At 39.9% G+C, this 109,007-nt stretch overlaps 1 protein-coding gene across 6 annotated transcripts; it reads right to left on the bottom strand.

The window, feature by feature from the left end:
* Positions 1-28,505: 28,505 nt before the first annotated feature.
* Positions 28,506-75,377, bottom strand: ANKRD55 (ankyrin repeat domain 55). 6 transcript variants are annotated; one of them, XM_040090081.2, is made up of 12 exons: positions 74,994-75,334; positions 67,895-68,017; positions 65,950-66,080; positions 63,691-63,800; positions 60,379-60,439; positions 55,962-56,090; positions 50,983-51,033; positions 43,299-43,483; positions 41,501-41,668; positions 39,032-39,696; positions 34,528-34,629; positions 28,565-29,260 (listed from the first exon to the last, which is right to left on the bottom strand). In XM_040090081.2, exons 1-12 carry the CDS (start codon positions 75,031-75,033, stop codon positions 29,007-29,009), a joined length of 2,019 nt encoding a protein of 672 aa, XP_039946015.1. In that variant the 5' UTR covers positions 75,034-75,334; the 3' UTR covers positions 28,565-29,006. The 6 variants fall into 6 exon arrangements, with proteins under 6 accessions (XP_039946019.1, XP_039946020.1, XP_039946015.1 ...); XM_040090083.2 differs by having other exon boundaries at positions 39,032-39,693; XM_040090084.2 differs by lacking the exon at positions 74,994-75,334 and adding an exon at positions 68,181-68,217.
* Between the last annotated feature and the right edge of the window lie 33,630 nt (positions 75,378-109,007).

Raw genomic sequence — 109,007 nt, 5'->3', positions numbered from 1 at the left:
AAGCTGTGTAGAAAAACAAAATATTTTGTTTGCAACTGTAATTAATTTTTCTGTATTGGCACAAAATACCGTTTATTCATATACAATTTAGTTGCCAAAGATCTTTTTGTTCTTAGACACTGGCCACTTTCTGGTTCAAGCAGGTAAAGTTTAAGAGCATTACAACTGCCATTGGATAGAATTTGGGATCCCTGGTAAAGAAAGAATTAAGCCATTCAAGCATGTTGTGAAGTGCCATTTCTTCACATGGATGATTTCCTGGAAATACTCTTTAGTTTGATTTACTGCCTCGTAGTCTCTCCCTACTGAGACATGTTATATGGCTTTATACTGTACTGTATATGCAGTTTAGTACTGGTATAGAGGTAATATAAACACCAGTTGTTTATACTTTAAAATACTGAGAGAAATGAAAAATTCTGACCACATTTTTAAAATCTTCCTGCCAACTAGCCTTTTAATCTGCACATTGAATAACACATTATATGAAATGGTTATTTTATATATTTTATTAAATATTTTTCATATATTCCATAAATATGAGACAAGAATAAAAGGAAGCTAGTTGTCAAGAATTGGAAGGTCTTTGATATCAATTACCGTCTGCTTATTCACACTGCAATTTATATTCCAACACAGTGCTCTCATCAGGGCTATATAGGATATTTCCAAGCTCCTGTGATACACAGCTGGGATATCAGTCAGTGAAGCATGCCTTCACATCCTCTGCTTTCTCTGTCCCAGAAGGGAGATAGCCTGGAAGTGTAGAGATGGGCACTGACTCTTAATAAACGTGTAGCTGTTGGCAAAGGTTGATAGCTGTTCAACTGTGGGAGCAGAGATATTTTTGGAGAAGCTGTTGGAGATTGCTGAGGAAGAAACTTGTACCACTCTATGGGTATTTTCAGTGGTTTTGTGACAAGTGAAAAAAATTGCTATCTGTGCAAAATCCACTGAATCTTACAATATTTTAGCCACCGAGAGGAAAAATTATTCTGGAATGTATAATTATCTTGGTGTAAGGACATGGAGCATCCTGTGGATATATCAGGGGTGTGAAAATATTCCTCAGTCTGACTACATGTGGGGTTTTTTTTGGTAATGTGTCACTCTCGGAACAGGGAGGTTGGGAACGATTCTCAGTAAGGAAGAAGCTGAACGACAACACCCTTTAATGGCAATGTTCTGACCCATGCCAAGATACTTACTTGGGTGAAGATGCGTGAATCATTATATGGAACTGTTTGCCTGGGAGGTTCAGTGAAACATCCAAGCCTCTTGCCAAAGTGATGATGTTGTCTCAGCTTGTATCAATTCTGCCAAGCTTGAACTTAGGATCTCCAATGGCTGACATTCTTTAACATGAAGAAGAGTCACTTTTTTTTTTCTCCTTTGGCCTGAGTGGTCAGAACAGTAGCAGACAGTCTGAGGCCACAGTCTTGTGGGCATAAAGTCATGGTGAAGTACTCTGAAGAGGCAGGGAGGGAGGAGACAGCAGCGAGGAAAAAAAAGGGTGATGTAACTGTTGGAAATGATTTAGTGACAGTTGCAGCAGTTGCAGCTTTTTAACTTAACAAACATGAATAGCTCAGTGGCAGCAAAAAATGGCCTTAGCAATTCATTACTTCCTCTTGAGGGAGATGGGAGCATATTGCTTTTTTTTTGAGAGCGGGTAAGTGTTTGCAATTTGTGTGACAAGTAAAGTTCACCAAGCCACTATGACAATCTTGTACGTACAGCTGCATGCCCGATGTCATCTCTTTACAAGGGAATGAATGATGCATATTGTGACAGGACTGACCTCTTTCTTTAGCTTGGCTATGCCCAGTGAAAGGGCATGAAACTTGAGACTCTGCACAAGACATTGCAAAATTCAGCCAGGATCTGTAGAGCTCCATTAGGACTTCAGAACTTCAGGAGAATCTTGTGATCATTGGAGGAATCTAGGAATGGGGATAGCTGACTCCTCCATGTGTGTTACGCTTGATAGGAAAGCTTTGGATTGCTGAAGAGGGCTTGACCTTGTTCTTTCATTCTGATTCTCAAGAACAGGAATAGTAACACCGTGAAGCTACAGCAGGGCATATAGAATAGAAAGGAGATAGGTTATAGCCCACTTTAAATTTATGGAACATCTAATGGAGCAGTGTGGAACCTAGAAATCTGCTTGTTTTTCTGTGGTGGAAAACACAGAATTAATGACATTTTAGAACTAGACTGGAAGCTTTGATGGAACATGTTGCTAGGGGGTGTTTTTTAGGAAAAGATAGTGGGTAGGATAATCAGAAAAAAAGTGATCTGGTCTTCACTGGAAGAGAAAGACCAAAAGTGAGATCAAAAAAAGGAAAAAAAAAAAAAAGAAATTTCAGTGAAGATTAAAAAACCCCACAAAACTGTAAAGGATTAAATTGATCAAGCATGGAAAATGGTTAAGTCAGAATGAGCAATACAGTTCACTGAGCAGAAATGCTAAGGTGAGGTGAAGGTGTTATGCTGCATTCTCTTACACCACATGGGAGAGCTGCTCATGAATATAGTATGCTTTTGGCAGCTGCTGGAGCTAAAATGCCCTTGGAGTAATTCTGCACACACAGACCAGAATGTGGATGTGTCCTTAAGGCAGAACTCGGCCAGTGAGTAAGAAGACCCAACTAGGAGTAGCAGAAGACTATGAAAAAGAAAATGATGTCTCAGATTGACTGGAATTACGTTTCCAACTTGTCCACAAAAACTTTCATGAGCAGTATAGCCAATAAAAAATATACCAGAAAATGTAAGTCAGTACTTTTTTGCCAAAGTAATGAACTATTTGCACAAAATAATGTGTGAAGGACAGCTGAGCTGGGCCTAATTATTTGGCCTGACAAAAGGCATGCTAGCAATTGAAAAAGTGGTTCAGTCTACTCTGTTAAGGGTAGACTGTCTTATATCAGTGTAATTATGGATTAATTTCTGATGCTGACCTTTTAAAAAACATATGAGTGGCACTTCTGTTCTTTCCAGTGAGTGAGGGAACTGTTCTAGTCAGGTGAATTAGCACTGGCCATGGTTATCCAGGCCTTCCCCTGAGTCTCAGGCAGGCTGTAGCAAGGTTCTAGCTGGTGCAGAGCGGTGCTGTGGATGTACTTTTTCAGATTGTATGATGACTGGCATACAAGGTGTGGAATCACAAATGGAGCTTGTATTCTTGGTCCTCAAATGCAGAGTGTAGAAGGGAAGGCACAGGGATGCCTGAATCTGTACAACACAACTGCGGTTCCTCCATTTAGCCTTAGCCTCTCCAGGGTAAGGCTAAAACTTGTCTGTGTGAGATCTGGTGTTAGTGGAATGACTCTAAACACAAAGAGTGCGTAAGAATTAAGCTGTAGTTGGAAATGTTGGCTTTCTGATACTACAGCTTGTGACTTCTCAGTAAAGGATGGTAGAGACATTTAAGAAACAGTATATGTGTAGCTTACAGAGGAGAAATACGCTACAGGCAAACTACTGACAAGTCCTTTTGTATTTTTCCATGCTATACCTAGTGTTCTACACTGTACCACTGAAATCAATACCGTGAGATACCACTTGATTGCCAGGAAGAGAGCTATCAGATGTGATCGATAATTGTCTTGAAGTGACATGTTTTAAAAAAGAGGCCTTGGCAGCATTGTGTTTCAGGTTTTCTGCTTGAACGGTTAGAAAACACAAAAGGCTGGAGCCTGTTGCTACAAGTAAAGACTGTGGAATTCACAGGGAAGTACATTCTGATCACTAGCACTGAAGCTAAGTTAGTGTTAGGTAACTCCTCACGGACTGCTGCTTTATGGTTACATTGGCTATTGCTATTCAGAGCAATTAAGGATATACACGGCAAAATATATTCAGTCCTGAGTACTTTACTGATAATATCATCAAAATGAATGCTTTTGTGAGAAAGAGTAACAACTTTGTATGATGAAGGAATGAAGACCTCAGAATAAGAGCAATTGGAAAAGCAGTGACAAAACTCAACATGCCAGGTATATTTGTGTGTAAATGTGCAACTAAGAGATGCAGAAAGGCATGTAGGATTTTTTTACATGAAATTGTATAGAGCTTAAAGTAAGCAACAGAACAAAAGAGAAAACACGGAGAATATTGGGTTTTGGTAATTTCTAATTGCTGAGAGGATATAGTGTATATATATATACACTATATATACTATATATACAATATATATATTATAGCTTCCATCAGCTAGATGAATAAATAATTTCAATCTGGAGTGAAGAAATACCTAGGAAACCTACATTCACTAAAAGAAATAAAAGAAACAATAATGATTTGTATTAGCCAATTTCATGTGGCAACTTCATATATGGTACAAAGATACAGGTAAAGATCTTTGCCCCCTGTATTGCACTGCCTTTGAGGATCTACTTTGTATATCTCTTCTTCCGCTACCCTACCGTTTCTTTACCACTCTTTACCATTTGTTAAAGAGTTCTTCCTTTCTTTTATATCCTTTTTCTCTTTTTGTCCTTTGCCACTGCCAAACTCACATTCATGCATTTTCCTGGTTTTTCTGCTCCCTTTAGCATTACCTGCTGTATTTACAAGTTGTCCAGCATTGGTCTGTCAGACTAATTCCTTTTAAGAATTATTTTAGGAGAAGGTTAATTGCCTAAAAATACTTCTGTGGTCAATTTACGCTATCACTCAGCTATATAACAAATCAAACTCTGCCAAAAATCCAAAGTGACAGAGTTCCTTTTCCTCTTGTCTCACCAACATGGCATAACAAGTGCTTTGCAGTCATAATTTAGCAAAAAAAAAAAGATCGTGGTCATGCATAATCAAGCCCAGTTTGTCAGTATTGAAACTCCTCCGTAGTGCCGAAAGCACTGAAACTTTACTTTAGGAGGTAAGCAGGAGACATACAAATCCTAGCCTGAGAGCATCTCCTTCACTGATCTGTGAAGCATTCTTTTTAGAGCCAAGGCCCCAACGTCAGAATTGTCAGTTACTTGAAATTCTGTTATGAATGTTTGTAATCAAACTTTAACTTCCAAGAACAGAGCTTGGTATGTTTTGTGATTTCTTTTTCGTTTTGTCCTCTCAATCACGTTTCCCAGACTGGAGTAGGAGAACATTGTCTTGCTGGTGTGTAAAAGTATGGGAAAAAATTAACATCTTCCTGAGAATCAGAGATCCTAAAAGATAAAAGAAAATGTCAGAAAAACATTAGTGGTAAGAGATGTAATATACACACCAAACTATTTGCATAAATATAGACTAGTGCTCCCTCATTCTTTATTGTTGTCTACTCATTTCTTTTTCATTTTTCTGTGTCTTGTCTTTTGCCCTTCCTTTTTTCTGTAACTCAAGCCACTTGTCATTCATTCTGTAAGGATTTACTTAAATGTATTTTGTCTGTAGTTAATTAAGCAGTGGGAAAATCCTTTTGAAGAGATCTGCCTACTCAAGATCAAGTTCAAGTCACATCATCATCAGTATATCCTGAGAGATATAAACTTTTCATATTTCAGTGCCTTTTCTGAATAGATCCTTTATGAAACTACTTGCTAATATTTCCTCCAAAGTTATAGTTAATTACATATTATTTGAATTTTATTATATAACTGTCTGTGACAATATCAACTAAAATAATAATTCATTCACCAATCAGAAGAGACATTAAAATTTTTACTATCCTGATAATTTGTATGCAGTCCTTAAACATGTGAATAAATGTATTTCAGAAATGCTAATAAATTCATATATCACTCATTATTGCCTGAAAAGCTTGATTGAACAGGAGTCATTAATAAATTACTTCTAATGCATTGGCTATGATGAAAATTTCTCAGATTATGTTGATGTTCTCCTAGCTTCTTGTCAGCTTCATTCTGTAAATTGCATGCATGTCAACATGTAACATGTTGGTATAGAAAATACATATATTTAAATTAAATTTTTGAAAAACAGTAGTGTGGCGTTGGATCATTTTATCTTTGGATGTGTTGAGTGCACTGTTCCCCAATATAGTGATAAGTGGGTAATACAAACTTTGAGACAAGGGTAGAACTACAGCACCTGCAGAGTTTGCTTTCTAAATTATTTACTAAATTATTTTACAATTCTATGGTAATCAATAACTTATCACTAAAGATTGGGCTATTAGCCCATATGCTGTCCAATGCATTTACTACTTACTGAATTACTGGAATGTATTCAACATGTCTTTATTTTTTTAATGTGACATTTATGCATACCTTATTACAAGTTTAAATGTGCATCACTGATAATATACCTACTTTACACAGACTTAGATGACCATTAATGCCCAGAAATACAGCAATACATTCACAATAACCAGCCACCTCCTATGGAGTGATTCCATGTTTAGTGTAAAGATGTCATATGTAATTTTGAAAAAAGCTGCCCTATAGTGCCTTTGTGTTACCCTTCCTAGTTCTGGGAAAGCTTTTCAAATGTTGTCTAAGCTATGATCTAAAGTTGCTTTGCTAGTTGTTGACAGCTCTGGGTTTTGTAGAACAGTTGGTGTTCTCAGGAATGACCTGGTAGTTGCTGTTTGTCTGATCTCCTGCAGTAAGTATCAGGCTGTCCTTTTCCTGCTTTGTCTCCTTTAAATCTTGTTCCACTACATTTCTTTTCCCTGACTTTTGCATCTGAATTTATTTACTGTTGTCTGGGGCATGTCTCACCATCCAGATCTCACAATCCAGATTTGGTTGGGTAGATTGGTATCCCAGCCTGTGACTGGGGGGAACCCGTGCTACTGACAGAAATACTAGGAGCAGGTACAGACAGGGAAGAAAAGGAAGCTGTGAGTAACAAAGTGCTATTCTCAGTGCCTGAGTTAGGAACTTTTGGTGGCTGTATTCAGCACTGGTGAGGCCACGTCTCAAGTCCTGTGTCCAGTTCTGGGCTCCTTGCTGCACAAAAAACATTGAGGTGCTGGAGTGAGTCCAGAGAAGGGCAGCAGAGCTGGTGAAAGGTGTTGACCACCAGTCCTGTGAGGAGCAGCTGAGGTAGCTGGGGGTATTTTTCCTGGAGAAAAGGTGGCTCAGGGGTGACTTTATCACTCTCTACAATTGCCTGAAAGGAGGTCATGGCCTGGTGAGGGTGAGTCCCTTCTTCCAAGCAACCAGTGAGAGGATGAGAAGATATGGCCACAAGCTGTGCCAAGGTTGGTTCAGATTGGACATCAGGAGGAAGTTTTTCATGCAAAGGGTTATTAAATATTGGGATGACTGCCCAGGGAGAGGGTGGAGTCACCATTCCTGGAGGTGTTCAAGAAATGGCTGGAAATGGCACTTAGTACTTGTGACACTTAGTGGTGATCAGTCAAAGATTGGACTTGATGATCTTAGAGGTATTTTCCAACTTAAATGATTCTGTGATTCTGTGAAACTAGTACCTCACATACAGATGAGCTATTGACAGTATAATGGTGGGATCTTGTCCCCTGGGAAGCAGCAGTTCCTGGCTCCTGCTGAGTTCCTTCCAGCAAGTTCAACCACTGAATTAGAAAAGAAAAACACAATCTGACATATAATCCTTGACAAATTGCTGACCCTTGTATCTGAGAGGAAACTATTATCTGTGTTCACACAATTCTTTTCTCTGTAAGCAGCAATTCTTTGTTCTCAGCCTTAAGAAAAAAGTCTGAGTTGAAGACAGAAAGTTCAGTCTCATTTCTGTGTGTAAGAAGTCCCTTTTAAAGATGATTGACTGTCTGGAGTGAATGTAACAGTTGTTTAAAAATATGAAGTTTTAAATTATATCCAGCTGATTCTGTAGGGGAATTTTGCAGGCAGGAAGAAGTTAATTATTCAAAGCTGGATCCAGATCAGGATTAGGTTTATTGGCTCACACACTGTAAACTTGATAGCTCTAATGTGGTGACTTTTTTTTTAAATTATTATTTGTGAGCATGTGTAATGCTGTAAGAAGGTGTTTTCCCAGCCAGCTCAAGAAACAATTTTCTACCTTTTCATTATTCTATTACACTTTTCTTGGGAAATGGAATGTAAGCTAACATAATATTCCAGTATTTACTGAAAAAAAAAATAAATTTCCACGTAGAAGCTTTTCGGTCATAGTTTGCTTTTTTCCCCTCAAAATGGCGAGGGTCAACATGACCAGTATGTTTTCAGTGTTCTCATTTGTAGTAATATGATGTTATCTTGGTGGTGTGATTATCCTGAAGAATCGCAGCTAGATTTTCATCATATTAAGGACTGGCATATTTGGTTCCTGAACCGTGAAGTGAAACTTACTGATGAAAATCTAGACCAGCAAAGCTAATTTTATTAGTGACCCTCTAGGGTAAGGATGTTCTCTGAGGAATTAAATCTTTTTAATCTAAAGCCATTATTAGAAAGTTAAATACAAGTATGATTTTATATTAATCCTAATTCTGATTTTATTTAAATAAATAGGTGTTTGCTATTGAGTTCAATAACAACTGGACTGGACTCCCTTGTTGAATTCTGCAAAATACAGCTTCTGCTGTATTCCCTGTTGACTTCTGCTAATCTCTCTTATTTATATGGAATCTAAGGTATCAGTACCATGAATGAGCAAATATGTTCAAGAAACTCAAGAGAATGGATTTTCATAAGAATTATCTTATTTCATCTCTAACTTCCAATCTGACTTAATACACAAGTTAAAATATTTTAGAGGTTATAGCCCGTAGTAGGGTGATGTTAGTATTGCCTTCTAAAATAACTTTAGACTTATGAAACAATGGAAATATTTCTGTCTGCTAAGAACAGAAGAAAGACGAAGAAAGAAATAAAATTGTCTGCTTTTAAGACAAGTTGGTCTCAGAAATTAATAGGAAGAAAATACCAATTTTTAGTTAAAACAGGCAAAACATTTTGAGTTATAGAAAAATAGGATCATTGTGAAAGTACCTTGAACTATTCAAAAACTTTGTAAAATACTGGTACATAACTTTACAAAAGTAAAGTTGTTTCAAGATACAATGGTATTGTATTTTCCTTTTCTTACGTTGTTATGGTTAACTGAGGAGGAAGAGTTTTCTAGGATACATGTAGCCTCTATCAGGAATCTTTACTTCGGCAGGAACCTGCTTAAGCTGTGTAAAACTTGATACTGTTAATGGAGTATATCTGTGTTGAATGAGTTTGACCTATTTGTGCCTGTTTGTAAAACTTCTTTTTTCTTTTCTGGTCAATGAGTCCAAAATGCAGACAAAAAATGTCACCTCTGGCAGACAGAATTGATTTTCTGCAAGGGAGTTTAATCTGTTTTGTGAATAAAAAATGTAATGGCCAAATAATGGGGTTTGGTGTTTTTTTGGTAGATGAGTCCAAAATGCAGACAAAAAATGTCACCTCTGGCAGACAGAATTGATTTTCTGCAGGGGAGTTTAATCTCTTCTGTGAACAAAAAATGCAATGCCCAAATAATGTTTTGTAATGTTGCTTATGTACAAATGGAGACTGAAAAACAATGTTTCCTTGGAAAAGTTTAATGTATAAAAGGAGAAGTAAAGACAAATTCTGTACTCAGTGAAATTAAATGTTTTTCCTTTGTCTTCTAGAAGGTCAGTTTTCATCCTTAGTTTTCCAGAATTGACTGTCCAGGTGAGTAAATGTAATATAGCCAAGAACTTGTAAAGAAATGTCACAGTAATAGAGGTCCTCTGTGTTTTCAGCCTTTAATGGTACATTTTTTTACAATGTGCATCTTTTCAGTTTCAGTTGATTTTTGAAACATGGATGACAATACTAGTGTCAATTTCTTTATGAAATGAAGCTACAGTGTAATGGTGAAAAAAAGGATGCTAACTGCTTGACTGACCAACACAAAGCTTGAAAGGAAGGGAAGTACAGTGAATCCACTTCCTATTTGAGTCAAAACCTAAAAAAAGAACCCCTGATAATAACAACAAAGTAAGTTATGTGAAAAGGGGCAAAAACTGTCAAGGTAGCAAGATAATTGAAAAGATACAGAGGACATTGTGCTTCTGTCAATGTATTGGGATAATGTATAAATTTTAGCTACTGTAAGAAAAAGAAATTTATATTTTATTGTTTATCTTATAAAATAATGCTTCAAATAGATTGCTTTAAGCAGTAGATTTATTTAAAGTTCCACCAAATTTCAACTTTTAACCTTCTATATTTCTTATGCCAGGACCTCTGGGGTTTCTGATATTTTTTGGTTACATTGGTACAATGGACATATGACTTATTCTTCATGAATGTGTTATATTACCTAGCTCACTTCATTGGATTCTTACTGGTGATAGTGTTTGCTGACTTTTTAAAGGTAAATGAGGTGACCATCTTAGGTATAGTAAACATTATGTTGTCTAATGTAGGTATAGGAAATGCTTCTTAATGCATCTAATAACACCAGGAGGAGTTTGGATAATTTTATCATTTTAGTCTAATGTTGATTGTGGTGGAGTCAAACCCTGCACCATTCCCCTCAGGCACAGGTTTGTTGAAACTTTTCCTACCAGCCTGTTTTTCCTAGACAACAGTCAACATCTAAGCAAGGCCTTGCATTTAAATAAAGGGTTTGAATTTGTGAGCCAGACTGTATAAATTTATCGATTCCAGACTTTTCAGAATCTGTAAAATTTTCATTTTTTTTGGGACATCTGTTATTTTGCTAAGCCTGATCACCAAGCAAAGCCCTTTGTGTTCTCCACTACCTATGATTAACATCTGGCAGATATCTGTAGATTTAGTTTCCCAAACTGTAATTTCTTTCCAGTGCTAAGCCTAGGCGGATGACCAGGGGCCTCCACTGGCATCTGCCTTTCTGTTATTTTTAAAAATTACTTCCAGTATATCTGCCCAGTACTTAGCACCCTTGCTTACTTTACAGTATTTCCAGCAGATGGAGAAGAATGTTCAATTTTCCTCACATTCAGCACATTTCCAAAGAATGCCAATTTCTTTTTTCTTTTTCTTTTTCTTTTTCTTTTTCTTTTTCTTTTTCTTTTTCTTTTTCTTTTTCTTTTTCTTTTTCTTTTTCTTTTTCTTTTTCTTTTTCTTTTTCTTTTTCTTTTTCTTTTTCTTTTTCTTTTTCTTTTTCTTTTTCTTTTTCTTTTCTTTTTTTTTTATTTTTTTTAATGATTTATTTATTTATTTATTTATTTATTTATTTATTTATTTATTTTTAAGCACTATTGTGGAACAAGATACCATGGAATAATACGTTTCAAAAGGGGTTTCTTTTGTGGCTGCACTTGTTGATGATCATAGAAATCACTTAGATGCCACGGTTCATCTTGCTTTGTGTTGCTTTGGCTATGGCATAAAAGCAGAAGCATAGTCTGTAGAATGAATTTGCTCTAAAGAGGTACTCCAGGTCTTCTCCCCTGCTTCATACAGCTCTGTATTCCTGCTAACCGTGGCTGACAGTTACAACTGAGAAAGCAAACAGCTGCTTCAGATTACAGGAAGAGCAAAATGGTACTCAATTCCAAGATAAGAATTGTTTAAAAAGTGAAAAAAAACCCCACTCCAATATTACCTGTTTATTTTTTCTCCTGGTTTGGAAGAGTGACATACTTGCATGCTATGGAGGCTTGTAGAAGCTTTGCGTTATAAAGACAAACTCAACTGTTTTGGTAGTGCTTTATGCCAATGACATGGCTTCTCCAGCCTCTGTTCAATATAAAGGGTTTATATTCTACATATTTTGATCAATACCACTACAAGACTGGAAAACACACACTGTTCATGCACTTAGCAGAGTTGGGAAACCAGTGAAGCTAAGGTGAAGTTATGCTGATGTGGTTTACTTTTAAGGGAAATGAGGATGGTGCTTTGCTGTGTAATGTATTGTCAGAAAGAAGAAAAGCTGGTGCTTTCCACTTGTATATTTTGTGGCTCAGTCTCAAGTTTTACCTAGGTAGTATTCTCAACAGACAGACTACTAAATTTCCACTGAAATAATTAAATTCCAAGCCCAGGAAATACAGATAAGAAATGAAATAGAAATATTGATATAAACTTCGTGGTTAAATAATTATTGGTAGCAAAAATTCCGCCTTCCCATTTTATGCATCCACTTGTTCATCTAAATCAGGCCTTAAATCAGTTTTGAACAGATTGAAGTCAGTGTAGTTTAGAAAGCTGTCATAGAGAATTCTGAAACTTTTCAATCTTACGTTAAGAAAGGCTGTTGGCAGTGTAGTTGCATGATAGGAGTCTCTATATGAATGAAAAAAATATTATGCTGGACACAGAAGACGCTCAAGTAACATTGGTGGGAAAAGTCTAGGGAAGAATCACGGGAGTAAGTTACAGTTTCTAATCTTTCCAGGCTGCAACACAGAGAGAAGCTGTTTCAGAGTATATTCTGGAAGAGTGGGTGTAGAAAGTTGTGCAATGCTCAACGAGCTCATGATTTGGCAGGTGAATTCCCTCTTCAAAACATGCTCATAGCTTGTAGCTCCTGGCATCTTGCCTGCTTTTCTGGTTTGAAATGGGAGGAATGAATTTTCATGTATAAAAGTACTTTTGTCTACAATTCACCTCAAATAGTGGTTGAGCAGCTGCCACACTTTCTAGCTGGCCTTAAGCCTCAAACCCTATGACAGAGAAACTTTTTTTTTCTAAAGCACTAGGGAACATAAATATATATTTTTTGTGATTTTTAAAAAATATAAACATTTGAACTACATTGGAAATACTGTTGAGACACAAATTGGACTTTCTTTTAAAGAAGCCAAAAAATATTTGGAGAGAAAGATATTTGTATTTCTATTTTCACTTTCTGTATTAAATCATTCAAAGCTTGTGCATGCAGATTACAGCATTTCTTCTTCTTGTAATGTTCTTCTCTAAGAGAAACACTCATATAAGCATTGCAGCAAATGGGTCTAGCATATGGATTTCATTTTTCTCTTCAGGAGTGCAAATGAGCCTAAAAAGATAGTAAAAGTGTTATGTTTTAAATTGCTAACTACTTCATTAAAAAATGAAGAATTTATACACAATATATCTTGAGGCTCTTGTGACGTGAGTCATAAAGGGTTCCAAAAGTCCTGCTGGCACTTATCTACTAATATATTTTGCAGTGCAACGGCATACCAGAACTCTATAAACATTGTTTTAGAATTGACTGGAACATCTGAAGCTAAGTCACTGCTTGATTTTGACTAGTCCCATGTTCCTCTACAATCATTTTGCTCTAGCATGTGCAAGAATTCCAACAGCTGTACTTTTCAACTGGCCTTGCAATCTCCCATTTTAGACAATATGTTTACGCCTCTGGCTTCTAAAAATAGTAACAGGAATGAGGTGAAGGGTGAGAAATGCATAGCAGGAAGACTAAAGAGCACTTTGTAAAAGATTCTTCTAAAGAATTAAGCTAAAAGAGCCTGTATTTCTTAGTTTACATGCATTGCTGACGTGTTTGAAGGAGCACAGGTTGTTACCATTAATTTAAAAATATTTAATAGTTAGAGAAAGTCTAAGGAATCATGCATATGTTGTAATTATGGTTTATCCACTGCTAAAATGCAGCCCCTTGTTAGGACGAAACAGTGACTGTTCAGAAGGGCTTGTCAGCGCTACAAGGATTCTATGTGTCAGATAACCAAAGTGACTGATACTAATGGATGACTTGAGAATACCACTGTTTTCAGGAATTAACTGCAAATGGGCCTCATGCATGGCTGAATCAGGAAATCAACTAAGATATCTTTGTTGTTTCACCTTGACCAAAACAGTTTCATTTTTCCCCTCTGTGTAGCCTGCTAATTTCAGTTATAAATTTGGGGATTACAGTGGTCTATTTCTTGTAACATATTTGCTAAGTAAAAGCACAGCGAGGTTTATATCTTCACTGGAATGTCTAGGTGCTACGTTGATATGAGGGAATAAATTGCAAACAGTTAACTAAGTAGTCACATCTTATGTATAAAAGATGCACTTCAGTGCAATTGGAGTCTAATGGAACAAGAATGCATGGCAAAAGATTTGCCTGCAGCTTGGGAGAGGATGGATGCAGCCTGAGACAATGCTTACTTCTGCCACAAGCTGTATTTCCAGTTATTCTGACTGCAAACTGAAAGAATATTTTGCATAATGGAATTTGCCTTTTTTTCCTGTGTATGCCAACTGCATGAAACACACCCTAAATGGTTGCTCTTTTATAAATCACACTACAGGTTACTATCATGTGCCTTGCTGTGTGACATTGAGCTCTTTCATAAACATATTTATTGCTTACTTTCCTAAACTCCTGCTATACACTATTAAAAGTACTCACTGGTGAGATCTTAATTTAAACTGAGTAAGTATTCCGGAAGGTCAAAACTGTTAGCATAGGTCTGGCATTTTATGGCATAGCTGTATGATGCTAAATACATAATAAATAAATAAATAAAATGCTTGGTTGTATATAGAAAACACTCCTGAGGTGGTGCTGGCCAGTATGAACAGTTGATATGAAAACCAGTGCATGATCACAGCAGAGGGTGGCTAGGAAACCACTGGAAGAGAGACTCTGTTAGGATGACAATGGGAAGAGAAACAGTAAGTTTCTCTGGCTCTGCCTGGAAAGAAGGTTCCTATTTTTTAATACAGAAACTTGATTTGAGTGCTTGTTCCTGTGTATATAGGAATCATAACCCTGGTTATAATGAAAAATAATCAGAACAAGTCAGAGATCATCCTGCTTACCTCTCATGTATTTTACCCAGATTTATTCGATAGTCGCTTAGGATCCATGCAATAGTTGCTCTCACAACTACTGTGAATACTTCCCTGAAAATTCTTAATTTAACTCAAATCACATTGTGAGGTTCACCATGGAAACAGGGCATCATGTGGTTGTTCCTCAGTTCCTTCCTTCCCTCTTGCAAGAGCTTTCCAGCATGCTTTGGTATGGACACCTGGGACTTAGAGCTCAACACATTAAGTTCCTTTTTGTTGCTGTGCTGCTCTATTCTGTTGAACTCAGCCATAGAATTTCCTTACTTTGCAGAGGTTGGGGTGGGAAATGTTCTGGTTTAAATTAATGTATTTTACTAATCCATTGAGAACACCACTAAAACAAGTGAATGTGATACACCATTTTTATAAAGAAGGTGGCATTTTTCAGAGTACACAGCAGCAATTAACTGGTGCTCTGAGATAGCCGTTTGTGTTTTTCAAGAACTTCAGCATTCATCTGACACACTTTTACCCTTAGAAACAAAACCAAACCACACCCAACAACCCCACATCACCAGGTATTCATATTCAGTGTTTTCTTAGTTATTGTACAGACAAAACTGCACACTCTGGGAGACCTGCCCAGGAAGATTGGGTAATCAGTTTAAAATTGACAAACTGAAAGTTTTAGTCCAAAAATATAATGCCTGAACAAATGCATGTCATTACAGTGAGGTGGTACACCATACTGCAACTAATTGCAGGTGCTTGATGTTGTGACATGGTTGTTTTACTGAGTTCATGTTACAATTTCCAATTGTACATCACTCTTACTCTGTGTTGTTGGCATTGAGGGCTTACTATTCTTCATCCTACCATGAAATTAACAGCTGGAGGGTCAGTCCTCCAGATTTCAGGTATCATCCAAGAACAGAAGAAAGGAATACTCCCCTGCAATATTCAGACTCGTGAAGAAATCTAAATGGTTGTCTAATCAAAAATGTCATAGAACGACAGAATGCTTTAGGTTGGAAAAGACTGCTAAGATCATTGAGTCCAACTGTTAATCCAGAACTAGCAAGTCTACCACTAAACTGTGTCATGAAGTACAACATCAAGGTTTTCTTTTAAACATCCTGAGGGATGGTGACCCACCACTTCCTTGGGCAGTCTGTGACAATGCTTGTAAGCTCTTTCCATGAAGAAATTTTTCCTAGTATGCAATGTAAACCTCCCCTGGTGCAACTTGAATTTGTTTCCTCTTGTCCCATTACTTGTTACTTCAGAGAGGTTGCTGACCCCCACCTGGCCATGACTTCCTTTCAGGCAGTTGTAGAAAGTGACAAGGTCACCCCTGAGCCTTCTCCATGATAAACACCCCCAGCTCCCTCAGCTGCACCTCACAGCACTGGTGCTCCAGACCCTTCCCCAGCTCCGTTGCCCTTCTCTGCACTCACTCCACACCTCAGTGTCTTTCTTGCACTGAGGGCCCAGACCTGGACACAGCGCTCGAGGTGTGGCCTCACCAGTGCCCAGCACAGGGGGACAATCCCTGCCCTGCTCCTGCTGGCCACACCATTGCTGATCCAGGCCAGGATGCCATTGCCCTTCTTGGCCCCTGGGCACACCCTGGCTCACGTTCAGCTGCTGGCACCAGCACCCCCAGGTCCTTTTCCACAGGGCAGCTTTCCAGCTATTCTTCCCCTAGCTCCCTGGGGACTGTTGTCATCCAGGGACAGGACCTGACATTTGGCCTCGTTGAACCTCACACCGTTGGCCTTGGCATCTTGATCCATTCTGCCCAGATCCCTCTGCAGAGCCTTCCTGCCCTCCAGCGTTCCCATTCAACTTGGTGTCATCTGTGAAGGACCTGAGGGTGCACTCAGTCCCCTCATCCAGATGACTGATAAAGAGATTAAACAGAAGTGCCCCCAGTACTGAGCCCTGGGGAAGCTCACGCATGACCGGCCACCAGCTGAACGTAACTCCACTCACCGCTACTCCCTGGGCCCGTCCATCCAGGCTGATTTTACCCAGTGAACAGAGTACCTGTCCAAGCCATGGGCTGCCAGCTTTTCAGAAGAATATTGTGAGAAAGAGTGTCAAAAGCTGTGGAGAAGTCAGGTAGACAGCATCCACAGCTTCCCTCAGGGGGTTGGGTGGTCAAGCAGGACCTGTCTTTTATAAGTCCATGCTGGCTAGGCCTGATCTTCTTGTTGTCCTGCAAGTGCAGTGTGATGACACTTAAGATGACCTTTTCCATGACCTTCCCAGCATCAGGTTGACAGGCCTGTAGTTCCTCAGATCCTCCTTCCAGCCTGTCTTGTATTTGGGCATCATATTTGCTAGCCTCCTGTTAACTGGAACTAACGTCATTTGCCAGGATTGCTGGTAAGTGACAGAACGTGGCTCGGTGAGCTCTTTTGCCAGATCCCATGAATGGATTTCATCTAATACCATAAATTTGTGGGGTAGCAGGTAATGGACTATGTCCCCTTGGATTAAGGGGGCTTCATTCTTCTCCCTATCCCTGTCCTCGAGCTCAGTAGGCTTGGTATCCAGAGAAAAACTAGCATTGCTATTAAAGACAAATAAGGCATTAAGTACATCATCTGTTTTCTTCTTTGTCACAACGTTTCTGTCCATATGCAGTAAAGGATGGAGATTATCCTTACCTTTCCTTTTGTCGCTGATATATCTGTAGAAACATATTTTACTGTCTTTTGTGGCAGTAGTCATATTAAACTCTCTTTGAGCTTTGGCCCTTCTCTAGCATGCTTTTCTTTGTAAAAATTCTCTTTTGAGCTCAGACATGATTACTGTTATGAAAATGTATTTAAAAATAGCTTGAAAGACAGTTTTTCAGACTAACTCTAGGTTTGAAATTGTTGGTAGACATGCTTGAAAGGAAGTAGTTCACACCTGTGGTGGCATTTCTTGGAAGGTATTTTTTTCGCTGTTTAGAGAACATTTTGACACAGATCTCAGACATCTCAGCCTCAGTCAGCTGAGAGATGTAATTTTTTTCTTGAAAAATGTTTGGAATAAAAAAAGACCAACTTGTCTGCCAGTGTAATGTTGCTACTTAGTTAAATATGTGATTATGCGTAGCAATTAACAGACACACCCCCCAACTGTTGTGTGGAATGCAGAATTTATCACGCTCTTGCAGATTGTAATGTTGCAGAAATGCATATGAATTGATGGTTTGACAGAGTTCAGAAGATGAGTCAGGAGACAACTAAAGCTTCTACTGGTGTATGAGAGAAAGAAAACCATAAACAAGTGATATCTAGTGCATAGATAAAAAGTTCATATTTTAAGTTATCACTTGAAGCAATTCATAATTGTTAGTTTGGGCTGTCCCAATTGTTGAGTTTAGCCCAACATTTGCATTAGTAAACGTGTATTATGGAGTTAGAATGTTAAACATAGAAGTTAGTGATTGTGGATTTTATTTTCATATCATTTGGTGGTGCAGTAACACTCTTGTGTTACAGACTTTCAGACCAGCCTGTTGCCTTAAGCAGAGTGTGTCAGAGACTGTGTCAGTTCATAAGAACTGAACTCATCCTATAGCTTTCCAGTGGCCTCTGTGGTTTGAATTGATATTGGTTCAGCTCACAGAAGCCAGTTGTAAGCACTGGTCTTTTCAATCTTAAAGGCAAGTTAAAGAACAAATAAACTTGTGATTTAGATTTTACAGTGAGAATTTTCCATTTGGTACAAATGGAGAACATAACAACCTCATCATGTCCTTGTCACTTTGCTATAGTGAACCTATTTACCTCTAGTAAATAGAGCTGTGCATTCTCTAGTAAATAGAGCTGTGCATTCTCAAGTGCTGTTCACCCGGCATCTGTTTTTGGGTGAAAATGATGTGCTGAGGTGTTTACCAAAGGGTGCTGCCCAAGAGAGGTGGTGCTGACCACAAGTACCATGTCTGTTATCCCTTCATGGGTGGTACTACAAGGCAGCAGCATTTTAATTTGGATCTGCTAGGTAATGTGAAACAAAACCATCCATTTGTGATGGTTATGTGATGGGTTCAGTTAGAGTTCACAAAACCTATCAGGAGAGCAGCTAGAACATGCTCTTTTTGGATCAGTTTGTTGAATCTCTTTTCTGTAGTTTGGGAGGGCAGAATGGTACTGTGACTCCAAAACCTCTACCTGTTCTCTTCCATCATCTAAGGCGATTATGGATGTGAGAAGACAACGAGGATCAAGGAGAAAAAGAGCTAGTCTCAGCTGGCAGCTCTGTGCCTTTCCTAGACCAGAGAGTAATCACAAGAAGCACTGCCAAGAGAAGGTTCGATGTAGTTTTTCTGAAGATCCAGGCTGCTTTCAGTCCTTTCCTCCTGCTCTGAAGTTGTGATTCCAGGCTAAGATTCCCACTGTCCTGAGTGAACTGTCCATAGCCATAGGTACTGTTGCTTGCCAGTGTGCCAGTGACAGCACTGTGACTGCTCTGTGTTCCCCAGTGAAAGCCTGAGCTGGCCAAGGTAGCTTTTGGTCAAGAATGAGCATAGGCCAGGCTCTGCTGTCAGACTATGACTCTCTGCACTGTACCCTGAGAAGAATCATTTATCATCTTTATGTTTCAGCCCTTAAATTGCCTCCTGCATTCCTCCACCTGATTGTCATAAATACAGAGCGCTCAAAGCAAGTTCCCATAAGGAGGGAATATATAAGCCACATTTTGGAGGTTTAACGCCTGAGAACTGAAGTTAGCCTCCACCAGCCACAGTTCTGAGAAGCCACTATTGGAAGTTTAGTATCTAATCTTTCTGGCTTAGTTTCTTCATATGTGACATTGGGCTAATATTATTTACTAACCTACTGGGAAGATTGCAGTGATTGAATGATTATTTTTTTGTTAAATGCCAAATTTCATTACAACATATAAATCTTCCAGTTGGCTGTGAGATCTCTGGATTTCAGCAACCAGTTCTTACCATCACAAAGAGGCTGAGAGGAAGATTAAACCTCTGTGAAAGCAGACTATCTTCCTGTCTGCCACCTTACCAGAAAACACCAGAAGCATGCAAAAAAACCCTGGTACTCTTTTTTATTTGCATAAAGAACTTACCCTGGTTACTGCCAGTTTTACAGTGTTTTTTTAACCCTTGTCTGATGTGCTCATCTTACATTTACAAAAATAACACTGAAAACTAGTGTTAGATTTGGCAGTAAAATGAATTTTTATTTGTGAAAAAGAATTTGGAGAAGTATTTCTTTCTCTTGTGTGTAACAATTGCCTCAGGTAAGAAGGTGGTGTCTGAATTAAGAACTACTCCAGTAAAGGAGTAATATAGCTGGAAGTCCTGACACATTGATTTTTGCATTTCAGAAACAAAGGAGTATGAGGTCTGCATCAGGAACAGTATAGGAGAGGCTTTGGCTGTGCTTTTAAAGTGCCTATAAATGCAGCATTTGATTAACTGCACAGTAGGTATGTATGCTATAGTGAAAACAATAAAATCCTGATGTAAATTTATCTGGCATAAACTCCCCTAACAGAACAGAAGGCAATAGAAGGACAGTAAGGGCAGAAATTGCTCTTCTTCGCCTATGCCGCTGAGAAGTCCTTACATGGAAATTACCATGTGTATTAATTATAATGAACCCTCTTAGTGGACATGATTTTATGTTTTTCATGAAGAAACCTAAGCAGTGACAAATCAGAGGCAGTTTTCCCAAGACATGTCTTGAAATCTACCAAAAAAAATAAAGTGGCAAATTTATTTACAGGAAAATCAATCTTTTCAAAATACTTAGCTGAGAGAGAAAAACTAAGAGGCAATAAGGAACTTCAGTGGTTTCTGTCCATCGTTTCTAGGACGTTATGGAAAATGGCTCAAATCAACAATGGAAGGAAAATCTTTATAAGATCACAACATAATGAACTGTGGAAAAACACTAGACATAACAGGACTAACAGGAGAGGTCATAGCACAAAAAATATTTTTAGAGTTTCAAGTATTAGAATCTTCAAATGCATCCAACTCCTTTCTGATTAACTCCCTACGCAGGATGTCTCTTTGGATCAACAGCTGGAGACTGAATGAATCTCTGAGAAACTCCAGACCTCTAGATCTGAAAAACTTGTATCTTTTGGGTGCTAGGATTAGACAGAAGAGGCTGCAGAGACTCTCTCCGGGTTCACAGAATTATTTAATAGTTTAGTTTTCTGTTCTTGCTAATAAATCTCTGCTTACTTCTAAGAGTCCGCTGCAAGAATCACTTCAGAAATACTACAAGACTGGTGAATTTTAGAAACCAAAGATACAGTCTTTACAACTGTATTGTATAACCAGTGTTTCTGGTCAGACCTTCTATTTTTTCCTTCCTCAGATTTTATTTACTCTCAGCTTCTTATGTGAAAGACTGTTGTATCTTTCACATAAGATACAATTATTTAAGTGCAGCCAACTATTCATGCACTATAGGAAGGTCTCCTTTCACAGGCTTCAGTGTGTATGCAATGCTACTTTCAGCTCCGTTGGCAAGCTGAAAGTGTAGCTGAAGTTTGTGGCACTGTGTGTGAGAAGAGAATCTGCTTGCTGATGTAATCTTGATAGGAAAGGCTCTGACTAGGGGGTCTTTTGTAATGGTGATGATGGCTACAGAGACACTTCTGGAGAGCTGGACCAAGCCTTTTCTTAGTGCATTAGTGCATTCAGATGGTTTCAGTCTGCTCCTGTGTGATACAAGGAGCTCTGCCACACTCTTCTTCCCAAGGATGGAATTCCATATGCTGGGCATAGAAACCTGTGCAAAGGCGCAGGAAGGCACATATGTGTAGAGTCAAATAGTACTTTCAGACAGGTATGAATATACCCCTGACTCTGCACATTCTTCTAAAGTTTGCAGACCTACAGAAAGTCACATCATGATGCCAGGTACCCTAAAGCATCACAAACAGTGAGATGGGAATGGAAACTTAACTACAGAATGCTGTACAATGTAAGTGAGCAGAGATGCTGCCCCAGATGACCCACTGTGGTCCCTTCCAACCTGACCATTCAGTGATTCTGTGATTGTGTGACCTTACTAAGTGTTGGCTGTCTGTGAGGAATAGTTGGTGTTCAGGATCCTGACAGGCATGGGGTTAATTTTTTGTCTTCGTGTCAACTGCTGTACATCAGGTACTCCTCTGTGCCCTGGGTCTGAGCTGGCTCTGAGGTTGGACACTGGACAAACTGGTCTAAACTGTCTCCATTATAGTGGTGAGCTTTTGCAGAAATAGGGCCAGTACAGAAAAATATCTGAATATACGGAATTTCCGATGATTCTCTGAATCCTCAGAAAACCCTATGAAAATAACAAGAAAAAAAAATCTACCTTTAAAATACAATGGTAATAATGTATACTTGCAATATTTCTCCCAAATGATTATGAAGATGCTGATGCAGAAGAAGAGGTGTGATGAGCCATGATGACAGTATGATCACATGAGCTCTTAAAGCCCTCTTAAAATTGTTTGAAAAATTGATACGCTTTTATGTCCCAAAGTGGTAGCTATGATGTTTCTGGTGTTTTGCAGTGGAAAAATATATGAATTGTGCAGACAGTCCTTTGGTGATGTAGCAGAATGCAGTTTATTCAATGGTGAGGGGACAAAGATCTCCATCTTTGGCAGTGGTAGATGTATTGAAAATGCTTTAGAGGATAGAGGATTTAGAGGATATAGCTTCCTCTGTAGGTATTTATACAAGAGCATTAGCTTGCTCATCAGATATTCTGCTCAGCAATAGAACAACATTGAAAGGTCATCATAAAAATGGGTGATCCTTTGTTTTACATGTGACTGTTTTCCCTGTTTTAAATAATGGACTAAGACTAATCACCTGCACAGTTTACCGGAAGAGGGGACTAGTCCATTCAGTATCAATATATAAGCAAATGGAATAAAGGCTGCTTTTAAAAGCATTTTGAAATTATATTCACTGGAATAGTATGAGGAATGCAGAGCCTATGCCAGCAAGGAGATACATTGTGTTTTGTTCAGAAAATATATCCTTTGTGTATGTATTTTCTTAGCTCCCTGTGCCAAGGTGGAGAGGGCAGCTCCAGACACCTGAATACTTCACACTCTATGAATAAATGCTCAACTGGTGTCAGAGAAGAATGTGCCAGGATTATTTAATCACTAGACAGAGGGGGAAAAAAATCTCTGTTGTGATCTACCAACCAGACATTTCTTGGCAATTGCTAATCAGCAGTGTTAGCCTTTCATTGTCTCTCCTGCCATTATCTTCCAGGAAAGGTCTGAGTGAGAGGTCAGAGTAGCTTAAGTAGATATTGGTTCATTTGTTATCTTTCATGCAGTATGCTGCAGTCGACAGTCTGCTCTCCATTGAAGGTGAAATACTTCACCTTAATTTTTCATGTTCCTTTACTGTAGAATTTGGCAACAAAACCCAAAAGAAAATAATACTTTCTGGCTGGAATGTTTCTGAGAATAATTTTTAATGCTTTCTATGAGCATTAATTTTTGAAAGATCTATATTTGGTAAATCACAAACTACTTCCTTATTGGCGGTCTACAGAAGAAATACATTAGAAAAGTGACCTGGATCTTAACTCAGAGTATCAGCTCATAAGACTGTCTCTGTTCAGGTAAGAACAGTATTCTATGCTTACCTTTGAACAGGGAGTTGGATTTGCATGCCTTTCTTTGGTTGCAGACCCCCCCCCCAAAACATTAATTCCTAGAAGATAAGGAAAAAGGGGGTAAATCATAGGGAAAAAAAAAAAAAAATCCTGCCTTCTGCCACACAAATATATTGTGTAGGCAGTGGTAACGTGTGGTAACAAGTGACTTCACCTGAAATTCTACATTTTTGAAGGAATTTAATTTGAAAGACAGTATTATCGTTGATTAGAAATTGTTCATATTTCAGCTTTTTCCACTCATGCGGCCTTATAAAAACACTGCTGAACAGAAAACCAGAAATCTGATTGCTTCCTTTCTGGGAATGAATACTTCCATTCCCAGAAATGGGGAATTTATCTCCTTTTCTCTCTTGCTGTAATACTGGAAACATTTGAAAGTTGTTCAAGCCTCTATGGGAAGCCACCACAGACTGCTCTATCTTCCTCTCCAGCATAGAACAGCAGCTGGCAAACAAATGAGTGCCGCCACAGCTTTCCTGGTTGCCATTAGGGAGCCCAGGACTCCTGGATCCTGGATATGCAGGGTAATGCAAGAAATGATAAGACTGTGTTAAGGGAGAAATCAGTAGCCCAGCTAAGGTGCATGTATACCAATGCACGCAGCATGGGTAACAAACAGGCAGAGCTAGAGGCCATGGTGCATCAGCGGAACTATGATATTGTTGCCATCACAGAAACGTGGTGGGATGACTCACATAGTTGGAGCACTGCACTAGATGGCTACAAGCTCTTCAGAAGAGACAGAAAAGGGAGAAGAGGTGGAGGGGTGGCCCTTTATATTAGGGGAGTTTTGAATGTCATAGGTGTTGAAACTAATGATGATGAAGTAGAGTCCCTATGGGTAAAAATTAAGGGGAAAGCCAACAAGGCTGACATCCTCCTGGGAGTCTGCTATCGTCCACCCAATCAGGATGAAGAGGTGGACAACTTATTCTATAAGCAACTGAACAATGTTTCAGGATCATCAGCCCTTGTTCTTGTAGGTGACTTCAACCTACCAGACATCTGCTGGGAACTTAATAGAGCAGAAAAACAGCAATCTAGGAAGTTTTTAGAGTGTGTGGAGGATAACTTTTTGTCACAACTGGTGAGCAAACCCACCAGGGGAGGGACTATGTTAGACCTATTGTTCACAAATAGAGATGGACTGGTGGGTGATGTGGAGGTTGGAGGCCGCTTGGGGCACAGTGATCATGAAATTATAGAATTTTCGATAATTGGTGAAATAAGGAGAAATATCAATAAGATCTCTACACTGGATTTCCGGAGGGCAGACTTTGGCCTATTTAAGAGACTTATTCAGAGAGTTCCTTGGGAAACAGTCCTTGAAAACAAAGGAGTCCAGGAGAGATGGGTGTGCTTCAAGACGGAAATCTTGAGGGCACAGGAACAGACTGTTCCTGTGTGCCGAAAGATGAGTTGACGAGGCAAACGTCCAGTCTGGATGAGCAATGAGGTTTTGAAGGAACTTAGAAATAAAAAAAAAGATGTATCATCTTTTTAAGGAGGGACTGATTTCTCAGGAAGTATTTAAGGGAGCTGCTAGGGCATGTAGAAAAAAAATCAGGGAGGCCAAAGCCCAGTTTGAACTTAACTTGGCAACTTCTGTTAAAAACAAAAAAAGTTTTTACAAATATATCAATGATAAAAGGAAGGGTATAACCAACCTCGGTTCCTTATTGGATGAGGCAGGCAACTTAGTAACTAAAGATGAGGAAAAAGCAGAAATGCTTAATGCCTTCTTTGCCTCAGTCTTTATTGGTAAGACAGCTTATCCTCAAGACAACTGTCCTCAGGGGTTGGTAGGTGGTGCCAGGGATCAGAATGGTCCTCTTGTTATCCAAGAGGAGGCAGTCAGAGAACTGCTGGGACACTTGGATATTTATAAATCAATGGGACCAGATGGGATCCACCCTAGGGTGATGAGGGAGCTGGCAGATGAGCTTGCGAAGCCGCTCTCCATCATTTATCAGGAGTCGTGGCTCACTGGCGAGGTTCCAGGCCATTGGAAACTGGCCAATGTGACACCGGTTTACAAAAAAGGTAGGAAGGAGAATCCTGGTGATTACAGACCAGTGAGCCTGACCTCAGTACCAGGTAAGATAATGGAGCAGTTCATACTGAGTGCTATCACACAGCACTTACAAGATGGCCAGGGTATCAGACCCAGTCAACATGCGTTTACAAAGGGTAGGTCATGTCTGACCAACCTGGTCTCCTTCTATGACCAGGTAACTCGTCTGGTAGATGCAGGAAAGGCTGTGGATGTTGTCTATTTAGACTTCAGCAAGGCCTTTGATACTGTCCCCCACAGCATACTCCTAGATAAGCTGGCAGCCCACGGCTTGGACAGGAGCACTCTGTGCTGGGTTAGGAACTGGCTGGATGGCCGGGCCCAGAGAGTGATGGTGAATGGTGCAGCATCCAGCTGGCGACCAGTCACCAGTGGTGTCCCTCAGAGGTCTGTATTGGGACCAGTTCTATTTAATATTTTTATAGACGACATGGATGAGGGCATTGAGTCCTTCATTAGTAAATTTGCAGACGACACTAAGCTGGGATCTTGTGTTGATCCACTGGAAGGGAGGAGGGCTCTGCAGAGAGACCTAGATCGGTTGGATGAATGGGCAGAGTCCAACAGCATGAAGTTTAATAAGTCTAAGTGTCGAGTTCTACATTTTGGCCACAAAAATCCCCTACAGCGTTACAGGCTGGGGACAGTGTGGCTGGACAGTGTTCAGGTGGAAAGGGACCTGGGGGTGCTGGTCAACAGCCGGTTGGATATGAGCCAGCAATGTGCCTTGGTGGCCAAGAAGGCCAATGGCATCCTGGCCTGCATTAGGAATTGTGTGACCAGCAGGAGCAGGGAGGTCATTCTTCCCCTGTACTCGGCACTAGTGAGACCACATCTTGAGTACTGTGTCCAGTTCTGTGCCCCTCAGTTTAGGAAGGACGTTGAGATGCTTGAGTGTGTCCAGAGGAGGGCAACGAGGCTGGTGAGGGGCTTGGAACACAAGCCCTATGAGGAACGTTTGAAGAAGCTGGGGTTGTTTAGTCTGGAGAAGAGGAGGCTTAGAGGTGACCTTATTACTCTCTACAACTTCCTGAAGGGAGCTTGTAGACAGGTGGGGGTCGGTCTCTTCCACCGGGCAGCAACTGACAGAACAAGGGGACACAGTCTCAAGCTACGTCAGGGAAGGTACAGGTTAGATATTAGGAAAAAAATTTTCACTGAAAGAATAATAAAGCACTGGGATTGTCTTCCCAGGGAGGTGGTGGAGTCACCATCTCTGGATGTGTTTGAAAAAAGACTGGACATGGCACTTAGTGCTATAGTCTAGTTGAGGTGTTAAGGCATAGGTTGGACTTGATGATCTTAGAGGTCTCTTCCAACCTCATTATTCTGTGATTCTGTGATTCTGTGAAATGAGATTCACCTCCTCTCTCAAATCCAGCAGAAGCAATGAGGATCCCCTTTTATTCAAGAAAAACTGGAGTTGCACCATGTGACCAGCCTCTTTTGAGGCATCCCAGTAGATAGCTAAAGGCATTGTTTCTTCATTAGCAATGAAAAGGGCTACTGTGGCAAAGAAGTTACAAATGTTTGACCTCACTAGGATTTCCTTGTTGTGCTATTTGGTCTTCCCTCTCTTCCACATGCTGTACCCATTCTCAAGCAGTTTGTTGAATTCAAGATAACCTCTGCCAGAATGGTTACTTTCGGCTTTCATTCTGTGAAGACAGACCTCATTCTTGTGACGGCCAGAGCTGCAGGAATCAGATCTCCTTTCTCTTCTGTGCAGTCTGCACCAAAACCATTTTCTTTGTACCAACTGGTAGTGGCATAAAGACTGCACTGAAGATTAATGTTTCTAGGAAATAACTTACAAACCATTTGTCTATTGTGTGAGGCCACACAGACAGGTACAAAGTGGCATAAGTCAGGACAGAGATTTTGGGACATCCAATAGGTGGAGTTTCAAGCAGAGCTCAGGGGCTCTGTATAGCAGAGAAAGTGGCTCAGCCAGTGACCTCGTGGAGTAAATACCAGTCTGCTATACTGCAGGAGAGATTCTGGACTTTGCCGTGAGGCTGGGCTGAATAGGACTAGTCAGGTGCAAAGACAGAGCATGCCAGAACTGATTTGTCCTTTAAAAGTGCAGACATCTGTCATGCAGTATTTTTTCCATCTAGCCTCAGATTGTCTGTGAGGTCCAAGCACATGAGCTTTTTAGTCTTACATTTTCCATCAAGAAGCTAGATGTTTGCATCACTTGTTGAATTTGAGCTTTATACCCTGACATTTGGGTGAGATGTTTAAAAATAAAGCATTCTTTTATTTGCGTGCAAAGTTCCCTCTTCCCTGTGTTGCATCAGAACAGCTGTTGTTGTGCTCTGCTTTTTTCTTCCTGGGACTGTCTGCGACAGCCACCAGCCATCCTATTTACAGTCGTTAGCGCAAGGAAATTGGAAACTGCAGCTACTGGAACATGATTATCTTCTTCTTCCTGTCAGGTTTGTCTTTTACTGTTACACAGCAAAGGAAATGTTTGTACAGCTAAGAAGACATTTATCTAGAGATAACAGAAGTGCCAGGTCCTTGTTGAGTGAGCTGCTGATGTAGAGCTAATTTTGGACTGGCTTACTAGAAGGGGTGATACAGAAGGGTGACAAAAGGGGACAACCTCCCCCAGCCCACAGGCGCTCTATAACCAGAAGTGGAGAAGCCTCTAAAGCAATTGGAGCAAGATTTAGATAAGAACCCCGAAGCAAGCAGAGGCTGGCGTCTTTGTTAGCCTCTAGGAAAGGACAGTCTTATGCAATGTTTAGTCAAAGGCTTATACCACTCGTAAAGGTTCTTGACTGGACAGCAGTCTAGTTAAATTTTCTCCAGTGATCAGAGTGAGTCAATGCCTAAAAACTCATGACTATGCAATTCTTGTTTTATGAAGATAAAACATTTTTATCAAAAACTGCATTTTTGTCACTGAGAAGTATAAAGAATTAAATAAAACATAAATCTCTGAAATGAACAGTTTTGAACAGTGCATGCTAAAAGTCTGTCTGTTCCACAGGAATCAGTTTTTTGTTGTACTTTTTAAACTTGTTGAATTCACAAAACCCATGAACTTGCAATTTAGAAAATGTGTGAAAAAGAAAGAGACAAAATACCTCAATTGCTAAAACTGTCTTTGGAGTTTATTTTCTTAATCTTAAAAATATTTTTTTATGGCACACAGCATCAGAATCAGAACCTTTGCATTTACAAACTTTGAAGAAGCCCTGTCAATTTGTTTCCTGACCTCCAACTTTTAAATCATGCTCACAAAGAGAAAACCTTTTGTTCCTTTTTTTCTATGAAAGGCTCAATAACACATTGTTGCCACAAAATCACGTTATGAGGGTTCCATTCACAAAATAAATTTACTGCACATTAAAATGCTGATTTAGTAATTTCATCATAAATGAAAACTATAATGCAAATGCATATATATATATACACACACACACACACACACACACACAGAGTGCAGCTTTTGTGATGTGCTGTCTTATCTTGGTTTTTGTTATGCTTCAGTTTACAAGAGTACCATTAGTGCAAATAATAAGATTTAACTGTACAGTTATCTCTTAACAACCACTTAGACATATTTCAACTCATTTAGGCCAGTGTAATGAGTTAATTTTCAGCAACTGATTCAGTGAGTGATTTCTCAACCTCCTCATCAGGATTAGACTTCTTCTGGTTTGGGATAGCAGGCAGGACACAGCTTGGTTTTAGATGCTCTCCTGACAGACCAGGCAAGAAAGAATGGAGGACATGTCTCTGAGAATGTCCTGTTTTTGGAGATTTGGAGATTGGAGCTGGTGGAAGAATAACAGCACTGGTTTGTAGGGACTTAAACTTCTTAGCATCCTGAGATGGTAACTGAACTGGAGGAAGAGAAAAAGAGAAAGTGCATAGAAAGTGAAAAGCATGGCATTTTTACAAATGGTTTTGCAGCTTTCTTTGAATTGTTGTCTCACTGTGTGTACTCAAGTCTGTACTTGAAAAATATGATGAAAATATTAATAAAAAATTGTATAACCCTGACATGCCTTATCTTCACCTGATGAAAACAACTCCAGTGTTAAGTGATTTACTTTTGGTTTAGTGACCAGTCAGTCTTGAAAAGTTCAAAGATTTACTTTTGAAAAGCAGAGGACCTATCATTTGAGATCTTGATCTGTTTGGAGAAATTTTCACAATATATTTTTTCATCAGAATCCACAGACTAACAGAAGTGTTCAAAGGGAATATATTATTTTAACAAAATGCTCTATCACTGAAGAGAAATACTGATCAAAATCTAAGGAAGAATAAGGGAATCTTGTGTCTGGGTTTCCCTGGGCACAGTCAATCATAAAGATAGGTCCACACACGCTCTCCTATATACAGGCCTCAAAAGTGACCCATTACCCTGCAGCACACCAGGACACACACCAAAACACCTGAGAGGCACACCTGTTCTCTGCTACTGTCTTGTAAGAAACTTCAGATTTAGATCATCCTTAATTTCCACCTCACACTCATCAGTGTAACACTGTGCTTTAAAGCTAATATAGTTCTGTATTTTCTCTAAATTGAAATCCTCAGGCTCCTTCATTCAGACAACTCACTAATTTCCTGATTTTTTAAAAGGAGAATTCAAAACCTTAATTGTAAACCTACTTTTTTGTGCTGTCAATTTATTGTGAATTGCATTAACTTCGTTTAATTTCATCTCCGTTTTATTCTTTGTATACAAACAGGTTTTTTTTTTTACCGTTTAAGCTGTATATAAAGAGTTCTTTCTGGAGTTACACCATCTCTGTTTCGGCTACAGAATCTTCTTGCAATTTTTTACATTTATTTTTTTTCGTGGTTGTGTTCTCATTGCATTTGTGATTTCCTTCCATCTGCATATTTAGGATGAATTATCTGAGAGGCTATTACACTTTCCTCTGAAGTGTTCTAGCTGAAATTTTGTGTTTTGTTTAATTTGCCTCAATGAAAACAAATGTTACCTCTCTAATGTCTGCAGTGTGCCCTCATTGCATATATTTCTCTATCTATATCTATACCTATCTATTTTAACGATACACATGGTGTAAAAGAGGCTAAAGTTCTTGTCATAATCCTGTGTAGGATACACCTTATATTAATTTAATCATTGATTATTTATTGTTCAGGAGCAGTGCTTTTCTAAAGCTTACCAGGTATCGATTTAGGGCAAAGCAAGATCTTTATGGAGAGAATTTAGAAACTTGGGAGATTATTTTCTTTTTAAACTAATTTCAATTACTATTCAAGTTGTGATTACCTGAGCAGACAGTGTTTGCTACAACTGCTGAACCTCTGGCAGTGTACTGTAATACATGGGTCATATTTAAAATTCATTCATGTTCAGAAATTCAGGAAATTACTTCTTTCTATGAAAAACCCCCAAACCATTAATACTTTGCTTCAGTTGGTGTTGAATTTTTGTGAATCTGAGTGGCCTTTATACTGTAAATGAACCCATTTGTTTTCTGGTGCATGATAGAATGCTTTGAGTTCACTGAAATTTTGGTGTGCAAACCAAATGTTGAGAGGCTGACTTGTGTCCGTCTTTGGAACATAGCCGTGCTCATGTTAATATGTTCAAAGTTCACATCTGCATGAAAAATATCCATAAGGCTTTATGTACTTTATGTACATCATTAAAAGCCTTAAATAATGAATTTAAGTAGTCCAAAATCACTGCAGCTTAATTTCACCCCCATGACAGAGCAGCCATCACAAATTCATGCTTATTCAAAGAATCCAAAGATCACTGCTTTCCACTGTGCTCAGTTTAGGGTATTTGATTTAGGATTTCAGGACTGGTATTTGGATGGCTCTGAAGCAACATATAATGACTAGTATTAGTACATGTATTGAAACACATGAGCCTGGACCCAGAGCTGGGATCTGTGGGAGGCAAAGCCTCAGGACCTACATACAGCAAAAGCACCATTAATGATCTGCATGCGGAGGGCAGAGTCCAGCACCGAAGACCTGGCAGCACCATAGGAGCTACTGGTCCAGGAAGATTTTTCCACTCAGTGGAGACTCTGGAGTGGCTATTACAAACTGCAGAGGCAAAAATAAGACTATCAAAAAGGCGTTGTCCAAGGAGTATTGAGTCCAGCAAAAGAATGGGTCTTAGACTCCCCTCCTTTGCAAGCAGTGGACCACAGTGGCCTCCTGCAGATGTGGGTGATTTGTGGAATGCTTGGCGGTTAACTTGGAAAAGCAGAAACTTCAAATCATGATGAATAATGGCACAAACAGCTACAGATCTCCAGAAAATATTGTTAAATGATCTGTAGAAATAAATTTTAAATTTATTTTTTACATTTGTTGTTGTGGTTTTTTTTTTTTTTCCCCCCGGCAAGTAATAATGTCACTTTTTTTGTGCAACAGACCCATGTTGTCTCCTGTGATGTCTCCAGAAACATCAGACCTTCTTAACTACATGAAGAAATGAGAGGAGCAGAGAGTTCTCCATAAGTTGCATATTTGTTTGAAAAATTGTTCTGGCATTTTGTGAGGAGTGTGTGACAGTCTGTTTTCCAGGGGTTGCTGTAAGCATTCCATGATGAGATAGTGTGTGTGAGGGATGAAGTGGCAGCATGCAGAATAGGAGATGTAGTCTATGCTGAGGCTACTCAAGAAGCCATGTGAGGGCTCTCTGGCCTTGGGAATGTCTGAAGGGTAAGAATTTATGGTTTAAAGTCACTCAAGTACTCTTCCTAGCTACTGTTTCATTCCTATTTTCCTCTTTCTAATGTGTATTTTAAAATGTTTTTACTGAGGGATTTAATAATTTCTTCCTTCTCTTTTTTTTGCCCTTCCTTTTTTTGGGGAGACATTTCTTCTTTCTGTTTATCTCTGAGTAGTGTCAGTTCTCATTCTAGTTTTTGCTTATTTTATTGTTCCAGCTTCTTGGTATTTTCCTTAATATATTTTTAACATGCATCTTGTGTATTAAAAATACTAGAGAAACACAAATATTTATACTCAGTCTTTGTTGCTGAAGCACTTTACCTGGATAAAGGTTATGTCCAAAAGGGCTGGATGGAGGATGAGTAAAATCTCATACTGAGATAAGACTCTGAAACATCTATTTAGAAAGCTTCAGGAAGAAATACGTTATTTGTGTTAACAAGAAATACAGATTTTTGCAAGTATTTTGCTTTTCCATTGCTGGCTTGAAGTAATGTTCAAGAAGTAATGGCATCTGGATAAACACACTGTGTTAGTTAATTAAACCAGGATTCTTAATTGTGACAATTGTATCTTATTTGTAAAACAGTTTTTGGCATAAGACTAGAACTAATTTCTTGACCATTTGTACAAATTAATGCAGGAACAACAATTACTATGAAAGAATTTTTTAAGGATTTTGCTTACAACTATGATTTAACTAGAAGACACTGAAAACAAGAGTAGATGAGTAGAAAAGCTTAAAAAATAGAACACTTGGACCTGGGGTTTTAAAAACAATTAAAAGGAATTAAATTATTTGCTTCCTTCTGAGCAGACAGAGAATACCACCTCAGTCATTCAAACACCTTTTCTTCTTCCTGTCTGCTGTAGAAAACAGCAGCAGTGCAGGATTCTGTATATTCCCACCCAATCTGATGGTGCCTGTAAGGCTGCCTCTGCCTCATTTCTAGTAATATTGTCATCACTGCAGAATTACTACTGACATTCTGATTGTAAGTGACATCTTAAATTTAGTGGATTTTAAATATTTAAATATAAGTGAATCTTAAATTTAGGTCTGAACGCTTTAGGACCTGGCCAATCTTCAGGATGATAATTAGTAAAATGTAAATCCTCATCCAGTATACAATGGAGATTTGTGCTTTGTGGAGCACTATCACCGTGGTTTTTCAAGTTTCTTAAAGCCTTCTTAAAGCCTTTTGATAAGATGGATCAGACTTTTTAGCTACTGTACAATATAAAGAACAGTTTTTGCCTTTTCTCACACATGTAATATAAACAAATCCTTTGTTTTTAATTCTCTGTCCTTTGCATATTTCTAACCTGAAAACAATTGTAACTGACAGTTGGTCTGGCCATTCGGCTGGGAGGTGGTAACTCCAGAAGCCAATCCACAGCCAGACCCACAAATGTATAAAAACTAAGAAATAAACAGGCAGAGGGGCTCTCAGCCTTAGCTCAGCTTTAGGCTCTCTGGGAGGAACTCTCTGCCCTGCAAAATTTCTCGTCTCCGTATGATTGCTTTGCGTGTCCCAATCACAGAGCACAAGAATGTGAGCTTCGGACACTGCTAGGATTAGGGCTGACTGCGTATGAAGAACACACATTGTGTGTTGATCCAGCTGAACTGGCTTGATCCAGCCTGGATCACAGACTTGACACTCTGCTGGGACTCTGGGAGTGGGGTGAAGCTCTCCTGCTCTTTGGGACCACTGCTCCCCCAAGCTGAACATGAGCCAGGAATGGGCCCGTGCAGAAATACAGCCAACACCATACGGGGCTGCATCAGGAAGAGCATTGCCAGCAGATTATGACAGGTGATTTTTCCCCTCTACTCAGCTTGGGTGGAACACATCTGGAGTTCTGAGCCCAGTTCCGAGACTCCCGGTACAAGAGGGAGGGGGACATACTAAAGCAAGTCCAATGGAGGGTACTGGAGGTGACTAAAGGATTGCAGTGTCAGCCTTAAAGGAGAGGCTGAAAGAGCTCGGACTCTTCAGCCTCAGGAAGAGAAGGCAGCTCAAAGGACCTTGTCAATATATATAAATGTTTCACTGTGGGGAGTAATGGAGAAGGAGGCTGACTCTTCTCAGTGGAGTCCCACAGAGGGAAAAGAATCAAAAAGCCACAATTAAGTAATAAGAAACCTTTTCCTCTGAGGGTAGTCAAACACTGGAAGAGATGGCCCAGAGAAACTATGTAGTCTCAGTCTCATTCATAGATATTTAAAACAAAACTGGGTGTGATCCTAGGCAATGTGCTGGAGGTGATTTCTCTGTGGATGGGTGAGGGGACAGACCACAGGTGTCTTCCTACCTCAGCCATTCTATGATGCTGTGAAAAACAACCATAAAACTTCTCTCAAGCCCTCAGATGCCAGTGATGGAGGCAAGCAGTGATATTGTAACTGACACTTGTCTGTACTTACTTTTGTGGGCACTATGGTTGGGTATTGGAGCTAGGCTGTTTTGTACAGGAATAATATTTTTCATTTTGTGTTGGTCTGTGGACATCCGTTGAAAACTTCTACCTGTGAAAGAAAAAGAAAATTATTATGGAAATGTAACTAGTGTGGTGCACTGTGCATTTCTGGCTTCCAGAAAAGAAAACTTACTTAGTATTTCTCAGAAATATGTAATAACAAGAAACCACTGACTGAAAAAAAAAAGAAGCTGTTGCTTAGTTCTCTTTACACTCATAAAAAAGGACTGGTTGATTTAGTATAACCTTCACAGATACCCTTATCACTTCCTCTTGTATAACGTAGCAATAGGCCTTAAAATGGAGCAAGGTTCTGGTCCAAAAGCCACAACAGTAGGTAGACATTGGGTCAGTCTGCTGGATTCTGTGGCTAAGCTGATGTGTTTGAGCTAAAGCATGAAGAATCTTGTATGGGTGAGCTCTGCTTTATAGAAACAGACTTCAGTTTGCTTTTCCCATGTTTTGCCCTTTAACGTCTCTGGTGTCTAGTTGGTAAATTTCTTCTATAGACCTTGAATCCACTTTGCAGAAAGAACTAAATATATCAATTCCAATATAGCAGAGAATGGTTTGTTGCTCTCATTAGGGCAATTCAACTTATATTGGTTTCTGTGATGCTTATGCTGAGAACTAATGGCTTATTTTGTATGTACCATTATAGCTTTGATGATGGGGGCTTGTTGTTGCTATCGAGATATGTTCATTTCATAAATGGGGATATCTGTCAGCAAAACAACAGTACAAAACATAATCATGTTTGCAAGGATGACATGAATGCTTGGAAGAGAATCCTTGTTAAAAGTTTTGGCATCAAGTGGAAGTATTCTTCTGCTTTTCCTTTCGATCTGTTTTGTATAACATCTGGAAAAATAGTTTTTCTCTCTATGAGACACCATCTTTTCTGTCCCCAGGAGTACATTTATGACTGCAGTTATTTTTGAACAAATGGAAAGGAAGCAATTTCATTCTTATAGAATGCAGGACTGCATTTGGGCTTTTTTACAGGTTGTTTTATTAAGCTTTTCTTTGCATTTAGGAAGGTGAACCACATGGAGGTGTGTTTTGTTTTAGAGTTGTTAATGTTATGATGAATGTCTCAGAGTAAATTGGTTCTTAAATTTGAGAAAGTGACAGCCACGCTGATCAGCTTTGCTCTGTTTTCCTAGCCAAAAAATGCTTCCTGTTGAACTACATCATGCTGCTTACACCATCATAAACATAAAAATAGCCTGTTTTTCACATTACTTATTCAAACAAATGGAAGGTACCAGGCTGCTGTAATAAAACCTGTAATAAAATATCATCTTACATCTGGAAATTCAGTAACCCAAAAGATGAGTGAGTGACAAGCATCTCAGAGCTGTCTTATACTTGAGACAGGCCTCCTGTCACCCATGTCACTTGGAATTTCTCTACTTCCACTATTTTTCCCTGTAGAATGTAGATGGCAGTATATTTTGCAAAAAGAGATGATTGAAATGATCATAAGTACAAAATGATTCAGATTTTTGATGCCAGCTCAATACTGTGGCTGGCATACCCTTGAAATTTTGACAGTTTTTAGTATAGACTGTCTTTGCTCTTCTCAGTGGAGGGCACTAATTCTGAGAGAAAACAATAGCATAGTAGTAAGGTAATTCTCATTGGTAGACACAGCAATCTCTCCCCTTTGTGTAAGTGCTAATGCTCAGCTAGTAAATTGACTCATCTTTCATTCCCAGGAGCACAGAAAATGGAACAAAAAATCTCCTAAGGCTTTGGCACATATATGTGCCAGCTGCCTTTGTGGCAAGTGAGCACAAAAATTAGCTTTGACTTTGACAATAGACATGGTCATGCAAGACAATCAACACTGTGTGTCAACAGAGAAAATAATTTTCAGATTGAGTTTCCTGAGATTATTAATACCCATAATCCTGGCCTAGATATTCAGTGATTAGGAAGTTACATGTAGTCTCCCCCAGTCATAAATTGAGAAATGAAGTATTAACACTTCAGTGTCTTCAAAAACCAGATGTTATTTTTCCCCCTCAGCTAAGTCTCCTGCAGAAAGAAAGAAAAATCAATTTAGAAAGAACAACAACAACAACAAAAACCACAAAATGAAAAAAAAACAAACAACAAACTGAACAAAAAAACCCCAACAAAACCCAAAAGGTATCTCCTCAGAGAAAGGGCTGCCTGCACAGCATTGCTGGCTGGGCTGGAACCAGACTTTGCTTCTGACCCCTCTAAGTCCTACAGGCACAGCACACTAGAGACCTGGAAGCCCTGGAGTTCATACAGTAAATGTAGTTCTAATTCACAGAAAGTCAGGTGGCTTTAATTATAGGGGCAGACAGATTTAAACTACACACAGGCATGAAGAGGGATAAGCAGATCTTTTTATCACAAAGAAATGTAAGACAATATTTGTGTTGCATAATGCATTCCTGTCAGACACTCTCTCCCTCCTTAGGGGATTATAATTCACATGTGTCAGAGGAAGGTCCTTTTTGCTAGCTACAGGAATAATTTTATTGTTGGAAGATGCTGTTAAAGGGAGTTGGTACAAAGAAATCTGGGCTTAAAGAAGACTCAGGCTTTTTATTTTCTGAGAGAGATAATAAACTGTCAGAAATAAGATTACTTACTTCCCCTTTGGGCATGCAAAGATGGCTCCCATTATAACTAGATTTTTGTCATGGGATGTTCATAGATATATTTTTTCTAGGAAAACCACCTATCCTTCTCTCCAGAGCAGACAAGGATTTAACCATTTTCTTAGGATTGTAGTATACTACAATATTGAGAAAAATTTATAATCACATTTTAAATAAGATGGTAGTTACTTCCACATCAAATGTATTAATAGTCTAGTAAATTCCAACAGGAAACACTTCCCAGAAATTGTTGTCCTCCAGTTTGAGCTCATCCCTGCTACTGCTGTCAAGTTCAATGATCTCAAATACCTTAGCCTTACTGAACTCTATTATCATGAGGTTGTAAAGTAGCCCTGCAGGTATTCTTGTGTTCCACATATGAGCTGAACCTTGCAGAATTTAGTGTAGAAGGAGTCATGCAGAAGCAATCCTTGCTGGGCATGTGGAGTCTGGGGTTTGTATGGTTGACTGAGTGGCTGAAGAGAGCATAGTAAAAAAGTATTGACACCTTTGTAGCAGTTCTATTAAGCTTTTAGGAAATGTGGCCTGATGTCCAGGAAGTGGCACTTTTAAAATAGTTCCTTTTTAGAACAAAAATCTATTTCCAGCCTTTATTTGCAAACTGTATGTATGTACACACATTCGTATGTACATACGTAATGTATGTAATGGCCTGTTCCGAAATTGCTGTCTCTGCTCTAGTTGCCAGACGTGTGTGAAGATTTGCTTTTTTGTAGTTCACTTCACTTAGATTTCAGTACAGTGTGCACTATCATGCAGCTAACTGGGGGCTCTTCTTAGGGTTTTTAAGAAGAAACCTCTTTCCACCAAAGGGTAATGGCCCATGTTTCTTCAGGTAAATGTAGATTAATGTACTGTAAAATTTTTACTCCTTTTAATGGCATACTGGAAGGCTTGGGGTTTGCTTTTGCTTGCTGCATTTTCAGTTAGGTATTGCAGTGGTTGGAAGGCATGCTAGACATGCCTAATTTTGGCATGGGACTAACCCCAAAGGAGATGAATTTGGAGACACTGATATGTTAAAGTAAACTCCAGAAGGCAGGCCAGCCAGGCAGATTCATTTAAACATGGATGTGAGTCAAATAAAATACTAGATTCCAAATCCAGCCAAGTTCTAGTATCAAGTTCTCCTTAGAATTCTAAGGCTTTGCTTCATTACTGTTGCATTACAATTTCCAGACCACAGCATAAAGGCATTTGTCCCATCCCTGTAAATTTAGCAACCTGAATTCAGATTTGGAGAAACCATAATAACAGCACATCAGACCAAAGAGCTGGCATTGAGGGTGGGAAGGGATGTCACTGCAGCCTGGAGTCAGAATATACCTGTGAGGGTAAAGTGGCATGGCATAAAGCTGTCCAGCCTGACACCAGACCTGGCTCAACCCAGAAGCAGCTCTCAGAACAGTTACAGATTTGAGGGCAAGACCGTTCCCTTGCACATCTACATCCAGGACTAGACACAAGGCAGCAGGTGTGGTGGTGGGTGTTAATGTGAAATTCATGAGGCACATATATGACCTGGAGGCAATAATTGCTCAGGTGCCTTTTATGCTTCCTGCATTTTTGCTTGCACATCAGATCTATTTAAATCTCCTATTTCCCACATCTAAGGACCTGGCTTCAGCTTTCAACTGATGTTCCACCCACAGGCTATCTGTGATGGCCACATAAAGGAGAAACTGAAAAAAAATTAAAAATAGAAATGTTATGGGTCCTTTTTTCTGACTCAGCTTGCCATATCAGTAGATATTATAGGATTTAGGATGTAGAGAAGGAAAAAATTACCTGATGGAGAACTGGGAAGTGAGGGAAGGCAGGGAGGACACAAAAGTGCATGGTGAGATCTATCGGAGTTTAAGCGATTCATCAGTTTGTCTGAGGAATTCCGAGTATAGACTTTGTAAGAGAGCCTTTGGTTAGACTCTGTATTCCAGGGATCATCCCACAAAGCCTGGCAGCTGTCTGTGTTGTCCAGCAAGTTGTGCTCACTCCTACTCTTTTGAGATTTGTGTGGAAAATGGTGGGTACTGGAGCTGGAGGAGAAAGCTGACATTTTACTCTGGGAAGCAGTTAGGAAGAAATTGCCTGCAGTGATTGGGGGGAAGCTCTGGGTGGTGATGGGTGGGAGTCCCTGACATGCTGATGGCTTCTTTTCTGCTATGAGGTACTTAGTGTCTGTGCTCTTCCTTTTAAAGTCAGGGGTGGTCTTATACGCATCTGGAACGTCTTTGCAATTTCTATTCATAATGTAATCAAAACGGGTGATGACATCATCTACTTCTGAGGTCTCTTCTCCAGGATATTGATCCCTGCTTCCCTCCTTCTGACTGGTTTTCTGATCATCTTTCTTCTTTTTGCAAGAGAAGATCTGGTTTAACATACTGAATCGTGCTTCCTTCTTTGTAAGTCTGTTGTTCTGGGAGGGAAATTGATGAACTGACTCAGATCTACTGGAAATATAAAACAAAATGTGATCTCAGTATTACCAAACAATGACAAAATACCACCTGTGTTGAAAGAAGCAATATTGTGTTCAGATACATTTGCATGGGTGGTTCAAGAAAATTAGAATCCCAAATTTGTAATTAACAAAGACTGAAAATGCTATTATGTTACTTCGCTATTTCTTATAGGCCTTACAATCATTTTAATGTAACTTAGCACAGCTATCTGGGAAAACAAACAAACAAACAGAATTTTCTGGCTTCAGCATCTACCAGATGTGAAGATCTACTGATAATGAGAAGAACATGCTGTTATCTTTTAAATCAGGTGGTCTTTGTATTATGTCATATTTGGAAAAAGGTATTTCCAGTCATTGCAAATACTGTAAAAAAAGGTACTAGTTCACCATTCCTACTGTCCCTTTCCCCTTTCCTTTTTCCTCTTTCCTGTTTGCCCTTTCCCTTCTAGCACTTTCCCTTGCCTTGCTTGTGCTAAAGAGGTCCAGCAGTTTCAGGTTGGTCAAGATAATTACATATTCTGGTATTGTTGCCTTTTCCAAACTAGAAATGAAACTCAAGATAATTTAATATGAAAGGTAATATAAAAGTGGATCTTTATTGAAGGCCTTCAGGGGCAGTTGTGGAAAGATGTCCAGAAAACCCTCTCCCCACAAGGGTGAGTACATTTTCATAGGTTTTAGGAAGATGTGTAATAATAGATAAGGTCAAGCTCCTTCTCTGGGTCCCCTCCCTTGGTACTAGTTGTACTTTGTCCATGAAAATGTGTCTGGAAGACACAGAAAACATGAATAGAAAAGCTTAGCCAGGAAAAACCAAGACAGCATAGGGCCTGGTACCCCTCAGGGCTTGGAACTCTGGAATTTGTTTTGTGCTTCTGCCTAAGGAAAGGCCGTGGAAAGTTAGTGGGTAAACTAGCCACGAGTACAACAGGCTACAGAGCTACAAATATATGTTGCAAAGAATACAGAAAGCATATAGAAGAGAACAAGGCAAAAATGAAAATGGTATCAGTATTGCTGTAGGGGTTTGAGATGATACTTTGGCTAATCTCTGACCTTCTCTAATAGAGTGAAAGAAAGGGGAGGGTAATATCACCTGTGTCTCACATTTGGAACATAGGACATAATACTAACTTCTGACTGGAAAAGAGGGGAAAGCCCAAAGAAATCGGGAGATAAATTTAAGAGCATACTTGAAGTAGAAGAATGGAAACTAATTACATAACAGCAAAGAATAAGGAAGAATACAAAGAAAGGAATATTGTAACCACTAAGTCTTTTGTTACACTTTTTTAACAGACAAGAACTCAGAAAAAAAACCACATCAAGGTAGAGAACTAAAGAAGGCTAGGATAGTACTACCAAACCCTTACTCTGAGAATGAAGACTTGAGATTTTATTGCCTGTCAAAGCTGCTTTTGTGTTCAGTCTATCTGTCTGATTACATGAGTACATAGACAGTGCACAGAGATTTCAAAGAAATGGAAGTTACATATATCTGAGAGGTGAAATTGTTCCGTTATACAAATTTTCTACATGAAAGTGACTGAGCAAGAGTTATATGCACATCTTCAGAACCCTCTGCTGCTGCAGAGTACTGCAACCTCCGTGAAGAATCTTCAGTAGAGAAGTGATTGTAATGTTGCAACATTGGTGGAAGATGAAATGGGTATTGCCTATGAATCAAGGAAACGCCACCGAGGGCTCAAACCCTTCAGCAGCATTCAAAAAGCAATAAATTTGTTTTCTGGTCAGTGGCAACAGCAGCAAGATGTGAACTTTACTTTTACCTGCTCTCCTGAGACAGCAGCTTGATGCATGCCGTGTGCCCACAGTATATTGCGTATGTCAGAGGAGTGTTTTCATTGATGTCTCGAGGGCTGCTGTCTATTCCCAGGTCTAGCAGTGTCTGCACACAGTCAGCTTTCCCTGCTGCTGCAGCCCAGTGCAAAGGAGTCCTACAGGAAAGGGCGAGTATCATTAAAATAGATTAATAGACTTACAACTGAAACCATTAATGGTTTCACCAGAGTGAAGTGTGAACAGGGTATGTTTCTTGTCCAATTCATAACATATATTTTAAGAAATTCTCCAGCCCATTTGTTCCACACCATTGTAGCTGCATTTATTTAGCTGCAGATAAAGTAGATATGGGGCTGCAGAATGCCTATACATTACATAATAGCATCTCTTCCACAGCTGGAATTGTAGCGTAGAAGTGCCCAAAGTTTTCAGAGCAGAATTTGAAAAAAACCTTCATAGTGTCCACTGCTCATCTTCACACCAACCACAATTAGCAATGGTTGGCACAGGGCTCTCCATGAAGGTAGTAAGAGAAGCCTCTCCCAGATGAATGATAAGGACTGAACATATCTACCAGACTGCCACTTTTCCAGTTTCTGAGTTCTATGATAGGCACAGACCAGAGCACATATAATTGTTTTGAATCTCTGCAGGAGAATCAAACTCATATTGTGCTTGGCAGAAAATTTGCATCTTGTATTTGGAAACTTTTGTCCAGTTTCCAAATTGTAGTATTTTGCTCTTGTGAAAAACCTGAAAGCACAGACAACACCACAAGAAAAGTGTTTAAGAATAAAAAAATAAAATTGACGTTTTCTTTCAATTCCTTTTCAGTCCCAGTGATTTCAGATTGGGTGCAATCTGAAACACAATAGAATGAAAATCTTATATATGTGTTTGTAGTGAAAAGCTTATGTCTTCCCTCTCCAAGTATAATATATTCTGTGGAAATATCAGTGCACGTGGAATAGGTGGCCATATCTTAATGAACTTTATAGTATAGGCAATCTCCTCCCTTTGCTCTTCTTTCCATAGAAACACAGACTTCTCAACTACGTTTTAATAATGTTTAAGAAACTGCTCCAGAACCCTGTTCATTTTATTGCACTTTTCCATGAAGAATGATATTATTTTAAGTACCTGAAGGCCTAAGCCAAGAAAACCTCGGCTTTTGCTTCATTGAGCAGAATAACCAATGTGAACAGCCAGCTGGTTCTCTTTTCATTAAATAAATTTATGAGCAAAGTTCCAAGGAAGGTAGGTGTGGGGTGAAAGAGAGGCAAGATGACTCTTCTGTACTTATGAAATAGAGATTTAATCACAGAAGGAATCACAGGTCTTTTCAGATTGGAAGTTGGGCATCCTATGTGCTATAGGAGTATGGTATTTTTGTCTTAAATACAACAAGAGAACACTTCCATTTCTTAAATACAAATAACAGCAGGATACTGCCTTCAAGTTGCAGGATCCCATTCTATTGTTATGAAAAGAATGTTCACTTTTGATTGAAAGAAACTTGGTGGCAAAGTCCTTACACAAATATTCTTCTCTTTTTCTAGCACAAGCAGAAAGCTGACAATCATTCCTTCTAGTCAGTTATCATACTAAGTACAATATATATGAGCTGGACTGGTTTGCAGTGTTTCTGGACAAGCACACTCCTCTGTGGATTGCAGGGCATTGCTAGGCCGTGGCCTGTGAAACAGGAAACATGATTATATAGTAAACAGAGCTGGTCTCAGGTTATTAGAAAGGAAGCAGCAATTTCAGAGTCTCCATGGTTACCTGTCATCCACATCAAGGGCCTGCAGGTTGCACTTTGGGACTTTAGCCAGCTCACTGATGATATCACTGTAGCCAGCAGCAGCAGCAATGTGCATGCATGTTTTGCCATTCTCATCATCATAATTTATTATTGACGGTCCCTGCCAGTGGTCCAGAATGATAGAACACAGAATTCTGTTGCCACTCTGGAAGGAAGTTCAGAGAAGGAAACTGTTTTACAATGGAGCTCACACCAGGCTGCATCTTCTCTGCTAGAGAATGCTCAATACACTAATGGTATTCTTTTGTGTTTATACCAGAATCTGCAGATACGAAAGCCAAAATCTTCCAGTCTCGAGCAGGCAACTGTACTTATTTTATGGATTTTCTAAAACATTCAGGACACTGGAAAAATAATAAATAATGAACCACTGCAAATATCTGCAGAAGTTGTAAAGTGTAAATTACTTAAAAGCAATTACTTGTGTTTTTTGCTGTTTTGCTAAGCCAGAGTCCAGAAACACAAGCTTGTATTTTCCAATAGAAATTTAGGGCTGAAAAGAACCTCAGGAAACCAATCCATATCTGTAAGTCTCTCAGTACACTTAGAAAAGCCATGTCAAATATTTGTTCAAGTGCTTCTTGAAAACTTTCTTAGCTAGTTTGCTCTGGTGTCTTAACAAAATGTCGACATTGTTCTCCAACCTGCAAATGAGGTTGAACATTTTATACCCTACCTTAGTGGAAATAGAGCAAAAGAATTAATTACTGTTTTATAAAACAACAGAAACAAAAGGTTGGAAAGGTCTTTCTGTATTATTGAATGAAATAAATCCCTGCAATCACTTGAAGCTATGTTACATCATCCCTGTCATAAACTTTGTCCATTAAAGGCAATTAGATTTTTTTTTGCCCCCATTATTCTCGAAGGAACACAGTTCAAGAACTTTTTTGTTTTAATGATTTGTATCTCTAATTTCTATTCATACTCAGGGTTGATTATATCCTTTAGTTACTGTTCCATCATGATTATTTAGATTAAATACTTCTTTCCTCTTAATGGTACTTGTACTTCAGATGTATTTATAGGCAATCATCACATCTCTTTTGAATTGTTCTCTTGCTGCTCTAAGCAATCATGGTCTTTTAAGTTTGCTTTTTTAAAAAAAAAATAGGCTTACTGCTTCTTTCATTAACCTAGTAACCCTTTTCCTTTTGTGTTTCAGTTGTGTTTCCTTGAAGAGGAATGATTAAAACTGTATTATTCATGCAAAGATGTTTTTGCCAGATATTATACAGTGACACTGCTCTTCCTTATTTGTCTTAGAAATACCTCTTTTGGTATGTCATAGAACAGCTTTTGCCTCATTCACAGCTGTGTCCCATTAGAAACTCCTAGTCATTTTGGAATGACCCCTCAGAACTTCTCTCCCTTAGTTGTTTCCAAGCATAGGGTTTTTAGATTTGGGAAGGACCTTCTATTACTAGCACCCAAGTGCTACATTTTGTCCTATTCAATTTTCTCCCATTTGTATTACTCAAGATTTAAAAGTGATCCATACCCCTGTATGATGATATATCCCCATTCCTTCCTGTTATTGTCTTTCAGTTTTTTATTATTGGTAGATTTTATCACAAAGCTGTTGTATTATGTGCCAAGTTATTATGAAAATATTAAAAAAGAGTCATATCAAGTCTTATTCCTGAAAGTAATTTCCTTTCAGCCCTATTCAAAATTTAATCATACTCTTGTCTTCTGGATTTTAAGACACAATTTCTTTTGCTTCTCTGTACTTTTGTAGCTTTTTCTAAGCTACAAAATTTCTAAGCTTTCTAATTTTCTAAGATTGCTATTTATTCTAAATATATCTTTTAAAGTTGAGTAGACATCCATTATTTCAAGCCTCTGCTATACACTTTTCTCCTCTGGTCTTGGGATTCAGCTTCCTGCCATATTTTGCACTATTGAGAGGATACATTCCAGGTCCCTGGAACATTCTGATCTCACTACTCAGTCCAGCTGAGAATTTCTTTAATTTATCAAAACATGTCCTTAATTTATCAAAACAGGAATTTTGTTTTACATGTACTTTGTTTACTCAGATGTTTAATTTAGAGTCTAATCTTGATAATGTAATCCAAGCTTATTTTCTATGACCAGCATTTTGTAACATCCTAATTAACCATGTTCAAGTTGTCATTAAGTTATAGTTGTCTGAATATCTAATGAAGAGTGCTGATCCTCATGTTCATGAATAATGAAGTCCTATGAATAACTGATGTTTTGATTGTCCAGTCCCTGTGTGAAGGGGAGATACTATATGCAAGATACCAATATCCTCCACACTAGTATTCCCAGTTCCATATTTTCACCTTTGACATTAGTAAGATCTCTAGTCACATTCAGGGCTAACTAAATTCAGAAGTCTATTACATACTTCTAGTACTACCATAATAAATATCTATCTGTTACCGTCCTTCTCTAAGTCAGTTTTGATACAAAAAATAATTAACATTAGCACCTTACTACTTCGGTATTCATGTTCTAGTGACTCTACTATTCCTCCAGTTTTACACTGTCTTGCTAAGTCCAAATGTCACACCCTGCAGCTACAGTTTCAGTCGCTCAATGTTCTTGCACAACTCTTAGCATTCACATAAGAAATTTCCCACTGGTCTTACCGGCATTTTATAGTTTTACAGAATCTTCTGTCTCCCACCAATCTTCTGTTTTCTAGACTAAACAAACCATTTCAACCTCCCTGTGCAGGTCAAGTTCTCCAACCCACTTATCGTACTTGGTGCTTTCTTTTGGCTTGTTTCCAGTATGTCTACAGTTTTTTTTTTTTCCAACGATGGCACTCCAAACAACATAATTATCCAGCAGAGGCTTCTCTCCTAACATTGAAAATGACTTCCTGTAGCCCACATGTACTATACTTCTGTAAATATGTCCCAGAATGATGTTTGCTTGATTTATATCAACACCATAATTTAAACTCCTACTCACTTTTGTAATCTGCTAGTCTATTACTCTTAATTTTGCACAAAAAACTTTTTCACAATTCTATATACAATGTTATTTTATTCATTTCAGTTATTTCCTACAGTTTATCAAAATAATTCTGAATTTCATCCTCACTCATGAAGTACTTGGTGTCCCTGGAATTTGATTTTAACTGTGGGTTATGTGTGTTCTGTATTTCGACACCTCATTATGGAACAACTAAAAACATTCTTATGATGCATCCCTGGTTGGACTATCTATGAGATATTCACTCCAAAGAATATTTGAACTGTCTTGAATGTGGCTGATAAGATGTGATGTGTCATAGAAGTCCCCAGTTGATTTTGATGACATCACTCCTTATTCTTCCCCTTGAAGGCCATCTTGGACTGAATTCTGGGTCTCTTATAACAGGTAGTGCTTGTAAAAATTGTGTTATTGATGTCATTCAGTGTGATTAAACTTGCATGTACTGCTCAAACCAGAAAGGAACAAAGAACTAGACTTTTAATGATGACTGTATTTGCCACATGCTTAGCAAGGCTTCTGTGCCATGTGATGAACTTTATATTGTTGTCACTTTTTCAGAATTTTTGTGGTTTTTTACATGGGATTAAATGGATTAATTGACATTCAAACATACTATACCTAATAGCTCCTTATCCGAGGAAGCAACAATTGCTTTGAAGGTGGCTATGAAAATTCTGCCTTGTTTTAACAATTCAATCAAATTGTTACTTCCATTTTCTAAGTAATCGAAGAATATTTCCTAATATTTTAACCTTCTTCTGAACGAGAATACTGGGTGACTGCTCAGTGGCTTTCCAGTTCTTTCTTCTTAGGAAATCCTTCTTATCTTTAAATTCATCTTGGCTATTTTAAATTTTACTCAAAATTCTCCTAAAATGCTTACAAAGTGCCCTCATTCTTAGATTAACAGGTTTGAGATGTGGAAATGTAGTGTTCCTGTGGTAAATTTACCACAGTACTATTGTTAGACCAGGATGTCCTCTGGTAAATTTACCATAGGAAAATTATGTGTTTTTGTAACCTTACTGTATGCATCACTAAATTTCATCTTCCCTTTTTGTATTCAAATTCTTTTCAGCAGAGAGTCAGATGTTCTCAGAGATTATCAGTCATTTTTGCTACATATTTCTAAATAGTTTTGCAGGCCTTCTCCTCCCCTCCCCCCCAGGGTTTTGTTACACTTTTGTCCCATCTTTCACACTTTTACCTGCTTCCACCCATTATTGATTCTCCTCAGTGAAATTTTCTTTCTTAGATCCCTCATCTCAATTAAACATACTTTATTGTCCTAGGGTACTTTACTTGTTCCAAACCATGACTTACAGAGAAAAAATGTCCTAAAGCCTGGAACCATGAACCCCTGTAAGAAAATCTCTCCTTGTGCTTTATGCAAATTTTTGTCTGAGATTTATGTTATCTCCAGACAGTGGCAAACAGCCAATTCATTAACTGGGTATTTAGCTCTAAAACTTGATTACAACTTTGGTTTCTGTAAATTGGTTAATAAAAGTCAGACTTCTGAGAGTTGCATCTCTGAGTGCTTTCCAAATAAGAAAACCATTAATCAGGAAATATCTATTGAATCAAGTGCCATGAGGAGAATCCTGAAGCTCTGGGACACTTTTCTGGTTTAGGCACTTCTTTCAGCTATTTTCAGCTTCCTTCAGTCTACTCATTTTACCTTCATTGTTACTATGGCCATAGTTCTTATACTTCAGCCCTTTCTAAGTCCAACTGATAAGGAGAACAGTAATTTTATTTAGAAAGTTTCTTGTCACTTACATAATATTCTACAATAATGCTGCATTTTATTCTGCCATGTCTTCAGTCATAAACATTGAGATGTTTTATTTTGTTCATTGCACTGTATATGGAGGGTTTTTTTTTTCCTCTCTTCAGAATATTCCAGTAACCTAGATATTGGGGAGCTGAAGAGGAGTCATATGAAAAGAGTCTGCTAAACCTGCTACCAGTAATGGAGATGTGGGAGGGGTAGAGGAAGAAGCTATGGACCACTTAACTGGTCTCACAAAACCCAGATAAAATATTTTTCTCCCAAGTAAATGCCTTTGGAGATTATATGGTTAGGTTGTATTAATTCTCCTATATTTACTGTCTGTCTGTATTAGCATGCAGTTTAAAGCCTTCCTATATCTATAGATAATTTTGCTAGGTGGAAATTCCCCACCAGAAACTCTTGATGTTGCATCTTATCTTTAGCATTGCACCTTAGGTCGGCCTGTGTTTTCCTCCTCTTTTAAATTCTCTCATCTTTCAATTCCACAACTATAAACCCAAAGTTCTGACCTTTTCTTTGATGGCTTCTGTTCCACCCCAAGTGGCTTGCGATTTTAAGTATTATTTCACTCCTTTCGGCAGCAACAAACAAGTACCATTACCACTGCACTACTCTGGGAGGTAACTCACTTTTATAAAAAAGCAAAATTAATTACATTTACATAAGTACTTCCAGCTTCCTCCTGGAAACCATCTACGTGCATCATTGATTGCTGTTTGAGTTTTACGTTAGAGAATCCAAGCCCTTTTGTCTTTCTTCTTATCCTTCACAAACAGACACACATAGAATACTTTCAGAATACTTTATTCTGAAATCAACTGTAACACCAACAGGACCATTGGAAAATAAACCAGCCAAAAGAAACCAAAATCTTTTTCTCCTTTGCTGAAATAAAGAAACACGAGCCATTTAAAGTATTTTTTTAGCAACCCAAAGCAGGATTCGAAAACATAGCTTGTCTGTGGTCTTTTTCCTTTATAGCTCCACTTGAAACTATTATGTTGGTAAATACATCTTTCCCTTCAAAGTAACTTTTCAATCTTTTTCTTTATTCTGAAATTCAGTATTTAGCAAAAGCAGAAACCATTTCACATTGTTTTCCACATGGATCTCTTGAATGGATCTTGAAATGCCTTGATATTTAACTCAAGGCTCTTCTGGCAGAAACTTTATGTTTAGTTACAGTTATACTGGCAAAACTCGACTATTCTTCCAAAACATTTTTTTCCCTTATGTGATTAATTTCACTGAAGTGCCATTTTCCTCATATGTAGCAGTGTATCATATAATTACTTTTACTGTAATACAATTTAGAATTTCATCCTAGAATCATAGCAAGAGAAATGTTGCTTCAACTGTGAGGGTAAGTCGGGTTGGAATCAGATAATAAGGCAGTATGAAGAAAGCATATGCCTATCTTGTTGTAGGTGCAGTGTCTGCTGTTTTAAGGATGGAGAATGCCAGACTCAAAAACAGAGGCGTAGTGTTGCTTCTAGTCTGCAGCAAACGGTGCAATGAGAAATGTCATTATACTGGCAGTTTGGCTTGTTGAAGACTTTTGTACTCCCCCTCTGCACCCAAGACTAGAGAAAGCTAAGAATGGAAACACACTCACTCTACCTTGACTGCTGTCATTTCCTGGCTGCTAGATGGCTGAAATTGGCAGTGGAGAAGTGAACAAAAATTCAGAACACCCTGTGGTTTCTCTGCCCTGAGAGGACATGGAAAACTGGTCTCTGTGATGAGGAAAGAAACAAGTCATAATACAATCTTAACCTTTCCTCCTGCCAGGGGAACTGTGCCAGAGATTCCCTGAATGCAGCCCAGGCACTTCACAGGGTGTATTTCTGATGGCAAACCAATACAAATTAACAACAACTCTACTGACACCACTGTAGTTATATTGATGAGACTCAGTCAGCTCAGAGAGAAGCTCATTTGTCTTCTCCTAACACAAGTGCTGCAGCTTTACACACCCACTGAGACAGCAGCTCTGCAGAGTCAGAACGACCCAGCTTGGCTTGACTTTTTGGTATTCTTGGAAATGGAATGTGTTGGTGTACAGCAAAGTTTGTCCTGTGGTCCTCAGAGCATTGCTGCCTCTGGTACAGCTAGGGGACATGGTATTTTTTAAATATTTATCCTTTTAGCAGCCTTAATGTATGTTGCAAAAAGGTACCAAATGACAAAGGCAGTCATGGAGGCATGATTCTGGCTATCATATGTCCCTGCCTCTCTCACCCTCTCTTTGCTCAAACATAACACTGCATTAAACACTGGCCAAGTCCCTCTGAGTATTTTCACTTGGAGTCTAAGTGCATATGATTTACCGTGTAAATGACTATGACTAAAATCACTTGGCAGCTTTCCCCTGCTATTGCATTGTTGTTAGGACTGATTTCTCCAAATGAGCTGTTTACATACTTTGGGAAGGAGGTAATTTTTAAAATCTACAGAAGAATAAGGATTTATTCTATCAGAGAAATGGAAGCATTTGCCTTCAAGTGCCTTTTGCCAGGCGTAAGAGATCAGGACATGTATAGATATGCAAGAAGTGTGTTGCATGTACATTACTCATATTCTGGCATCCACTGTGGAGTTACACATAGACTGTGTGCTGGGAAGAGATCTGGCAATTATCCCATACTTACCTACAGGCTTTGCCCAAGACAAATTCCTGCTAAGCTCAGTGGGAGTTCTGCAGCTGATTACCTCAGACGTTGGATTGGCATGAACAATTACACTGCATGTTCATACTTAAAGGACTTACTTTTTAACAGCTTATCATTTCAGTAGAAGTTTTTTTCTGATGATCTGGCTGTATTGGTGAGTTTTTATATCAATACTGCATGTTTGCAGATGATACAAACCTGGGAGGAGTTGTTGACACTCTCCAGGGCAGCGAGGCTCTGCAGAAAGACCTCAACAAATCAGAGAGATGAGCAATCACCAACCATGTGAAGTTCATCGAGGGCTGGTGCCAGATTCTGCACCTGGGCTGGGGCAGCCCTGCATGAACAGACAGCCTGGGGAATGAGAGGCTGGAGAGCAGTGCCATGGAAGGGGCCCTGGGGTCCTGGTCCGTGGCAAGTTGAAGACGAGCCAGCGGTGCCCTGGCAGCCAGGAGGGCCAAGTGTGTCCTGGGGGCAGCAGGGACAGCCTGGGCAGCCGGGCAAGGGAGGGGATTGTCCCCTCTGCTCTGCACTGGGGCGGCCTCACCTCCAGGGCTGGGGGCAGATCTGGGTGCCACAATGTAAGACATTAAACTACTAGAGAACATCCAGAGGCTTTTTCAGCCTGGAGGCTGGAGAAGACTGAAGGGAGACCTCATTGCAGTCACAACTTCCTTGTAAAGGGAAGAGCTGGGGCAGGCACTGATCTCAGCTCTGTGGTGACCAGGGACAGGACCTGAGGGAATGGCCTGAAGCTGTGTCAAGGGAGGTTTAGGTTGGATATTAGGAAAAGGCTCTTCACCCAGAGGGTGGCTGGGCACTGGCACAGGCCCCCCGGGGCAGGGGTCACAGCACCAAACCTGACAGAGTCTAAGAAGTGTTCAGACAATGCTCTCAGGCACATGGTGTGACCCTTGGGGTGTCCTGTGCAGGGCCAGGAGTTGGATTCAATGACCCTGAGTCTCTTCCAACTCAGCTTATTCTGTGATTGTGATTCTGTGATAAGTTGAAGTGAAGAAATAGATTGCAGATGTATAGAAAATGAAGTAGCACTCAGGAACATCCTTCAGCGCTGGAATTTAATTGTCTGTACCAAGTAATTCCTAAAATCCTCCCTACCATGGTTTAGGCCTGGCTCAATTAATACTTTCCCTACCAGTTCCTGGAGCTAATATGAGTGCCAGATCATTCCCAGTAGGTGGTCTATGTATGACCATCTTGTCTGGGAGAATAAGAGAGTATTAGGGACATAGGTTGTCCCATGATAGTTCACTTCATTGCCAGAGCCAAGACTCAAGCACATTTAATTCACTGTTGCAGATAGTGTCACAAATATTTAGGGCACTTCATGGAAAAAGCTTCTGTTGTTATTAAAGCAAGTTTCTTTCCTACTCAAAACTATTTGCAAACTCTCTTCCATCTTGTTTTGCTACTCAACAGCTCACTCTTTAGATCCCTGCTGCTATGCAATGTTCCAGGCTCCACAAGCAAGAGTTGTACCATTGCTGGAATGACAATATTTACACAAGAAAGTGATTTTTAAAGTATATACTTAAAAAATGAAAATTGAATATCTTTTTTACTTGTTTTTAACAGTCAAAATGGTATTTAAAGCTTAGTGATATAAAAAAGGAAATCACTCTTCTTCCTTTCATGCCATCTTTAGAAAACTGCATGAAACAAGGGAAAATGAAGTACAATTTCTCAGGGAAAGAAATCTGCCGAAAACCAATTAGACAGTGAACCATGCCCAGCAAATGCACCTTTTCTGGCCAGTCCAATGACAGACATATCTGCAGTACAGAAACACTCACTGGGTGTCAGGATGTCTTTGGAAGTCTCTGTATTCTTCCACTGAATGTAGTCCACATGAAAAAATGGGGTGCTGGGCAGAGAGAAGGAGAGAAATGATCCCTTGGGAGAGATTTTGAGCTGCCACTGACTTCCCTGCCCCCTTCCTCTGCTCTGGCTGGATAGCCAGCCATGTCCTCGAGATGTCCTGCAGCAACAGAGACATTCTTTCCTAGAGATCCTGACATTTAAGTGTGCTTTCACCTCCAAACAGCTACAGAGAAACTGCAGTGCTGGGTCAGCCAAACACAAATTAATACTTACTTACGCATTTCTTTTACAGAGTGTTTTATATATACAGGTATTTCACTCTCTTCTCTGGAAACAGAGGAATGAAATAACTGTACTGTTGCTATGGAACAAATATACTGGGTTCTAATTTTTTAGACCTTTTCACTCCAAATCAGCCTGTTTAAAAATCATAAGCACATCTCCCCATGGCAGAATATTATTTTTAATAGCCTCTCCCTAGCTGCTTTCTTTTTATCCTTACAGGGATGTATTTCTTCACTTAAAAAAAAAAAAACCACCTGTTTTTTTGTTTACTCTTAATTGAAAGCTGATATTTTCATATAATCATATGACTTTGGGAGCCAGAGTCTTTAAGGACAAGACAAAGAAAATTCTGGTAAAAATGATGACAATTGGCAAGGCAATGTAGCAAGATTCCAAATTTTCCCAGGCTGTTTCCAAGGTGCTACTAGTACTCTTCCCGTATAGTACTACGTAGTATGATAGTTCATACTGTATGGTATATATTACATTTTACATGGATTTCAATAATACCATTATCTAGAATTGTTAGAATAGCTTTACCCTTTGTCCCAGTATCAGTTAACAGGGTTTTTTTTCACAGGTGTACTTTCTTTTCACTAGAGTAATTAATGCTGGCTGAAGTTAAAGGAGCGAAATACCTCCTGAGACACTTGTAATAGGCCTGTCTGTACCAGTACACAGAAATATTGCACATGTAAAAAATGTGGCATGAGATAGACTCACACCAAACAGTAATGATTAGTGTTTTTGACACCGATACATTTGCATGTAAGATGTGAAATTGAATGGCAGGTTTGAGCTGTTGAAAAGAGCAGACCTTGGTGTGGGCAAGGTCTGTTTGGTTACGTGAATGGGACTAATCATCCTATGATGTCTGATGGAAGTCAGCAGTCTTTGAAAGAGCCATCAAGGAACAATGATTTCATATGAAATATGCCCCATGCCCAGGAATTTGGGTTTGAGTGGTAGGCAATGGTTTTCGTATGGTCCTACTCTGTGTTTCAGCCCAGTGTGCACAAGCTGCCTCTTTCCCGCAACCTCTGAAACAAGTTTCTGTGCAGTGTCTGGTCGTCCCCTTACTGCATTAAAAAAAAAAGAAATTAAACACAGAGCCCTATTCAGCCAAAAATAACCCCTGCAGCTGTACTGCCTGAGCTCTGTGAGTTTCTTGTTCTCTGAAGACATTTATACAATTCTTAAAGGAAAAATATCCCCTTTCCAGCAGTCACAGAGGAGGCTATTAGACATAATGATGATCCCAACCAGCAGAGCTGTTGTTCTGCTCTGTCACAGCAGAGAAAGTTGCGCCTGTCCACAGCATCCAAATCTCCTGGGCCTAAAAGAGCAGCAGAGAGCACAGGCTGAAAGTCCTATTCTTGGCCAATAGTTTTCTTTCTTGAGTAAGAGAAATGTGAACAGATCCATTTCATGCTCTGGTATTTCAGCTGCAACCTCTGGACCTAGAATGTGGAGAAGCATGTGGATGGAGGAATTTCCAATTTACAAGGTTTCATGGCAGAAATGTCACAATAAGGGAAAAAGGGGTGTGTGTGTGTGTGAGTCTGCATACTTCCTCCTGATTTCCGGGAGCAACTTAAAGGAAGAGAAAAGAAGGTATTTGTGACTTCCTTCTACCTGAGGCCAAGTGAGTTTTGTGCAGTTCCCACTTCCCCATTTCTCAAGAATTAATCAGAACATTTGTGAGAGAAGGGTGGAGGTGGGAGTTGGCAGTGGAATTAAATAATGAAACGTAAAAAATACAGAATCAGGGAAAGTTTAAAGAAGACGGGGAACTCTGTAGGTTTTAAAGTGGATTCACTTTTCTCTTTCTGTTTGTCAGACAGTTTGTCCAGTTTGTCCCCAGAGCTATGATATAGACCATCGGCTCTCATGCAGGAGTTTGGACGAGATTCAGAGGTTTTCCACTGGAAGCAGCCAGAACTGGAATAAGCCTGGTAAAAATACACTGCAGGCAGTAGAGTAGATACCTTTATTCTCCCAAGGCAAATAACAAGTCCAATTTTAGACTGAGTAATATGAAAGAAGAACAAAACTTCTGAAATAATACCAGTTTCAGAGCTCAAAATATACCTCTACTTCAGTAAAAAAAAAGTTAAGCCTACTATATGTTAATCATCTTTGTGAGGCTGTAGGAAACAGATTATTTTTTGGGATGTCCTTATCCCATAACAAACACAGCATATGGCAGTTCAGAACTTTTAAACTTCCTTGTTGACACTTCTTTTAAGAAGAGCAAACTTAGAACAAAAGATGGGCATACAAATATTTGGTAATGTATGAAAATGTTGCTGGATTTTTGTGTGAGTTCTATTTTGGCTTATCTGTTGTGCATGTGCATGTGCACGTGTTTTTGAACATTGATACGGGAACTTGCTATGGCAAGAGAGCAACTGAAAACATAAAATTTCATCTGGGCAGTTTTCTGCAGTAAACTTGGAAAACCAGTAAATTATGCTATATTTTATATCACTTACTGACAATTACATAATACAGTTTTTAATGTCATATTAAACCTTTATGGTTTGTTTCTCTAATGATGGCCTAAGTATTTGAAAATGTTCTTTTGCATATGAGATAGGAACAGCTTAACAGGAAATGTGTTTAGCTCCATGTCTTCTCCAGTCTCCAGATAAGTAGGGTCTCAACCCTTCAGCTAATTATTTCATAGCTGTAGCTCTTTAACTTGTGTTTACATTACTTAATTCCCAAAGGCCCTTGGCAAGTAAGCTGCTGGTTTCTGCAACCCTGATTTGGTAAAAAAAAATTAGCACGAGTTTAACATGAAACATACACGTAGCTCTGAGATAAATGAGAACTTTCGGGCTAAGCTTCTATTAGGTACACCTTGGTTTCCAAAGACGCTAGATCCTTGATCCATACTCACTGTCAAAACGCTGGGGCTTAGTGGGTATACTTAGCATCCAATTTCCTTGTTCTACAGCCCAAACTATTTCCTTCGGAGTATTTAGGACACCATAATAGCCAATGCAGTTCAATAAATATCCCATTAGGACCGTGTTGTGGCTCACCTGTACTGCCCAGTGCAGAGCTGTTTTGAAGTCCTTGTCCACCAGAGTCGGGTCTGCTCCCTTGTGCAGCAGAGTCTGGGTGTGCTGGGGTCTGTTGTGGAATGCAGCCCAGTGGAGTGAAGTCATTCCCTGTAAAGCCACAAACCCAGAGGGCAAATTATTGTCACTAACAGGAGCACCCTTCAAGTCTCTGTAGATAAGCTAGGCAGCCCTGAAACCATCCAGGGTGGAAAAATTCTTCCCCCTTCACCTTGATTTGAAGTAGTAGCAGTTTCTGAATTAGGGGAGTCACAAGGGGGAACCAAGCAATTAGCTTTTTGAAATTATCACAGAAAATGGATACAAATACAAATGCTTCCTCCATATGTGCCTATAGCGTGTTATAAATAATGTGGTCAGGGCCATGATGGCTCAGGGGACAGTTCCTCACTGCTCAGCTTGAATTTTGCAAGAAAAGCCTGTTTTAGACTGATGCTTCAGCATTACACAGTGTGATGTTTGTGTTTGGTCTTATCTTTGATCCAAAATAAATAAGCTATTACTGCAGCTGGCACTAGTCAGCAAGCTACGGAACTGACAGAGTGATGTCCACAATAAAGTCAAGATATAAACATTTTATATTTACTCTTCAGGGAGAAAACAAAGCAAATGGTAGGGTGTTCAGCTGCATTTTCATTCCATCTTAGCTGCATCCAGTCAGTTTTAATAGATCAGAGAATTCATGGCCTATATTTGCACCTTCAGCATTGTTACTTGTGTTAGGGTGACTTTATAATGCTTGCATCCCCAATCATCTGTTCTATTTGTGTTGTATATTGAGTTCTGTACCTTTAAGACTGGTTTTGAGAGTGAAGCAAAGAAAAGGCACCAAGTTTGTTTTGAAAACAGCACTCACTCCTCTGCATTCCTTCTCAGGACTGTGGTACGTCAGCAGCTTGGACAGACTGCGGCACAGAGATCTGCTTTATTCTTAGTTTTAGCTACCTAAAGCAGAGAATACCCTGCACTAGTTGGGTGGCTCCCTCCCCCCCCCGCCCTTTTTTTTTAAAAAAAAGACTGGTAAACCTACTCTGGACTGAAAAACCCAGAAGAACACCAAGAGCTTGCACCTGAGGCCCACCAGGGCCTAGACGTCTGGAAGGACTGATAAGAGACTAGGAGAGCTGAAGTAACACATAGCAAAGACTTTCTGAATTTACCATCTCACTTCAGAGTAAAGAAAAGTTTTATTGTTTCATATTTTTCATTCTTTATGCTTATGGGCACTTTGTTTGTTAAATAAATAGCTTTTTTCCACTTTTCTCTGAAGCAGTTCTTTTGCAGACCAGTTAGGAGGAAGGGCCATTTGAGTTTGCTCCCCAGAGGGACCCTGTTCAAGGGTTTTCTCCCAAATTTGCCCTAAACCGACATTACACTCATCTGTATTTTACTCTATATCCATAACAATTAAGATTTTCTGTATAAATTGACTAATTTATTATGTTTCCAACAAATTGCTAGTGCTTTTCAGGTGTGGTAACATTTTCCTTTGGGCAGGTGTTGTCTTCTCTCTTACCAGAAAAATGCATTTCAAGGGTATTGCCTGATTTCCAAAAGCATAAAAAGCAGAGGAGGGGAGAAAAAAAAAAAAAAAAAAAAAAAAAAAAAAAAAAAAAAAAAAAAAAAAAAAAAAAGTTGAGTGGAAAACCAATTAAAACTTGAAACAGAACCCCAATAAAGCCAGTTGTTAACAACTCAAGTAAAGTATGAGCTATATTGATTCAGACAGCTTATCAGGGCATTGAAGTGGAAGCTGTTTGCAGTGGTTTTCTGACTAAAAGCATGAATGCCTTAGCATTCATTTCTCTCACTCATCATGTAACTCATAAGACTTAAGTTCCCTTGTGGTTTAGGTATGGGAGATAACAAAGAGCAGTTGAATAAGAGCAGTTTTGGTTTTACTTAGGGTTTGCAAAGCTTCAATATGGGAGTTTCAGTTTTGTAAAACCAAAATTGAGGGTAAACTCCTGTATCAACTGAAATTAATGGGAGCTCTGCCATTGATGTAAGTAGACATGAGAGTTAGTAATGTTGATGAACACACATAATCTGTGAGGCTTCAGTGAAGTGATTTCCAGCTGGGCAATGACTACTCGTCACTAGTCCTGAAGAACATAAAAATTACTGAAGAAGGAAGAACTACAGTGTACCATGTTGTTTTTCTGTCATCCTCTCTCAGCGTGCTGATATGGCCAAAAAAATCCTTGAAAAACCAACTTTTTCTCTGTTTCCACTGTGGTAGCCAGCAGAATCAGCTGTAACATAAGAGTGTAAAACTGTGGATAGTTTTCAAAAATCTCTATACTACAGCAACAAAACTCAGAGAGGTCAGTAGCAGATGCTTAGTGCAAAAATATAAGAAACAAGGCTTGACAATATACTGCCACCTAATATTTGGTAATCAGACTAAAGACTTCATATGACATTCAGCCCTCTAAAGAGTGATGATGCATTTTATGAAAAAGTATTTATTTTAATTTTCTTTGAAACTATTGACTGATAATTTTTGTAGAAGTCCCTGTATTTTTATATGCAAAACCCCCGGACCAGTTAAGAATAATTATCTTTTCACTTTTGCACCATTTATGATACCATGGGTTTATATCACCCCTCTGATGTAGCTGCCAATCTGAAAGTCCTATTATAGTTTGTTCTAGTTAGCCTGCCCACGTTAGGAAGCTGCTCTGTAACTATTATCACCTTTGTAGTCGTTTTTCTGTTCCTTTTCTCGCATATCTTTCTTCAGTTTACTCTTGTAACCTTGTGGCTGTACAAAGGATTCAAACAGAGCTTCCTGTTTTATTCTCCATTTCCTTTCTAATACTTTGTACATTCCACGTATCCTTTCGGACTGCCCAGCTGAGCAAAGAGCATTGAGCTGTTTTTAGCAGCAGCTCACTCGTGTGGGCTTTCTGCAGCAGCTGCCTAGCCTGCACCATTTGTGCTTTATGCTGCCACCCTTGAGTGGCATTGGTAGGGAGACAGATTGTTGGTGAGTGGAAGCATGAGAGTGCCAAAACTGAAGGCCCAGCAGAATACAATCTTAGAGGTGACATAGCCAAACAATCGCGCATTCATAAATTAAGGAGCAGTACAGGACATAAAAGGATAAACCTCAAGAAATGGCTGTGAGAAATACAGTGTGACCCTTGTTTTGCTCAGATTCAAGGCTTTTACAGGGAATGTTTCTTCATATTGTCATCTCACAGGCTTCACTAATAAACCCACAGAAAGACGCAGTTGTGGAAGCTATGAAACCTCCAGATGTATTTCTTACTGTTTACGTGTTCATGCATTCATCAGGGTGTTTTTCTCAAGTGTCAAGTGGGAAAACTGAAGTGTTTTACTTCTGCCAAGAGAACAGCTCTGTTAGTTGTAATAATTTATGAGGATCCACATTTTTCAGAAAACATAAGTGTTCAGGGCTTAGTACTCACACTTGAACAAATATATTGTCAGTGCCAAATGACAGTGAGATGGTCTAGAAGTTACAAATTGCATGTAGCAGTGCATTACAGAAAATATATGGCTTGAAATGATGATTCACCATTCCATGCAATTCATTAGCAACATAGCTCTATATGAAGACATTGCATATGTCTGGTTTAGGGTGTTGTGAGCAGGGTCTGCCAACTTTTCAGTGGGCAAGGAAGAGGAAAAATTAACACCCCTCTGGCAATTCTGGCACTGTGGAAAAGAGACACATCCTTGAGCAACTGTTAGAAAGAAGATAAACATATGAAAAGACACTCAGAACCTCTCTTGTGTCTTAGCTTCTCTATTTGGAGAAAAACACATTCATATGTACAATATATATACATGCAGGACACAATTCCCCACGGATGACAACAGCATAAATTTTTGTGCTTCCATGCCTGTTCTGTGTAATGCCAGCTCTCTGATACTTTTCCTGAGAACAGTAGTTGAATGATGGGATCAAGGAATCACTGAATCATAGAATGGCTTGGGTTGGAAGAGATCTTAAAGATTATCTGGTTCCAACCTGCCTGCCATGGGCAGAGGCACCTTCGACTAGACCAGATTGCTCAGAGCTCCATCCAGCCTGGCCTTGAACACTTACGATTGATAAAGGTGAAGATTTGGTCCAGTGTCTAACTTCAGAAGACTTGAGGGCAATGATTTTCTTGACAAATTATTTGAGAGATACATTCAAGGTACCTCACAGTTGGCTGAATAGAGAAAAGTTTTATTAGCCTACAGATGCATAGTGTATAGAAGGAAGAGTGAAATAGTACTTTGCAGAGTTCAGCAAAAGCACTATAGAAATTTTTGACTAGTGCATAGCCTTATTGTAAAATTGAATGGCTTCTATGCCCTCAGTGCCAGGGACTGTGACTTGTAACATAAGCTCACTCACCTCATTGTCCTGGTGATTAATTTCACTAAGATTTGACTGCTGCAGAAGCAAGCTCAGAAGCCTGTGGAAGCAATGACAAAATCAGTGTGCTGTACTCCTGACTAAACTTGAAAAACTGACAGTTTTTTAAAAAACAAAATGTGCAATTTCATGGAAAATCAGTATTAGTGATGGGTACAGGTCAGAATCTTAGGTCTGAGCTTTGTCATATGAGCAAAACAAATAGGACTATGGCTTATGGTAACGACAGAAGTTTAGAACTTGGAATTAAAAGAAGATCCACTCAGAATAACTCTTGTGCCTGACTGCTGGGCTAGAATCAGAATGTGTAATACTGTACATGTGTACAGTTCTTGATAGCTTAGCAATTTGCTGTCAACATATTTTATAATGTCCTAAAGTAACAGAGATGCCAGCTTCTGTAAGGATTTTTCATTGACTTTAACTCTTGGAGTAATGCTGTAGTGTACACATTTGTGTGCATATGCGTGTATATGCATGCTTGCTGTATGTTTACACACACAAACGCCAACATTTTACAAGGCCTTACAGAATGTCTGCTGGAATAGAGCCATTATTATGGCATAAGATATAGCAATGCTCACATTCACATTTTATAGAATATTGGATTACAAACACTCCCCTCTGGTGGAGGGAACAATAAAGTAGTTACATAAAATGGTATTCAAGTACAATAATATTTTTAACACTTCCTCTTCCTTTTGCTATCTTGTGAAGATGTTTTGAAATCACTACAGGCTTGGCAAAGATGGTTGTGTTTTAAAGCAGGATGCCAAGTGTTTGGATCATGTACGTGGCTGGACCACGGAAATGAAAAACACCATCCAGTAATATGCTGTAACAAAGCCACTCCTAATATAAATGTACAGTTTTTAGGCTTCTAGCAAAAGGAAGGATGTATCCTCAGTGGATCATTGTGCAAACCTGTGGCTCATCCGAAGGTGTGAATTTGCTTCAGAACATGGACGTGAAGAAGACATGGTGTTTAGCCAGGAAAGTAAAAGATAATGAAGTACAAAGGAAGGAAATCTGTTAAGTGTAAAGATAACACAGAAACAACTGTATAAAATCCTGTGCTTGGATTGGAATGAAAATCTTTTGCTGCTTTTTATCTTCAACCACTTCTAGTGTATTTTCTGGACTGAACTGTGCTTAGGTATGTGCATTAGATTAAGCTGAGAATGTTTCATATCAAATTTGTTCTTCCCTACCAGCAATAAAGAACTAGCTATGCAAATTATTCAAAGGAAGATATTTACAGTTGCTTAGGGGATGATTTTGACAATTCTGCAAGTGAAAAATCTTATCTATAGGTAACATTTTCCTCAGGTGTTGAAGTCCAAATTTAGGGGGTTTTAAAGTAGAGTCCCTAAAGGGTGATGATTGGGAAGATCCCAGCATAGGGCTTTTGCTTTGACTTCAAATCCATTTGCATATGGATACAAATTCTTGTAGAAAAGAGCTTTTCCTTTTTTAAATGGGGTCATACTGTAGGAACTCTGAAAAGCATGACACTAGGATTGCTGTGATTGGTTTAGTAGAAGTTTGTAAAAGCAAAGCAAGATTCTGCTGTCATTTAGAAAATTACTCAGAATCTCAGAAATTCAGTGTCTGAAAACAGGTCTTGGTAAATACTGACTAGTGAGGAAAAAAAAAGTGAGATAACCATAGTATGCTTGTAAAACCCACATATCACATAGTTTTATAATCTGATACAGGGCTCTGTGGTTCAGCTCCAGATATGATCAATGACACCACTGTATGTGAAAGAAATCTCATTATTTGACTAGAATCTTTATCATCAACAAACTTTGACTGTTACACCATTAGACCATTATGGCAACATTAAGTGCTACCATTTAAATACGTAAATACCCAACCAAGCAGCTGAGGTTTCTCTGCTATCTACTCTTAAAGGCATAGATCAGGAATGGATTCTCTTTCCACCTTGCCTGTTGGGCTCTGTGGAATGCACTGGAGCACATAAATCAATTATCAAATCAATACATGAACTGTCTCTGTCTTTCCATGCTGCCTCCAGCAACATGAAGTTGTAGCAGCAGACTGACAGCTTTCAAATTTAGCTGCAAAAGCATTTCACAACTGGCCATTGCATATTCTCTTTTGGCAAGGACGTAGGAGTCAAGGGACTGACAACGACCGTGATGGAAAAACCTCTCCATTACTGTTTCAGGTCTGTGTCTGGGCATGGGGCAAACCCAGTGGGAAGAGAGAAGAAAAGGAAAATTGTGCAGAGCAAAGAAAGGTCTATTTGTATCCTTGGAGAATATGAAAAACATTCAGGGGACCCAGTGTGCTCGTGGTAGAGAAGATTAGTACTCCCTTTCACGTAGCAACATGTGTGGTGTTGGACAAGCATTGTTTTCTTTCTTGTGTTGGCTTTGTTTAATGATAGTGACCTTTATTTGCAGAAATCTCAAATTATTCTCTCCAAGTGATGCATGAAAAGCAAAGATAATGTGGAAAATAAATGAAGCTGTTAAAAAAGGCTGGAGAACTAGATCAGCAGAAATGGCCAGATGTCTGGGCTGGTCTGATATGGTTACAGCAAGGAAATCATTGACTCAGTGATTAAGTCACATGAATGTATAGCATGTACTGAATGTTTTACCTGTTTCTAATGTCTTCATGCACTTTCTATACCTTCAGGCATGATTTACTTAGGGGAGTTTTTAGAGTGAATTTATTCAGATGTACAAATCAAAATTTATTAAACCTTCCTATTGTCACAGGCTGGAATCAGAAAAAGAGAATCTTTTCTAAGAGTTCTTGTGAAGACACTCTGCACTCTGTGGCTGTTACTCTACCTTCAGTAAAAGTAGTTAAAAATGAGCCAGACCACCAATCTTTAACTTCCCCTTTATGGCTGGGGATTTCAGAGACGTCGTCTTGTGGAAAACTTTTCTCACATTTGCCATGCTACTCAGAGGAGAAGACCAGAGAAGGAGTCTCATAATACTTCATGTAGGTAGGACAGAAAGGTAGCTGGGCAGGGGAAACACAGGATTTCAACCTCTCTTACAATTATTTTCTCTCTTCCAGCTATTGCGATATTAAAACAGGCTCCTCACTTTACCTGGCCATTGATCTCTGGAACATAAGTATTGCACAATGTTTTTTTCACCTCTCAAACACCTTCAGTAACCACTAAACAAAGACATAGGTCATAAGTGTAGCTGTCACAACTATTATTGCTGCTCTGGGCTCTCCTTGGGTTGCTGGCTACCTGAGAGATTCAACCAGCACAAGCTGTGGGAGCTGGGCACATACCTCACATCAGGCTCTGCCGTGGCAGCATGTAGGGGCAACCTCCCATTTTTGTCAGGTATGTTCTGCTTAGCACCGTTTCTCAGCAGGCTGACACAGCCTTCCAGCCAGCCCTAAAAAAGAAATTGGAGCATATCAAAGAGGAAAGTGAAAAGTATATGGCCAGATATTTTCTTTTTGGTGCAGGCATTCACATGTGACTGTAACCATTTCTCTCAGCAGAGGAACTGGACTTTTATTCCTCAGTAGAGGTTTCTCAGCACTGATAGTAGTTCCTCTTTGGAGTCTGGGTCTCAAACTACCTCAGCTGTTCATTTCTCTGATGAAGTGTTTCATTTACACTGTATTTTGGCGCGTGGTTGGTTTGTTGTTGTTCTTGTTTGGTGGTTTTTTTGGTGGGTTTTTTTGGTTTGTTTGTTTATGGTTTTTGTTTGTTTGTTTGGGTTTTTTGTTTGGGGTTTTGTTTTGGTTTTTTTCTCCTGCAGCTGTGGCAAGTACTAACAGTGATTAAAAACCTGTTAATTCCTGTATCAGCAGCAAGTATTACACATATTCTTGCATGTGGATTCAATCATGCTAGATTAAACCAGGAAGATGAGCACTCAATCTGATTTTGTTTGTTAGATTTTTAGCAAGTATGGCAAATCAATGGTAAAAAAGCTTAGAGTGTGGTCTTACAAATGCTGTTGAAGAAGTTTGTATTATTGGCTGTGTTAGACTGAAAACAGCATCAAAACAAATGCGATTAATCAGTTCTTGGACTAAAACCTTCTATTGACTACCTCAACATAAAAGCAAGTAAACAGTCTGGTTGTGACTGCATAAATCTTTCTGCATATACTTAAGTCTGAAGAATATCAAGCATGAGTTTAAGAGTTTTGTTAAAACCTCAGCAGGCAATTGATCAATACCATTCCCTCCCATATGAGCTACTTTGAAACAGGCATTACGAGCATTTCTGGGGAAAATGTGTGGAATGGTGGAATCAGAACACCCCTGTTGGACCTCTTGGTGGAAGTACAAGACCATCAAATGCCACATGCAGTCTTGACTGAGCAACTCCCCTGAATTCATTTGTCTGGATAGATACTACAGCTGAATTCTCTCTGGACCTCTCGTTACATCCCTCACAAAAATAGAAATGGAAACCTAGAAGCCTGGGTGGTTTAAATCTTTTCCAGTAATTTCTTTTTTTCCAAAGAATATTTTTTCCCCACCGGGAAAAGAGGAAGTAAAAAAGAAGCGTGACACTCACTCTGGGATTTTTTAAAAATATCTTGCAGAGGAAATGTTTATTCTCAAGTTAAGTGGGGCATACTCCTTGCACTGGATGAGACTGCCTGTTTTGTTATTTTCTACACTTATTTTCTGGCTAAATATTGCATAGCTAAGCAGGAACATTGTTTCTGTTCTGAATTTTCAGGAAGAAACTAGGTGCAAGGGATGTCATTTAATTAGGCTGCCACAATCTCTGTTTAAATGAGCTGGCAGTCATCCAGCTTAACTCACTGTGCAGCCATGGCTGAACACTCCTCCCTCCTTTCTGTCCAATTAATAATGGAAACCCAGTCTGCTTGGCTAACTTGGTCCCCACTTTCTCTCTCAAACCTGAATTACCCCCTGCAAGGAGTAGAAGACTAAGGAGAAGAGGACTATCCTTGTCGCTTCAGATTCTTAAGTACAATTCCTTTCTCAAACGTCTCAGTGGGATGTCTGCCCCTCCTGTCACTTGCAATATTTATGATCTGAGCCAGTACACCAGCCCCTGCAATACCTTGGACTTCAGCTCTCAACCTGGCCATCTGAAGTCCTGCACTACAGTGAAAAGAAGCAATGCCCTGGCTCATGTGGTGTGCAGAACACATGACTGCAGATCACCAGAATTTGAGATAGGGAAGCCCTCACTTGAGCATAAATATCTAACGCTGAGTATGCAAGGGGGAGAAGTCAATCTGCATATTAAGATCAAGAGGGGACTTTCAGTGTCCAAAAAAAAAATTGATTTTCTTGTAAGACCCTCATATCTGCATTGATTTTATAAGCCAAAAGAGAAAGTACACTTTGACAGGAGTCTCTGATATGAGTCCTGATCCTCTTGTAATAATTGCTCCAGCTTTGCATCATAGGGAAGTTTCAAAACCAATTTCACTGTTGTCTAGAACCAAATGTTTTGTGCTCTTTTTTTTTCCCCCTGTAGTATAAACAGAAATCTTATTTGGTCTGCACATTTACTCCCATCACTTGTCCCCCAAGTCTTGGTACCAAATAAGTTGCCAGAGATAAACTGGTACGTCCACAAGCATCTTGAGTATTAATATTGGCTCCCATCTTCAACAGAAGCTTCACTGTGTCAGCCTGGCGTCCTGACACAGCATGCATCAAAGGTGTGCAACCTGGGGAAGAAAGACAAATTTATTTTACAATTTAATTGTGTCATGCCTATAAGATACAGTTTCTTATTTTCTAATGTGAACACTAGAAGTTAACAAATCCTTTCTCTGACAACTGCCCAATAGTTGTACTCAGCTTTTTTTAGTCAGGAAGTAACTTCTATAAGAGTCACTGACCACTGATTTTAAAAAGAACATGACTATATTAGCAAAAGCTTTTGCCTCGTCAGCTCTGCTTCTGGAGGGAAAAGTGCTTTTCTGTTGATAAGTTCCCAAAATGAACTTTTGGCTTTGGTACACCATTTTGGAGAACGGTATTCTTCAGAATGACTAGCAGCCAGATGGTGCATGCCTAATTTTCTCAAACCCCAGCTTCATTCTGTCAGTGTATTCAACAGACTTACGAAATCAAGCTGTGTCCCTTGCAAAGGAATAAAAGTGTGAGTTGGCCTTTTATGCAGAGAACAACTTAATTTGAAGTCTGGATTTGCTCTAGGATATTTTATTTCCTGTTTTTATGAGAACTTTTTTAATATCCTGCAAAATTTTTCTGTTTTGTAAACCCCCTGAAATCTACACTTAAACCTAATACTCAAATTTCTTTGTGAAGTATTGTATCATTTAATTGCTTCCTCTTCCTTCCATTCTGTTAACTGTTGATAAACAGCAAGATATTTTCCTGCAGAATCTGACACGGCAATTTAAAATTACTAGGCTGGGAACAAACATGAGTGTAAGAAACTATAAGACTATTAGAAACTTCATATATAATTGAAGAATAATTATTTTTACTGGACTCAATGAGTTTGCTGAGGAAATGTGCTACTCAACCTGAGGTGATGCCAAGCGTGACAGATGTGCAAGGATATGAGCTGTATGATTTATGCTGGAAAACTGGTCTTTGGTTGTATTTGCATGGACAGCCTAGGAAACAAGTTAGTTCCAGAGCTGAAGTACTCCTGGCCAGTCCATCTCCACCTTCTTCATCCACCATTCATACCTAGTCTTCCTCCCGTTAACAAGCGAACAGGGACCATTTCGTCTTGAGTAAATTTTCCCTACTAACCACTAGATGTTTTAAAGCTATCACTTAGAATGCCAGGTGTCAGAAAAATCGGTAGCTTGGTAAAAGCTGTTAAAGATTAGAAAAGACAGTGTTCATATGGACCCTTTATAAGAAACTGCAAGTAAAAAATACTTCTGATAAAAAAAAAGTTGTCCTTAAGAACAGCTTCCAGAGGTCTGTGGTTCTTACTCAGGAAATAGATGCATATAAAACCCAGCCAATGTACAATAAATTGCAATAACATTACATAGTAACTTGAACACAAAATGAGCACAGCCTGACAGATAAAACAGATAATTTAGATAACTGCACATTGTATAACCAATCCTTTTGCAAAAAATTACTTGACAAAACCATTCAAACTATGACTGTACACATACTATAACCTCTGCTTTAGAGATGCGCAGAATGTATGTCATTTGCCATTGGTAAAAGTATTTTTTCCTCCCCTGAAATGTCAGCAGTTTCTCAGCATCTCCCTAAATAAGATAAACTAAATAAATCGTAAAGTACTGTCTAATTATAGCAAAACAGCTTATTTGTAGTCATATAAAAATATCTTAGAATTACAGGGGGAAGGAATTATCCAAACTGCATTTCCAGTGGCTGTTCCAAAAAATAACTCAAATTTCCCATATTCTGCTACCAAATATAATTTGCTGAACACAAAAATCAGAATAAAAAAAATGGAAAGTTTAATTTGCAAGCTGAAGCAACAGATCTCCTGAGAACAAACTCGGCCTTCATTTACCCTCTCTGTCACAAGACTCCAGGATGGAAGGATCCTCCCGGATCACTGCAGTCAGGGTGCTGACATCGCCATTAGCTGCTGCTTGGTATACCACAGCCAAGTCGATCTCTTCTGCTGCATCAGCTGCAGAGAAGGAGCACATCCGTGAGTAAACAGAGAGCAAGTACAAATGATAAACAGTGAAACTAATGACACTTGTCTCACTGAGTTTAAATGACTGTAACTTGGGGTGGAACAAAGTGTATCTAAACAGCACTGTGGTTTTTGTTAGTCATCTGAAACTTACTTTTCATCATAACTTCTTCCAAAAACTTTCAAACATAGACACTGAGAGGACTTAGGAAAAATTCTGGGAAGTTTCCACTTCTTGTAAGAAATCATACTAACGTAACGTGACTTGAAAAAAAATGCAATAACTGAACTAGCTCATAATATTTCTGGCTCCACTTTTATGAGATAGGATGAAATCAGGACTCAGAAGTTTTCAATTTCAGTGTTATCCTAGCACCAGTCTGAGGTTTTTCACTTCCCTGCAATGTCCAAGGGAATTCTCATCTCGGGAGAGTAAACTTCTGGCAGCCATGACTTGTGTTGATAATTCCTGCAAAAAGGAAAAGTGGACTATTGCTTGGAACCCAGGAAAGGTTTATTTTGTTTGGCAGCTACAGTGTGAGTTGTTATTTAAAGCAGATGCCTTGCAGGACCTGTTCTGGAACATTCCTCAGACTTTTCTTTCTAAAGAAATAAAAGGAATGATTCTCTTTGCCTCTTTGCTTTTCACTTCTTTTCAGACTGGTCATCCCATGCTCATACACCTCTTTTGGCTTCAAGTGGACTATTAACCTCTTAACTCTAGGATTCAAAAGAGTAGATTTTTTTGGTGCAGGGTCAAATCTGATGTAATGGTAAAATGCTCTAGATATGTATTATTAGTCAGAAACAGTCTCATGTTTCTGATCCCTATTAATTCAAAAAGTAGTACAGCTGCAGTGAGCTGTAGTGTTCACAATGGCTGAGGGTCTGTTGAGGTTTAACCCCAGATAACCCCAATGTTCCGTCACTGCCCTGACCCCCGTGGGGTGGGAAGGAGATTCAGAAAATGGTGAAATTGGTGTTAAGATAAGGACAGTTTAATAACTGAAATAACAAATAACACATCATCACCACCACCACCAGAACATCATCATTAATTGCAACAAAAGGAGAGAAAGAGATGAACAAAACCCAAGAAAGGCAAGTGATGCACAACAGAGTTGCTCGCCGCCTGCTGACTGATGCCCAGCCTGTCATGCAGTAGCTCCCCCCAGCTCACACCCTGCCCGTGTCGGTCTGTGTGTGGAATATCCCTTTGGCCAGGTCGGGTCAGCTCTCCTGGCCCTGCTCCCACAGCCTCCTGGGCACCTGATTGCTGCAGAGCATGGGACACTGAAATGTCCTGGATTTAGAGTGACCACTAACTAGGAACAGCTAAAACAGCACTGTGTTTTCAACATTAGGGTCATATTTAATGAAAAATACAGCACTGTATTGGCTGCTAAGAAGAAAATTAACTCTATTCCAGGCTGAACCAGGACAGGGTCAGAGCTATAGAACATATCACTTGTCCAGCCACTGCACTACCTTGTTAGCCCAAGAAAATGCCTAAATCACACTAGAGAGTTGATCAAAGTAAAGACAGATTAAGTGACTGGTGACTTATCTGTACTATCAAACTTCTGGAGATAGCAGGATTATGTAAACTGTGCAGAAAAAAGGGGGATAGTTTAAAAACCTCTGAAAAATTACTATAAAGCTGCAATCATAATCAAATATTACATTATTTGTAACACATTGGTAGAAATGATATTTTAAACACTGTCATATTTTTTGAGTGATAAAAGGTCTTTAAATATTATTGTAAAGTATTAGTCACACTACTCATGTTGTTATCAGACGCTGTCTCAGAAGAACCTGCATGAGCTCTATGCTGGGCTTCACAGCCTAGCCTAATTCTCCACGTGACCTTCTCTCACTGGGTGCAACCAGCACTCTGGACTTCAAAATTTGGCTGCCATGGAAACACAGTCTGCTCTTACCCTGGAACAGTTTAGTTTATCAAAGCTGGAACACTTTGTGAGTTTGGGAAAATTAAAAAACTGATGTTAATCTGCCTTTGCCACAGATTCCATCTCTATTTCCCCTCAGCTAAAGATAATCTAATCTATTTTCTTTTTTCTAACTCATATTTTAAATTACACACTTCATGAAGTTTGTGAATAAAAATGTTAACTTGATTTTTATTCTGTGGAGGTGTCTGTTGCTGAGGCAACTATTCATTTGGCTCAGAAGGTTTGTCCTGTGGACCTGGGAGATCCAGAGAGATGAGGAGTCATTGCTGCCAGAGACTCATCATCAGTGACTAGAACATGAAGGAAAAAAAGTGACTTTACCACTGGTCCAGTTAATAATATTTCCTTATTATATCAGACCCGAAGATACCTCTCACAATTGGTACACTCAGCAAAAACACATTAATGGCAAGCTCGGGTCTGAGTGGTTGATAACTTGTGTTGCTCCTCCTGTCCAGTCTCTGGAGGTACACAGGGGATACCAGCCCTGAGCACTGACATGGCTCCTCTCGTGGCTGCTGTCGTGTACAGCTGTGCAGGTACAACATACCCACTGTGTGGGTATGGTACAGAGAAGATGCTGCTGGCACCGGGAAAGAAACTGCTAGATGTACTGAGGTAGACAGCGAATAAAAGGTGCCCTCACCTCCTTTCATGCATTACACATGTAAATTCTGTACTCTTTTTTTGCCTCATAGGTAGTGTTAAGTATGCAAGTTGTGAGTCAGGAGCAGGGAAATCTAGCCACACAAGGGAAATCTCCATCTCCTGAGCAGAGCAGCTGCTTACCTGGAGGGCGCTGTGGCAGGAAGATAAGGACAAGGGTGCACTCCTTCATGTGGGCCTCTGAGTATCTCTGCCCTTTTTCCTCTAGATAAAACCAAGATACTTCCCCTTTACTTCTGCTGGTCTCAGTCTGGTTTCCCCAGAGCAATTATCCTTTTGTATGTAGAGAGGAAGTAGGATGGATGGATGGATGGATGGATGGATGGAAGGATGGATGGATGGAAGGAAGGAAGAATGGATGGAAGGAAAAATAAATGAAGTTTAGCTCCTGCCTCTTCTTGCAGAACACAGTTTCATTCCTGTTCAAAGATGGTGGCATGAAGCCACAAAGATTTACACTTCCCCACCCATGAGTCCTCGCTGCCAGAGCAAGGAGAGGCAGGTGCAGCAGAGTGTCACCCTGCCTGGGAGCCTGGGCCAGGAGGAATGGGTGAGCACTCATGCTGGGATCTGAATGAAGTTGACTGAGACAAACTCCATTTCTGTAGGGTGACACAACTTCAGGTGGGGTGTCTTGACCTCTATGATTGTGGATGGGGAGTGAGAAGGAAGACAGATAAATGGTCTTCTGATGCTTCACATGACAAAAAGCAGGAAATGCTGAGAGAGCCTGGATGTCATTTGTGCTGGATTCACCTGGCTCCAGGTGAACAACATGACTACTTCATCTTCCTCTGGCTTACCCTGTCAAGGAATGGAGAAATACGGACAAAAGCTAGTAGGACATTTATTTTTGAAGATACCTTCCTGGGCAGAAGAGCAATGGTTCAGAGAGTGGGCGTTTTGCAGAAGGCAACAGTGAAGTACTGAATGCTTGTGTATCCCCCCGTGTGATCTTACCAGGCTGGGGGCTTGGCTGTGGCTGGGGCACAAGCACCACATGGCAGAAAGGGATTGTGAACAACTAAATGTCTGAATCTTCATCTTCTAATGTGTTAAGAGTTACTCCCATTATTATCTTGCAGTTCTATAAATGCCAGTAAGTACTGGTCTCATTTCAAATACATTTTACATTTTAGAGAATTGCTGTAATACTGGTGAAGGGAACGTGTCAGTCAGATTGAGAAAGGCAGAAGATCTATTTAAGTGCTTGGGTACAGAGAAAGGCAGGGGAGAAACTGCAGGTTGGTAGCAGTGGTGTAGAAGGATCTGGAAGAAAAGACTAAATGATATACAGGGTGGTGCTAAAATCCTCAGAAACAATCAAAGTTAGACACCAATCTATCTGAAATAAGCTGCAGCATTTTAAGAATATATAATTTATTCAAGGCAAGGTAATTTTCTTTTGGTCAGAAAAGGGGGTCTATAAAAAGACAACAGAGTGATCACAGGATTCAGAGCAACGAAATTGTGTTTCTCATTACATTAATTCTCCTCTGACCCTACTATGAAGAACGCATGTTTTACATGATTTTTGATGTTGGCTGATGTGCTGTTTTACAAAGTGCACATTAGGTATACGTAAGTGCATGCTTTCTAGTGCATTGGATTTTTAAGTTCTAAATAAATTTGCTGGAGCTTGCTGTATGTGGTCTTGACAATGGTTGATTTTGGACTTGCTAAACCCCAAGATACTAAAAATTGAAGACAGAATAATAGGATAATTCACATTCATTGTGAGGAAGAAATATTTGTGCATGTAATTTACTACCCTCTGTCTCATAATCCCTCTTGTCCCCACCACTAGCCAAAGGCTATATGTGATTTTCTACACCTTGTTGTCAGGACACAATACTGGGTAGTTTATTTGTTTTCAGCATGTCAGTGTAAAGGGTCAGTGGGAGGTGGATGAGTGCAGTTTTTGAAAACCACAGCTTACTCTCTACTACTGCATTTTTATTGAACTCTTAAGGAAGTAATAATCCCTGTGTGTGCCTGGCAGTGCATGCACCAGTACAGGCCTTTGTCTGGCTTCACTGTTTATTTAGTAAACATTTGAAATCAGAAACAGCACACATTTATTTAAATGGCACCAAGCAATAATAGGAGGGAAGGGGTTTCTGGTTCTGCTTGCCTTCTGTAAATCCCACATTCCTGTTACTATTTTGAGTATTGTAAGATATTATTGAGCACTACTGTAAGACATGTTGCAAGGAGACAATATGATTTTCAAACTTGGAATGCTGGGGATTTATTTTTATTTCTAGTTGAGAGAGTCTTCTGAGGTGTGGGATGGAGAAAAAAGGGGTTTTGGGGAAAGCTGAATTATTTTTTTGGACCAACAGAGAGAAATTTAGTGTGTTTGAAAGATAGTTTGTATTCCTCCATTGTTATAAATTGCTGCAATGAAAGACTTCTTGCTAAAAAAATTATGCCTGCTTAAATCAATAATGTGCCAACACATTAAGATATATTTCGACAAAATCCACTGTACATGTAAGTTTAGAATAGAGTGTTCTTCACATGGTAATCAATGAGCTCAGTATCCCATCACTGTGTTTTGTGCTCCTGCTCCCCATCCACTTACCACAAAGCTATCAGAGAAGGCACACAGTAAATCACAAATCAATCACCCAGTGAGCAAACATTCCTGCAGCACCGGTGAAGCAGAGATGATGAATGTATAGTGAAGAAACCTTCTGGCAGGGGAGCTGACGGAGGTGGAGAGTGACACAGGCTGCAGGTGATTCTGGACAGAAACTAGGATGGGTCAGCGTGGAGAGTGGCCTGGCAGCAGGATGGGGTGCAGATCAGGAGCAAGGGGAGGTATAGGCAAGTGTTGCCTCCCAGTCCTATCTCTTCTATCTGGATAAACTCGTCTGGGTCCATGGTCTCCTGCTTTGCTTTCTGCCCCCTAAGCCATCTGTAGACTTGGCTTTGCCGTCCCCAGCCCTGTTGATACTGCAGCCTCATTTCTGGCACCACTTCCACTGGCTCCCTGGCAGCCATCCCGATGGCACTGAGCATGCAGGGTTTTACCTCTGCCTCCCCACTCACAGTGCTACAGAAGCAGAGGCTGGAATGGCTGTTTAGAGCTGCAGAAGCAAGTCATCCCCACACCTCTGTCCTGCTGGGAAAAATGCTCCTTACGTCATTCACATATGATTTAGGAAGACCTGTTTCTTTTCCTTCTACCCCCTCCTACCACTGCACTTCCCTTTCTCCTTTATACTTGTTGCTAGTAGCTTTCTTCTCTCTTGTCACTCAGTTTCACAGTTTCGTCCCCCACTACATGGGGGTTCCAGCTGGGTTGATGTAGAAAAGTACTCACAAGACTTGCTTGTGCTTTGAAGTGCTGCTGTGGCTGAAAGGCAGCCATCAACCCACCACTTTATACGGACTGTATTCACTTTGGGTTCACCAAAGAAGTGTAGGCAAGCATAAAAGTACAACCTGTAGCACTCAGCTGCGCAAAGAGCAGTGCCTTGTTTTCCTCCTGCTTTCATTTTTGTTCCACAGTCAGCCCCTTTGTTGTGGGGCCTGCATGGCCACGTCAGCTCAGGTATTTTGCAGGTCTGCACACATATTGCTTGGTAAGCCAACCTAAACAAGAAATTTGTTGCAACAGGCATAATCAAACAATGATTATGCTTCCTGCTTTGGGAACATAAAAGGAATGCCACTACACTTGAAGTGGATTAAACCATAAGACATAAAACCTTGTATTGGCAAATAAAGACATGAAATTTAACATTTAACATCAAAGTAGACAAGAAAGAGACATCTGTATATCCACAGCAACCTTACAATATAGAAAATGTTTGTGCTGGGGATTTTAGTGATATGTTAAATTTGCAATTATGGCAATACTCACCTATACACGCAAATTTCCTAAAGCAAAGTATTTCACCTGTCAGCTTCTAGTCCTTTTAGCGTAGACTTATGAAAACCAGCTGTTTCTTAAATTTTTTACTCCACTTTAAACTGCTGTTTGCTAGTACTGCAACTGTTTTTAATATCTCTAACCACAAGAAAGCCAATATACAAAATAAATATATATATATACATCTCTCGGTGCTAACCATAAGAGTAACTAGATGCCGTTGCTATTCTCCTGAAAATTAATTTTTAGAAATCACTGTAGCAATAGACTGAAATATCTGTCCAGTTTCAAACTGATGGAAGAAATTCCTTTACATGAAACCAAAATAAACCTAATCTTTCCGAAAAATTCATGTTATTGATTCTGTCAAGTAACCTCAGTACATTTGCATGGGACGCATTCGAGGACCAGAGGATTTTGAAATTAGTAGCACGTGACTTACCTTTGTGCTGGTCAAACACAGATGAGGAACTGAAATCCATTGTGATCTATCTCATTATTCACAATCGGACCAGACAAATGCCACCTCCAGGGTTTTCAGGGTACAATCTCATATATTACAGTACACAGTGAAACGACAGCTGTCACCAGTCTTCCCCTCAGAGAATTAAACCCGCTTTACGGCCGCAGTTTGATGCCAAGGCAAGAGCCTGATGGAAAACATATTCTGCTAAGGACTCTCTTAAAAAGAAGCCCTTGGAAGCTTATCTGAGATTCTGAAAAACGCCACTCGTCTTCAGCGAGTGGGAGAGCCGGCGAGCGGCTCCGAGCACCCGCAGCCGCGGCAGCGCGCCCAGGGCAGCGTGAGGGGCCCGCGCTGGCACACGGAGCATGTGCAGAGCGCCCGCGGGCGCGGGGCCTCGCAGCCCCGCCGCTCGCCACGGGCCCGCAGAACAGCCGGGCCCGCAGAACAGCCGAGCCCGCCGCTCGCCACGGGCCCGCCGCTCGCCACAGCCCCGCCGCTCGCCACGGACCCGCAGAGCAGCCGGGGCCGCCGCTCGCCACAGCCCGCGCCGCCTCCGCCCGAGCACGGGGAGGGATACCACCTGAGTGAGCACCAGCGCAGGGAACACAATTCACGGGGCCTTCCCGCCTCAGTTTGGAACTGGTTAGGGTTAGTCAAGGGACAACGAAAGGACAGTAACTGAGAGCAAAGCACTGCGGCTGGAGCGGACAGTGCTAGCTGCAATAGCACAGCGCAGTAGATACATCGTGCACATCTGTGCTGGTTTTGGCTGGGGTAGAATTTATTTTCTTCACAGCGTCTGGTGTGGAGCTGTGATTTGGATTTCTGCTGGAAATAGTGTTGATAACACAGGGATGTTTTAGTCACTGCTGAGCAGTGTGCAGCTCTTGCAAGGCCTTTTCTGCTCCTCACCGTGTCCCACCAGCGAGGAGTCTGGAGGGGTTACAAGGAGCTGGGAGGGGACACAGCCAGGGCAGCTGCCCACAGGTGACTGCAGGGGTGTGCCATTCCCTGCGGTGGCATGCTCAGCATACAGAGCTGGAGCGAGGAGGAAGGAGGGGATTGTCAGAGTGATGGCGTTTGTCTTCCCAAGTCACAGCTGTGTGTTGGAGCCCTGCTGTCCTGGGGTTGGCTGAACTCCTGCCTGCCCATGGAAGGGGTGAATAAATCCTTTGTTTTGCTTTGCTTTTACTTTTCCTATTAAACTGTCTCTAACTCAACCCATGAGTTAATTCACTTTTACTCCTCCAGTTCTCTTCCCCATCCCACTCTGGACTGCATGGGGCTGGGCTGCTGGCTTAGATTAAACCATGGCAACAGGGGATGTCAGACCCAGGGTCTGTAACTTCAAACCCAGTACTGCCAAACTGTCTTCACACTTTGTTTTTGATCAGACCTCTGGCTTAAAAAGTTGAGAACTCAGACCTTTTACTTTAAGGGGACAGGACCCTGCTGAGTTCTGCTTTTTGCTATGTTATTTATATGAAACAAAGAATAATGGATGTACTGATTTAGAATTTACCTTGAAAACTAGATCATCAGCACTGACTGGTGAATGGGAGGGGCATAATAAGCTTACTCAGCACTGGTGCACTGAAAGAGACATTTAATTGCTGCTAAGTAAAAGAAATATATGAAACTTAGGTAAGGCAAGGTATTTTGGGTCCAAAAATGCAGGCAGCACTTACACTAAAGCTATGCCTATGTTTGTTCAGCCTAAGAAGCCCTTACACTTTATTTGCTGTATTTTTTCTGCTCTGGTGTTTTAACTAATTCCTATGACTACAGCACATCCTAGAGACATAAATGTGGATACAACATGAGTTGTATCTGGAGCTCATTCACATCCCAAGCACCTGGTTCTGAACATAAATTCAAACTATGCGTTTAGGAAAGGTTTGCATGGTCCAGAAAGCAACACGGACTCAACAGCTTGGAATGAAGTGCCAGAGCTGACACTGTCCAGAATGTGGCAGTATGATCTGCTGGTCTGATTAACTGTGTAGAGGCATGTGGTAGGACAGAGGATCCAGAGATAAGCTGTTTCTCTTTTCTCTACTGCTGATTGTTTTGTTTGCCTTGTCTCAGGCTGACCTTGCTGTACTGAGGAGGGACCCACCATGTTCCAAGTGCTGTCTATGCAATCTGGGAGCAGAGTATTACTCATGCAGATGGTCCGCTCCCAGCTGGCATCTCGGTGGGAGGGTGGCTCCAGGGGTGGCAACAGCAGGTGAAGTCCAGTCTAGTCTAGTCTAATACACTGACTCTTCAAACAGCTGCCACGGCTGCTGACTTCATGGTGGAGGCACTGGAGACATAACTCTGGTCAGGAATTTTGACCTGCAAATTGTTGCCCCTAGTGACCTTTTCTTTCCTCGTGTCATGAGAGGCCTTTGGCCTCTGTGAGCACATGATTTCTGGTCCTGGATTCCCTTCCCTCCTCTACCTAATTCAGTCAATTAAATACTCACAGTTTTACTTGCCCATTTGCTGTTACTGGGTCCCTGTCCTTTCATTCTGCTCCTGCGATGAAGGCAGTGGGCAGTGGGATTACTGGTTCAGTCTCACTCTTGCAGTACCTTACCCTGGGAGTGAGGTGCAATGCAGGTATGCAGCCAGGGAATTCGGGGAAGAAACACATGGCAGCTGATTCCTTCTGTGTCCCATGTGTGCCACAGTATTCCCTATAATACTGTATACATTTGCCTGGGGCTTACCTTGCCTTCAGCTGCATGAGAACCAGGCACCTCCTCTGGGACCGGTGTCTGCAGCTGCCGTGGTTTCATGCACTGGAAACTGTGGTGTCTCCTGTGTTTGAGGGCTGGCATCTTCTCCCCTCTTCTTCCATCAGAAGGGAAGTAAGGCCAATGCTTTCACAAAACACCTTTCCCCATGTAGATATGAGCACCAGGTGAACACAGTTCTGTGCCTCAACTATATATATCACTAGATATATCACAGCTTAGATGCTGCCAAAAAAGCTGAGATTTGGGAGGTGGGCTTGAGTCACTGACTTTCTGTATTGCTTCTTTAGAAGAAATAAATATTTCAAAATTCCTCATGGCCTCCTGTGTGCAGTGCCTATGAAAGCAACTCTGGCTAAAGACAACAAAGCCACAGAAGAGTTAGAGGCTAGTATAGGCAGCAGATAAAGATTGTAACATTGATATTGTTAATTTTCATTATTCTTTAATTTAAGAAAAATGTTCCTGACGTTTTATTCTATCAGAAGTAGGTTTTTTTTTTGGGAAGTTTTTTAGTGGTTCAGAAAAATGAAGAGAGAGTATCAGAGTATCATGGGCATTCTTTTTGCATGTTTGTTTGCCCACATTTGCATCAGCATTTTGCTGTATGCAGGGTAGTTAACTCTCCCCCTTGTAGTTTATTAGGTGAATGCAAAAGCTGTGGTGAAACCACAGAGAGTGGGTGAAACATATATTCAAGTGTTTTGTAAATGTTTTTTGCTGGGGTGCAGAGCAGGGCTGAGAACTGGCAGTGCAGAGGCTGAGAGCTCATGGGTGCTCACAGCTGATAGCTCCTGCTCCACATTGCCATCGCGAGCAGAAGCTCAGCTTGCACATCTCTTGCCTCTGCGGAGGACACTGGCAAATGAGCAAAGGTTTTGTATCCGTTTGAAGCAATGACACAGCCATTGCTTTGGAGGAAAGTTGAGCCTCTCCCCTTGCAAAGCGCCTGGAGCAGCAGTGCCCCCGTCTGTAAGGAGCTCTGCCAGCAGCCAGCACTTCGGAGGCGGCAGCTCCAGCCGTAAATTGTGCTTTCCTGCTTTCTTCACGGGCCTGTCACAAGCCTTAATACTCACGCCCTCAGTATTGCTTGGTAAGCATGCAATCCAGAGAATGGAAGCAAAAATTAGCAGAGGGATACCATCTACTTTCATTTCCAGTTTCTATTTGAAATCCACTAGTAATTTGATTGTTAAGTTTTAAAATACGATGCTATGTACTATTTAAAGTACAATATTAACTTCTCATGTGATTTTGAGCTCCATCTGCTTCTGTCTGGAAGGTTAGCAACAAGCTCAGACGTGTGGAGAAAGTCACACCACTAACTAGGCAGAAGGAGTCAGCTGTGCTTGCTAGTGGGAACTGATCTAGGTTGCTGTAAGTGAACAAAACCTCCCTTGAAATGTCAGCTGATAAACAGTGACCAGAGAAAGGAGAATAAAGTCACAGCCAAATCTTAGAGGTACCCACATGGAATGTAAGATAGAGTGAGGACCTACTCTACTTCGCTCCCTGTTTTTGAAAGCCAAATACATCCTCTGCTCAGTCAATATGACTTTTTGCCCATGACTTTGATGGGATCATGGCATCTCTTATGGTGTGACTTATTGGGATATCAGTAGCACCTAGTGAAACAGATTTACTAACAAGCCAATGCACTTGAAAGTCCTCTCTACGGACTGTTAAACTGTTGCTGGGTTTATGGGTACTGTTTTCCCAAAGGATAATCTGATTACAATTAATTAAACCAAATTAAATATTTTTCCTAGGAGTGGTGTGCCCACTTCATAAGGAGTAGAGAATCTCTCACTGAGCTTATCATCCTAATCATGCTGTAGCTTTCTCTTGCTACCTTTCAAAAACTTCCTCATGATATTCCATGTATAAAGCTGTGTTCAGTGTCTCTGGCATGGAATAAGGCTGGTCTGATAAGCCTGTCAGTGTGCTTGAACCAGACATACCTGTGGAGGAGCAGATGGGGTGGGTGTGGAGACTTGCTGAGTCAGGGAAGTCACGGTTCTGATGTGCCTGTTGTGGGTACACACGCTATCTGTGACACCAGGCAGCTGGAGATGGGGTGTGACACTTCCTTGGTGTTACACTGCTAAAGAGAAATTTCAGTGCAAATGCTCACTTTTATATTTATTAAAAAAAAACAAAAAAACCTGTTATTGTTTATTCTACAAGATAACCTAAGGAAAAAAAATAAGTGTCTGTTCCAAGTCAGATCAAAGGTTCTCCTAGCCAGGTAACCAGTGTTTGAATGGCACTCACCAGCAGTTGTCTGGCAACCTGCAGGACAAGTGTGCAGTGAATGACATTTCCTCTAACCACTCCCCTGGTCTCCAGTCCTTTTCAGACTCCTGCAGTGCTGAGTCTCCAGTGCGGTGCTGTGATTCTTCAGAGTTCCAGAAGGTGGTGGTCGGGGATCAGCACTTGGCTTCACGAAGCAGAAGGAGCAGCTCTTAAGTAGAAACATTTATATTACTTTCCATTAAATCCTTTTAAATGGACGAAGAAAAGTTAATTTGTGGGAAACTAGTAATCTCTGACCTTATGCAGTGCATTAAGAATGCCTGCAAATTAATGAAGTCCCGTCCCAGATATCAAATAACAGTATAGAGCATGACTAATCATCTATGAAGGGTAAGCTTTGAGAGCCTTGCTGAAAACCTTTGTGATAGTAGATTTGCACTGGTAAAATACAGGAAGAGCTTAACATGGTTTTAATTCCTTGTGTTTGGGATAATTGAAGGTACATGTCCATTAAAGTCTTTGATTCGCACTATTTTACATTTCACTGCCAAAGTACACCATAGCCCCAGATATGAGAAACAGACAGAAAAAAGGTGTCTGTAACATGCAAACTGTAAATTATGACACAAAGGATTTAGTCCTGCATTCCCTGCATACCTGGGACTCCTACTGATATCTTACCCAAGATTATGAGCTTTACTTCAGGTTTGCAAGGTGACAAGTGCATTAGCAGTAATGGAGCATGCAAGTCTGAGGCTTGGCATTGTTCTTACGCACAAGTGGCAATTTAAACATGTGCTGATGAAACTCAAACAAAAACGCAAACATTTAACTGGTATCTCGCTATATGTAGTGCACTCACTGTCAGAAGTTGAAATTAAGCAGCTCAATAGGCAAAGGCAGGTTCAGCAGAAAGCCAAGTGCACTGGGCTAAACAACCTGATCCTTTAGAGGATTTGCACTATGACCACAGTTCAAGGGGCATCAGATTTGCAACCCATCAGAACTCTAGATTGCAACAGCATTTATTATTGCTTTGCTGTAGCTGTGATAATTCTCAGACTTACAAGACCTCTTTATGGACACCCCCTTCACCTGCACAATTATTTCTATAGCTGTGGTGAAATTATGGCAGTATTGTTTATTCTTGTGGAATAAACAGTAACAGAAATCGGCCCTTGGGAGGGCCAAGCAGGCATTGTGTTCCTGTGGTGTCATGCAGGACTGAAACACAGCCTGAAACTCTTGAGGTCCCAAGATTTTCCAGTTTACCTACAGAAGAACACACAAAGGTTAGGAAAAATGACCAAGGTCAAGTACAATATAGAGGTCCATGGAAGGCCGTAGCAGGGTCACACACCTGGCTAGCAGTTCTGGGACTAGCAAAGGGCTTCCAAATGGCCATGACGGGTGAGTGCTTGATATCCTGGCTGTGGGAGCAAGGTGGCCTTACTAGTTAAATATTAAATTGGGAGATTGCTCTGTTTTGCTGCAGTCTGATTGAACTGGCTCTGCTGTTGCAGTTTACTGGGAATAATAATACTGTGATAATACTCATTGGTTATTAATAGAAAAAGGTTTGTATACAGAACTGATGTAGTTTTAAATACTTGAGTGGATGTTTGAAGGAGGGCTGTTGTAAAGTTTGTTCATTTCTCACTGTGGTATCTAGCATGAATGTGCAACAGAAATTTAGAAAACATATTTTGGTGCTGACAAGTGGCTTTTATATGATTTTTGAGCTAAAGGGGACCTTTCCAGAGATTATACAACCATCTCAGTGGGTCAAAGCATGGCCTTAAAATATGTGGATACTTTAACTGGCAGAAGAAACGGAAAGCTCTTTGGGGCCACTTGAATATTTGTGTGTATTTATTCTGCGTGTGATGGACAGGCATGAACTCTCTTGATTTGTGCTCTGACACAATAAGCCTGATAAGCCTGATTTTTTAGCTTAAGCCTAGCATCATACTCATGCAATCTCACATTTCTCAGCTTGATGTCCACTATATACAACAAATATGCATGGGAAAAATAATTACATTTTCTGCTAGAAATGTAACACAAACCTCCATGTACATTGGTCAGAAGTAATTAACGGATTACACACATAGATGTGATGCAGGAACCGGAGCATGAGAGTGGACAAGAGGAGGTGCTGCAGCTGAAAGAGATGCAGCTTCCACGCAGGACGCTATGCCACATGGCCTGGGGTACAGCAGTGTGCTGTGATGCATGCCGGGTTTTCTGTGGCTCGGTAGGTTAGACAAGCACAGGCCTTCCTTTCAAAACTGCTCCACTTCATATGTTTTTCAGAAAGAGGGAAATGTTTTTCAGTCTGGTTAGGCAGGCTAAAGAAACATGCACTGCTTCTTTGGAGACACAGCTTGTGGGAAAATGATGTTGCTTTGTCTCAGCTAGTTGAAAAGACAGCTTTCATGGCAGAAGCTGTCAGCAGTGGCAAGGACATTGCATGTCCAGCCTGTCTGGGGTACATTGGTGACCGCGGGCAGACCAGCAGCTGTCTGGCGTCAGGGAGGGTCTGTGCCTGCAGCAGCTGCCTTTCTGTACAGCACCCTGAGGCCAGCATGGCTCCTCAGCCGGCCAGTGCTCCCAGAAAGCTCCCCACCAGCTTGCAGCAAATTTCCATGCCCCTGGGCCTACTTTCATTCTGAGTGTATGAAGGAGCTGTAGAATCATCTGTGTTTATAGAGCCCAAGCTCTTTACCTAGACAAGGTGTCTACGGCAAGCTCAGGATAGCAAGAGAGAATATACAGGGAAGCAAGTGTTGCTTGTGCCATTATTAACTCTGTTTTTCCCATCAGACTGTATGCCTTTTGATTTGGGCTCTCGCTCACTCCTCTGACTGCTGGCTGTGCTTGCTGCTGGCTGGTGGACGGGATACAGGGATGAGAGGATGTCCCCATCCTGTCCAGGGTCTCTGCACCGTGCTCTGCCCTCACTGCTGGGAGCAGCTGCCCAGTGCAGCCAGGTCACCCAGCCAGCCTCCTAGTACCAGGGAGGTAAGTGTAGTGGGAAGTTCTCAAGAGTGGTGATGGCTGACTTTTCACTAACCTCAGCCCTTAAAATTAACAACCTGCAGACCCATATCCCTTCATCCCTTCCTGGCATTTTGTGAAGCAACTTGAACAACCTTGGTAAAAACCAAGAGAAATACTAAAATTTGTTCTGTGATTTGCTGTGTGACAGATTGATGACAGAAGCATTTTGTAATTCTTTGAGCATGTTTCTGTTTTTGAATTATTTTAAGTTACAGCACTTTTACCTGTTATATAGCTTCTTTCTTTTTCAAAGTAACTGGAAAGAATTACTTTGACAATCACTAAGTCCTAAGCTATTCATTGCAACATTACATGAGGTGGATAGGGCTGCATAGAAGTAATTAACAAAAGCAGTTTCATTTTTAGAAAAAGTGAATGTTACGGCATAGGCCAATATATTTTTAAGTATGTGAAAAAGCATGTTGATTTGTTTGTGCTAACATTCAAGTGGGCTTAATAGTAAAGGAATCCTTTGCAAATAATTTTTTCTATTTCACAGCTGGTTTACTGTGGGCTGTGGGGTTGGTTATAATCCACAACTGTCTTGGCAGCTGCATGATTATGAAATCGTGTCTGCAAGCCATGAAAATGTCCTGAGTCTCTATGGATGAGGGAGAAATTTTATTGGTCTTTATTATTATATCCATTATCATATCATTTTTGAGGATTTTTTCTGCTTTCTTTTCCACCTAGAAGAGGTAAGTATGCATAAATCTTTTCAGACAAATCTGACTGTGCAGGGAATTAAGTTTATGCTAGCAAGGCTGGAGCTTTACAATTTCCAGAAAGCATTTTAGTATGTAAATTTTATTATACATAATGCCTGTAGATGATGATTCAAACAAGATAAACAATAAATTGTTTACAGTCACTTGCCTACTGAGATTTGCAAACCCACACACATGCAGACACAGTCACACACAAACACATTGTGTTTTCACACAAACACATTGTATTTTCACACAAACACACTGTAGGGCCTTTACCAGTCTTTAAGGGGAAACCAAGACGGATTATAAAAGTTCATCAAAAAGGCATTGCAGAGGGCTCAGACGCAGAAAAAAAAAAAAAAGGAAATCTGCATGAAATAAAGCCAGATAACAGACAACCTTTTACTGAACTGGCTTAATCCAGGAGAGGATTTGCTGGTGGATGGTGGGGAGGGGGGCAGGAGACTGTCCCTGCTTCTCCTAAGTGGCACATGCTTCATGTCACATGCAAGGAGAGCAGCTGTGCAGCCTCCCCAATCCACTTCATGGCTATACTGATCTCTGCATAATTCATGGCAAGTTTATAACTCAGCTCAGGTGGGGCCGCATGAAATCACTTCATCAAAACTCTACCGCAAGGCTACAGGATGACAGAGGCACTGAGGACATTTATCTTCAAAGATACTACAGGTTCTCCAATATTTATGGGACAAATAGGAATCTTCCATAGAGTCTTCTCCAGCAGTTATGGGCACCAGGTGCTTTCAAGTGTAGGAGCTCTGTCAGTGGTGCTCAGGGACTTACCTTCCTCTGAGGTTCTATCTGTGGCTCTTTTTATGTAGATGTTACTGAAGCCCATAGCTAGCGCAGATGTTGAATTTGGTGGGTATCTGCCACAGTGTAGAAAGAAAAGTGATTTTTTCCAGTAGAAACAAATACATTTTCCCTGTCAATCATTGCAACTGAGCACTGTGAAATAAAATAAACTGAATGAAATAATGGAAAACTTTTCCTGGAATAAATATCTGTGTAGCAGAGTGAATGGGATGGAGATACTTCTATGAGCATTTTCTAAGGACCTCTTTGTCAATGTAGAGCTGAGCCAGAGTATGTACAGCAGCCACTTAAAATTGGAGGAGAGGTTGCTGTAGCGGGGTCTTCTGCGGAATCAATGGATTTTTAGCAGTGATGAATTTGGATCTGTAATTACTAAAGCAAATTAAATATAGCAGGCAGAGGTTATAGTACTAAATTCCTGCCAGTAGTATTTTTCATGATGCCAGAAAGGCTATGAAGTATCTTGGGTTTGCTTTTCTTCTTGTAGAAGGGTGCTCAAGAGAGGAGAGACAATAAAGTTCTTAGACTGTAAAGAGGCTAGAAAGCTTAGCATGCTTAAAATTGCTTAGCAAACACTGGCAAACTCTAGCTTAGAGTAAGGCCATTTCGATTGCAATCTGCTGCAACAATTGAATTTGAGCAGGGAGGACAGTATTTTGAAGAGTTGTCATCGGAGTTGGAGCAAATACCATTCCAGGAGTGACTGGCCCACACACTGTAGTAGAAAGTGTATGTGCACAATGCCAAACTAAGTAAAGGCACAGTGACTAGAGAAGCAATAGGTATAGGTAGGCATAGGTATAGCTATTGTTTCATGAGGCACAGCATTCCTCAAGTGTTGGTTTTTCTCTTTGTACGAAAGATACAACTAATTTGGTGTTTCCGGCTGCACTTCTCTCTTTTGGGTGCTAAGCATCCCATAAACACAACAGCACAACAGCCAGTCCATGCATCTGTGTGTACAAATATCTGGAAACAGCAACCCCATACACATTTACACACACGTATATAGTGGTCACCCTAATCAATGTACCATTGACATCTCTGGTGATATATTAGTTGAAAAGGTACTGATGGTGCAGTTGACTTAAAAGTATTGTGAAGTCTCCTGCTTCCTTTTAGTTAATGCTATATGTAAACAGCCTTCAGAATTAGAACCCAGTATTTTATTGAGGCCAATTAAAAACACAGATTTTCTTTAGATCTACATTTTTACTCATCCCATTAAATACTGGTCACCTGGACATTTTAATCAGGATTATGCTCTCTAAGGAGATTAGTTAGATAACACTTCTTGTTAATTAGGGTGGGTGCCTACTAGATTTTTTCTGAAGGGCATGTGGGTGCATGAAGCAGAATGCTTTGGAAGACAGGTGACTGTGTGAAACCAAGATTGGAGGTAGGATGCTGCAGAGTATATGACAGTGCAAACATGAATGTTATCACAGATGTGCTTTTAAAACAGTCAATTAAAAAGTCTTTGTTAGGAAAAGTCCACAATAGACACAACTTTGTAGAAGTAATTGTGTCTATTCAACTGCTATTCAAACGTACCTATTGTATTTGAATGGAAGATGTGTGCAGACTGCAGTTAACCAAACCAAACCAAACCAGAAAATTGCAATGAGAAAGCTAATTTTGAAAAAAACTATTAGGAAAAGGCTAACATTTCTTGCTCTGAATAGTTCAGAGGTGGAGATGTTTGTATTATGGTGAGCCCCTTTATTGTTTGAGAGAGTTTCAGTTGTACGCACTTGAGACCCACTTACATTTTCTGTCCACTTAAGTCCAGAATTCTTTACACTTCCTAAGAAAACAGAACTCAAAGAAATCCTGATTCTTTACTTTGAATGAAGGCCAATTCAAAAGTATGGGATGAAACACAGCATAGTAAAATGTAGGCTGATTATCTGGATAGATGTCATGATAGTAAGATAAATTAGACTGTAAAAGAGTCTGATGAAAGCCTGAGAGTAATTTAAACTTGAAAGAACAAAGCTGTCTGACATATTGTACAGAACAACCCTGTGCTCAGAGGGAGAGACAAGATGATATCATAGGTCTTTTCCATAATTTATTTTCTAATGCCTATAATCTGTGATAAAGCATACTTTTCTGAAGAGAGACCAATGATTTTAAGAGTAGCACTGACATTTGGAACTCGTTTAAAGAAGTATATGTCAAAAGCAGCCTTTTCAAAACTCTAAGGCATAATGCAAAACGAGCTGAGATGTTACTGTGTTGAATCAATAGACTGCTTAAAAGAGCAGGGGCTGCTTGGGAGGGCGCATCTGTATAGGAGATTACCTTGCAGTTGCAACTGCTCCATCTGCAGTTGACTCCTATGTATTACAATAAGAAAAATAATAATCGTTAGAAATAATAGGATATTGGCTTTATGATTCCAGTAACTGAATCCAAAACCTCTGAAAAAACCTACGTGTAGATTTTTACAAACTGTGTGGTTTTGGAATATATAGGGAAAAAAATTATAGCCCTTGGGTTTTATCCCTTCCACATTACAAGGCAGCACACCCACTTTTCTCCTATCCCCATAAGAATCAGCACCAAGAGCTTACAGTGAATGATATGGCCTCTGATTACTGCATGATGATTGCGATCATACTGGTAGCTGCTGGCCTTGAATATGGAGCGTACATGAAAATATGTAACACCCTTATAGCTTTGGTGTTCATAATGTTACAGCAGTATTTTTTCCTCTCAGCATTACAAACATGTCAATTACAAACACAAAATGTGTGTGTGTGTGTGTGTGTGTGTGTGTATATATATATATATATATACACACACACATATTCCATATAACTGCATTGATTTCCTTACATGCTTTACACTGATCTTTTTTTAAAATACAAATCAGCATGTATGAGGAGAATATAATTAAAGAAAAGAATATTTGTCTACCCAAAATGAATTGATTCTGTAATATTTATTTGAGGAATGACCAAGAAGAAATTATAATTAAACATAACCTCAGCATGTAAAAGAAATTAAAAAGTCTGTGTATTTACAGTTGAAAAAGATGACACAGTGATAAGGTGGAGTCTTACAAAGTATTCAGCCCATGTTCAGCCAGCTTTGTAAGCCCAAAGCCCACCTAAGTCCTTGCCAATCCTTGTTGTAGTGCAGCGGACTGCCAAGGGAAGTGGTAGACTCACCGACCCTGGAAGTGTTCAAAAGGTGTGTGGATGTGACACCTGGGGACATGGTGGTGCTGGATTAACTGTTGGACTCAGTAATCTTAGAGGACATTTCCAACTTAAATCATTTCGTGATTCAGTTTGTTGGCTTCAGCTCTTCATCTTCATCTACCTGATATGAAATAGAAATCTGAGAAACTTAAATGCAATTCTGGCCGATTGGATTTCAAGGTCTCTCTTCTCCTACCGATGAGCTGTATATCTATTTAAAAAGCAGTTGTAGAATATGCCTTTATAAATCTAAATTATGGCCCTCTGTTCTGTTTGTTTGTTTGTTTGTTTTTTGTTTTTGTTTTGTTTTGCTTTTTTAAACTCTGAAATATGATGTCTGGACCTTTGAGGAGATAGGTATGAATGTCCAGCAGTGTTGCCAGACAAGAAATCCCCAGTAGGTCATGCACTCACCATCAGTTCTGGATAAATCCTCTGCTGTATTATGCAATGACATGAATCACAAGTTGCTTTCTGAATCAGGCTAGCCATTCTCACCTTCATGTGGGTAGTTCATTTGGAGTCATAGCACTTTTTTTCAACTTTGTGCACTACAAATACAAAGTAGCTGGCTAGCATTTCTCTGTCTCTAGGGCACCTAATAAAATCTTACCTAATAAGAATTATACAAATAAGTTACTAAAAAAAAACTTGAGCAGAAAAGTGTGAACTTCATTATCTTACAGTTATCTAAAGTCTGATTTTGTAGATCTTCACCATATTTTAGTTTGAGCATGAGATACCTTAGACATTATAAATTGTAATTTAAAAATTACATGCTGATTTGTTGTTAATTTTCCAATAAAAGAGTAAATCCAGAGTCAGATGGGTTCTTATGTTAAAGAAATTTACAGATGTTTTCCTAGTTGATCTGTCACAACATAGCCAGACACAAAATGTGTGCATTTCAGTTGATCATTACTGCAGAAACATTTAGTAGCGACCACGTTTTGGAGTGGAGACCCCTTAATTTCCCCCAGGAGTTGCAGTTGATAGAGAATACAGATAAGTAAATAATGCCAGACTTGGGGGATATTTGCCAAAAAAAAAAAAAAAAAAGCAGATGTGAGTCCTGGACTGGATTACACTGGTTCATCTTTCAAATGTTGATGATAACCTGCTGAGGTTAACCTCATGTGCCAGGCTCTGAGAGGTGCTTCAATTTCAGTATGTGCTGGTGGCCTCAGGTCTTTTCAGCTTTTGTCTGGGGAGGGTGAGAAGTATTTCAACTTACTTTAATCTTTATAGGGAGGGTCTATAGTTTTCCTGTTTTTGCTAATGTGGTTTGCACTACATTTCTGGAATCTGGCTCACACAGTCAGAGTCAAGGACAATTTCAAGGTGTCACGATACATCAGTGAAAGTAATTAGAGGAAGAATGTGAGCCGGCACATGTATTAATACTGCCTAGTAATTAATAGCATAGGTCAATGATGCTGGCTCCTTTAAACATCTTGAGCCAGAGTTTTTGCTTTTCTTTCTTCCTGCCTGCTTGACCTCGAGTAACTGTGGCATCCCACCCTTCTGAGCGGTTGTGGAGGAGACTATTTTAGCTGGTATTAGACAGCCCCAGATGGTACTCTAATGCTCAACAGCTGCTATGACTCCTTCACTTGTTATCTCTGCCACAGCTTTTATAGTCTTTTTGCAGTTTTCTCAGTGGAACATGGAGAAGCAAGCAAAGGAATGAGGGAGGGAGAGAAGGGAGGAGGGAGGAGGGAGGAAGACTGTTCAGTACAAGGTGATGCAAGGAGGTGCTATTTGCTTGGTGCTTCACTCACACACCAGTTTCAGCACAGTGAGCCGTGGGCAGTACTAACTCTGTCCCCTGTGTCATCCCTCTTGTGTGCTCATCTAGGTGGCTCTGAACACTGACATCTCAACAAAATACATTATCTGGCTACCGTGGCTCTTCCCAAACTGAAAGAATTTTCATGGAGGTTTTCCCTTCTCCCTCCATGACTGCAGATATTGAAGACATTGCAAGCCACCATTCCTGAAAAACTGTCAAAACTGCATTATGAAACAATGCCTTATTTACATTAATAAAAAGACCTTATCTGTACAGCCCTCTCCTAAAACATATGAAACCTACTTGAAGGCTCTTCCTGGATGAGTGAATATTTTCCAGTAGCTGCTGAGGACATGCCTGATATTACTGTCTCTCACAGAGGGGAGGCTGGAGTCCTAGATCAGCTTCTTTCTGAGGCAGTCACCGAAGGAAGATCAGCTTAGTGGACTGGACTTGTATTGTAATTAAGATGTTCTGCTGAATCATGCTCTCACAATACTAGCTCCCATAGGGAAAATATAGCTCCATGTCTGGAATTAGTAAGTGGCAAAATGTCAGTCTGGTAGAGCTGGTTAATCACCAGATTGATTTTTTTTCAAGGGCATACAAATTTATCATTCCTCCTGATCAAACAGTGGCAGCAGAGCAGGGAAGATCCTCAGATGCCAAAAGCCAGCACAGCATCACTGACACCATTTTACCCAAAAAGAAAAGTTGGACTAGCCCTAGGCACCCTGTGTTTGGCACACAGGGATTCGCGAGTGAAATATATCCTTGATTTCTGGACCTAAAGCAGTCTGAAAAGGAGCATGCTCTCTGCAGGCAGTTCTGATTGCTTCCTGTGCCTACCAGCAAAATGGAAGCAATCCTGGAAACAAATCCACTTTACTAAATAGAATTAGAAAAAAATAAAATTGTGGTTCGGGGTGAGGAGAGTGTGACGTGCTTGGAGGGCATCTGCTAAATTTTTAGTACACTGGTCGTCTGATTGATTCAGATATCTGTTTGCTGATATCTGCGTCTAGTTGATTCAGATATCTGTTTGCTGGAGACAGCTCAAACAAGTTTTAATCAATAAATTAAGAAACGTGTTTAGAAAAAAATTGGCATGAAAACCTCAGTTTCATCAGAAAGCAGTCATTGTCTGGTTTTAAGGTTCCCAGTGTATGAGGTGGTGTATGAAATGGTAGCATATCTTACATAGCCAGGATAAAACTAGTGTCAAGAAACATTAAAATAACAAGTTTAAAGGTCTGCTTAGGGTAAGCTTCTCTAGTCCATGGAGTTTGTTATTTTTGATCATTTTATAAATCCATTCTTGGAAAAATATTTTCCCTCTATGCATTAGAGCTCTAGATAAAATATTCTACATGGACCAGACTGTTAAACAATATCCAGTATGTCCATATATCAAACAGAAAAGTAATGAAAAGATTGTTAGGTTGTATTCTTTCAAATTTCCTATCATATTTACCTCAAAAATGACTGTAACATGCTAAGTTAAGTCAGAGATGTTTGATTTAATAAAGGTTACTCATTTGTGAATGCTGACGGTGCTTAACACTGTGCAGACATAGAGCTCAGCTTATTAACTCTGTCTCTGCAATTTTTGTAGGGAAAATAACTCACTCCTTTATTAACTCACATTAATTTACTCACAATTTATTATGATGCAAGAAAGCCTCCAGCTACTGCTGCAATTGAAGATGTTTACTTTCCTGTAAAAGATAGCTGGACAACTTTGGTAGTTTTGTGTTATCTTTCCTGACCAGAGTAAATTCCCAAGGCAGAGTTTCCCTTCTGTAAAGAGACATTGGTTTTGGACTGAGTTCCTAGAAGTAAGAGATTGCATTACATAGTCTGTAATCCTCTTTCTTTCACAATAAGTGTGTACTTGTAAATAAAGCATATTGTACTTAGAATTCCATAGATGTCATCTGTCTGACTAAACTCTGCTGTGGATATTTCTTTGCACTGAAGATACTCACTCTGGAGTCCGTTAGAGCTGAGAGAAAAACAGGTGTTGCTAGCACACAGCCAATCCTATCCTGAAGCAAATGTGAAAAGCATTCCAGATGAATGGCATTCTTAATATGTAGAACACATGAGAAATACATGAAATAGAATTGACACTTGGAGAAACAGGAAAGAGTTCATGTGCTTCTTTTGCAGGACTTCAAAGTGAAATGAAATCAGGCTGTTCTGAATTGTCAGCAGAACAGTAAATAAGTACTCATGGTCCTCCAGGGCCCCTGGGTCACAGAACTGGTGTCTTCACACACTCTTGCACTATGACATGGTTCCTACGAACTTCTGTGGAAATTCCCATTGTTAAGAACTGACATTGGTGTGGTCTCAGATTTTTTAATGATTTCAAAGCTTCTGTCAAATTACAGCAACATCACCCAGAGCCACTGAAAAAAAAATCATCCATTTATGTAGACTTTATCTTAGACATGTTTCACTCATGCTATTCCAGTTTCTGTGACCAAAAATTGAAAAATCCATGATGATGAAAAGTATGGGTTTGCTTTTCAATCAGGTTGAATCAGTTGAGCAAGATTAAGATTAATGGAGAGAGTAGCATCCTTGAAGGCATGTTCTCTGTAATCACTGAAGTCACATGTGAAATGCAAGCAGTTCCTGGAAAGTCTTTGTGAATTTCTGAACAGCTTGATAAAATTTACCTTCCATTCAGCTTGCAATCCAAGCCAAGATAACCCTATCTCTCTGGAGGTATTTCTTTTCACACTGCTATATATACTTCACCTTTCTGCTTTGTCATGAATTCACTAAGTTCAAGTACGTCAATATCTGAAAACAATGTCTGCAATGTTGTCATGCAAAAGCTAACCTTGGCTTAAGCCAGTAGATATATTAAGTTTGTTCAGTTGCTTCAATTTATCACATTTTTTTGGCACGTCTTAGCATTTATAACAAGTATTGTGTTTGTAATTACAGTGTTGTGCTTTTCACCCAAAAGTGACTTCAGATATCTCAATTCTCTTAATTTACCTTTTTTTTTTTTTTTTTTTTAATATGAGAGCATGCCAAAACCAATTTGATTATTTCTATGTTACTAATAGGTCTGTTAGTAAGCTCATTGTGATGTATCCATATTAACATCAAAAAAAAGTCTTAATTTTTCTGTCCATTATGCTAGCAGCCTATTTTTCAAAACTTGTATTGAGCTGGATTTTTCCTAGATGCTACTGACAACTTCAGTGTATCCATATAGTTTGTATTGCTGTTTTCCCTCCAAGTTCTGTACATCTTTATTTGTGCTTTCCGTCCTTCGCTGATTTTAGGGGGAGGGGTGGTGGAACAAGCAATATCTGTAAGTTCACTCAAGAAATTGCTCAGCGCTCACTGGATTGAAAAATTAACTGTCTTTCAGTATGTTTGGAGCCCCTCCAAAGCAAAGCATACCAGCTTGATCTAAAGCACTTTAGAAAGTAAAGATGTAGAAACTGGCAAAAATGAAGCTGCAGTCACCAGCTCTGGAAGATCAATAAGGCCAAGTTGAAATTATGCCTTTAGTTCATTGGATATCCTGTGTCTGAAGGTGACTTCAGTTTTTTGGGTGTTTGTTGTTTTTTTTTTTTTTGGCCAAGGCTTTAATAAATTGGAATGTCTCGTGATTATGTCCTTTGAAATCTGCTTTTATTTGGTTTTAAAGTGTCTACTGTGTCTTGTTGTTACAGCTGAGATATGAAGTGTACTGCTTGCAGAATGTCGAATAGCACACTGGTCTAGATGTCATGCTTAATTTCATCATTGGCCTTAGTGACTGACACACCACCTGCCTTGGTCTAACACAACACCATAACACCAAGCATTTTCATTCTCCTTTGGTATAAGAAGACTTCTTGATGATTTGGTTTTTTAAAATTTCTTTATGAGTGGTTCTATTGAAATATTTTTTCATCTTATTGTAATGCTGGTAACAAAACATTGGAATTACATATATGTAATTCATCATCTTTTAAACAGTATGTTTATTGATTGTATTTTGCTGACATGTCTTTCTCTAATCCTCTTTTGATTATCATGAATTGCTGCTCATTTACGGTGTTCAAAGAATTCCATGGATGTCATAATGAAAGAGAATATTTAGTTTATCTAATCATGGTTGGGGAAATCCTGAAGTGCCTCCCAAGTCTGTAAAACTGCTCTCTTAGTCTTCACCTCAAGATATTCTCCTCAATCACAGCAAGTTCTGAATTCACTGATTAAGGCATTATGGCTTGCACTTTTGCATTCATAAATACAGGCTGGTGGTATGTGTGCTCCAGTGAGCAACCTAAAGTACTCTAGTGATTTGCCCATTTGCTTCTAATTAATAAGATAAAATTCCTGGAAGGATAATGAAATAACTGAGTAGATAAGTTAAACAAACAAACAAACAAACAAACAAACAAACAAACACCCCACAACAACAACAAAAACCAAACCAAAAACAAAAAAAAAAACCTTATAAAGAGAGAAAAAGAGTCAGTCTTTCAAAAGGGAAGAACATATAGCAAATACACGAATTGATCACAAATAGCTGTCTCTTTCAAGTAGTTTCAACACAATGAATGCCTTTTTGTAGATCATGAAATAACAATATCACAATAAATTATGACATACACTCTTTACTTTTCACTGAACTTGGCTGGCACTCAGATGCTTCATTCAATCTCAGGTTCTACCGTCTTCAGATTTAAGAGCTGTTATAACTCCCTGTTTGTTTAGAAGCAAATTGATGATATCCTGCCTGGTTTTTTCAGACACAGACTACTTGATTCTGCCTAGTGAGAGTTAGTCAAAATGCTGGCCTTGATATCCTAGTTGAAAGATCAAAAACATTAATTCAGCCAACTTTCAAATAAAACAGAGGATGTATTTTAGCTAAGGTTCCATTTGATACAGGTTTGCTATCTAAATAATTCTACTGATAAAGACACAGCGTGTCAGAGATAAGAAAAACAAAAGGGCTGTGACTTTTTCACTGACTGAACTATATTCTCTATTTGACATAGTTGGAAAGCAACATAGTAAATAGAAAAATAAACAAAAAAAATCACAGTTCCCAATCATCCACTTGCCTCATTTTCAGTTTTTGTGAACAACAGTAGATTAAATGTAAAGAAAATACTGGAGATACTGGCGTATAATTTATTTTTCTGTTACTGTCACATTGCATCATCATTGTCATTGTGACCATCACTGTAACCGTTCCCAGTTTGTGCCTGATATCCTTGGTCATCCGTGAATAATTTTTCCCAACATTTGCCTGGAGCTGCTGTCAGTGACATAGCAGGTCTTCTTTGGCGTGGCCTCTTGTCAATCTGTGTCTGTGCTTGTGAATAAGGCAGAGCTCGGTAATGCTCCAAACCAGCTCCCCGGCTAACCATGTTTGTTCTACACTGCTTTTCTCCCCACTGTCCTCTGTGCCCCATGATGTTCTTGCCCACAGCGCTGTTATGGTGTGCTTTTTTCACTTTCATTTCTTGGCATCTGAAATAAAGTGACCACTGTTTTGCAGAGTACCAGCAACATCAATGATATGAAACGGAGCTGTTTATAGGGATATAGGACTTGGAGATGTAGGGTGGAGAAAGCCAGATTTATACAGTGCTGGTCATGCTGCCTAATGCTACAGTAGAGTGCTGTGGATGTTGGCTTATTCTATGCTCTTTTTCTTCTGCTGTCTTTGTGAGTACAAGAATTGTGCTGGCCTAAAAAATATTAATATTAATATTTATAATAATAATAATAGTTTAGTTCTTTATTGTCTCATAAATATTGATTTAATTCAGAAAAATAACCTCAATGAATTATTTTTCATTCTGTCTGGAAAGGTTTAACCCCAGAATAGAGCTTTAAGGTGTAAGGAATGCACTATTATTAGTTGGTTCTTTTTCATAGAATTACAGAATATGCTGAATTGGAAGGAACCTACAACAATCACTGAGTCCAGCTCCTGGCCCTGCACAGCACCAACTCTGAGCGCCACATCCTGTGCCTGAGAGCGTTGTCCAAACTCTTCTTGAGCTCTCTCAGGCTGGTCGGTGATCAGTGCCCTGGGGAGTCTATCCCAGTGCCCAGCTGGAACCCTTTGGGTGGAGAACATTTTCCTAATATCCAAATTGCGTAAATCTCCTCTGACGACTCAAGGGCATTCCTTCAGGTCCTGTTCCTGGTCACACAGAGCAGAGATCAGTGCCTGCCCCTCCTCTTCCCCTCCCAAGGAAGCTGTAACTGCAATGAGGTATTCCCCCAGTCTCCTCTTCCCAAGGCTGAACAGACAATATTTCTGGTCTGTGCAACCAGTACTGAGAGTTGCGAATTCCGACTGCCACGAGCATCTCTGCTCCAGGGCTATTGAACTTCAGTGAGATCTGTGACAGATCATCCCTCAGCTGCCTCTCTGACCTAGTAGCACATATCAACAAATAAATGTTTCAGAAAATTATGTGTAACACATTCCTCAATCTATTGTACAGCTAGCATCAGTGCCAGTAAATTATCTGCACGCAAAGTGAAGACAGTCAGACTTTAAGGATTGCATCTTCAAGGTTCTTTCAACTGACCTCTAAATGAAGAATGCTGAAGTGCCAATAGTTGTATCATTCCCTTCTTACACACTGAACTATTTGTTCTTACAAGACAGAATATAATTACTATCATATGGCATCAAAAATACATGCATTTATAATCAGAGGAGAATTTTTTTTTTTTTCTGTCTGAAACAAAAGAAAAATAGAGCAGAATGTAAAACTTTAGTTTTGAATTACTTCAAAATGTTTTATTGTCAGTTCTGGGCTAAGTCTATGTAGGTCAAGAAATATATCCTGATATTACATGTATGAACATCACATTCAAAATGTTTCACTGTACTAAGGGGGGTGCACAGGTGTTTTGTTTGAATTGTTCATAGGGTAAAGTCATATTAAAATAATCAAACACATTTGTGAAATATCAAAAATATAAAGTATCTCTTAATTTGCCATGCAAGAACAAAATACATAGAAGCTTTATATAGGAGAAATTAAAAAAACCCCAACCTTTATAAAATATATCATCATCCAAGATGAAGTAGTGTCAAAGAGATTTGGCATACGATTAGAGACAACAGGTGAAGAGAGACCAATGGAAAAGAAATAGATTGGTTTTAAGTGAAATGTAACAGACAAGTATCCATGACATTTCTGTTGAATACCCTTCAGCTGAGGTTTGTCTTGCTTAAGAGATAAAGCCTCACACACACATCTGCTTATTGTGCAGAATAGGCCTGCCAGGAAGGAGTGCACAAGAAATAAATGCATCTCTCTCTCTCTTTATACAACCTACATTTACATACATGTGCACATTCATATGTGGAATTTAATACCACTTTACACTGGAAAGCCAGGAATCACAAGAAACTCAATGGCAAGCTATTTGTTCTCTTATTCCAGGTTTTTCTTATTTTTTTCCACTTCCCACATAGCCCTAGAGATTGATGTCTAACTTCTCTAGGATTTGTGTAATGTGGAAAATGATTAAGGATGTAGGACGGATGTATGTTGGCCTAAAGTTGTAAGAATTCCATTACAAATAAATGTGCAAAATATAAACACTTTTTTTTTTTTTTTAAATTAAGACGCTAATGGTCTCTAAAATAAACTGAGGCTTACTCATCATAGCAAAATTGGGATGGAATGCCTTTTTTTCTCAGGGAAAGTGCACATATGTGCGGAAAAAAGCAAAAGGGAAACAAGTCAGTTTCCAGTAAGAGCCCCTCATAATAATTTGCACCATTCTTTAATGAATTCATTATCATCTGTATTGTTTCCCCATCTTCACTTATCATGTTTATAATAAAACATAGTTGCTAGCAAATATGATGAAAGATAAAGAGTAATTTTAATGCAGTTCTGTAAATACCTGTTAATATTTCCTGTCACGTCATTTTTCTAAAGAAAACAAAACCCCAAAAACCCAACAAAACCCCCACCTTGCAATAAACTATAAAATGTGGTCCTTTTCATTGATATATGAACACAGTATGCTTTTTAACATCTTAATTCCTGAATTCAGAGCTTTTTTGATCATGATATCTGGGATGCTTGATATCCACTGAACTGTGCTGTGCTGTATCAACAATTTCCAATCCTAGCGAACAAAAAGAGGTTGAAAAGCATTGTTATATGAGTGCTTTCTGCATTTGAAGGAATTTTGTCTTAGTTTGTCATGTGCAGTTAATAAAAAAGCAGTATCAAAGCCAAAATGATCTTTATGCTTTCTCCTGAAGAATCTACCATTTTAATCCCATCTAAAGCAGCACCACCCAGAAAATGGCTGTGGATTCACCTGAGCACCTAGGGATTAGACCCTCATCTTTTTCTCTTTCCCAGAGACTGCTTTAATGATTAGCAGGTCAGTAATGGCAAAAGGGAGGGAAAAGATTAACTTTCATCATTCCCACAGAGGTTACTGACCCTTGTGAAAGTGATGGTCGGGCATCATTTTCACAGGAGACTCAGGCTTTGATGATATAATGTTGTTTGGCTCCTGTACTAGCCCTGCTTGGCGTGGGGCATGCCCCGGGATCGGGAATGTAGCTCCATCGTCTGTCTGGGTGGCCCTGGTCTAGGGAAAGTGTAGGGAGAGGGGGCTAGGAGAGATTAGGAGAAGGCTTTGCCTGCAGCTGAAACGCTCTCTTCTCAGTCATGTTAAGCTTATAGTATTTTCCTCAGGAAGAAAATGCTGACTATGGTTGAAGAACTATACAGTGCTATGGACTCTGATACTTGGACTGATTACACTGTCCACAGTACTGTTAGGGCAGATTTGCATAGATAATAGAATGGATGGTTTTGGAAAGCGTTTTAAGTCCTGGTCTGAGATTCCTGTGGCTTTCCCAGAAATTTGACCCTAATTAATATATCAAGAATGTTAGCAGACACTTAATGGTGTGAGACTAGACCCTGGCCAGTTTTGCACCTGCACCTACTTTTAATTCTAAACTTTGATGCTGTGGTCTAAGAAAAAAATGGAATGTGCGATAAATAATGGGTAAAAATTAGCATCAGAATAGAACTAATGAGATGAAATCAGACCTGTATTTTAAATAAAAGAAGCAAATCCAGTGTTTACAATGAAGAATTTAACATGTCTAAATTCAGTCTGGACTAAGGTCATGTATTAATGTTTAAGGTGATCGTGAATGCAGAACTATTTGTATCTATATTTGTATACAGAGTTGTGATGAACGAGGATCAACTTACCCAGAAAGCTGCAACTGGTATGACAATAACATTGTTGGATGTTTGTCAGAAAAAGTCAAGTTGTTTTCTGACTTTATTTTGGATTAACCATGAATATGAGAAATGACCTGGTGTGGTATAAATCCTCAGGAAAGATCTGTGGAATGCAGACATCCAGTTAATACAACATCCAGTTAATGTAATCAGTCATCAGGGGTTACTTTTGCTCTGTGCAAACAGGATAGAGAGAACATTTGTCTGGAAATGAATCCCAGAGTTTACAGAGCCACTCTCAAGTGCCAGTTATCAGGTTCTCTTTTATCTCCCCCTCCCCACTCCAGTGATCTTTCCATGAAAACCTCTCTGAACATATGTTGTTTGTTTGAATTATTTGTCATTGACTGTTGCTCACAAAGGCTACCAAAGTTTCTCAGGAACAAGGGCTGTTTATCAGATCCAGCAACTGTCTGAACACATGCATATTGTTTACTATGCAGTTGTTCTGTAACAGAGAATTCCAACAATATCACGTGAGAAGGGAATCCTTAATTACTTCAGTGACTCATAATTAGTTTAATGATCTGAGCTTACTTGGTTGATTAGGCTGTGGTAAATGGGTCTAACATGTTCTGGCTTCTTCATTGATTTTTAAAGTATTCTGTGTGTTGGTAACATTTGACGAGTGATTACTCTGAGCCTGCATAATGTGGCGAGAGATATTCACATCCCTTGGCTACCCTTCTCTGTATGAATATTTTAGATAACACATCACATAGCAGCATCACAGATTTAAAAGATTCTATTGCAAGTCTCCCACTTTTCATTTTTATTATGGGGGAAGTAAAACAGTTAGATGCACTGGAAAAATCCATCTTATTATGTAGTTCTGTATATGACACATTTAAGGCTTTGGTACTGTTAGCTGTATTACATTCTTAGTCATGCGTTCAGTAATATGCTACAAACTAATCTGGTGGACACTTTAACTTTCTTTTTCAACATCTGAATAAATGTTAGCTAAAAACCATTCCTTTGACTCAGCTGGGATAGAGAAGGGTAGGCAAATGATGAGCACAGCAGCATTACGTGGTGTCACACAAAGCCAGTTCTCCTAGTCAGGAAACAGCAGTGGGGCTGATCTGTGCCTCTGGCCCTGTTTTCATGAGTGCACAAACCAGCACAGAGATCATGCTGGCTGATCTGAACTTCCCCTGGTCCTACCCACTTGATTTCTTGTACTCTCTTGTGGGGAAGGGGTGCACAAATCAGTCTGCTGTATGCTCTAGATCCGCTTTCCTTAGATCAGTCGACAGCTGCCAAATGACCAAGATCTTCAGGTAGGTTTAAGACCTGCATCTTTTCCCACTTGATTGTTTGTGGAGCTCTAGATTTTTCCCAGTCTGTTTGCAAAAAACATTTGCATTCATTCTTCTGTGTAGTGTTTTAAGTAATAACCTTTTAGCCTGCAACACAGACTTAGTTCCAGATGCTTCCTGTAGTGGGGAAGCTTCCTGTTCGAAAGCAATCTTTCACAATTTATACACAAGCATGCTGTGTGTGCTATTTTTGAATTATATCTGAGTACTGCATGATAGCAGATTCACTTCTAAGGCCACATGTCCTTCTCTAGTAAGCCACCCTTCATTGCTTTCTGCAGTTCTTGGCTTTGGGTGCTTCACGACAGGCTTTTACAAGAGTTATTGTTCCGTGAGGCTAAATAGACCAGCGGCAGCAGCTTTCTTTATGTTGTAACACTTTCACTTCTTCTTAGAAAGCAGAAACAAGATGACAAATGGATTTGCTTTGATTTCAAAACTTCTGCTTTCTCTTTTAACACACTTTAACATGAAGATTTTTTTCACCTCTTTTATGATGACTCTTTTCCAAATCTTACAGTTTGCTTTTATGTTACAGACCTTATAAGCTGCAGGAGTGTGAGGCAAGCAGCTGGTAAGACCATAAGCACAAAACTCTATGTCCCACTGGACATCATGCATCTGAGATTTGTTAGCTTCAGAAGCCTTGCCTCGGTACCTTCCTATATTTATGGGGGCCTAACATTCAAGATGAAAAATCATGCTCCTCAAGTTCCCTTTCTGCAGAAGTGTCAAAATACCTGAGCCTTAGAAAGGCTAAATAGCTTAATCCCAATATCCCACTAATATGCCATTGGGTCATGCAAACATGAGTTCATCTGCTGTTACTGGAAAGAAGCATCAGAGCACACATGATGCATGTCCACAAGATTAGGCTCTACATAAACACAGTGGCAAAAAGTGCTTTTATTAAAACAAACAAACAAACAAACACCCACATGAGAAGCTACAGTACAGTCACCAATTTAGCAGTTACACTTTTGAAATGGAGTCAGATGCACTAGAGACTAATTTGTGCCCTGTGAATGTTTAGTGTACAAAATTTAGATTAATATGCCTTTATAAACATTATAATTCAATGTTATTAATACTGGAGGAGTCTAGAGAACTTCCTTGTGTCAGATAGCTAGCTTCTTGCAAGCTTTTCTTCTACTGCTAAGACCATTTACATTGGGACAGTTTCCGTTGATGTACTGTCTTCCAAAACAATACTTGTTGGAGGGACAAGCAGTACACTTGCATGAAACTACATATCTGGACCTGTGAGTTTTCTCACAGACATCCAGAAGGTTTTGGGGCCAAAGGAACTCTAAATTCATTCTAAATGCTACTAAGCCCTGTACTTGGTGTTTCTGGTTACCTACCAAGGCAGAGAGATGTCTCTTTCTCTGAAAGATGTGTTCAAATCAGTTTTAGCTTGTGAAGAATACACAAAAACCCATTACAATGAGTGGGTAGACCCCTTATGTTTTCTGTTTAGCAGATTCCCTCAGCTGCTGGAGTTATTTCAAAACATTTGTGTGATTTTTTTCTTGTGCCATCTCATCTGTAGCCCTTATTAAACCCACTAAAATAGGGTCAGCTTGCCAGGATGACTAGCTGCTTTACTTGGAGAAGACTGAATGAGTCAGAAACAAAATAGGGGATAATAGGGTGAAACACCTGCCCCAGGCCCAGTTTTGGTGTTTCTCTGGATGGTAGCAGCTCCTGCCTGGCTGCTGAGGAAGTCCTTTCCTCCTGCCACCACTAAAATTTGGCATTTTGCCTCTTGGCTGCAGCCTGTGTCCTGCTGTCCATGCTGAACTCTCCTCATCACATCCTCTCTGCCAGGCTGTCCCCCACCCAGCACAGCTCCCCAGTGCTGCAGGCAGGGCAGGCAGCCCTCTGCCTCTGCTGCTGCTCCAGCAAAGGATCCTGACAAATGGAACCAGGAAGGAAAGGGCAGACCACAAGGCAAGGAAACAGCAGAGTGGTCGGGAGCCAGTCTTTAGGTCTTTGGCCAATAAAAACATTAGTAATAGTAGACTGCGGATGGTTAAAAAGCAGGCTGGCCTGGAATGTGAAAAGTCAACGAGGAGCTGGGATCAGGAATGAGAGAGACCAGAAGACAAGAAACAGTCTTGGGAGCCAGTGGCAGGACAGATGGGCCACCTGCTTCTTGTCCTCCACCCACCAGGTACTTTTTGCTTTCTTGATCTTCTCTGGCCACATTTTCATCTTGTCCCTGTGCTGACTGTGTCCCTGTGGCTGAGCAGCAGCTTCCTCAGACCATCCTGCTCCCCAGCATCCTGGTCATCCCACCAAAACATCCATAATCTGGACAAGATTTCCTGGTAAGCAGAGAGTCCTGAAGCAACTAGTGGGCCACACTTGTGACATCCTGTTGTGAGCTTAATACCCTGCTGGTGCAAAAGGGTTGCACTAGCCAGACGTGGTCCATGATTCAGTCTCTGGGCTAAACTTTACTGGGGTTAGTGGAAGTTCCTGTGGGTACCAGCAGGCTTTTGTTGATTAAGGGCTGGGGAAGGTTTTGTAGCTCTGAGGACACTGAAGAGAAGCAAGGTTGATCTCTTTCTCTGGGTCTAGCTATAGGAATCACAGAAAAGGGCATAGAAGGATTGCCCAGACCTTCAGTGCCCTGAGTGCAGGACTGACTGTCATGGTGCTATGTAATGACATTGTCATAAAAAAACAAGACTAACCAAACCAGGTCAGTCCAGAACTGCTGCTAGCCAAGTGCCCTGTCTCCAAAAGTGGGCCACAGTCACAAAGAGAATAAGAATAAAACCAGACTTGTGGTAATAATTCTTCAGAATATTCCTCCAGCTTCCATAATGTTTTGTGGCAGCTGGGGGAGTGCATTAAGGCAGAGGGAGAAGTTTGGATTTCCCCCATGTGGTTATACGAGACATAGTTTTATCCCACATTGCAAAAATATCACAAAAGGGATGGGAAAGTGGGAGCTATTTTAATCATGACCTGTGACATTCCTGAAACTAGGGATGGATGGTGACAGTGATGAATAATGGCCAGAGAATGTCCCAAGACTTTTTAAAGAGAAAAATGAGGAGTGGGAATCAGGAGGTATTGTCCTATGTATGATCTTTTCATGTTAGTGACTTCTGCTGCTGCTTTTGAAAATATGAACTGCCTTCTTATATTTCCTCAGAGTTAAGGTTCAGTGTTATAGGCGTTTATAGGTGCTGATATCCAGCACATGTAAACAGTGATTATCCATTGATGAAACGGTGTTAGTGTTGCAAACTGGAACGTCCCAGTTACTGCAGTTCTTCCCCATATTTAGAATCAAAAATAACTATGGTGACTGTGGCCCCTGCTGCCAAACACGGACTTTCTCTTTTACATTGGCTTCTGCAGTGAATGTATTTATACATGCTCCCTAAAACAAATAAGCAGGGAAACAACGCAAAAAACATTCCAGTCAGAACTTCAAGGGGACTGAAAATTCGCAACCATTAATTCTTCCTAGTCAACCATTTCTTGTATTAAAAATTGAATAAAATGATGAGCGAAGGGCTTGTGAAAATCTTACCAGGAATAAATATTTAGAAAACTTTGCTGTCATAGCATCATTCCTGACAAGTTTATCTTAAAAAACTCTTGCTTTATACTATCTTCCAGCCCAGAACTTGCACAAAAATGGACTTTCGAAGTGCTTTCATATGAAACATATTCAGGCTTTCCATATCTATGTTTCTAATGTTTCCCTAGACACCACTTTGAACTATTTAGGAAATCTCAAGGGCGATGTTTGTTTAATATTGGTGAACAGAATGGCACTGCAGCCTGGGAACTACACAAGCAGAAGAGAAATACTCTCCTCGTGAAATACTCTGTGGATGCCTTGAATTGCTTTGTATTATAGCTGATGCTAAAATTAACATTAGGGTGTTATTTTTGCAGGAGCACAGGGACTGTGCTGCAGCACAAGCAGAGGTCCAATGGCAGCACCCAGCCCTGACCAGGATGGGGACCTCCCACTGTTCTTCTGCCTGCAAATGCCATGTTTGTCTTACATTCCACAATTCTGAAAAAGTACTGCTTTCACTCTGTGCTAAAAACACAAGGTGCCTCAAATTTATTTCTCTGAACACACAGAAAATCACCACTATTTTTATGTGCTTAATGCTGTAGTCCTTGCAAACCTGGCCTTGAGTAAACACCTTTCACATGACCAGAGGCTGCAGGGACTGGTCTTTTCATGAGCAGGGTTGTTTCATATTGATGAAAAGAGACTTTGCATTTTAGTTTTTACCTTTCAAAAATGGCATTTTATTAGCCATTCATAGTATTGCCTGAGTAAAATAAAGACAAACAATGAAAGAGAGTTTTCTCCAGGGTTGTCATGACCGCTTGTTATGTTTTTTCTTTCTAAAATACAGAAAATTGTGGCTAGAACTTTCAGCCTAAAGGCGTGTTCCTACTTCTAGCTGTGATCCAGCCCTTCTAAGCTTATATGTCCTCAGACTCCTTGGAACTGTGGAAACAGAGGTGTGTTTTTGGTTTTTTTTTAAGGAAACAGAAAAATGATCAGAAACTTGGCCTTACTCCCTATGTTTTTAAACAAGGAAAAGAACAGATGAAAAATTGCAGTCACAGTTTTGCCCATTGTCTTGAAACAAACAAACAAACAAAAAGCCTAGCTTTATATTTCAGGCACCCCAGTCATATTTCAAGTTCCTCCTTCATCCAGCTTTGCTCACAGACTCAGGTAGGAGCAGGGCTGGGCCCACTCGGTCATACCTATATACCTGCTTTGACACTCTCTGTACAGCTCTTTAGCCAGGTGCTCCTGTTCAGTTCTGTAACCTCTGCGGGCAGACACATTTTCACTATTACTGGTCAGGACTGGTTGTGCTAAAGCCCACACCATATCAGCTTGGCTCTTGCGTCGCAGGCTCTTTCTGGGGTAAGGAGGCTGGTCAGAGCAGGGCACACTGCTCCTGGGCAGCAGCCACCCGTCCCTTTGCCACATTAACTCAGCCTGCTGGGGAAACCAAAGTGTTTGCTAAGCAGAATGTTTGTGAACCAGTTCAAGACATCACATGTAGAGTAATGCAACTCTTGTTCAGGACATTAGCTTCTTTTACCAACAGCCTGTCCTTATCCTGTAGGTAGCAACAGAAGTAGCTGGGCTTGTAAATTAGCCTGCAAGTGAATGAAAAATCAGCAAAGAAAAACCTGGGTGTTTTTCAGTATAGATTGAATATATAATTAGCTCCAAAAATGCAGCAGAAGTCAAGCAGCCAAGCAGAAGATCATCTCTTTCAGGAACTCCCATTAGCACTATACCCCTTCAAGAAAACAGCTTTCACTTAAAAACCACTCTGAATCAGAGATATTTTGAATTGCAATGCATGCAAAGAAGCTCTGATGGATTTTCAACTACATGCTCTTCCCCTTGCCCCCCAAAGCTGTCTGTTGCACTTATCTGACAGAGGTTGCCACCAGCTCAGGAGAGGCTCCTAGCAGGTCCAACCTGCTTACTCCCGCCACAAACACAGAGGTGCTGGCTGGAGGCAGCAGCACACAATAGGTCAGCTTTAAAGTGCATGCTGCTTGGTCTCCATGGATTGTGCAAATATTTGCTTTGCTCCACAGTATATGGCACTCCCTAAGTTTCTGCTCTGAATGAGGCCAAAATGCTTAAACTGAGATCAAGTGAAACTGCTATTCTTTAGGTGGTTTTGCACTGAAACCACATCAAGATACATGATTACTATTTCACTGAGTGTTGTGGGAAGGTATATTTAGAAAAGATAAAAAAAACAGTGACAATTCAGCAAACTGTGCTATTAAGAGTTACTTTACACTGAATGGTGCATCCAGAGCTCTTACATGTTGAGCTAAAATTCTTGCTGTCCATATTCATTTAGCAGCATTTCCAATATGTGATCTTTCATCCCACGCCATTTAAGATGGGAAAGCATCAGATGAGGTCCTGACTCAACTTCATTCCTTGTCAGTCCAAACACCTGACTGTGCTGTCAGCCATCTTCTCTTCCAAGGGAAGGACTAGAGCCACAGCTGAAACTCAGGCTTGACATGAATATTATCAGAGAGTATTTTGTGGGAGGAAGTGTTGCAGATAACAAGCCACAATTATGTTAGCACTGGGGCTGGAAAGAATAATTTACTGAAAAGAATAAGAGTAGCACCACACAGTGACCAGATTAGCACTTACTGGGCTGCTGTAGCTTGAAGATGGTCAATCTCCCATCTATCCACAATATAGACTTAATGGCTGGTGACTTGACTAAAAGCTATCCACACCTGTCACCTCAGGTGAGCTCAGAGACTGTGTGCTTTTCTTGTAGTGGGGAAAACCTACATCTAAATTACAGTGCTTATATTTTTCCTAAACCCTTACATTTTTGGCTAAAAAAATCTCAATCCCTCTTTTCAGAAGTGACTCTCTCAGCAGAGTTCATTAAGGATTTTAAATCCTTTTGAAAACCTAACATATATGTGAAAAGCCCTGGCTATCAGGAGTACCGTCTTGCCCAGAAGGAAATAGGTGACTGTGCATGTCTAGACTGAATCTGCTTTGCTGCAGAGTGCAATCTGAGCTATTGGGCAGATGTCCATTCCCAAATATGTCTTCATGTAGTCTACAATGTATGAAACGTATCACTGGAGGGAGCAGTGGTTAAATGCCTTTAATGTCTAAATTATGTTAAAAAAAGTAGCGTAAGTGCTCAAGTCACTTCAGCCTATTGAACCAGGTTATTCTAGTTACTGAGTGGTAATGCTTCAGAATTGTAATGTGACACATCTGTAAAATTGATTTTTCTTTAGAGATGGCTGTCATGAATAAAAAAACGAATAATTTGTTCAGTAAATAGAGAGATGGTATGAGGGCAGTGAACATTTTAGGAAAACAAAACCACAGGTAAATCCGGGATAGTATACCATGTTTATTAGGCAAAAGAACAGACCAAAATGAGAGAAAACAAGCCTACACAAATCTCATCTTGAAAGATGTCCTGAAGTGCTAATACCTCAAGACAATATTGGTGATTAAGGCTTGTGTGGACATGTCAACCAGGCCACATCTCAGTTATGTCTTTAACCATTTGGGATCACTGAAGACTGATGCTATGGTTCAGCATCAATAGGTTGAGCTTTCAAAGGGGAAATGTTGGTATAGATGAGATGCACATAATGGCTCAAACTGGGCAGGGAAGCGGAGGCAGTATAGCCAGGGGACTACAATTAGGAAGTACTTGCCAGTATACGCTGCATTTTCGGGTAACTGTAACTGTTTTTCCCCTCCAGATGAATTATAAGCTCTCATTTGTGTTTATTCCGTAGGCTCTGCAACCTGCTGTTGAAGAGAGGATCGGAAGATAAGAGCAGCTGGACTAGGCCCCCTCCCAGGCTGCACATTGCTCCAAGCTATGGTCAGTCACATACTCTGGGACAGACCCATGTTTTGCTGTGATTTTTGGTTTCTGACACCACAGACTGTTGGGACTGGCTGGTATTTTTAATCTATCTGCTGCAAATATCAGTGAGGAATTCTTGTTCGGAACCACTTCCTTGTTTGTATTCCACATAAGGATCTACAACCGGCTGTATGAAATAAAGGAAGAGACAAATGGTGTGGGGGGGTGTGTGTGGGGGGGTGTGTGTGTGTGAAGAGGAAAGGCAGAAAAAAAGAGTGAAAAATGATTCAGAAACGTGTCTGTCCTTTCCGTTCAAGCCACTGTACAGAAACTATGCTTCTATTGTGGGACAAAGACCTTTGAGCACAGTGAGATGTGTTTATGCTGCTCCTATCAAAGAGCCTTTCATCTCCACAAAGCAAATTATTAACACATTCCACTGAAGATGTGGGGGTGGAGGCCTGGCCTTGGAAAAAAAAAGCTGGCCAAAAATGAACAATTTTTTTATAAACACTTTTAATGATAGTGAATGGCGCCTTGCCAAGACCCTCATGCCCAGTGAAGCACTGCAGGCTGATTGTTTGTCTGGAGAAGTCCCGTGGGCTGAGTCTTTTGTGCCAAGGAATTTCTCATTTGAAAAGCAGTGGTGTGGGAGGTGTGGGCCTTTCCAGGTTCATCGAGTTAAGGCCTGCACTGCCAGTTGCCTTAAACCTGCACCGGAGACTAATTTATTTTGGATGAATGAACACCCGCCTCTGTTCCAGGCGGTAAATCTTGATCTTTCAGAAGAAGCTCAAAACAAGAGGAGTAACCTACACAAGATATGTAGAACAGCTCTGTTAATAAACTACTCCCCATGCATTCCCAGCATCCTGCACAGATATCTGGCTATATTTTTGCCTACTGCTATTTTATGTGTGTGTAAATATTTTATGTTTTTCCCTTGCCCTATGGATCAATATTGTCTTGCTTATGGACAAAACCTGTTAGTAAATGAAGACTTGGAGTCCGTGTTAAAATAAATCTATTAAAATCTTGTTTATTTTTTCTCACTACCTTTTTTTTTTTTTTTTTCCCCCCACTTGAATGTAATGCCATTATTTGCATAAGCTTCATATTTCTTCACTGCTATTATTGACATGGGACTATATATATATATTGCAAATAATTTAAATACATACATACATACATATATGTGTGTATATATATATGTATTTGAATAGTAGTAATTGTAATGAGCTTGAAAAGTTTGTATGATTCAAAGTGCAGAAGCTGGTCTTCGAAGAAAATATATTTCTTCTATGACAGCACTGAAATAGAGAGGAACTCACTATAAGGTGTGTACCTTCGTGATT

Source organism: Hirundo rustica, chromosome Z (genome assembly GCF_015227805.2).
Source record: "Hirundo rustica isolate bHirRus1 chromosome Z, bHirRus1.pri.v3, whole genome shotgun sequence".
Classification (NCBI taxonomy): Eukaryota; Metazoa; Chordata; class Aves; order Passeriformes; family Hirundinidae; genus Hirundo; species Hirundo rustica.
Note: the sequence above shows the minus strand (reverse complement) of the source record. Positions and strands in the feature narration are given on the sequence as shown.

Excerpts from the sequence above, each read along its gene's own strand:
- ANKRD55 (XM_040090081.2), bottom strand. The coding sequence starts at position 75,033 with ATGGATTTCAGTTCCTCATCTGTGTTTGACCAGCACAAAG. Across the intron at positions 63,801-65,949 it reads TATCTCTGGCAACTTATTTG|GGCTGGCTGGAAGGCTGTGT; the intron begins GTACCAAGACTT and ends TTTCTTTTTTAG. Across the intron at positions 51,034-55,961 it reads CTCTGCACTGGGCAGTACAG|GTCTTTCTGCAGAGCCTCGC; the intron begins GTGAGCCACAAC and ends TGATTTGTTGAG.